The sequence below is a fragment of the Chaetodon auriga genome, chromosome 16 (genome assembly GCF_051107435.1).
Source record: "Chaetodon auriga isolate fChaAug3 chromosome 16, fChaAug3.hap1, whole genome shotgun sequence".
Taxonomy (NCBI): domain Eukaryota; kingdom Metazoa; phylum Chordata; class Actinopteri; order Chaetodontiformes; family Chaetodontidae; genus Chaetodon; species Chaetodon auriga.
The window spans coordinates 17,009,578-17,127,308 of NC_135089.1; the positions used below are offsets into that span (position 1 = coordinate 17,009,578).

The following is a 117,731-nucleotide window of genomic DNA, read 5'->3' on the forward strand; positions in this document are numbered from 1 at the left end:
GTGCTCAATTCATCATAAAGTCATGAAAGTTCCCTCAAAAAAAAACTTCATGTTTGTGCCCCTGTATAAATTCAGGTGTGAGGACAGTCACAATTCACCGGCTTAATGTGTTTCCACATGGTGAGATTGTCAAAAGCGTGGGTAGCGTAGACCTCTTCTTCAGCCTCTAAATCATTATCTGATCGGCTATTGGGATTTAGGTGTAATGTTTTAATAGCCACCTCATCAAAACCTTAATTTTAGAAAACAAGCTCTACAACAACGTGACAGACTGAAAGATGGACGAAAGATGGACAGAGTATTCAAAGTTCCTCCCAGAGTGATTCAAAATGCTTAGTTTGTGTAGAAAGCTGATAATGAGCTTTGAAACCATTAGTTCTGAAATGCATTTCCCCTTATTGTGAGTTTTTCATCAAAATTATTTGATGCACCTGGAAAGTTCGTAGAAATACTGCTGTCAATCTAAAGGCCAGGATCAGTGAAACTCACAAAAAGATCCAATTTGCCTGTGTGCTCCTTTAACGACTTGTTTAGTATAAAGAGCAGCACTTCCATGACCGCAGTGTCAGCAGTATGCAGTATTTGCTGATTTTTCATGAGTGCTTCAGGACTTTGAAGTGGCATGTGATGATGTCTTGAGCTCTCAGGCATCAATATGTTCTCTTGTGAGCTGTCACACACACACTGCAATAAGTCAGCCCTTCCTCCCCACACTACCAACCTTTCCAGAAAATTCCCAGTGTTTTTAGCTGCCCTACTGACACACACAACTAGTGGAGGTAAAAAAAAAAAACCCAAACAAAACCAATTTGACTTGTATTCAATGGGATATTGTCTTTGTATCTCCTGAAAACATTCTTGAATTTAGACTTTATGATCCAGGTTTGAACTTTTCTGCTGCTTCCACAGTGCACCACTAGAGGGAACACATGGTTAAATGTTTTCTGCAGAAAGACTCTGTGATAGAAATGGCTGCAGAGGCATCTAGTGGCTCTGGAACTTCAACACATATTTGTATAAGAAAAGATGCAGTTTGGCTCAAAGATTCAGACTGTGGACGGGCATTTTGTACATATTTTACCAAGATTAAGTTTCGAGAAGGAGGAATGATTTTAATTATATTTATTTGCAACATCAAATTGTATACAAGGATGAATAAAGTGCTTTGTACTTAAGATATTCTCTCTTCAGCTCATATTAATTACTTCAGTATTTTGCTTAGTGTGTGTATACCTCCAATCACGGGCTGGAAAACCATTAGATCTATACAAAGCAGGAAAAAAGGGAAACAAAATAGTTTGTTACTCAAAATGTCATTTACAGTGGACAGTTTTCCTGTACTCATGTTGAACTCTGAACGATTTATACAATTCAAAAGCAGCGTGACAGAAAGACTCTTACACACAGCCAGTCGAAACCTTTTAAACATTGTATTTTTTCACATTTATGGGTTGATCTTCTGCAATTTCAAAGTGATTTGATGTTGAATAACCTTCAGGGCATATAGACACTTCAGAAAGTATGTAAAATTTAGAAATAAACATTAAAGTGTTTGGAGCACTCAAGACTCTCAAAGCAGAGGGACCTTTGAACATCTGGAAACATAACTCTGATTGAAAATGTTCTGGCAGTCCTGCTATACTGTTAAAAAGATCAAATGTAAAACATTAAAATAAGATTACAGTACACCTTCATACAGTACAGTACAGCTGCTGTTACAATGGTCTAATTAGAGTCATCTAGGTTACTTACAAGTTACATCAGCACATCGTTATTTACAGCCCATTAAACACTAAATGTAGTTTTTCTTTGGCTGGCAGTGTATGTTTGTCAATAAAATGGTTACATATGCTTAATAAGTTCCTGAATATTTAGCAGGTTTGCAATGAAACTTCAGTCGGTCAGTCTCCGTCTTTCTGCCTGACAAAGTCGGACTAGTCAAAAACGCCTGCTTAAGCAATATGACCAGTATAAACAAAGTCACCATTGAAACAAACAAACAATAGAAGTCTTTCAAAGATGAGAGTTGCAGTATCATGAGGTGCAGAAGGTATAATGTTCTGACTGAAAGGACAAACTTTGCAATATAATTTCACATCCTAATTTTTGCGGTCATGGATAAATGGTATTTAAACATTTTTTGTATCAGTTCCCCAAATGGGAAAAAAATGCCACATTTGATAGTACAATCATTTCAAAAATACTCTCTCTATGATACTTCTCTAACTTGTATTTAACACCACCTGCTTTTTAGAAAATGTCATGTATTTTGCCTGACATACAGTTAAACTTGACTTTATCCTCACTGTCCCAATCCAGTGATTTATTGCACATTTGCAGACACTCCTCAGCCTCCATCCCTTTGTTTCCCGCTGTGTTTTATAATGGCTTCACACCTTTCTACCTCTCAAAGACAATGAGTACACTTACGCTGCATGCACCCCAGTTCCTAAATCTTAAGTCAGAGGTGCTCTCTGCCGTTTACCTCCAGACCTTTGGCGAACAGCAACAGCACAAACATGAATTAAAGCCACTTCTCAGTATTGTTTCTGTTTTCACGGGCTGCAGCCTCCACAAGAAACAAAAAGTTCTGAAGTGATCCATAAAGTGAACCAAGAGTCTACTTTGCTTTATATTGATAACATAAATAGATTAATAATAGTTAGAAACTTTTTAGCTTCTATAATCTAATGAAAATATTCGTTACTGCTAAATTAAATATTCTGTTTTTGATATATTCCCTTCAAACTCAACTTTGTTGTCAGGAGGAAAAATAGGTTTTTAAAATAAGATTTCACATGCAGTGACATTTTCCTAAATTGCAATAAATCAAAATATTTGCCAAAAGTTGTTGTCTTAAGAAATCTTTATCAAATCCAGAAAAAAAAAAACAAAACACTCCTGCTGCTGCTCTTAGTGATTGCACTTGGAATGGTCTTGTCGGTATACTGCACAGCAAAAACAGTAGATTCTCACTAACGTTCCCTAAGATGCCAAAATAAAGGGGAGTTTTTATGTTTTAAAGGAAAACGTTTAAGAAATAGGCAGCCTCACATGTGCAAATAGCAGACTTTGTAGGGAACAGTTGCAGGCATGATGACCACTGAAGCCTATGAACAACATGAGATTATCAAGCAGAGTCCACCATATATAAACAACACATCTTAAAAACTGACCATGGAAGTCTTGACCTCAGTCCTCTTCGAAAAGGAAGAGAGTCACATCAAAACTGATATTGCTTTCATAAAATCTCTTGTTCATTTAATTTAATTTTTAAATAAATTTTAACTATGCAAAATGTACATACAGTCTAACACGTGACTCAAGTTTCTGGATATTTTTCTTCTATTGTGCTTTCCTTTGGTTATGAATTGTAAATAATAAAAGGGAGCCAGAAGTCAGCGCTTTGTCAGAGATTCTTTGTCCTCCTGCAGAATCAGTCTGGTTGATTGTTATGGCTCTTCAAGGAATGCAGTTGTATGTGCCAAGAGTTATTGTGGGAAACTCTTTCCTCTGTTGTTCCATTTCTAATCTCAATGAGAAGAAAACAAACAAACGTATAGATGTAAAACAACACTGGCAAGGCAAAGGGGGTTTCTGTTTCTATACGTGCAATCCAAAGATGAACATGTGACAATCCGCTCTCCCTGCGCTCTTCAGATCTCTTGCTCGCTTTTGTAGGTCACTGGATCTAGAGGAATGGCAGTCTGTAGGATGTCAAACTCCATCTGGTTATTGTCCATGTCCAGAACACACATGACACTGTGACTGCCTGATGTTATGGTCGCAGTGTCCTGGAACATGTTTTGGAAGTCTACAGAAACTGAAGTCCTCCTCTCCTCTGCTCTCTCCTTCCCTACAGTCTGAGAAGAGTCAAAGATGTCATCCTCTTCCTCCCCGCAGCTCAATGCCACCTCGTTCTCGTAACAGAAGGCGCTCAGCGACCGGGGAATCAAGTCCTCTGTGGTTCTGCACGCAGAGACGGGAGAAGCAGTAGAAGAAGCTCGGCTTGCAGCCTCGTCAAGCTCTTTGGCGCTGAGGTGGGGCGTTGACGGCACCTCGTAGGTCTTGTGGAAGCGAGCGTAGTCTACTTTGTAGCGGTCCCGGTCCTCGTAGATCACCGGCTCAAACCTGTGACCCCAGAAGATCTCTCTGGCAAGGTAGGAGCTACGGAACTGGGTGGTCATGGCCGTGGCCTCCACCATCCCCTCCAAGATCACAACAATTTCAAAGTCATCTGTCTCCAGATCGGCTCGGCTTATAGTGTACAAGGGGCTGTCTTTATCTATCTCGTGGACTATAACAAGTGGGGATACTAGAAACAGCCTGTCTGTGCCCTCATCATAGCCCACATTGAGGTCCATCTGCTCCAAGGGGATAAACTCGCCCTCAGCTGTGACGTATGAACGTATGAGCTGGGCGCGGACATGAGCTTCCACGATGTGGCTCTTCCTCAGGTTGCCCACCCTCCACATGAGGCACAGCTTGCCATCGCGCAGGGCGATGACAGCATTTTTTGAGAATACAAGGGTCTGGTTCCTCTTCTTTGGACGTGCCATCTTAGCCATGATGGTGCCAATCATGAAAGAGTCAATGATGCAGCCCACGATGGACTGAATAACCACTGTTAACACAGCGACAGGGCATTCCTCTGTAACGCAACGCCAGCCGTAACCAATGGTGGTCTGGGTCTCCATAGAGAACAGGAGCGCGCCAACAAAGCCCTGGACATGAAGTATGCAGGGCATCCTTTGAGTCTGCCCTCCAGCTGCATGTCCAGAGGCAGGTCCGTGCAGCCCCCCCACCGCCAGCACATCGCCCTTCACCATAAGGTGCTCCTCAAAGTCCCCATGTGCCAGGGAGACACTGTAAAAGATAATGCCAAAGAAAAGCCACGACACCATGAAGCTGGTGCAGAATATAAGCAGCAGGTATCTCCAGCGGATGTCCACGCAGGTGGTGAAGATGTCAGCTAGGTAGCGCTGCCTCTTTTCCTCCATGTTGGTGAATAAAACATTACATTGTCCATTTTTCTTTACAAACCGGCTCCGCACTTGGTTGGAGCCCCTTGTCAGAATCTTCCCGTTGTAGTTGTTCATCCCTCCTTGTCCCCTTGTGCTGTGCCCAGCAGCAGAGGCTCCTGAACTCCTCCTTCTGTCTTCTGTCTCTGTGTCACAGGGCGAGTGCAGCTGGAAGGTGGGGGAACTGTGGCCGTTATGGAGTCTTAAGCTAGCGATCTTCTGGCCTTCCTCCTCTGGTAAAATATCTGACACAATACCGTACCTGTCAGGCCAACAGAGAGCAAAAGATTCAAAAATTTGGTAAAAGAATTTGGTGACATTTTAAGGAAGAACTAGGGCTTCCATCCTACCATTACTTAAAGTTTTAGGAAACCCTGAAATATTGATGAATAAACTAAGTGTGTAACAGACACACAATACGGGAAAGAGGAACAAAGAGCAGGAAGATATCTTATAGAGCCAGTAATCTTTTTGATCCTTGTGTACTTTCCAGTGTGCCATTTAAAGCACACCGTCTCATAGACAGAGAGATAGAAGATAATATCTGACTCATTAGGAACACAAGAGATGTGATAAGAAATAGTCAGTCAGACAGCTGAAGGGGAAGCTTGTTGGTGATCATAGTGATGAAAGATCTATTTTAGTCCCAAACACAAACAGTCTCTGAATCAAATCTAAATGTATCTACTGAAATTGACCGAACTCTTGGGTGTATCAACCAACTTAACCCTAATCTCTCCTTTACATGGAGGATTACCACCTGGGAAGGTGAGTTCAGTTTAGCTATGTGAGAAGGATCGCTGTCATCACAGATTATAGGATTATATCTGAGCCAGTGTCAGTCAGGCAACCCATTTTGAGATGGACTGACATATATGTTACTGATCATATGTAAATGAGTGTCAACACTCTGCTAATCATTCATTAGCCTACTGACAACACAGAGATCACATTTGAGGGTAGAAATGTGCTTGAAAACACAGTAAGAAAGAAAACAATAAGACCAAAGGCCATATCAGAAATGAGGTGGCATATAATTAAAATACTGTGTTAAGATGACAGGCTTTTAATAACATACTGGTGACCATTGGTATAATGAGACTGCTTGTTCTCACAGCAAGTGATGTGTTGCAGCTGCCTGAAGGGAAGAGCTCTTTGTGCTCGTTAGGACAGTGTAGGACGGCCTTGGCCTTTTTAAGGATCTGCTTGCTGTAAATATCTCTGAGCTGTGTCTGACTCACCCCAACTAGTACACCAAATGAACAAGCCCATTCCTACAGCCAGTAAGCCCGTGGTAAGACTTCCGGACAAGACGTTACTGAAGCAGATAAAACTGCATGTGTAAAGCAGAGTCATCACAAGGCTGCTGTGATGCCACTCCTGTGCTCAATAACTGGCCTGACAGATTTAATAAAAATAGATGAAGACATTCCAAAGTCCATTCAGAACTAATGTTGAAAATGAAATGTGTCCAATAACATTCAACAACAGATAGTCAGGATGGCAGAATAGTGCTGTGTTTGGACACTTTTACACCCCTATTTCTAATTTCAATCAGATGTTACAGCAAGTACAGTGATACAAAAGGATCTAGGCAGCAAAGGAAATAACACAAGGATGCTGAAATTCAAGAGTAGATACTCAGGCATCACAAAACTCACCAGGACCACTTAAAAAAGTGCAGAATTAATTTCACTATTAAAAGTCCTTGATGGGCAGCTGCTACCAGATTGAACCTCTCACCTGTTGGACCTACTTGTTCCCATGGCACCAGTGATGACTGGTATGGGTCCTGGGCGGGAGGACAGACTCTGTCCTGCTCCCAAAGGTCAGGTCTCAACCATAAAGGTGGTTTGTGGACCACTGAGAGGACACCTGCAGGAGAGACAGAATCAGCCCGTGTCAGTTCATTTAAGATCAACTTGATCAAATTACAGCAAGTTTATGCACATAACTCAAATTTAACAGAGCACACTTCAGTAAATGCAAACACTGCCTTTTTTTAAAACCTTATCTAATATTGTTTCATCTCATTTCACCAGTTCATATATTTAAACAATATACTGTGGGCCCGCGCTTCTAGTCTGGCTTTTGTGTTGTTGATTCTGCAAATATCTTGAGTAACTGAGACCCTGTCTGACCCTGCTCTGCACAATAGAGTTGTAATGTTGGATGTGGGTGTAAAGTGGCGTAATTATAGGTCATGCATACTTTGCTTATACAGTTAAGCAACATGTTCTCTATCTCTATCTATCAGCCTGTCTGTTATGCTTCAGATTAAGCTTAATGGTGTGCATCCAACTCCCCAGCACTCTCTCTCACACACACACTGTAAACAATACACTCTGCTGTGCCTGGTTTAACTGAAATGCTATCGTTGACAGCTTTCTGTCTCTACTCCACACACAATGGAGTGAGGCGAAACTAAAGATTCAAACTCAGCATCGCATTCAGACTCGTTTAGTCCGTTCACTTCCAAACTTCCAGGAAACAAGGACCTCTTATTCTTTTACCTCCACTCTTGTTAGTTTTCTCTTGCTGGTGAAGGTGCTTGTAAGTCTACTTTATCTTGCTAATATTGAAAATAAGCTTCAACATGCTGTCAATTTATAGCTTGTTCGATAATTTCAGTGTGACAGCCACCAAGGCATTTATCTTACAAATGTATAATCTGTATTTCCTATTAATCTGGGATTCTAGCATTATACTGTTACTGTAGATTTAGCTATGTCTTTAAAATGATAGGTATATCTGTGCAGTCTGTAATCAATGTGACTTCATATTCAAGGGAATGGCACAGTATCATTGGTGTAACAGCAGGACAGCGCTGACGGGTGTTTGAGTACAGTTACATATCAATACACGTAATCAATTTTAATCATTTGAGTTTCTTTATGTAAATGCCTTTGCTTTACACCTGCTTTTATGAGCATTTATAGACTACATTACGTGTTGAGTTCATTTGCAATCCTCAGCTAATAGTGATGCAATTGTTGTAATGGCAAATCAGCCCCCAAAACCACATACAAAAATAAACTTTCCCAGATTTTAGCTCCATTGTTGGCTGTCAGAAAGGTTTGCTGGAGCTTCTAGTCGTAGATGGACTGATCTACCACATCGTCTTACTTTGATTTTATACGTTTAAACTGAGTCAACCTCAATAGACCTAAACACCTCAAAAAAAACACATGTTCAAGTATCATTAGATCTCTGTCTGACTACGACTTCCCTGCATAACAACACAGATCTGCTTTACAATGTAGAAACTCAACACCTTCTCTCCAGGACAGTCCTGAGTCTTAAATGACAGGAGCACAGCTTTTTTTCCTGATGACATAAAACTGTCTGTGCAGAAATACTGAGAAAATCCTGTCACATAATCTTTCCATCTTAATACCTATGACACAAAGCGGATAGTAAGTCCAAGCTGAAGTTTGGAGTTGTAGCTGTAGTTTTTTTTTTTTTTTTTTTTTAGACTTAAGCATCGGTCAGGAACAAACCAGGTCCAAGGAACAACCTTGGCATGGACATTAGGACATTACATTTAGGTGTACTTGTCCTGGTATTTAGAACATAAACTCACGTCTTTCGTCATGCAGACTGCCTTTAAACCACCAACAGAAAGTCTCAAGAATAAAATGTGACATCTGTTAGAAAGGTCACGGTGTCACTGACTACTTGGTGAAGTTTAGGAAAAGATTATGTTTTGGGTTAAAATAACTACTTTTTTAAAACTATCAACGACGACTGCTGGTTTCACACTGGAATCCAATGGGACTTTCTCGCTCTTTATATCACCTTCGTCCTGATTATTTTAAAAGTTGTGCTGAGTGTCATGAAAAAGCTGAGCATTTGTGTCCATGTGCACATTTGTGACTGATAGGTTTGTTATTGACCAAAAGAGTTACTGCTCTGTGATGGAAGGCCCAGTGTGGGTAAATTTGTTTCTGAATAATCTACGACTCTGCTCTTTGCATGTGCTATCAGGGGTAATCAGTCACTCTTTCACAACATCTGGGGTCCCTTTGTATATTCTCTAGAGAGAACAGACTTCAGCCCAAATCATGAAAGCACTTTGAGATACACTAACCACCTGCAATGTCACAATCCATCACAGGTTTTTATTTTCAACATCTGCACACAAAAAAGAAAAATTATAATTTCACATAAAGAGCAGATCATCTACACTGTATATAGTTACGTCTCTGCAGCGACATTTCTGCATCTGTATGTTTGTGCGCTGTGTGTGAGGGTTATATTTCTGTGTTTTTTGTTCCCTTCATACAGGTGTGCTTCCAAACAACAACACAGCTGTGACATAAGTTGCTCTGCCTCCGAGCCGTATCTATAAAAGGAAGGTGAAACCAGCCAGCCATCCATCCTCAGTGGCGTCTCCCTTTTGGTACAAAGATTTTATAACCTCTCATGAAGCAGGAGGCCGGGAGAAGTGCAGGTACCGATGTGTTACAGCAGAGATGAGACACACACAATACAAACCAGTTAGTGGTCAGCAGGTAAAACTGGGGACTTTCACTGAAGCCAGTTTCCATAGGAACACAAATCCTGTGGCATTTGGGGGACGGAGAGAAGTGGAGAGAGTCACCAGAGACACGGTGGTGTAGGGGGGTAGTATACAGTATTAAGTGCTCTCATAACATGAGTCAGAGGGGGAGGGAAGGATGGGATGAGAGAAAGGGGCGTAAGGGCAGCAATACAACATCTACATTTGATTTTAAGTAGTTTCTAAATAAGGTGTAAGAGGTGACGCTTAGCGGAGGCTTTTCTGATCCATATTACTGAGTGAGGGAGAGACACATGTGTAGACGTGGGTCAAAAAACGTTTTCACAAAGCTTTTATGTTTTATTTTATTCCACTTATTTTCCTAATGACTTGCCCTCAGGACACTGAGAGCAAGAGGATTTAGAATGATTAGAATATTATGTAATTACATAAAAATATAGAAGAATGACAGATTTTTACGTAGTTTTTGATTAAGTAGAAATAAAAAAATAGAGAATAATAGATGAAGAAAGTATGTTGAGACTTATATACGTGTGGTGCAAATAATGTTTCTATGTATTAGTACTGAAATGATTTGTCAATTAAATCTCAGATTTTAAATAAAACTAAAAAATCATTTACGTGTCTTATCAAAACCATTAAATGTTTAATGGATTCTGCTTTTTCTTGTGTTTTCTTTCTTTTCTTTTTTTAAATTGAGGTAAACTGAATCTATTTTAGATTGTTTGTTCAGTTATTTTTTTTATACAATATTTCAATTCAATGTTTTAAGTGAGTAATGGATATCCAAATAACTTTCTTTTGCAGACCTTTTTCTGTGCATGTATCATATTTGTGTCCAGTCTTTGCTATCATATTGTATGTACATTAATATGCACACTTGTGTAAGAGTTTTGAGTGTTGTGGAAGTCTTTTACTGTATCTCTGCATCAGTAACTCCTCCCTGATCTCGTAAATCACAGATTAATAGTCATAATCCGTGAAATAAGGAGCAGAGTCAGAAAGTCTTGAAACTAATGAACGATTTCCTGGAGATGTCCTGACTGTTAATCCCAGAAAGGAACAGAGAGAAAGACAATGATAAGCAGGTTGGTTTTGGGGGAGAAGGATTAAGATGCAGAAGTGTCTACTTCCCCCAAAGCCTTTGGTAATCGCCCCTGATGAGACTATTACATCTGCCACAAAAACATATTATACATCCAGCGTGAATACCACAGCTCTACGCCATCTGGAGGGGCAATTACACAAAGTGGTCTGAGTCATGTTTCATTATGTGCTGGTTAAAGCTGGTCATTGAAAAGAGGAAATTGGGCTTACTGTCTATGAAAGGTTTGTATGAAATCATCAGATGTATCCAAAGACCAATTATGTATCTTAAACATGTGTTTCTGCCAAAAATGATAATGACAGTAAGTCTGATTGGCACTGGCATGAAAAGCACAGAGTAATCTTGTTACATAAATCTAGTCTATTAAGCAGCACACGTATTTGCTAAACATTTGTGATGCAATTTAACCAAGTTAAGGACCCGCTGAGTCCGTCTCACTGATGTGATTCATGCTACAGGCATGAATGTGTTGGGATGCTGTGACTGTAGGTGACTGTTTTCAGTCAGTCGTTCCACCGAGTGGATTCACTTCACTTCCTTGTGTTTTTCCTTTGTGAAACTGTCTTGTACTATGTGAAAACTAATCAATATGTACTCTGGTTTCACCTCTGCTTGTCACGAGCCAACCCACAGAGAAGCCTCAGCCAGGGCAAAGATTCCCACGCTACCATCACATCCCAGACAACCTCCGTGTTGGCTTCAGTTCACAATTTATTTCCCCACACTGTCTTTTCTGTGTTTTAATCTTTGCAAAACATGTTCTATTTTCCAGTTCATGTGATAGATCAGTTGACACAATACAAATTGATCATTTTGTAACACGTCCAACTGTAAATCATCCACCAGCAGCTGTAGTGTAAGTATTTATTCACCTTAACAGTCCTGGTTGATGCTGTTTTACTGAGCGGCCCTGAAAGGACCATACAGGCTGTCTGATTAAAGGACAAGGGTAGGACAGAGTTATGTAATCAATCAAAGATAGAACAATAATGTTTCCCTCAACAGCAAAATAGTTTCTTATTCAAACTAAAAAGACGGCTTTATACCCAGGATCCCCGGGATAGGGTGGTGTTGTGAGGCCTTTCCTTTCCCTTCTGAAAGTTACAGAAACAGATTTCTATACACAAAAACAAAAACTAACCTACAAAGTGGTCTGAAAGTTAGAAATGATGGAGAAATAAAATTTGTCTGAAGCTGACGACATCACTGTCCTGAAGTACATGTCATACCTGCTGTACCTTGACATGTTTCCAGGTGATACCTTAGACACCTTGATACCTTGCCTTAGAGATTTACAGCATATGACGGAGAAGTGTGACTGTTCACCTGATCATACACGACACAGCAGTTTCCATGATGCCGAGCTTTAGTCTCTCTGACGCAGTGCTGATTTTCCTGTGATAAGTGTGAAAGAGCGTTCTGTCTGAAGGTTAATCTAGAACTGCTCTGAATGTCACCTGGAGGGCAAAGTTGTGAAAGTAATGTACTCAACAGAAACAAAAAAACTTGATCCATCAAGTTATTATTATACACGTCTCCTGATACTGAAATACTGATTGTAAATTGGACGTAAGTGATACTCACCCTGCAGTTGGTTGCTGTTTTCTGTCTTTTGGTTGCAGTTTAACTTCCTTCACTTCTCAAAATCCCACCGTCACAGTCCAGGGCAAAGGTCCCACATCCTTAGATTCATGTGATCTGTGATCCCTTCTTTTATTCGTCCTCTCTTTTGTTAGTTCCTTCTTTTAGTTTCTTCTTCATCTCTTCTTCATTCTTTCATCCCCGTTGTTTCTCCCTTTTAATCCGTTATTGTCCTCCGCTGCCTCCTTCACTGACTATAATCCTGGCTGTGTGCGCTCTCCTGTGCGTACTCATACACCCCGGGCTGAAAGTGCTGTGTCAATCTCCCCTCTGCAGAGCATGGCTTTTGAAGGGAGGGAGGGAGAGAGGGATGGATGGATGGATGGAGGAGGAGAGGAGAGAAATGGAGAAAAGAAAGGCAAAGAGACAAAAGGAGAGGAGATGAGACTACTGGGGGGCTGCCACTCTTTTCTGTGCACTCTAAGCATGTGTAGGTGTTGAATAATGCCTGACGTGCCCATGCGAGCGAGCGAGAACTCATTTGAGTCATGATTTCTCTGCTAACTCTTTCTGAGGAACAACAGAGATGATACCGTAACAGGTGGGAGACGTAGGAAACATGGCGGCTTGGAAGTAAAGTGTTCGAGTTGCCATCACAGTTCAAAACTGTGCCTCACCACGACGATTACAATAACACTGGCCTGTTACTGTAAATTGGCCTGTAAACATAATCCCATTGCATTCACTCCCTCACAGCTGTGCCATGGATGGTTTCCAGCCCCTTATCGCTGGTGGTGCAGTGAGCTGACTGTCAGTGCATGTTAGTGGTTCAACACAGTCAAAACTCCGCAAGCCTGCAGCTCTGTTAATACACACCACATCAGCACAGAGTTACACAAGGAAGAAAAATACTGGTTTGAATGTTTCAAGCAGCACAGCAGCAGTTTGCTTTGCCCTTCGTCATTCTGTGCTGAATTGCACTTTAACTTGAAGTGCTGTGACGCTGCAGTGGGCCACCTGTCACATACTGTGATCGTCCCATAATGGGTGTAAAGAGGGAAAGTTACACTTTAGTTACACTTTGACCGCTCTGAGCCAGCTGAAGTGACCTGGGACTGAGCAGAATGTCTGGACGGTGGTCAACGCTATCAATGCTTTTTTTTGTAAATCAAAAAATTGGACACTTAGCATGTGAGTGGATACAAGAGACTCAGATTACGTATTGCATTACTCATGTATTAGTATTGTATTTGGCTGGAGTATCTTTCAGCCAGTCTCTTGGTTTCAGTGGTTGTTGAACATTTTAGTGACAGTGGAGAGATGACAGAAAATGAGGGAGGGAGAGGGAGAGGGGAGGGACGTGCAACAAAGGTACCCGTTCGTACACAAGCTGGACCCTTAACAAACACAATGCATGTGCATGAGGGAGCTGTACAGTGGAGTTTTAAAAGATGGGGAGACCATACCTCAAGACTTTACTTAAGTTACAGCACTGGAATAAATGAACTTTCCACCTCTGTCTTTATCAGTGCAGCTGCACCAGCTTCACAATATCAGTGCTGGCTTTGAAACTAACAAGTATGAAGTCTTTTCTTTTGTACCATTGATGTAACAGTCAGAAGTTAGTTTATAGTGTCTACAAAACAGGACGAGCGCAGCAGCAGACCTCAAAACCTGCTCAACAATCTCAGCATCCCTTTGTGTGCCCTCACAGTCATTCTGCTGGCTAATGAAGATTGACACAGCCTCATTATGCTCAATAAAAGAAGAGCCCCAGAGACGTTTTCTAGTTTAATTTAGAATTCCCCCATCCACAATCCTCCTGACTATAGGAAATATGAAGTGAGCAAAACAGTTTCTATGGAAACCGCCCCTCTCCCCTCCTGCCCTCACCCACAGCTCCCCTTTAGCCCCCTCATCACTCCCTCCTTCGCTCTCCCTACCTCTTGCTCTCCATCCGTCCCTCTCCTTTCTAAATTATAGAGCAGGGGGGGTACCTCTTTTCAAAATCTCTTCCTCTGAATAGGGATGTGGGTGTGCATCTGCCCATATGACAAATCCACAGAGGAGGAACGAGGGGGCGGATGGAGACACAGCACTGTAAGTAGTGGCAACAGTGATGTAAACAGAAAACAGAAACTTGAAGGACGTGAGGGAGCTTCATAGGGTGACACGCACACTAAGGAAGAAATAACACTCCAGAAAGAAGTCTGTTTTAGTTGTGCAGTCAGGGATGACATAACAAGAACTGTTGTGCCAGTTAACCATGACAAGGACTGTGTGAGTAGGAATAGGAGAGACTGATGCCTAATTCAGCACGGTTTTAGCACTACACAAAGAGAGAGGGAATAAAGCAAGAGCACCATTCAAGGACTGTGACCACGTATCAGGTCAGACCACCAAACACTAAACATGCCTGATGAGGAGGTCAGAACGGGTCAGCCAATCTAAGCAGTGAACCTAGAACGGGAATGGAGTGATGTTATTGGCCATTTCTCTGAATGATTTCATGAATTGTTACTTGTGTAAAGTTGGAAATAAAGCAGAGATGAGATGTTAGGAGTGTTTCTCTACCTTGACCCTGAGCACTGGTTTGGAAAAGACACTTTCTGCTCACTTTTTTTTACTCCATGCCATATCGTGCACATCAGAACATGTTTCTTTGTAGCTGCAACAAACCCCAAATGGGCTCTGCTGGCCTTTGAATAAAAGTGATTTTATCATTGTTACGGTACATTAATGAATTAGTTTATGATATTAAGCAAAACTATTCATACAGAGATGTTTCAAAGCCTTAAATAGGACTTAGATTGTTATGAATATATGCCTACTGTGATAAAGCACAAGCTTTGAAAGGAAGGTCCAGCTGGTTAAATGAAACTCTGCGTGATTACCAAAATGATTACACCTATTAGTTATGTTAAGCCTCATTTTAAAGATAATCACAGCCTTTACCAGCTATAGTGTCAGCGCTCACAGCTGAGGGGAGCCTTTGCCATGGAGCGTTGGTGGTTTAGAACACAGTCAGACACTAAATGACGGGGCACCATTACAGTAAGAATGATGGGCGGCGTACGATGGGAGAAAAGGAGGAGATGGAGGGTCGCAGGCAGACGGATCAGACAGCCACTCAGTCCAGCATCTGAGGAGGAGGTGAGCAGGCAGACGGACGCCTCAGGGCAGACTGGACGGTGTGTATGTATAAATAGCTGCTAATCAGTCCTGGGTGTCAGATTAGTTCCCATAACCTTTTGCTCAGCACACGCTTATTATGGTAGCCTGTGTGGGTCAGCTCTGTCCAGAGGATGTCCTCTACAGTACATTCGTCTGGAATAAATCACCCATGAGAGACTAACATAGTTTTCCTGCGTATTTTGTGTGTAATTATGTGTATCAGATTTTAGATAATATGAACACATCTGTTTGAAAATAGTACCCATCTTGAAGAACCCAGTGACAGAAAAAGGGACAGGGCTGTGTTGTGGATGCTTCAGGGGTGTATAAGGAAGCGGTGTACTCTTCGTTGGTGTGCGGTGCCCCCTCACTTCTCTGCACCACCACCACGGATGCATTCCAAGTAGGCTGAAAGCATTTCCTCTGTAATCTCATGTGCCCTGTGCTGATATCACCGCATCAAGCACGAGATGCAGCGGGGAAGGACACAGCGGAGAAGGAAGCGTGTGATGCCCAGAATTGGGCTGCAATTTGTGGATTAAGAGGGAGGATGAATGAAGAGGTGGAGGAGGTGGGATCTGATAGGATGGGAGACACTGAGTGATGAGAAATGGAAGGCGAGTGGTTTTAGGGTTTGAAAATGATTCAGATAGCAGAATTAGGAGGAAAGGGAGGTAGGTGGAGCAGAAGTGTCAAAAGACGGCGGAGAGAGAGGGTGGAGAGTCCTTTAAAACCCTGGAAAGCATATGAACAATGCTACAAACCCTCACTGGATAAAAGGGTTTTGGGATAAGATTCTTCACCTACATTGGAGGAGACAGATCTGTGACACTGTATGCCTGTCTGACTGGCATTTACCTAAAGAGAAGAAAACCTGCTATGTTCATTCTAAAAACATCTTAATCTATTTTAATTACACAAAAACAGCTCATCACACAGCTTGAAAAGACTCGACTCGTCTGCGTACCTGTGTGGTAACGACCAAGGCCTCTGAAAGACGTTGGCCCTTGTCTGCTACCTGCCTTCCTGACTCTCATTTTTGTGTGTGTGCTCAGGTGCCAAACCCTCGCCTGTCCTCGTCCACGCCCTGCCAGTCTGCTCCAAGAAACTGCATCTGACACTTCCTGGACTCTACTCTGGATTCTGGTTTGCACATTCCCTGAATATTCATTAAAACTGTTAAGCTTTCATCTGCCTCCTGTCTTCTCTGTGTGACAGTGGCCTTTTGGGTTCTTTACCTCAGAACACTTAACAGCAGCGTCTGTAGTATGAATCTGGCTGCGGACCTTTGTTGCATCTCTCTCTCCCTTGTTGCCTTTCATCTTTCCACTATAGCAATCTGATATATGAATAATATAATATAATATATTATCTATGTACATATACACTTGTGTATATAGTTGATTTTTATTTTTTATTCTGTATCATTTTTTTATTGCCTTTTTGGTTTATGTTCTCTTTTATTGTTTGCTGTCTGTAACAATCTCTTGTGTGGGGTTAATAAAGTTTTATCATATCTCTTATCTTACAGAGTGCCCCATAAAATAATAATGGTAAATCTGACTACTTTTAGACCCACTAAATGAATGAATGAATGAATGAATGAATGAATGAATGAATGAAATAAAATGGTACAGCTTCAATTTACCAGTTTGGGATTTCCTTTCATTTTCCTAATAAATCTCGTGGAACAAACGAGAGTAATTTGATGCAGGAACAATAGGGTCAAAGTTCTGAGTTCACTTAAAAGAAAAATATTACATTTCTTTAATGATGTCCCACCTATTGAAAAGTATGGTGGGCTTGTTCCTTATTGCCTGCAGCGTGTCGCCATCTGCTGTTCAATCTTCTTCGCTTTTTCTCCATTTTTCCTTCCACATAAAACATGTTTCAAAACAACGAATCGGACGACAATATTCACCACTGTCAAATCCTTGAAGAACTTAATCATGAAACAGTTTATATATCATCACGGTTAATTCACGATAGAAGACCGCGTCTACTGGTGCGAGTTTTACTTTGAAAGTCACACCCGGAAGCGGATATCTTCGTTTGGTCCAGGGTAGCTTAGCGCTGGTTGCTGCTGTGGGAGCTGTCAGCCACGTCACCTCCCCTGAAACAAGTTTCCTCTCAGGCCACTGTAGACGCCGCAGAGTTTGAGAGTGGACTCAGTTGACATCTTGTGAATTTATCTCCATGCGAGTAGAAAACGAGCCAAGCAGCAGCCGGACAGACTCGGAGTTATCTGCCCAGCTGTGAGCTTCTTTTTCAGCTTCGTAACTCGTCTTTTCATGTTTTCTTGAACTCACGGAGCGCGTTCGCTTTTTGTGTCTGCGCAGCTCTGCCCTGTCTGCCGAGGACGCGTCAGGCCCGTCAGGAGTTTTTATCACGGTTTTGTTTTTTGGGGCGATAAACAAACAACATGAACATCTTCCGTCTGGCGGGTGACGTGTCACATCTGGTGGCTATCATCATTCTGCTGCTGAAGATATGGAGGTCCAAATCCTGTGCTGGTAGGCTGACTCTCACACTGGCATCGCTGCACTTTAATGCTCTGGAGCCTGGCACCGTCGCACAGCCTCACTGTGGCGGAATACATGCAGATTTACAGTGTAGATACAGCGATGAGTCAGTGATCACAAACACAGAGTGAAAGGGTTTTGTAGATAGCAGCCAGGTGCATTATTGGACGTCTCTGCATCAGGCTGAGGAGTTGTGCATGAGTGGAAGCGACGTGGCAATGTTACCAGAGCAGTTTACTGCCTGCTCCACCTATAATGCAGCAGCTTGCATCCATAAATCTTCAGCACAGTTGTCTTCTTTTGCTGTCAAATCCTAAAACTGTGGGACTCCTAACTTTTTCTGGTCTTATCTGTGCGCTGTTCCTGGATCAGAGAGTGGCCAGTAGACCGCTGGGGTCAGCTGCTTTTGACTGCACATGAGACAGTGATTGAAGTCTTTTTGTTTTTTCCTCTCTAGGTATCTCCGGGAAGTCCCAGGTGCTGTTTGCACTGGTCTTCACCACCAGGTACCTCGACCTGTTCACCATCTACATCTCTGCTTACAACACGGTCATGAAGGTAAGAATGTGTCTCTGCTCCAATGAAAACACAAACCCTGTTGCCTGTACCAGCTCCTACAGCTCAATCCAGGCTCATACACATATAATTACTATACAAAGCGTGCAGCAGCTGCAAAAAAGGTTGCATGTCTAACTACCAGCGTTTCACAGTGATCACATGGACTGCCATGGCCAATAATCATTGTTGAACTCTGCTCTCAGGTGGTGTTCCTGGCCTTGTCCTATGCTACCGTGTACCTGATCTACATGCGCTTCAGGAACACGTACGACTCGGAGAACGACACGTTCCGCGTGGAGTTCCTGTTGGTGCCGGTCATCGGGCTGTCCTTCCTGGAAAACTATGCTTTTACCCCAATGGAGGTAAATAAACACTCAGATGGTACCTTCGATGAAATTTGCATCCAGGTGTAGAAATGTTTAAAATCACTCAGGGTGTGTAAACATGCCGCTGTGTCTCCGTCCTGCTGACTCCATCCAGGTGCTGTGGACCTTCTCCATCTTCCTGGAGGCGGTGGCCATAATGCCGCAGCTCTTCATGATCACCAAGACCGGTGAGGCGGAGTCCATCACCACCCACTACCTGTTCTTCCTCGGCCTCTACCGAGCCCTCTACATAGCCAACTGGGTGTGGCGCTACCACACAGAGGGCTTCTTCGACCAGATCGCCGTGGTGTCCGGCGTCGTGCAGACCATTTTCTACTGCGATTTCTTCTACCTTTACGTCACAAGGGGTGAGTAGAGACTGTTACGAGGAGAGTGACAGTATTAAAACTATTGACTGTGGAGACTTGAGGCTGGTTTAAACTGTGATCTCTTTAAATCAACAGGAGAACTGTTTGCATAGTCTATTAGTGTTATTATTATGATTATAGCCCTAATAGCTGATAGCATTTTCTTAAAATAGCTTAATTTAGGAAACATTAATGTGGAAATGTTTGTTATTTGTACATTTGTGTTAAGTTTTTAATCCTGCTGTTCCAGTTGAGGAGGATGTCCTTCTCGGCAGCAGTAAAAACAAAGTGTGGCTCTGGGCGGGATGCTGGGAAACAGTGGTGTTAGCTCACCTGGCAAACAGACGAGAGGGATAAGATGAGTTTTATGGCTTCAAAAACAAACTTGCTTATCACGCCTGCCTTGTTCTCCCTCTTCGTCCTGTTTGCAGTGCTTCAAGGAAGAGCAAAAATGAGCCTGCCGATGCCTGTTTAGAGCAGACGCCTGTGCCTTGCAGCCGCCCGTATGTGCCTGCTGCACTTCAGCATCTGGACACGGTCCTCGCCCTTCAACTGTATATGTATTTACAATGGGACTAATGGTCGGACATCATTCTGTAGACCAAAATGAGTGCACCTCTAGAAGATGATTTTCTGTCTGATTGGTACTTTGTGTGTGAGTCTGTAGGTGTGTGTGTGTGCGTGCATTCATATACTTTTTTTTTTCTTCATAAGATGCAAAATGTGACACTGGATGAGTGTCCCTGATGTGCAGGTGGAACTTAAATTCAGGCAAGTGAGTAACACTATGGAAACTGCCTATTTGTTTTTACTTTCACGCTTCAGTTCTGAGAGACTGTAAGTATGTCAAATCCACAGAAGTGTAAATGAGGTTGGCTGTAGCCTTTATGCACGGCGCAGACTGTATGTAGCTTCAGTTTCCACACCGATACAGACCCAGTGTGTCCTGTGTCTACACTCCATCCCATCACCACCACATGTTTGACAATCTGGGTCTTGCCTGATCTTTTACAGTCACGACAAAAACTGTTTGTAAATTTGTAATCTCCCACAAACGTTCTTCATCTTCTCTCTGTAACACTCCCTGAATAGTACTATGTGCCTTCAATATCTGTCCTTATTGCCATGTATTTTACTTTTTGTACTTCCTCTTAATCAAGGTCTTTTATGTTTTGATGTATTTCTTCATGGGAGAAAAAAGGGCTAAGCATTTTGTCATGTCTTAAATGAAGCCAAAGATGGAACAGATATCTGCTGCAGTGTTTTAGTTACACCATGTTTTTTGTCTTTTCGGAGTCGCTTCCTTGACCACAGTGTGTTGTTGCGTCTTGGATAAAAATAGGGAAATGACAAGTGTGTGTTGAATAAAAGGCTGACCAGGTTATGACGCTCACAGATGTTTTAGACGCAGGAAGTTGAACTGCACACCATTTTTCTCACATGACATTTATTATAACGTGAAATCTGTCAAAGCTGTGGCTGTGTTCTTTGTTACCGCTCCACGTGGACCACAACACACCATGCTCACCTTGCTGAAGGGACCACACACACACACACACACACACACACACACACACACACACACATGAATCCTGTAACAGTGTGGTCTAAGAGTGCTGGTGCATTGTGTTGACATTAAACAGACTGTTAGCATTAGATGTGAGCTGCACAGTGAAAAAACGTCGGCTGGCTGTGGGCTCCCTCAATGCAGAAAAGTTTTTCTGTGTTTGTATAACACCTTACTTCCTTCTCTCACCGCTCCCTCCACCACTCTCGCAGCTGATCGGATGCTGAGCGGCGAGGCTGCCAGAGCGGCTGCCTTCTCCACCACCTTCACCTTCTTCACAGCTTTCCCTTTCCCCTTGTCTTTCCCCACGATTCCTGCCCCCTCTGCTGCCCCTCTCCCCAGAGCAGTCACCAGTTCGGACCAGAAAAGCCTCTCCGCCCTTTTCCTGGCCTCCTCTTCCTCCTTCCTCCTCTCCTCCTCTTCCCCCTGCCCCCCCTCCTTGCCTTCAGCCTCCTTCTGGAGGGACTCCACCTTGTGCCGTCTTTCTCCTAGAATCCTCTCTTGTGCCTTTCTGATGGCGCTCTCAGCCTCCTTGAACATCTCGTTGCTGTAGCAGCTGCCTCCATTATCCGCCACAATCTTATCTATCTTCTTCAGCAGCTGGACGACCTGTTGTGGGCACTCCGCTGTCTTGTCCTGTTGACTGTTATCGATGACATGATACCCCCCCTGGCAGCTGCTGACAAATTCTGACAGCTCATCGCTCTCTTCCAGGAAGTCCTCGATGCCTTTTCTCTGCAGCTGGTCTCCCCAGGTGAACAGCACCATGGTAAACCTGGTGGCTCCGGGCCCAAACGTAGCCTTGATCCACTCTAAGGCATCCCTCTCCTCCTGGGTGAACCTGCCGGGCTGCAGGGTCACCAAGAAGGCGTGGGGTCCCGGAGAAGACATGACAACGCACCGTCCCACCTCTGCCATGACTTCCTCAGGGGACAGGCATGTGTGGAAAAAACCTGGAGTGTCAATCACAGAAATACTCCGCCCCTCGACTGTCAGCGTCTTTCTCTGGCACTGTGTGGTGACAGAGCAGGGGGACACGTCGACCCAGAAGGCGGACCTGCCCAGGATGGTGTTTCCTGAGGAGCTTCTGCCGGTTCCCGTCCTCCCGAGCAGAACAATCCTCAGGGGTTCATCCTCTGATGTGGGAGGTGATGCCTCACAGACTGTGGCAAAATTAATGAAAGTATATCATTCTCAGTTTAGAATTATTTGACAGCAGAAATGTAGCACGTTTAAAGCTGATTTCCCAAAAATATGACATAACTTTCAAGACAACATGTAAGATTTCAGATCATATGAGGGCTGGTTTATGTATTATGAACGAGCATGCATGATGTTTTTAATGAGTAGCGTTTTTTTATGTGGGCACATACTGGCCCGATCAGCCTACTGTCATACAGTCAGACTTACCTTCGCGTGACGCAGCATTTTCGGATGACGACATCCTGTCAGACAACAAAGCCGTCAGTTTTGGGTGACCGTGAGTAACAGGAGACGGATGTTTGCGTTGGACTGAGAAGCGCCCTTGCTCCTAATTGTCATTATAGTTCCACCAAACCGCAGAGAGCATCAGCGCTGGAGCAGCCGATTCCCAGGGAGGAGCAGAGAGGCGCTCCACGCTGCCGCTGCGACGCCGTGACACACTGACGTAAAGCGATCATGAGGTGAAGACCACCGACTGAAACGGAGCCATAATTACGCAGTAACCACCAATACTGATGGTAACTTATGCTAATCGCATGAAATGAGTTGTACATAGTTTTTAGTCATGATGTTGTAATGTCTCACTTTGACCCCTGGAGGGCAGTGAACACTGTCTCCACTACAGTTTATGGGCCAGGGTTGAATTTTATATAACTCACTTGTTGAATTATATTAAGTCTTAAATTTATGCATGTATGTAAGTATGGACATGGTGACAGGGGGCCACTAGGTTTTCAGCAGCCAAGCTTCATTCAGCCCACCTCTGTCTTTGGATCAGCCCAGAGTTTGGTGGAGTCAATTAAAATAGCAGAGTTACACAATAACACAAACATCATATATCTCAGCTTGAGTTTGAGGGCTTCGGTGAAGAAATGAATGAATAATAATCATGTCCAGTGGTGGACTGAGGCTGTCTGAGGGCCAGAGGCAACAAAAATCAAACAAACAAATCAAAAGGACAACAGCGTGCAGAAAGTTGTGAGGCATTTATGGTGAAACACTGAGATTAAATCTGTTGCTGCTGAGGGGCTAAAGGACTTAGAGTCATGATTATTGGTTAGTTAGTCATATACGCTGAGCTCAGTTCAGTTCAACTCAGTTTTATTTATAATAGCACCAAATCACAATCACATTCCACACAGAGTTTGTACAGGTAATCAGATTTTTCACATGAAGTTTTTATACAATATTTATAATTTATTAATTGATCTGAGTAGCTCCAGCAGGGAGGTCAGTTAGGTGGATGATGTTCTTGTTCTTCATCCAACCAGGTGTCAGGGCTGACCTCATGTGTATGGCAGCTGCACCTGGACCATCTGCAGGTGACGTGGCTCCATCACAGGTGTCCTGGGTGCCTTTCTCCTGTCTCTTTTTCTCTTTTTGCCCTGTAAACAAAAACAAACAGACCATCTGGTGTCAGCTGATGAAGACTCTTTGCAGTGACTGTGTTTCATTCGCTCTCGTGCAGTGACGTGTGAGCTCGGTGTACTTACATAGTTTTCCCCGCTGGTCCACTCCGGGTGTTGCTGGGCGTGGAGGAGTCGTTCTCTCTCGGCCTGCTCGTAGTATTTGGCCTGCTCCTTGTTTGACAGAGACTTCCACTGTGGACAGAGGACAGCACAGTGTCAACACACACGTAAACACCGACAGAAAAACATTCACACACACAGAATATGCACACAAACTATTTTTTTAACCAAACTTTGATGAAGTTTGTAACAGTGAGTGAGTCAAACACACAGAAGCAGCACACTTACTCTCTGACCCAGCACTGCATTCACAGCCGCGCTCCCTCTTCTGCTGACGTCGGCCTCGACGTTTGGCCTCTGCTCCTTCATGAAGAGCATGAAGGCGTTTGGTGGCTTTTTCACGTAGGGCCGATCGTCCTGCTGCCGGCTTTCACACTTTCTCCTTCTACAGGACAAAAACAGAGTGAGAGCTCATGTCACCACTGTGGAAATGTTCAGAGAAGCACAAGAATACAAGACGTGTGGAAATGTAACCTTGTCTGTGCTGTGCTGTGCATTAAAGCATTAACAGACACTGATTGTAATAATATTCATGCAGATATTCATTTGGTAAACAAAGAACAGACACCTGAAATCAAACAACAGCTGACGGAAATTAAATATAAGAAGACTGTGATTTGATGAAGACTCTGGCTTAGTGATGGTGACCACTGCCACAGATCAAGAGCCAGTCAGAAAAAAGAGAAACATCCATTTTGATCCAAACTGTCCAAAGCAAACTTACTTTGAGTTGGAGGTGATGGGTGGAGCAGCAGCAAAGGCAGGTGGAGGGGAAACCTGAGGGAGCTCATACAGCAGCTCTCCATTCCTACACAGAGACAGAGAGACAGACAGACGCATCAGACAGCTGAAAGAGTGTGTGTGACGATGCAAACTGAAGCTCAGTCTCTGTGTTCACTCGTGTGTGTCTTTGTGTTGATGTGTGTGTGTGTGTGTGTGTTACTTACAGTTGTCCAACACAGCGCAAGTTTTGGGTGAATCCGCCAGGGAGCCTCACCACTGGTACATCGTTACTCTGGAGACACAAACACACACAGAACAGGTGATTAGACGAGCTGCAATGGTGATTTTTGTCCACCAGGTGTCAGGATTTCCCCTCCCTATAAACTCTGAGAACTGTTTGAATGAGCTGCTGTGACATCTGTGGCATTAAGCATCCACCATCGATCAGTATCTGTATCAATACAGGTATTGATCTACTCTCAATGACCTCATCTATACTCGGTAGCTTACCTGTCCCTGCCCATAAGCCTGATGGCAGAACAGGTGACCTGGCTGCACGATGTTGTTAGGGAACAGTGGTGGCCCATAGTTCATGGTGGGAGCTTCCATGAATGGATTTTGGTGCTCAACCACCTGAGGGACTGCTCCCTGGGGCAAACACCCACCATATCCTCGACCCTGACCGTCTGCTGGTTCAGGGGAGATGTTGAGTTCCAGCCCAGCGGGATCAGGAGGAGGAGGTGTCCATGGAGCAGGTGGAGGGTCGGCCAACAGATCGTAGATGGCCGCCTCGAGAGTGGAAACCACCTCTCCCCACTCCATCTCCTCCACAGCACGGTCGACCTCTGCTCTGAAGTCCATTTCAGGAGCAGAGGCGATTGTCTGTTTGCTGTCTCTGATCTATTCCAGCAGAAACTGTCTGGTTGCTTACTGGACTCCTGTCACACACAGTGATAGAAAGCTGCTTTTTAGACACTTGACATTTTCATGAGGAGTAACATCATATATTATAGAGCATTTTATACTCATTTAGGGACACATGTTCTGCTTTACCTCAAAACATTTATGGAGCAGATGCAGTTACTTTACAGATATGGATTTTACATGAATTTAATGACTCCAACATTAAAATGCTGCTTCAATGCATCACAATGAATAATCTTATATAAACATATTTAGCTAATGTTAGCTGTGTGCATTCACTGAGAGTCAAGAGGATCTATCTAGCCTTAGCTTTGAGGGATGGATCTGTTCCTGCATGTCAAAGTATGACAGTTAGTTTGCTGTTGAAGTACTTACTGAAAAGTTTTGATGCTCAAGGATCGCTCAGTTTATTCTCTGAACTTGTCTTAATACAATGATAGCTGTGTTGTCAATGAGAACTCTGTGAAACACTCTGGTGAGATGAAGCGGCTCTCTCTATATATACACTTGGTTTAGAATGGACATATGTCATCATGTGTTCTGATTCCGATTCCGATTCCGATTCTCTGAGTCCATTCTGAAGCATCACCTGGCAACCAGAGTTCATCTGTAAATATGGTGACCGTTATCAGTGTCCCCATGTCCTTCTCTCCCCAATGGAAACCTCTTGATTTCAGTCAGTTGTCCACTCTGACCAGCAGGGGCACATGTTCACACTAAGTCTTCATTATATTCAACACTTCATATGTGAGCTGCAGCTCAATGTGCTGAACATCAAATTTCATTTAAAAAAAATAAAATGTTTGAAACACTGGAACAGATTAACAAACAATTTCAAACACAATAAAACAGAGCAGAAGATAAAACATTTCAGTGGGATTTAATGAGAAACTAAACACTTCATTTAATTATGAGCATCGAGCACGTTGAGATGTTCATTAACACCATTTTCAACAAGCTGCATTTATTTAATAATGAAACATTTGTTTTTTATAACACGTCTGTGGACACAAGCATGTGTAACACCTGATGAATCCAACATTTTACACATAACAGAGGCATTAAACACAGTTTAAAGGTGAACAAAAACGTTTCAAAAGTAAACTTGAGGTCATTTGAAAGTAACAGACAGTCATATAATATGCAGTGTGAAGAAGCAGCTCCTCTGTGTGGCGGCACAACACTTTTAAACTGTGAATCATGTGGTGTGCTGCAAAGCAGAGCTGGTTTGCTTTAAAACACAAGAAAACTGAACATTTTCTCAACACTTTCAGTCTAGAGACACCCTCTGGTCACAGGTTGCAGAGTCAAGGGGCCAATTTTACAAATTCTCATTATGAGGAGTAACAGTCGAGGGAATTTGCAATCTTTATTGAAACCTTGAAACACCTTCTGAGAAGACGTGTATTTGTGAGTTTGACAACAACAGGATGCATTAGATAGTGGCAGACATTTCAGGCACACTGTCAGACTCCTCTGACTGTCGAAAGATGAGATCTTGAGTGTAAAATCTACAGAAAACAGTAACAGTATCCTCACTGAAAGACTGTTTTCTTGGGTGAAACGGGAGAACTCTGCTCAAGTGAAGGGGTCTTCATCTTCATGAGAGAAACTTTCACACTGTCTGTGAAGTCTTTAGACAAGCACTGGGGTGTCAGCAGATGCTGTTGTTCATACTGTATAAACACAGAAGTGCCTCATTCATGTACATTGCTGCTGCATCACTGACAGTGCTCCAATTCTGCAAAGACACCAGAAAAGGTCAAACAACCCTGCAAAGAAACCAAATAATAAGCAAGCGAGTCGATTCTTCAGCTCCAGCTGGAGCGATTAATATTGTTCTAATGAACAGTCTGATTAATGCACTCTGTATTCAAAGCAGTCTGTTTTTTCTGCTGAAAAATAAGCCACATTTCCTTGTTCCGTGTAAGAGCAGACAAACAGGTTTGATGTTTGATGCTCCCCGCCGAGAAATGACTCACCCCTGTTTAGAGAGGATTTGGCTTCGTTAGTTTTTACCATTGGCCCACTGCCAACTGTTCTGAAAAAGTGACATTATAAAATGAAAAGTGACACAAAATACAGGTGACACTGCAATTATGATGATTTTTATTGATTTATTTTGATATGAAACAAAAGGAAGTCCTGAAAATAAGAAGAATGCAATAACATTTTAGAACATTGAGATGAGTTTTTCACACTTTATTTAATTGTGGTAATGTGGTTATTGATGGCGAGGTTAGTTATTTGGATAATAACACTCTGGACCTCCAGTATAATAATCCCAACAGCAGGTTTTTAAACTAAGGAGTTAAAATATTTTTATCTGAAATGTTGGCAGAAAAACTAAGATTGGTGCATCCAACGTGGCTCTGAATGCTCAAATCATCACACATGCATAGCTTCCTGTTTGATGAGTGCTTTATTGTTCAGGGATCATTTCAAAGCAAAATGTCAGAGCAGAAATGAAGTACAAATGCTTTTTCACATGCAAACAGTGAATGACGCGTACACATTTGATTAAAATCACGGTCCCCTCACATCAAATCATATTTAGACTCTGAGAAGATAAAGGTGCGTCGTGTCTTCTTCACAGCAAGTGCTTCCATGAACCAAGTACAGTGTAAAAAAGTGCAGTAATGACAGCAGTGAATAAATACATATTTTTATTATTATTTTTTTTTTTTTTAGGATTTTCTCTGTTGACCTCTAACATCCTTCTATTGCAACTGGATCAGTTTTGTGTCCTCAGAATCCAAAAGGCCAATACTCTTTGTTGGCCAACACGACTCATTGTTTAATATGAAGCTTAATAACGGCGAGCATTCTTGATGTGGTTTTGTGGTTTTACTGGGGCCGCAGATGCATTGGTTTTGGGTAAGCATAGGTGCCCGTCTGTCCCCAGATGCACATTTGGGAGTCCACCCAGCTGCTTTGTGCACAGCTCTGAATCATCCCATCTCCCTCCTCTTCATCACTGGATGCTGTCCCATCGTCCTCCTCTGAGCTGCACTTTCCTGTGCTGTCTCCCCTTTGGCGAGGCATCTCATCTTCCTCACTCCCACTGTGGCAAAGTGTGCAGATCCTCTGCTTCTTAGTGGGGTGAATGTGGTCTATCACAGCTCGCTGTTTGGAGCACGAATTGCAGACCAAAAAGCCACACTTTCGGCAGTGGTGTCGGCGTTTGGTCGGACTGAACTTGTTGAAGCAACGCATGCATCTGAAGGCGGCTCGATCTGGAATCCAGGTGACAGCAAAGGTGGAGCCAGGTTGGCGGCTGCCTCCCTGCAGCAGGCTTGAGCGGCAGTCTTCGATGTGCTCCATCCAGGCCCGCTTCTCCTCAACGGAAGGGGCGGACACAAAAAAGGACTTGCAAGGTGTACGGATCAGCCATTGGTTCCTCATTTCCACACCGTCCTCCATGTCCTCCTGCTGGATGTCCTCTGAAATGACAGTGAAGGACGGATTGTCAATTAGTTTGTCTACCAAGACAGTCAAATGTCTGTGTTTTTCTGTCTGTGATTCATATCATGATCAACTCTTCATGAATCAGTCAACAACACTGCAGGCAAAAATTACAGTTTAGAACGTTATATCCATATTTTCTGACACATCTGCCTTTGTAAGTGCTGCAGCTGCAATGGAGGTGAATGGAATTTTATTTTGGGATGTTAAAAGATACATTTTGCAAACTTAAATATAGCTGTTATATGGAACCCCTAAAGTGCCACGTAGAAAAAAAAAAACTATATCGCGCACGAGATAATAAAAGGTGCACACGAGATACTAAAACATGCGCACGTTTAAGCTAAATCGTGCGCACGAGATGCTACAATGTGCGCACAAGATACTAAAACATGTGCACCGATAAGCTACATCGTGCGCACGAGATACTAAAATGTGCGCACGAGATACTAAAACGTGCGCACCTTTAAGCTAAATCGTGCGCTCGATTTAATTAACTCGTTCATTTACACAGACAGGCGGCAACACAATAGACAGCCGGGCTCCGTTGAAGCGTCGAAGTACTACACCTACAAGTACACCTACTTCAAGTATTAGTAATTTAATTTGATTATATTGCGAGTGTAAATCATTCTGGAAAGGGACAACTAGGTATGCAAACAACCTATCTGCATGACGGTAGCTCAGTGCATATTGAGTGCGTTTGAGACTGTGAACACCTGAAGTGGTCACCACGGAGAGCCGTATGCACGGACAAGTCAAAGCGTGGGAAATAACTATCTCGAGCGCACGTTTTAGTATGTAGTGCGCACGCTTTAGTATCTCGTGCGCACGATGTAAGTTTTTTTTTTTTTTTTTTTTTTTTTTTTTTTCTTTTTCGTGGTACTTTTGGGGCTCCGTACTGTTAAGATAATCGATCGCAAAAGAAGTTTCAGTCCTCTGTCCAATTTTCTTATTTTTAATATTAGATTAGTAGCAACAAGCAACTAGAATTAAATCATCTAAACAGTGCAAAGTTGTGAAAGCAATGACAAATACATGCATTTGTCATATAGTCATAGAGTCTGAAAGGATAGATCATAATATTTCTCTACAATGGACATTTTCTGTCTGACTGCATCAAGTGAAAATGGGCAGCCCCGAGAGAAGCAGATGAGCTGCTCACCTAGAGGGATGATCTTCTGGTTTTTGTACCAGCGGCCGTTCAGAATGATGCTGCCGTACACCAGCACGTCGTTAAAGAGGAAGAACACCTTCGGCTGGGGCTTCCGCCGGCCCTGCTTCAGCAGACGTCCCTGTCCAATCAGGGTCCGACCTGGTTTGCATAGCGGCCTTCCTGCTGCACCGAACGAACTCTCCACTGCCTGAATACGCACAAGGTTCTGCTTCTCAAACGTCACCTTGTTCATCATGGTGAGCTGATGTCTGTCGTAGCGCTGTGATCACAGGTGAATAAAGGTGCCTGCTGCAGCTGAGGCTCAGCCTTTAAGAAGCCTCTTCTCCTGGTGACGCAGGGGACTTTCCAGAGTTTTAATGATGACAAACACGTTACACAAGGAATTCACAGGTGCTGAGAGGGAGTGGCAGCCTGTCAGAGCACTTACTGAATATGATTTATCTAAACATTTCAACAAGTTGAAATGTTGCTCTGCTAATTCTGAGCACTACTGAAGTACTGAAGTACTTTACTTTTATACCACTTTATGTTTCACCAACTACATTTCAGGGGAAATTATTGCATTTTTTTTTCCATCTGTACTTTTAGTTAGCAGATGCAGTTGCCAGTTTAATGATCAGAAAAGGAATTTACATACAATCAAACATCAAATAGAAAAATATACTGAGACTAGACTGTGAGTCTGCAGCCATACTCTCAGCTCTGAGAGACATTTACTCTAAAACCACAGCAGTGCATTGAGCTAGGCCACGCTAACATGCGCTCAATGACAATGCTAACATGCTCATATTAAACAGGTATAGTATTGACTGTCCTAGTTTAGCATAGATGCATGGCCACATTTGCTAATGAGCACACAACATAAAGTACAGCTGATGGGAATGTCATGCCATCAGGTATTTGGCCATAAACCAAAGAATAGGACAAATTTTAAATTTGATGATAGCACTGTATGAACAGTCAGAGGATTATCAAAGCCACCATAATTCATCCGGAGGGGAACGTGCATGTCTGTGCTGAAGTTCACGGCAATCCATGAAATAGCTGTTGAGGCTGAAAATGTCAGCCTAAGACTAATTTGTTTTCTTACATCGTTTTGTTGTCATAAATTAAATTTCAAAGCCAAAAGTTAAAAGTATCCATGAAGTATGATTATTCCTTTTAACTGAGTCTGAAAATCAAAGTAAACAGGGTTAACCTCTCAACAAATCCAGGCTGAAACATGGCAGTATCGTGACACTGGTTGAGCAGCTCAGCCTGCATAATAAGCTCCTTCAGTGAAAAGCCACTAACTATGTAAACCAGCCGGATACAACAACAGGCCTCCTGTCAGACTCGCTTCTCGTCAGCAGAGATGCTGTTGTGCATGGCACAATGTGAGGGAAACTCCAAGGGAAATCCAAGGAGGCCAGCAGTGCCAGTTCAGAGTATTTTGATTTGGTCTGAGTTATGACAAAGTATATTTTCTTTGGCTATAAAGAGTGGAAACACTGGTTCTGTTCAGGTAACAAAATTCACCTACCAGGCTCTTGAAAGCTCATTCATTTACATGTGGCAGCTGTGTGTGACAACCAGCTCCAGGATGTTACTGCTCCCGTCCAGGAATTCATCTGGCACAAACTACAGTTTGCTCTTTTTCCAGATTCTATGTGCAGACGAAACAAACGACATGAAACTTGTTAATTTATGAGATTTAGACTTTGTGACTTTATTACCTTTGGACAAAGCCATGCTCTGTGTTTCCCTCTGCGTGCAGTCTTTTCTTGTGTCCATAGAGTTTAGTCTTGTGCCTTAATTGCATGCAGATTAAGAGGAAAAGCATGAAAAGAGATGCTTACAATGTTAATTTAGCTAAATCTCATACAGCTGCCCCCACATCATCTTTTTCTTTTTTTATTCTGTCATAAATTCATGTATACGGACATACTACACACACACACACACACACACACACACACACACACTTAGTTTATGTTCTTTTGATATTTGTCTTGTCCTGTGAGTCTTATCTCTCTTTCTTCCTCTGTTATCTCCGTTAAATCACCATGTTACGTATTGTCCTTTTTGGCCAACTGCAGAGACATAAAGATAAGGAAACTTGAATATGGGACAGCAGAGGTGTTTCATCTGTGATAGAGTCCATGATAGACCTGTCTGACTAGATTTTCCAGCAGTGTAAACATCAAGGCCAAGACAGCGCAGAGCCTTGCTGTGCCAAAACAGACATGCTTTTCAAGAAGCATCAGCCGGCAGGAACAATCAACCCCAAGTTCTTCTGAAAATGTCGTGCAGAGGTTTGCTGTTGGGCTGCATGAAGTGTGAGACGAGACCCGTTTGTGTCAGCGGTATATTAAATAAACAAAGATTTGGCCGTAAATCATGTGTTGCATCTCTTTTATCTAGATATCTAAACGCCAAAGATCTTACCGTAAGTTGCACAAGTGAGAGCAGGTGTTCTTCCCTCTTCCTCAAGTCCGAGAGATTCAGGAAGATGCTGAGGGAGAAAACGGATTATGTGAGCTGTGTGATTTGGGTCAAGTGGAAAGTGGTCACTTTTTTTGTTGGACAAACTATGATGTTTTCAGTTACAGATGATTATTCAACACTCATGTGTTTAAGCTGTTAACTTTGTCTCCAAAGCCAAAAGAAGGGGAGATTGATGATTTCATTTGTGTTTATTGAACTTGATTTCCCCAATATTCATTTAGTTAACATTTTTGTCATATTTTGTCGTTTTATTTTGAAAGTTGGTCGAGTTGGTGTTCTCTGTTTTTGGACTTTTATGTCATTGTATTGAAGCACCTCCACTCCTCTCGATCCAATGTGTGCTGGTAGCCTTGAACAGCTTGAAGGAGGAGGACGCTCGCAGTCTCTGTCTTTTAATAGACATCTTCGTTATTCAACAGCAATGTGCTGAATTAAAGCCCAACATGTCAGCTTCCACCTGCTTAAGCATGAACAATGGGCTGAAAAGCACTTTATATACGTACATTTTCAAGCATCATACAAAACACCCTGTATTTTAATCATATCACTAGTAATCAAGTCACCATCCTTGTCACCTGTACTCTGAGTTGAGGGTCTAAATACAGATTGTGTGGCAGGCTGCACACGTTGGAAAGCCCCTTGAAGCAAATCCTGGACCGACTTGATTTGTTAGCGGTCTTTCCTGTAACACTGTGCCGCCATCTTGTGGTTGAATGAAAACATGTCAAGCAGGCTAAAAGAACTGGAATAAAAAGAAAATCCAGGATAATTTGCAACATAAAAATCAAACTGACCAAAGTTAAGCTTAGTGTAGCTCTTCGTTCACGTGATCATAGTATGTTTGATTTCTGCGTTTAAAATGATGCGTCTCTTTACAGCAAAGGTCTGCGCTGAAAGGAAATGTCTGAAGTCTTTAGTGCAGGTTGTGTTATTGCACTGAGAACGTGAATAACAAGAAGACCTCAGGCTTCATTCTCACATCTAACGAGACTAAGATGTCTTTTGTTTGAGTCTTTATTAAAGGTTTTCTGTGCTTGCCATAAGCACAATCCATCCTTTGAGAAGTAAACTTACCCTTATAATCCTCTGATTTTATCCCGAAACACCCATCAGAGGAGCAAAATTTATAGTTTTATATGTATATGAAGCACCGTGGATTGGATCTGCATTCAAGGAAATGTTGTGTCTGATAAGCTCATCGTCGTATTCATGACACTGATAAAAACTCATTCTCTGAAACTCCTCACATCACTACATATCACAACAGGGACATCTAGTGGCCGCAGTTTGTCAAAGCAGAGTGAATATTAGTTTACCGGAAACCCAGATGAGGCTTTAAAGGAGCGCCAACACACAGAAGAGTTTTATTTATTTTTATTTAATTTCATCACACTACTCTACAGGCTAAGAGAAATGATAGAGTTCATTACAGACACACATCTGCTTCCAATTTTATCCCGACGTCTCTCACTTTTTAATTTGTGTAACACCTGTTACATGCTGGCACACATTTAGAAATGTGTTCTCATGCTTTTTGGCTTAAATGCAAAGAAAATAGTAGAGCTCAAAGGTGCTAATTATCATAGTAAAAAAAAAAAAAAAAGACAGCTGTGATGAACGATCAGTTGGAGTGATTTGGCTTCTAGTAGGGGATCGGTCCGTAGTAGGCGGTGTAGGCGGCGATGATTCCCTGTGTGTCCATCATGTCCTCACAACCCAGGTTGGCCTCACACACCTCTCTCAGGCTGAGTGGAGAGAGAGATGATCACAGAGAGGCAGCACACACAGTAGATGTTATTGATCATACATTATTTCACTACTAGGACATCAGGGGACTATTTTAGACATGAAACACACACTGTATGTTTTATTACATTTGATATGTGAGTGCGTTCGCCATCATAGGTGATGTGAAAGCAAAGGAGGTGTGAAGTACCTCTCCAGCTGTGTCAGGGATAACTCTCCAGCAGCTCTCTTCTGTCTGACCACTGTGGAGGCCTGATCCCTCTCCACAAACAAACCTGCAAACCGTTAACACAAGTTTGTCTTATTGTACAAACACATAAGGTGTTGATCAGTCCACCGCAATCAATCGCATGTGGCAGACTGAACTCTCTGAGTCCAGATGTTGGAAGTAAAATATGGATCAATACAGAAAGTATGCAGTATGCAGATGAGTCTTTATGATCTTTATTATTAATCTATTGTTTTTCTAAATTTACTTAACAGACTAGTATTAAACCAGATTAGCAGCACCTGAGAACTCTGAGAAGTTTTCTATCCAAACTGTTGGAATCATCATCTTGAGTCAAACTGACTCAAATCTGTTACATATTAATATAACCTTGGTGATACAGTCAAAAAACATGAAATTACCCTCCTGAGCAGGGTTGTCACTGGCAGGCTGGGAGCCAGCAGAGGCATCTGTCAAACAAGAGGGAAAAATATGGATAATAATCTGTGTTTATTTTTAAATTTAAATCCAGGAAGTGTCAAGATACGATAAAATAATCCTTAATTAATCCCACAGAGGGCGAACTTGCCGTGTAAAACCCCCAAGGGGATAACGCAAGAAGCATCAGCAAAAATAACAAGCAAGACATAATGAATAAGAAACAGAATATGATAATACATAAACAGACACAACAACAGTTGAATTCACATCATTTCACAGAGGAGATGTTGATGTGACAGTTTAGCATCTGTTGATAGAGCACATGAATTTGTCAGTTTCAGTGTGTGTGCTCTACCTGCAGCGTCCAGTGAATGTCCTGCAAGTGATTCCTTTTAATGTAACCTTCTGGATTTTATAGAAATCAGTGGAAAATAAATCCATTCGCAGATCTACTAGTAGCAGCTTTTCAACTGTGTTTGCAAAGCAACATGCTGGTCGTTTTAATTAAGAGCTCTTCTAACATATCGTATACTGTTGTGTGGCTTCTACCTGAAGTCAGACAGATGGCTGCCAGAGAGCAGAGAACCAGGATGGCCAAAGTCTTCATCTTTCAGCTTCCTTCCTCACCGACGGCAGTATCAGGCAACAAATGGGACCGGAGACTTCAACTGCTCTGTCTGTCCTCGCCTTCTCTTACACATATATACATAAATACACTCTGGCTTTAGCTGCGGCCCTCACTATGACATGGGTATTTGATTGGTTCAGGAATCATGTATCACACACCCACACAGATGCAGAGATACACACCTCCACAAAACATCCCATACACACAAGCTGATTTTATACGTATGTTTGCATCAATGGACACATAGTCACAAAAGTGACTGTGGAGTCTGCTTCCAAAAGATGAGTATTTGTTTAACAACAGAGATGATGAGAAGGCAAATGTGGGCGACTCACAGCCACAAATATGAACCACTGGAAGTGTGTTTCAATGAAAATGATTTAACACCTTGTTTAGATCATTTTAGCTGCTACTGAGGAATCAGATTGTCCGTGTGGGTCATTGTTTGCATGGGCTTCTCAGTTTCTTCCTCTATATCTTGAGTTTTTTTTATGTAATGATGAAAGGAAAGTGGTAAGAAATGCAATGTGCATGTTTGAACACTTAAAAAATAAAAGGAAGTAGACTAGAATAGAATAATTGGATGTGGCTGTAGATCTGTTAGTCAGATTTTGTGATAATAATAATAAACTGTTTAATGAAATCTTAGCAGCACAATGAGCTGGACAGGTCGGAGTTTTACAGCAGCTCCACACTAATACATGTAGGTCATGAAGTGCGTGCCTCAGAGACAACTGTGTAAAGCAAACTGAAACAGAGAAACCACCGTCCCACATTATTTGACATGATTTTAATCCGAGGGCTCTCTCTTTTATTGCAAACCGCAGTGATTTCCTACATAAAGAAAGCAACATTTAGAAATAGACCATGTGTCTGAGGATTTTGTAGAGGGGTAATTTGAAATGTGGGAAGATATTTTTACCAAAACAAGTGGGTGGTTTGCCAGTAAAGTGGTGAAGCACTACATATGGTTCATTTTAATTAAAACACAAGTCGCCATTAGACGGGTGTTTTTGTAATCTTTGAAAACATCTAATTCTTTTGCACTTCATTGGTTTATTATTAAGGCTCCAGTGCTGGTAATGTTGATACCTAATTACATTACCTGATGCACTGTAGCTGCTATATACAGCGGATTATTACATTTCCAAAACCCGTCCTTTGACCGTCTTTACGATATGAAAATGTCTCCTGCTCTCCTTGCTGCTTTTTCTTGTTTTGTTTTGTTTCTTTGACTGGATATTTAGACTCTGGACTGGTCCTGACAGTACTATATGGGGTGTAATTTCACTGTCTGGGTCAAATCTGGTTACTCGTCCCATTTCAGGGTCAGACTTCAAGGATTCAACCTCAGCACAACTTTAATTGTGTACATTTGCGGCCTTGTGGCTGCATAGAAAAACAACCATCCAACATGTCTTTTTAGGACTGCGTCATGTTGACATCCGCTGTGTGCTGACCTGTCTTTGTTTGTATGAGTGTCGACAGCAGTGAGGACACTGATGCACAGATATGTGGTGCATCGCTCAGATTCCTCCTGAGATTACAAGGAAACCAGATCTTGACCACATATTGAAATCAGCAGTGCACGAGTGCTTCCAGTAATATGAGTCTGTGTTTAACCCTCAGCAGGCCAATGGTGGATAATAACTAAATACACTTAGTGCAGAGTTGAGGTATTTTCATGCTTTAAGAGGTAAATATTGTAGTTTTTACTCTGCTGCATTTATTTGACAAATATGGTTATTACAACCTAGATTCCAAAAGAGATGGGATGCAGTCATCTGCAAACAAACTGTGTTTACTGACAAAGTCTTCCTGAGTGTGGTCCCAGAATGAACCTGTTTACCTGTGGAATGTTCCCAACAGGTGTTTTTTTTTTAGCATCCCACAACATCCCAGTCTTTTGTTGCCCCTGTCCCGACTTCTTTGACGCTCCTCGCATCAAATTCAGAATAAGCAATTAATTCCAAAATGTATGACAAGACATAGGTCCAACATGCAGATGTTAGAGGTAGAGCAGAAGCAGTTCAATGGCTTTATTCAAATAAAAATTCAAAAGTACAAAAGGTTTACAGGATTATGAAACAAGCGAAGGTCAAATACAGAGAAGGAAGAGCAGAACAGGCAAGCAAATCCAACCAGGGAGCAGGGGAAAATAAAATAAACAAAAATAAACAAAAAAAAAAAACAAGCAAAAGAGTCAGAGATCTCAGTGGAGGCCTGGAGGCTGGAGAGCAGGGGAAGCAGAGACCTCAGGGGCTGGAGATCTGCTGAACTTTGGGCCCTTCATCGTGTTTCAGATGTATCACTATACCTCTCAGATGCTTTCAAATAACTGAGACTCAGAAAAGATCACTTATTAATTTTGTTAGACTTTGGTGAGGCCCGTACTGCCACAATCTACTCGGTTCCCCTCGGCCCCCTGCCTCCAGCCCCTGCTCACTTCTCCCAGGCCATGTGCTGCCCTTTGACTCCAAAGACCTGCTCTCCTGTAGCTGTCCACTAGATGTCCTCGGGCTTTCTCCCCTCACCTCATAACCTGCCTGCCCCACCCATCCACACACCTATTCCCACTTCTCCTCTGCCCGCAGTCACCTGAACTTCTCCACCTGTATCTCCTTCTCTACTCACCCTTCATTAAATATATATTCATTCCTTTGCTCGTTGCCAGATCGTCATGCTATGCTGCCGTATGCTTCATGCTCCCTGTTTCTGCCTGCCTCACCTGCATGTTGGACTTTTTTCCCGTTCACTGAACCTTGGACTCCCGCCTACTCCTTACTGGATTTGTTTGCTTGTGTTGGACTGCTCTCTCAGTTTGACCCTGCCTCACCTTCCCATCGGGCTTTGAAACTTGGTGTAAATAAATCACTGAGCTGCATCCAGCTCTGCCTCAGTTATCTGCATGTAGGTCCTTCCCTTGTATTCTTGTTAACCTGCTTGCACCAGCCATGACACGTCTTCTAGATTAGGAAGCACTGGACTAAAGAAGTAGTATTCAGATCCTTTTCCTGAATAAAAGCAATAACTGTAACTCTGAAAACACTCCACTGCAAGCCCTGCATTCAAAACCATATTAAGTAAAAGTATGTAATGATTATCAGCAGAATGCACTGTCAGTGTTTTACTCTTATATCTGATGTTGTTGGATTCATATCAATGCTGCATTTATGTCTATGTTGCATTTTATGGCTTTAAATATTTCAGGTTGAGATAATTTTTAGTCATTTATACTCAGAAAATATAATCTACAGAGACGCTTCGTATTCTATAAGATCATCATATGTTCGTAGTGTTGCTGTCCTGTGAGAACCACGTATCTCCAAAACATCAGAAAAACAGCCTGTTTTCAGCTTTGTGGTGATGCATTTTCCAGCTAATCCAAGAGGGGTTTCCCTTAGACAATTTAGCTTAAGAAGTAGCAGAAATTCCTCAACCCATAAAGGAATTGAAAGAACATTTAATCCTTTAGTGGATCAGAATAAGTGGTGTAAAGTTTCATAAAATTTGCACAAAAGTACAGTACTTTTGTCATAATGCCATAACAAGATTACCACTGATTACTCTTCCTGAATATTTCCCCTGGCTGCTCTCACAAGCCTTTATGTAAATCTCCTTAAACAAATGAGGATGATACATTTGTTAACTTGCGTCCTCGACACTATTTCTGGTCTCCCCTTTAAAACACATGTAGCTGTGAAACCGGCACTGGGGCTGAATACCACATGTTCTCTCACACACCCATGTGGCAAACAAATGACATAAACAGGATTAAGATGAAACCCAGTAAAGGGAATTTTATTTTTCAAATCAAAGCAACGGAAATAATCACTGACAGCAGTGCTGGCCTGGATAAATAGATGGATAATACAAGAAATGCTTAGTGGAAAGGGAGCAAAACACTTCATTCAAGCACATCATAGAAAGCTCATAAATGCTGGGAAGGTACCATAATAGTGGATAAAATGTATCCTGAGATTATACAAGAGATGGGCCATGAGTTTCTACATGTGTATGATGATGGGATGCCATAACATGTGAGCCACACTGGATGGCTCAGAGTTTAGAAAACCAGTTTTCTTCAAGGATTTGTTTCACATCCAGAAGAGGCCACAAAAACAGTAACATAAATTACATAAAAGTCGCGATATGTGGAATGAAGGAACGAGCATTCATTTCCAGACGATAATGATAATTCTGCCTTTGACAGACAGACACTGTGAGTTTAGTATCGGCGAGTCCCAGCTGGTCTCTGAGGTTGATTTCGGGAGCCAAAGTATCTCTGGTAGGCCTGCTGAAAGCCGTGGCGGTAGGCGTAGAAACGGCAGGGAGAGTAGTCTTCACAGGTCTCTGCACGCCTCTCCGCTGGAGACTTCAACGTCCTGCACAAGAGGGGGGGGAGGAGGGTGGGTGGGCAGATATACAGAGGCAGACAGAGATAGTTAGAGGGGAGACTGGTGAAGACAAGCAGGAGATGTAATCAGAAACAGACAGACAGTGGCTTTTGTCTTTTGTTGCATTTCCTCTTAAATTATTGTATTTGAGCAGCTTCAGGCTCTGTGTGTTTGTGTCAGTGTATGTTTCACCATGTGTAGATAATTAATAGTCCAGTTTCTTAATTAGCCACTTTCATGTGCGTGCATTTTCTTGTGTGTGTCTGTGGATACGTGGTTTTACTCATGTAGAAGATAAAGGAATGTGCTCTGTATGCATGTCTGCGGCGTGTCTTTTACCTCATGAAGTTGTAATGGTTCAAGCCATTCCCTCTGGGTGGGCTGTGTACGTTGCCCCTATGCGGTGTGATGAATGAGTTGGCTTGGTTTGGAGGCACAAACAAATCTGCAACCACAAAACTTTACTAGACACAAATCCTTTTTCAGGCAAGTCCATCGTGCAACTGATCTGTGTCAGGTGGACTAAAGGGCGGGGGTACGTTAATGAGGATTAAATACATGATACTGTATGACCGAAGCTGTTTCATATTTGTTAGAACTGCATGCATGTTTTTCCATGAATGAGACAACATTTAATCACCTTCAATGGATTCTGTGCTTTCATGAGACTCTACGGGAAAAACATGGAATCGGGTTAATCATAAATGATGAATGAGTGTTTACATTGGATCTATTGCTTGTTATAAATCAGTAATAGCTGCCAGAAAAATGAAGCTGTCGGGGAGGATCTGTACCATAGCAGACACAGAGAGAAACCGCAGCACAGACTGCCAGAAACTGAAGAAGCCTCCTCATCTTAGGGCTGGCTTCTCCGCTCGTCTGCTGGAAAAGAGGAGAAAGGTGTTTCAGTGAGTCATGTCAGCATCCAAGTAGGAGTTAAGACAGGACAAGAAGGAGAAAAATGAGACTGGGAAAGTGGCTCAGATTTTGAAACTGTGGGTAAACAGGAAAGAACCACAAGCAGCCACACTCCCTGTGGATTCATGCATAGGCTGTCCTGCAGATATGCATCTGTACGTACTGGCAAACCGCTGCTGAATGTCTGCACGGGACAAACACAAACCAAAGTTTGTGTTTATTTTTACACACACTCACACACACACACACACACATCTGTGGGAACCAACCATAAAAGAATAGTTGTGCAACTGTCAACTAATAGAGTCCACACAGACTGAAGTTTAATGTAGGAGAACTGTGGAAATTATAAAGGCAGGTATTCTATGTGGCTCTGCAAACACACACATGTGCACATATGCACTCAATCACATGCATAAGTGACGCACAGTAAGATGTGTGACACCTGTACAAACAGTAATACCAGATGTCTGTAACACCCCGGCACACACACACACACACACACACACACACACACACACACACACACACACACACACACACACTGTATGCACATGCCTGCGCTGCAGAGAAGCTTTCATCCCCTTCATCTGTTTGTGGGATCTGGACGAGATTCTGTTTCAGCAGCCCTCCTTTTCACCGTCAATAGCAGCTTTCATTACACATAAACACACACACATACACACACCACTCACTGGAACATGCACACACACACACACACACACACACACACCCACAGAGCACTCGTAACATCAGCCCCTCAGGCGTATCTTGGCTTCAGTCGTACCCAGACTTGGGCAGACACACAGCGAGCCTCGGGCCCACAGTTCAAAAGCAACCTCCAAAGACTGGCAAGGACATCTAGACATGCGTGTGCGTGTGTGTGTGTGTGTGTGTGTGTGTGTGTGTGTGTGTCAGGTGCTGTCAACAGGGTTTGCAGAGTTTTATGCCTGTCTGAGTCTTAGTGGGGGTCCTGATGGATTCATATTCCCTGCAGGCAGAATGCACCCACCTCAGTGGAAAAAGCCACAGGAATGATGCTCGACACGCACGGAGCCAACTTGCGGTTACATATTAAGTACTCTTCACACAAACAGACTGTAGGCGTACTGTTACTGCATTATACTAAAAAAAAATGACAAAAATGCATCTCTAGGACATCAGCTTATACATGAAATTAGCAGTTTTTTCCTTGTTTAATACTTATGAACTACTTCTACTTTTCACCTGTCATTACTGCTAAGAGATTATTTGCTTTCATGTACTCACCGTGAAAGATAATTATGGAGTGAGAAGTCTTGAGAGTATCTTTCTGTGTGTATTTTCTCCTGAGGAACATTTCCTAATTCCTCACAGCGATGCTTTTATACTCACCTCTCTTCCCCCCACCCCTTGATTTCTACCCACCGACTCCCTCCCCTCAGCCCTCGCCCCCTCTCCTCCTCCCTTCTCATACTATCAGCCCTCTTTTCCACCATTTAATCAGACCGGGGTATTAGCTCACTCTCTCCCCAACTCCCCCGCCTTCACTGAGAAATACAGTAGGTGACAGAAAAGGCGAAGAGGAGGAACAGAGAAAAACAAGCGGGGGGGGGATGAAGGAGGCAGAGAGGGGGGTGAGGGAAGGCTGGCACGGGGACGTCGGACCTGCTTTATAGCAGGTACATGATAATATTCGCTGTTGTTTGCCAGCATGGTAGCTTGACATGAAAAGACCATCCTCCACACAGACACAACATGGACTGACAGCACTTTCTGATCCTCTTATGTCTCAGAAAAACATACACAGGAATACTTGGGTTAGTATTTTAATGTTTCAGAGAGCAGACTACACTCTGTTCAAGGGAGATTTGGGGGGAATTATCCCTTCAACATTCATGGGTGGAAGCTGTGATCTCATATAGGCCCTGAACTCTGTGTTTCTGAGTATAGAACAGTATGTCAGTCCACTGTGTGACGTCTGGTATTCTAGCAACAGAACACAGACATTTATTTTTTGGCACTTATTAAGAGCACACGTATTTGGGAACATGCCTGAGGTGCAACTTTTTCTGTTTCAATAGAAAGTACAGGGCTTATGCACTTGGCACGTCTGGCACACTTGCGTTACAGTTAAAGCAGTCGTCGCACAGAACAACGTCCCCATGGTGTGTATCTGAGAGTTATGTAACACCACATCACGCTTGGCTCAGCCAGAACACTCTGTGAATAGCTGTGTGAAAGCAGACCCTCACCAACAGTAAACAAACGGGAATAGGAGGAGAGGCTATGTCAGGAATCAGCAGGGCTCAGACAGACAGATAAACACTGAGTCATACATAAAGATGGAGATAAACCCCGCTAACAGATAACAGAGGAGAGGAATTCAGGATTCAGGGAGACGGAGTCAGATGGAGTCAGAGAGTGAGAGAGAGAAAGCACATGTTGCTGCGGTCTTGGATGTTTTCGGTGCTGGAGCCGCAGACGTATTCAGTGATGTGGTCATATTAGGCTGTTAACTGTGGAACCACTAAGCAGCGGCTTGGTTCTCTAACGCAGATATTAGACGTCCAGTGCCCACAGGCAGATACCAACACAAAGGAAGGGAAGAAAGATGAATGAGTGGGACTGTTTCCCTCTCTGTTTTACTGATGTTTACACTGGTTGCGGGGATTTGTGACTTCAGTCAAGAAGTTTGAATCTAAACTTAGAGGCTGACAGGAGGAGAGGCAACGAGAGGGTGAATGAGAAAAGATGGAGAGGGTGATTGCATGGAAAGAAATTGTCAAAGGCTTGATTTTTTTTTTTAACCTTCTCCTCCCTCTGTTCTCTCTGTTCATGCTCTCTCTCTGCCCATCTTTCAAATCATATTTCTTCTGTCCTCCTCGTGTGCTTCCCCATCTCTTTACATCCATGCTACTTCAGTACTTTTCCCTTTTCTAACTCCCTCTTTTGCACGTGATGTGCTGTTCTGACCAGCCACCACATAGACGCCTTTCCACGTCTATGTGGTGTAACGAAATATCCAGCTTCAGAAATGTTATGAATGCACATAGAGGGCCAGAACCATGTTTTTGTAAGCAGAGTGTGCCAGAGGCCCAGATAAATGATAAATGAGAAGCAGAGGGAAGTGGAAAACAGGATGTGATACACCCGGCGGAGCTGAGCGTGATTATTGTGACTAACAGAGCACACCTGCATAGTACATCTGGGCTTGAGCTGCTGAGAGATGCTGATAGCAGATAGGATGATAACGAGTCCTGTCTGTGGAAGAAGCTCAGGATGTGGATGGAGGACGGAGGGCTGGAAGGAAAGAATGAAACAGAGAATTAACACAGCAGCGAAGGAAATTGCATGGATTTCATAATGAGGGCATGGCCGCAAATGTGTAAACTATCCAAATAATGTCTGCAAAAACACATGTTCTAACCTGTCTGGGCAGGCTTGTATTTCCCTCAGCGGTTGAGCAGGTGTACCTCAGGCTGCTCTGTGGCTCCGTCGGTCAGAGTGGACAGAAAACAGATGATTACTAATCCAACACCAACTCCCAAAACAAGCTGAGCCCTTGACTGGCAAGTGCAGACATTTTCTGCTATTTTTGTGTCTTATTTTCTCAGTGGTCACTGCTCTGATTCACTTTTATAAAATTCTATTTGAAAACAGCAGACACATTAAGCAGCGAGTGACTCAGATAGAAAACATCACGTGATGGAAGCCGAGTCCCTGCTGTTCCGTCTGTGGGACGGAGGGAGATCCGGCCGGGCCTGGATGGAGGACAGACATTACTCAGGACCGTCCTGCTTTTCTCAGCCTCTGATGGTCCTGTTGACCTGCGGCTGTGAATTCTGCCATAGGAATGCCAACCAAAACGCTATGTAGACTTATGGCTGTTACATAACACTGGCAACCTGCAGGACATGTGCATCTCCAGCCCTGTTATTTTGTTATTGATTGGTTTCAGAATCTGAATTTGTGTGATTTCACATGAACAGAAACATTTCAGTTCCGCTGAGACGACAGGCAGCCGAGGGTTTTGGCTTCTCTCCCTGGCCTCATCCGGGGCACACAGACAGTGTAGGTGTGTGGTGAACAAGAGTCATGTACCACTTCTGGCCCAGCCTCACCTCTCATCACCTCTCCACCAACCCTCAGCCTCCATGCCGACATGAGAAATATGGAGGACAAAAACACTATTAATAAAAGATCTTCATTTGGCATTCACTTGAACTTTGTTTTGGGCAGTTGGCATAGAAGGGAAGAAACCCAAAGCGCTGTTTCTGTGAGAGACACAAGGCATCTGGGGGAAAAATAAATGCATAAAAACATACTCAGCCAACAAAAGTGACCTCTTAAACTCAGAGCGAGTGTATAGGATCTCAAAGTGTTGCAAAATTCAAGCAAAGCTTCAGAGATTTCAGGGAGTAGTTATAGTTCTTCTGCTTGTGGTTCTAGTTATTTTGGGAAATGTGTTTTTGTGCTTTCTTTCCTGGAGTTAGATGAAAGGATCAATATCCCTCTCTTGTCTGTAGGTAAATATGAAGCTGGAGGCAGCAGCTGTTAAGGAATGTACAAAAATTGCTGAAGACGGGAGGAAAACTGAACCTTATGTTTCACTTAAAAAAAAAGATTTTCCCTTCTGTTGGGTGGGTTCTTGTTATCCTTGAACAGAGTCGGGCTGGCTATTTCCCCCTCTTTATGTTAAGCTAAGCTAAGCGGCGAGTGTAACTTGATATTTACTGTACTGTTACTCTCAGCAAGAAAACTAATAGGTGCTATGTCTTTAAATTCCTTTCTCTATGTGCAACTCTGCAAATTGTCCAGCAGGCCAAAAGTGAGCTATATTTTAGTAATGTAATTCCTGATGTTACATGAAATATATTTGGATTGCAAATTCCTCTGGCTGAGTCGAGTGGATTGAACCACAAGTCACTCACAGTGTTTATACTCTCCCCATCCACAGCAGCTTATCCGTCTCTCCGAGCTGTGCAAAGATCGTGTTCCACTCGTTGTTCCAAACGTAATCATGTTTAAATAACTCCTCACATTCAGAACAGCCAGTCTTCAGACTGTCAAACTGATTGGTGTCGGGGATAAGGGAGACAGCCGACTGAATGTTATTGAGGACAAACACTGCGTTGTGTCTCACCTCCTTCCCTCCATCTCCTGTAAACTCTCACTCCTGCAGCCAACCTGTCATTACAGAGAGATCACATAAACAGGACTACATGTAATTCCAATTAGGAAATAGTTTGCCTCAGTACGAGAGAATGGCATCAGGTTGAGTCCTGTATAATTTGGGATTTAATCTTCAGTGATAGGTTTCACAAAATTGTTGTATATTCATCTGTAGCACACGCAAACAAACACACAACACACAAATAAACTTTCCTGCGGAGCCGACCGTGTTTTCTGTCTTGATATAATCCTGCAACGACCAGGATTTGCTCTGTGTGTGAGGACGGATGTGATTAGCTTTGGCATTTGAGCTGTTAAATTTTAAACACATATGCATTCTTAAATAGGTCTTCAGTGCGACGATAATTGGGGTTAATTCAGGAGAAGCTGCACATTTTGTGTGTGTGTGAGAGTGATTGCGTGGGTGTGTGCATGCGAGTGTGTAGGCTGTGTGTTTCTCCTGCTGCACCGCTCAGTAGAATCTGCTTCTATTTCTCATAAGAGCTCCATCCAACTCTCTCGTTTTATGTGTGATTTACTTTGGTGCCCCACTGCTCTTCTGTGGTGCCAACTACAACAAACTGACCTGCAGGGCATGCGACCAGCACCCACCTACCCCGGTCAGGAATCTCACACACACACACACACACATAAATGCACAGCATCAGACAGCATTCACAGACAGCACAAACAAGCGAATACAGGCAGCCGCTCCGTTTATGAAAGGCAGACGATACACAGCAGATTGCTCTGCTCTGCACAATCTGCTGCAGAGGAATTTCCTCAACCAAGATCCCCACAATGATTGTTATGCAGGACCACAAACACAGTAACTGCAACAATCTGCTCATCTATAAATAAGAGCCAGCTATGCACCTTCTCTCTTGTCTTCTCCTTCTACTTGCATTTTTATCAGAATCTCTTGTTCCTTTTCTCTTTCTTTCTCATCACGCCCCTCCATTCCTCCATTTATTTAAGCTAATCTATACCATTCTCCACTGTTGGTCTGCATCCTTTCCTCTTGGACATGTATTCCTGTTAATTACACAAAGCCCAAGGTCTTGGACTCAATATCGGTTCTTTTTGGGATTCTAAACTTAAACTTGACAGCTGGATTTCAAACTGAATATGTACACCCAGACAAAGTATGTAAATTGGTATATATGGCTGGAAGCTGCATGGATATGTATAGGCTGTGTTATGTATGGCTATTCTGGAGCTGCAGTTTGAAGGTCAGGTCACATCAGCACTTCAAATTGTGAATTGTTGTGGCACATTCACTTCATTCCAATCGCCTTGATTAGTGGATTTGCTGACAGTTTTTACTGTCAAGTTCAACTTGGGTGAAGTTGGTCCTGCAAATCAGCGCCTTTGACCAATAGCAAGTTTTATGTTCTTATTTTCCTCTACAATTACTTTTTATTGAATGAAATTATGTACATTGGTGCACAAATGCCAGAGAGCTGTTTTAACTGACTAGAAGAAGAAGAAGAAGAAGAAGAAGAAGAAGAAGAAGAAGAAGAAGAAGAAGAAGTAGAAGTTTATTAATCCCTCTTGTGGAGATGCATTTTTTTTTTATTCAGTTGTTAGTTTTACTGGGGCAGCCAAACAGTTGAAGCTCTTGGCGGTCAGGGATTTGGTGCCTCGGCGGTGCCAGGAGGTGAACTGGCGCTTCTCCAGTTACCAGTCCACACTCCAAACCGCAATCCATGCTGGACTTGAAGTAGCCACACAGTTCCCAAGTCCCTCCAGACTGAGCCACCAGTGCTGTTAAATCACCCGCAGTTCACCATTGCCCAGCGGGGAGTCACAGAGACTCTTAAACCAAATATTTCATAAAAATGTGCAGATAAATTTTGTGGTGTCACTTTCTGGTGTGACCAGTGTTAAAGGCTGCTGTAGTATCTGTCCTAAACCATTTGTGATGTTGCTCTTTTCCCTCATATTGTCAGCCTACTTGGTGCTTTTCCACATTTGATGGCCTGTTTCATTTCTCCCTTTTCCTTCAGTTCTTTGTTCTCCCTCCGTCTTTCTCAATATTGATGTGACAGTAAAACATCTGATCTGTGTGCTGCCCTCTTTGTGGTCCTTCTTCCATCTTTCTCTTACCCCAGCTCTATATCTTTTCTCTCTTTTAGTGGTTGTCAAAAGCGGTCAGTATAATCACATGTATGCAGCCACTAACACAACTGGCCAAGCGGTGAACCTACACATCGTCTACGACCGAGCAGTGACACGCAGGCAGCCAGTGGCACAGAGTGACAGGGAGCCACGGGGCCCAGCCGGCTGCACCCAACAACCCCTTCAGCTTCTTTCAGCCTCACGTTCTCTCAGCTGTCGTTTTGTTTTAGGGTAGGACACTCCCCGAGAAAAAGGGTGCATCCTCGTTGGAGGAGCTGCATCCTTGAATGATCTTTGCAGGACGTGCAAAGTTGTTTTGCTCAGATAAGAATGAACACTGTGCTAACCAGAAAGACGGTGCGCCCACAGTCACAGACCATGAACATGATACCTGTATTATAGTCGACCAAAATGAACATCAACATGTTAGCATTGCCATTGTGAGCATGTTAGCATGCTAATGTAAGTATTATACATTATAAGTCCACATGGCTGTAGACTGTTTTGTTTTGTGAAGTTAAACCTGTATGCAAGCTTTTATAGTGTACAGTGTGGAGCTTCAGCAGGCAGAGAAATAGAGATTTTAGTCACGAGCTGATGAACCAGACCAGAGTTGAAACACAAGTGAATATTAGAGTTACGTTATTCAGGTACATAACACAGCACATAAGATGTTGCTGAGTTTGTTTTAACGTTTGTCTGCCTCCTTGTGGTCAAAATTGGCTTACTGGAGCTAAAACATAGAAAACAGATATTCTGAGGACCAGATGTGGCAACACCAGTCACAGACTGTATACAGTGTGAGTAATAAACCAAATCAGAGGTTTGCACCTTGGAATATAACATGTCATGAGGTGAACCTATTACTATATTATAACTAAAGCAATTATGCAAAGCTCAGGCCTTCACCGAACAGCCTCTCCACTGCTGCTCTACAGCCCAGATCATATTTTGCAGTTTGAATTCCACACACTGAGAACCCACAAAACCATGCACTTTATTCATAGCTGACTCTGGTATGCAAGAAGTGTGTGTGATGCAGAGCCGTGGTCACACATACAGCCGAGTGAAACCTCAGAAATCTGTCCTCTTTCACCTTTTCTGCCACAGTGACTGAGTAAGAGCTCCAGCACAGGTTTTCACCAGGGGCTGGCTGCCACCCTGAATGGCCCAGCTCTGCTGAGTGATCCTCAGCTGCCCCCTGCAGGTGTACACCAGGTATTACCAGGGGTGATGGCCCTCTTTATGGAAGACATCTGCATCTACAAAGACAAAGAACACAGAAATATGTAGAAAATGTACACAAGAAATAAATAGTTTAGAAGATATCCAAATCAGCGAGTTCATACTTCACGAGGTCCACTCGTTTTCATTTTTTTGGCTTGCTTGTGGTCCAGCGTCTGTTGCCAGTACTCTAATTCTCCACTTAAAGCTTTATTTCCTGCACCTCATCCTATCTCCAAAATACCAAGCATTCCTCTTAAATTTAGATAAACAGCACTTGAACATTAGAAGCCTCAAATTTTGGTTTCTCACCTCCTTAAAATACCGTATGATTGGGTATAGTCATGCAAGTGTTACGTGTACCTTAGTTCCCACAATTAGCTGTATGAAAGCATCTCTTCATGGATTCTCTTTAGAGACCATCCCTCAGAGTCTTGCATGTCTCTGGACTTTTACGCTATTAAGCTCAATGAGAGCATCACTGTTAGTGTGTCTCTCTGGAGCTTTCCTGACCTCCCCCTGACTGCCTGAGAGCTGCCAGCTAAGACTAGTAATGAGATATTAGCCCTGACAGTGGTAACTGGGGAGGGTTGCAACGTGCTATTCCCTAATCTCTTCTCCTCTTTTCTCTCTTCTCTCCGCGCACTGACTTAAGGTTTACTGTAGCATCTCTTCTTTACTCCTTTTCCTCTTTCCTCCTCCTTCATGTCGTTCTGCTGTTTTTCTCTCTTTCCCTCCGAGCTTGCCTCGTCTCTCTTCTTGGTTTCCTCTCACACCATCTTTCTCTGCTGTTGTGTGTCTGCACGTTGCAACAGTGTGAGTGGGTGAGGGACTAAAGTGAAGCTTCCACCTTGGCTCCACATGCCTACAGCTGGGATTTGGGTGCAGAGGAGGATGTCTAAGTTCACTGTGGTGTATAGGAAACTGAATATACCGTGGCAGAGCTGCTTCGGAGCCATTTGACAAACTGTACAAACATACAGCTATATGTCCCCATGGAGGCATCGATCTTGAATTCTTGCTGCTGTTTAAATAAAAAAGACTTAGCGCAGGATGGATGGCCTGATGTTAAAGGTTTTGGCATTTTAAGCATTTTTTAATATCAGGTTTTTGGAGCTATATTTTTCAGTTTGATAAGCCAAGAGGACTCTGTTGCGAATTAGATGGCGCAGATTTGATAAAACCTGTATTGTAACCATGGACAGATTATGAGACAAAGGGCCCCTGGGCACAGATGTGTCAAAGGCCACCACGTTAAAAAGGGTCAAGACTGAAATAAACACAAAAACTAACAAATTTTGTCGTCGGTTTGTAGTGTAGCTGTATTGCATCTCTTTGTGGATGAATGTGTCTGTGGCCATTGTGAATTTCTTCAAGGTCATTTTGCATCTCTATGCAATTGTTTTGTGCATCTTTGTGGTCATTTTGTGTCTCTTTTTAGTTGTTTTGTGTCTCTTTGTGTTCATTTTACATCTCTGTGATTGTTCAGCATGATTTTGGGTTTCTTACAGTGACATTTTGCCGGTGAAGCAGCTGTTGGTTGGAAAAAAAAAAAAAAAAAAAAAAAAGGCAGCATGTTCAGAATCACACGCTGTCTGTCTGACCCTTGTCCAAAACGTCCTGCTGCAAACGATCCACAGTGACACTCCTCTGCAGATATGATAGTAACTACTACAGCACACTACACAGAACATTCTAAGAAACCATTAAAGGAAGATCTGAGATTTTTGACTTTCCAACAATAAAACGTTAACAATAACTCCAAACAGACGCTCTGGTTGAGGGCCCTCTGACCCCCTGACCCCCTGGTCCTGTGTCCATGTACTTCTGTTCAGTAACTCACCTGTGAGTGTAACATTTCAGAGATAAACTCATGGACCAGATCCAAGTGTTCTGTCTGAGGTCACAGGATTTGTTTTCTAATTTAAAATGCTCGGCATGGTGTTTATTATTGCACAGCTCTCAACACATAGGATCTATAAGGTATATTACACTGCTTCCTGGGGTTTAATCACTGCCTGGAAGCGGCAATCACTGCATCACACTGTTGGAGACTTTGTGAAGTATTAATGAGTACATTACTACACTGCGTGCTGAAGATGGGATGCTTAGCTAGCCAAGGGCATATCCTGCCTCGTACGCATGGTACTGAATAATGATGCTGAACAGATTGTGAATTTATGGGCTACAACCAAAGACAAACACATAAATAAGCATTAATCTTGTTCATTAGCGGTATATCAAGTTACGCAGCAACAACAGGCACGAAAAGTGATCCAAACATGTGTGTGTGTGAGAGAGAAAAAGAGGGTGGAGAGAACTATGTGTGTTTTTTAAGAAATATGTTGAAGACATAAACAGATATTCTCATTAAAAGCTCTCAGGGTGTGTGCAGCAGACAAATAAGTCATCCATTTATTGTTAATGTTAAACATTTATGGCATTGAGCATCAGCTTACTCCTTCATGTTTTCTTAGGTTGGCTTTTTCATACAGTAAATATGTGGCTGTTGAAAATGTAAAAAAAAAAAAAAATAGTAATAAATAAGCTTTTCCCTTTTCATGTATCATTCCCTTTCATTCCAGTCCAGAAATGAATGCAGCATTTATCAGGTCTGCAGGCAGAGAGAAAGCACAGGAAACGTGCACAATGTCAAATTAAAGGGACCGGAGATGCAGGGAGCTGCAGGAGCGCTCGAGTCACACACTGTGGGTGATGGAAGACTGACACTGCAGAACATAAAATCACATCACATTGACTCAAAGGACTAATTTCCCCTCAGTGAGACTGTGTTTTATCGTTCCAGTGCTCAAAATCTCTAAGGGATGCCTCGGAGCACTTGCCACACTGAATAACCTTTTACTTCCTTACTTCTCCTCTATTCAACCCTCTTCCTTTAATCTTTTATTGCTCTTTTTCTGCATTATCCATCCTCTGTTGTGCTCCCACCTTTGGTTGCCTCGCAGGTTTTTGTAGCAGTGCAATGGACTGACTTTCAGGCAGCGCTGCTCTCCTGCCTGAGATGTGTGTGATATACAGGCAATGAGAAATCTAATTACAGCGAGAGCATTCATTCTTCTGACGTGTTACGCATGCCAACACAAAGGGACACACATTAATCCCTGACACGCTCCTCCTGTGTCCTCCTCTGTACACTGTGTGTACGCTCACATGAAAGCGTGTGTCTGACTTTGCTTGTGTGTATGCTTGAGCCTGATAAAATCATGCACTTGCGCCACAGTAGCCTGCATATGAGTGTGTGTTTTGTGCGCTTGCGTGTGTGTATTTCTGTCCCTGGGTTGCCTCAGCATCACCGGCCTCTATTAATTGCTATTAATGCCGTTTCCACTGCTTTCCAGCTCGTGTGAGCATCATCCACCTCCGCTATCCTGTCCTGTGTCATGACAACGTCAGGCTCTCTGATTTGGTGATATCCAATTAGTCTGTCCCTCAGAGGAGAAAAGGCTCACCGCTCCAATCTAATAAGTGTCCTCCCTTAATACCAGTGGAAGCCTTAAAGCCTAGATTACAGCTCCAGCTCCCTCTCTCAGCCTCACTCGATCCACTCGTCCCTCTCTTTTCAAATCCACTGTACCTCACTTTCACTGTTTCCGTCTCCTGTGCTCTCTGTCTTTCCAAGCCTTTCTCTCTTGCTCTACGCCCACTCTGAGCAGTTGGCTCGACTACTATCACTACGTGGGCATCCCAAAGTGTGGAGGGAGAGTTTTAGCTTTTCAGGAGGATGAAAAACCAAATGCTTCCCTCGTCAGGTCAATTTTATTCTGAGTCCACGTGATTATCTCTCTTATTTCTGAACAAATCTCGGCCCTTTTTGATTCCCACACCTCATGGATGATGTAGATGTTCCTAGGATTATGTATAAATGAGTTTTCACTGCAGCGAAGATACTGTCCGCTGTGCCCTTGGGAATTAAAATGTAAGCAAGTAGGGAAAACATATTATATGTCATTCATTTGTTATGCGCTTGAAGTCATGTAAAAATGCAGATGATGGATGCATAACAAATCTGTCCGTGCCTTCAACTACCTCCCTCTCTGCTCTGTGTATTATTTCATCTTCAAATAACGAGGAAGGCTGTGGAGGAAGCCTCTTTCTGTCCTCTCTGCTGGTCCATCTTTCTGGCACTTTCTAAGATTTTCTGTGCTCATCCCCTCAGCCGGTGTGATTGTCTCCTCAGTAAGACTCTTCAGTCATGTCGAGCCCCCCTCAATCTCATGTTTTCGCTGTTGCACTTCGTATGTATGAAATTTGATGTGGCCAAAAGATCTGCAGGGAGGTCTATTTCTCTGCCTGTTGTTCTGCAGCAGCTTTGAATTAGATCTGAATTGGATGGGCTGAATTTGCTCTCTGGCAAAGACTTAGATGACGAGATTGATAGCACTCTTATATGTGAGTAACCCTAAATCCTAAAAAAGCTGAACTACTCCTTTGGGATCAGGTGCTAATTAGTAAATGTCTGCATTCTGACATGTTAGACTAAGATGATGAATATCGTCAACATCATTATATTTTGATGCAACGTTGCACAACCAGTGAGGTAAAAGTTTTCCAATTCAGAAAATATCAGTAAAATCAATTTCTCATTTTGTCCTTGCTTTCAGTTCTGATTCATAACATACAGGTCAGGTTTCAACAAATGGCAATGCTGTGCAACATGAATCTCAATGTGTATTCTCCTGTTTTATATTCTGACTTTGCTATGGCTGCAGGATAGCTAAGTTGTCCACTGCCTCCTTCCTTTCCTTTTGCACAGTGTTTTCATTCCTGCCTCCAATGAAATATGGCACATTAATAATTGCACACCCACATACTTGCTGCTGCACATGTAGCTCGCAGCTCACCTCAGTGTGTGAGGCAAAAAATAACAGGATTTTATGGCTATGACTCCTCTGTGAAAAGTTCTGCATTTGTGCACCGTAATCGCAATTTTTTGAGGCTTGCCGAGAACTTTCAGAGGAAATCGGGGATAGTTTGGCGAAGTGCCAGCCAGATAATGACACTTTCACTGTAGCTACAAGGCATGGGCACACATGAGAATCAAAAGGGAAGACTGATTTTCTTCCCCCCAAAGTGGAAAGGAGTGCAAAAAATTCTAAATGACGAGCTTCAGTATGATGATATAGGAGCCATTTGTGTCTTGATACGACACCTCAGAACAGAAATCCTTCGCTGGGGAGAAGGCTCTGACTTTTTTGGAGCTATTTCTTTCCTACATGGACATACTGTATCTCTCTATGTGTATTTACAGATGATGGATTTTACAACCCAGATTCCAAAAAAGTTGGGATGCTGTGTAAAATATAAATGAAACATAAATGCATTTTGTTTAATTGGTGAGTGCTAGTTTAGATTGGAAGTAAAATGACTTTATTAATGCATTTTATATGATTTCAATTGACAGATATTCTATGGAAAAACAAGATGTGAAGGAAGGAGTGAAAACACAGTTCTGCAGAAGCACCCGTGCTCTGTGACGGAGGAAAAGAAGAATTAAACAGTTCCAGAAAATGTCTTGAGAAACGCCTCATGACGACAAACGACGTAAGCCTATGAAATGAGATTCAGGTCAATCTGCCCTTCAGAGAATTCTTCCCAGTGTCCAATTAGTTCAGCACACTGGCTTCTCAAAGTCTTACATAACATTGACACACAAAAGAGAATTCCCAGTGTCCCTGGAAAGATACCAAAAACAGAAATAGATTTTTTGCTGCAGCAATGAAAAGGACAAATTGACCATTTATTATTACAGTAAAAAGGCGCCAATGTTTGCTTGAAAAAAAGAAAGAAAAATATTAAAATAGGTTAACTCTCGCCCCTGAAAATTGTGATCAGTTTAAGCCTTTTGCAAGGCAAGTCGGTCAAATAAAGTTACGCATTACTGAAAATAGATGACCTTCGCCAGTATGCTGTCAACAGAATATGATGATTTATAAGAACAGAAATAACATATTCTTTAAATGCTTATTCAACAGCCGGGCGATACTAAGAAACTGAAATTTTGCTCTTAAACGGAAATATATCATTCATGGAAAAATCCTGTTAATCAAATCGAATGAAAATGAATATATTTACTACAGGCAAATCCACATATGCAAGAAATTTGCCAGTTGCCATGAAAGTAAAAGATTTAGGCTAAAACTGAAGGGATTTTGCACTTCAAAGCTTAAGGAAGCGCAGCTGATAGGAAATGGAAATGTATAATGTCCATGCATGAATGAGAAAAATCATTAGTCGGATTTGAAGTGAATTTCTGCAAGCCCTTTCATGGAATTTCAATCATGAGAGAGGGAGGGAGGGAGAGAGGGAGGGAGGCCTGTGGATACTGACTGAACTGGAATAAAGATGACTAATGCAAAAAAAAAAAAGAAAAAGAAAAAAGAAAAAAGGAAAAGAAAAGAAAAAAAAGCAGGTGTTAAGATTTTAATCTCATTTTAATGCAACAACAAGATCTCAGATTGAATGTTTACACAAATAATCAGAAGCAGCCAGATGTCGACTCCCATCTTGTAAGTCTTATTTTGAACTGGCTGCAGTCACAGTGTCTCATGTAAAACAGGAGCTCCTTGGGAGGAATCAGCTGCAACTGAATCATACACAGACCTACATGATCTGCATGTGATTGTTCATGAATTTTGATGTGACCACGAGTAATGCATCTTCGCTGGTTCAACTCAGCTCAATCAAACACATTCGGGACATGACTGTTGGTGCTAATGAAGGGCTATTGTAGTTTATTTGACGGGCCTGCAGGGGTATATCTGGAATTAAAAAAAAGGGTTGGGAACCACTGACTCAGTATATGAGTGTGCAGTGCTCAAGTCAAAGGTCAGTGTCTAGCAAGTGTTCAAATGGGATTAGGAAGCGTCTCGTGTTTAAAGTAGGCTGTATGTGATCTGCTGTACATTGCTGTCTGAACTGTCAACGTTAATAACGGTCCACCGCCACCACCTGACCTCATATTCACCAGCAAACCAGACAGTGTGAGCTCTATGACCCTATTCATATGGGGCAGACAGGTTATGACTGACATGTTAGGACACGTTCGGTTCATGACTATTATTAGTCAGTGTGCTACATTATGCACAGATAATGTAAACTGATCTTTTAACACTCACCCCTTGAAGGCTTGAAAGGTGGCTTTGCAGTTTGTCTTGAAAAGTGGTTCCGACGGTGATAAAACAGAACATCCATTAATACCTCTTGATTCCCTCCTCCAGCATAATCCACTTCTCTGCTGCTCCATATTCATACGCTGTGACAGTGTTGTTCTATGGCTGCATGCACTTCTTCTGTGTCACGCTCCTTCTCAAAGCTCTGATGGAAGCTGTGTGTTTAGCTGTACTTTTGCGTTTCTGCTGTGAAATATGAGGGTTTGGAGCGTACAGTCTCTCTCCACCCATAATTTAGCAGAGTTATCTTTATTAAGATCATTTCCTGTATCCTACAGTAACCACAAGCGCAGGCCACACCAAAGATGGGTCATTATTTAGCCATACAAAGCTGCTGGGAAAGCAGCTTATATTTCACCATTAGTGGATTCAGTGAGGAGATGACTGGACACTTAGTGGATGTTGATGTGTTTGGTGCCTAATACCCTAATTCTAGCTTTAAAAAAAAAATAAAAAAAATCTTCAAGCTGTTTGTCCTAATGGTCACGTTTTCCTATTTTTGGGGAGATGGCTTGGGATTCAAACATATAAATTTGTCTTGGACATAAAGCATGGGTTCAGCATCTGAGTTCAAAGAGGCACAGAGGTTCAGTCCTGTCTAGACCCTTTCTGATTTAAGAGAAAATTAAATGTGTTCACATGCCGAGAATAGTCACCTGTGGTCTCTCGAGTGAGACGCAAACCCCAAACTCCATACATCCCATAGCTCATATGAACTGTGTGCCTCCTCTGTTTATGGCGGCCCTTGAGCCAAAGAGCTTGGACGTAAAAAGAATATGATTTCCTTTGAAAACACACACACACACACACGCACGCACGCACACACACACACACACACACACACACACACACACACACACACACACACACACACACACTTCATGAGCTTCATGAAAGAACACATTTGTCACTTGAAGTCATTCTAACCTGATGTTTACATACTCTAAAATTCTGCCTGTGAAGCTGAACACATAACACACACACACACACACACACACACACACACACACACACACACACACACACACACACACACACACACACACACGCACACACGCAGCACTTCATATTGCTGCCCCTGTGTTATTTTTCAGTCCTGAGTCCCTTCGTTAATCTAATTAGCAGCCTAAGTATTAGCGTGCTGTACGCAGACGGAGGAAGGGTCGGCTCAAAGATTGACATATTGACCTACAATCCAGAGACGTCAACACTGCACAGACGTGCTGTACAGTTCAGTTCAGTTCATTGTTATTACCTTTAACTGTCGAAGAGTTTCTTAAGTCTGCACTGAAATGAGATGTCAACATTTTCAGCACACGGCCCAGAGTCAGTAGATCTGTGATGTGATGATCCTGATGGCACAGACCTGCTGCTCACTGTGGTTCTCCCTACTTACAGACTATTACAGCCTATATCTATGGTCTACTTTGTTTTGAGGCCAGCTCCTTCCTATATCCAACCTACATACTGTCAAAGAGGCTTTAGCCATTGTCCTGTCCTCTTTTTCGGCCGGGTGCCCATTTTACCCGAACAGACTGCCCTCAAAAACCCTGATGCTGATCAATGTGCAGCATGAGATCGACCCGAATCCCAAACCAGTGTATGAAATAGAAAATAATGAAGTCGCTTTGCAAAATAAATGAAGGTTTTCATTGCGAAGGGATGCTACATTCATCTTTGAAAAGTACCTTACCTTTCATCATCATGCTGAAAACCCAGATAACCCTAATCTCCACTTAATGAGCCTTGCTTCCATTTTCACTTGAATTAATGAGCTGGAGAGAATATATGACTGTAAAAGCTACAAACTGGGTAGATATTTAATAACTGTGATTAATAATTACAGCCATTAAGGATGTGGTTGTACTTAGGAGGGTTTTGCCTTCACCCCGTGGGGGCGTTTCAGGGAGGTGATTGCTCAACAAGTTGCTCATATTGTTACAAATTTTTATCTTTGGGTCATTCAATTCGATGCTAATTAGCTTTTAGCTCGAGTGTCATGTACAGTGTGTCGGTAGCTTGATGTGATGCTGCCATCTTGGCTTTGATTCCCATGACAATGTATTGAATATATCTAAGAAGTCAAGATAGACTGCAAGGTAAGAAATAAATGCATGAATGGAGGAAATGTAAAAAAGAATGAAAAAAGGAAGCAGCACCATCAATCGAACGATATAAATCAGATGACTGATCTGAAGAAAGGCGACCGGGGCCTTCTGTGTGGAGTTTGCATGTTTCACTGTGTCTGTGTGAGCCGGTATTAAAGCCTGTAAATGTTTCTCGAATTTCAAAAGATGGAATTTAGACAAGAATGTCTGCTTACGCAACTTCCCTTCAGCGCTCTGTGGTTGTGTCATGGCTTTTTCTCAGTATTTGTCCCGCTTCCAAACCAGCTAATCCAGGATCCTCCCTTTAGTTCAACATTTTCCACACACGCAGGCCAAATCGATTTCACTCAAGCGTAGATGTCGAATTCTGATCTTTTCCTCACGCAGGAGATGATGATGATGAATGATGATGATGTTACAGATCAGGCCAGGCACGTATACACCCTAAACTCTTGTCAGTTAACCTCGTTTGTTCATTAAATACAGGCAATAAAATGAAAAAACTATCACTATAAGAAGAACTATGTGAGGCATATTCGTTCAGTGTGAAGGCGTTTCCTCCCACAACCAAATGCAAAACACTGTCAGAACCAAAGCAGTTGTTTGAATTTGGTCTTCTAGATCTATGACTGGTGTTTATCAGTTTAATTACTGTAGCACAGGCCCTCGCAAAGCGGCCGCAGTGCTCTCTCGCAGTGAAGGTGCCAAACCCATGCTGTGAAGCTTAGACACAAATAGACATGTAATTAACTCTCATTTGGAAGGAATACTTGGGAACTGAGGTGTGCTTAAAGCTGAAAGTGAAAAAAATGACAAACCTTTTGACTTGTCATGTGTAGTCGATGGTAGAACAAGTTCATCTGTATTTTTTGGTAGAACAATGAGAACATTTGTACATCTGGAAATATCCAGCAGCTTGGCCCTTCAGCTCAGAGCAGAAACCTGATTAAAGCAGCAGTTAATCAAAAACATTTAAGAATTAAGAACTCAAAATATCCTCTAACTCACAATCCAAACGCGCAACTGCTATTATAGGAGGAGGACGCGACTTGTTTTCATCACAGTCACAAGTTACGAATGTAATGTTGTTCCTCGAAGGATACTTGAAATGTTGAAATATTAAAAATTCAAGTAAGAGTTTACTTATTGTTTAACTGGTGGCTACACAGGACCAACAGTGAACAACATCCCACATGTGAAACCAGCATCTCACATGGACCTGAAACGGGACCAGCAGGTCGTCTCCTCTAAAGCTAAATGCAGGCGTGCTGAGGTTTAGAGGGATAAGCCCGATCAAATCCTTCCAGATTGATCTTTGACACTGTCTACCCAGTAGGCTGCACCGCCTCCCCAGCCACAGCAGGTGCGGGAGGGCAGCGGTGGGTGGGGTGATGGCAACAAGGACACTTGGGATTCAGGGAGGGGAGGAGGGGGACAAGGTGCTGGCTTGGTGGAGAAGTTTGGCTGACCTTTTCCGGTGACCATGTGACTGGAAAGAGGAGGATGTGGGGATTAGAGATGATATAAAAGCACAACACAGGCGACGCACTATACAAACTCAAGAAGAAGAAAGAAGCAGCTCTGAGCGGAGATTGGCGGTGGCCTTTAGGATATCCATAACAACAGGTGAGAACAAACTCTGGCTTTCTAATGGATTCATTCAAATTTACAGTCGACCTTCATTTAACAGCTGCTGATTCTACAACTTGATGATGTTTCCATGGTGCCAAATTGGCAATAGTAACTACTTGTGGACTGGTTAATGCTAAAAATGAGTCATGTCTGCACTGAGCTAATAGACAGAGGAGAATGCAAGAATTCAGATGAGGATGAGTTAGACTTGGATGATGACGATGGCTTTAATGCAGGTATGCGTTTGTGCATTGTTAGCTAAAACTGACACAAGGAACATCTAGAATGACAGTCACAAGGGATTTGAACATGAGTGAAGACTATAACATTTTCTATCCTGTGCTAGCAAGGTGCTTTGATGTTGCAGTTTCAATGGCTAGAAGTGGATAGCAAACTATCAAATTGTAGGTTTAAGTGTTGATGCAGCCAAGACCAGAAATGCAATAGTTAAAAAACAACAGTCTTAAAAGGCGTGAATAGCAACTTAGAGGAGGGAACAGGTGTGTGTAAAGAGGATTGACTTTAAGGGCAACCATCACAGCGACAGATGGCTAACAACACGTTGGGCAGCGTCTCCACAGCTCAGCTTCACAGATCTCTACACATGAGAGCAGAAAGGTGGAGCCTCTGTGACCCTGTCCGGTCTACATCTGCTGCGGCTGATGCAGACGGCGCACACGTTTGAGTTATATAACGTGCCAAACAAGGGTGTTTTCCCACCTTTGTCAAATTGCCTTAACGGGATTACCAGTGTCAGCAGTCAGAGGAAGAGGGGTGAGAACTAGATCTGAGGAAGGATACTGCTTAAGATCGGGTTTGAGATGAGGACAGGCAGCAGAAAAGTTCATGTTTTGATACTTGCAGGTTGATGCAGCAGCGCTAGGTGAACAACAGACCTGGGTAATAGAAGTTTACTGATGATGTGACTGTGATAGATAATTTATTATTTCAATGTTTGATATCTAAACTACCAAACACCAACATCATGTAAAAGTTCAAGGTTGGCATCCCTGTTCAAGAAGGGCAATTAGTCCACTGCAGATCAGAGTGGGATTACAGCTAATCTGTCTATTTAAACTAATCTGCATAATCTCCACTGGCTGGCTTTGGGAGGTGGAAGGAAACAGGATTAACAGAGGGCAGCAGAGAGAGAGAGAGAGAGAGAGCGAGAGAGAGAGAGAGAGGGCGGGGGGCTGAGGACTGAAGAGAAGAAGGCAGAGGAAGCTGCAAGAGAAAACCATGATCTCTCAGGAAATGCATGTGCAATGACACTTTTCCAAAAATGTCTTCTGTCTTCCAGTCGTCCTCATCTGAAATGAACGCCAGCCCCCCCGCAGGAAGCGCCCTGGCCCCTGGTGGAGCCACTGGCCCCACCACACCCAAGAAGGGACCACCCAAGTTCAAGCAGAGGCAGACTCGCACATTCAAGAGCAAGGCCCCCAAACCAGGCCAGAAGGGGTAAAAAACATTTGCATTACATTTATATACATATGCATTAAATGCAAACAGTCAAATCAGATCATGTTCAGTAACCACAGTCACTCACCTGCCTGTTTCTCTTCTCCAGCTTTGGTGACGATATCCCCGGCATGGAGGGTCTTGGCACAGACATCACGGTGGTGTGCCCATGGGAAGCCTTTGGTGACATGGAGCTCAGCGACTTGGCCAAATACGGCATCATTTAAACCTGCTGCCTCCTGCCTTCCTTGCCTGCCTGTACCTCTCCTAAGTCTAATCCTCTCCACCCTGCCTTCTCTCCACCTCAGCTTGGCACGCCATGATAAGGCTGCCGGCAAACCCCCTAATGCCCTCTCGTCTATCTACCTCATGCTTCACTCCACTCAGCGGATGGAAAGCATAAGAATGTTCTTATTTTTATATTATTATCACATGATACTGTGTATATTCTATATATATTTAAAATGAGAAGACGAGAAAAAGAACTCCACCTACCTTACTCCCTTTCCCTTCATCCATCTACCGTAGTCTTCTCCTGACTTCTCCTCCCTCCTCATCTGGACTCCCCTCTCTCCCTCTGCCACTCCTAACCCACGGCAATGGACGCAAGCAAAACACTAGTTAATACTAGCCTGTATTTGCTTCTAGCTGTCTGTTAAAATGTAAATATTTTATTCTCAGAGTTCAACCTTTTTACCTTGTCTTCCATCCTACCTTTTGTACTTCCTCCCTCTTTTATTTTGCATTGTATTTTCTATTCCTTGTGCGCAAGGTTACTGTAAACACCAAGGGATGCGAGGAGAGCGTGTAATATGCTGTAATGGTGACAACGACAATGCACTTTCACACGATCGTGGAGGATGAAATCCCTTTTGTCCCAACTCTCTCTCTCCTTGCTGCTATCTGAACCCACGCCCCTCCTTAGAGAAACCAATGACATAAATGGTTTGCGTTGCAAGCACTGTGAACTGGTATGTCCTGATAGACGCAGTAAAATGTGTTTATTTTGAGTACTCGTGTTGTCCGTCTCTTTCTTTTCTGGAACACTTAATAAAAGTTAAAAAGAGAAGTGAAAGCATGTCAAACAAAGGGAAACAATCATGATTTGAAATCACTGATAAAGACCTTGGATGAGGAACGACATGACATCATTTTCCAGCAGTCATCTAACTCAAATTGATGACATTCCTCCTTCTGTGTCTTAACCACAATGCTGTCTGAGTACATCTAATAGCAATTAAAGCTCATTTTAAGGCTTCCTGAAATCAACACACTCCCACGAGGCTTTTAGTTGGAAATGGAAAACAAATTATGGTGTTCGCCTTTGCAAATGTCACATAACAAGTCATTCCTCTCATCTCACAATGAAAATAAATCCAGATCTGCTGGTCGGTCTACTAAGTATGAGATCGAGCTCCAACTGTGCACTAAAGTCAGTCTCTTACTATATTCAGACAGTTAGGAGTTGTGATGAAAAGGATATTCTAGACATTATATAGAACAATGTAAAACTTTTCTACTGATGAACACCCCCGTATAACAAGTCTTAAGCCATTCTAGCAGCATGTTAGCATGCTGTGTTAAGCTGTATTTAGAAACAATGTTGCTTTGAGCTAATCATCAGCATGCAAAGACTATGCTAACATGTTGATGTTCAGCAGGTGTTACACATACTAAACCTCAGCATGTTACCATTGTCATTTCCAGGGGTCACTATCTTTGTTACGCATGTTAGCATGCTAACATTCGGTAATTAACATCAAACACGATGTACAGTTGGTGCTGATGGGAACGTCATCGGTTTTGTAGGCATTTGGTCATAAAGTAATGGGTAAACTGAAATTTTGACTTGACGGTGGTGCTGCATGAAAGATATGAATGTCTGTACCGTACCGTGTATCGTTAGAGCACATCCTGTAGAGGCAATGAACGTATTAACGAACCCTCCTCTAGTTGTTGAGATGCTTCAGTCTGGACCAAAGTGGTGGGCCGACAGACTGACAGACTACAGACCTTCCACACTCCTGCCGCTGGCGCGGCTGAGAAGACCAGGAATAGAAAGAACAGAAATGGTTTGGAAAAACAAGACTTAAAATTCACCACAGAAACACGACGTCCTTCAGCACAGTCCATCAACAACTTTTCCCAGAGACCTTGGGTTGCTATGGTTTCTCTTTCCAAATAATGATCTGGTATCAATGCGTGACTGATTGTCTTTACGCAAATGTTTCCTTTCTTTCATATTCAGCCCAACCTAATGACAGCGACAGAGAGCGGAGACGCCGTGATTGTTTTGGGATACTAAAAATAAATGATGTCATGCTTGAATTCCTCCGGCATTAACCGACACATCTGGGAGACTTTAGTTTCAGTGCCTCATATTTTCGGCGGACGGACATTAATGTGGTTGCACACCACACACTCATACATGTGCACAGTATTTGCTCCTGTGACAAACAACTTGACGAGTCGAAAGATAAATCTCTGTCCTTCTGGGTTTTACACCAGAGTGAATTTAGAGTTAAAGAGTGACTTAAGATTCACCTGAACACACCCTTTAAGCTCCGTACTTGTACAGACATGAGCTGCGGTGTTACGTATGGGCTTGTAAAAGACAACAGTCGAAAGCACTCAGTATTCTTGACGCAACACCCCTGCAGCCAACTCAACGATTCCAAATGTTGTTGCTGTGATTTACCAGTAACTAAGGTGATGGCTGCTCCTGTCCTGTATCCCGGTGAGACTGGGATGAGTCAGCTGTGCTCTTACCATAACTCCCCTGCAACAGTGTGCTTCTCACCCCTTCTGAGTATGTCTTTCACATGACAGGATGTCTCACATTTGATCCAGATTCTCCCAATAAAGCACATGATAAGTAGCAACTGGATGCAAATACTTATGGGAAATGGAAATTCATGAAGAGGGAGGGGTGAACGCTCTGTCCCTGTGTGTGTGTGTGTGTGTGTGTGTGTGTGTGTGTGTGGATCGTCACCTCCAGGTGTGTGAACCCCACCTATTATCTGAGGGAGGGTCAGAGAGAAAGGGATCTGAAAGGAAGGTATGAGTAGGGATGCAACTTTCTTTGCTCTCCCCAGACGTCTTGATACGAGGTGAAAACCATCCTCTTTCCAAGGGACTTCAGACCTCGACGACTTCATCGCTCCCCACTCTTGCTCACCTTGTGCTCCTCGTGTTACCTCGGGCCGATAAAGACATGGACACGTCCTCAGGATAGGAGGTGCGTGGACTTCAAACTAAGCGGCTGCTGAAGCTCCAAATATCCAAGTCTTTATTGCAACGCTTCCAGGCGAGCTTCAGATCCAGACTTTTTGGAGCGGGACTGAGAGGTGGAATCTGGGAAGTGTTTAGACTCACATCCCAAAGGATAAGCGGTAAGTTCCTCTGTTTCTAGAAAGGTCTGGTCCAGCTGGAGTTGACCTCTTATTGTGAGATGTAGCTTTAACTTTTCAAGTCAAGGTCACCAAACGTTCTTTAGAATAACAACATTTCTGGAATTTATGTACACTCTTTGCTATGAGTTTGTCGGCCATGCCCTTACGTTAAAGTAGAAATAATGTCTAAAAATAAATCTGTTCCCCTCCTGTATGATTTCCTCCACAAATATAGGCCAGTGTGGGGGCAAAGTTGAGAGCCTGGGTCATATTTATCAGGTGATAAGCCTCCAAAAGGTCATATTTGAATCTGTGACGCCGAAACAAAGGCTCTGCTATGGGGCTGGAGGAAGTGAAAATCAGCTATCAAGACTGAATATCTCGGACTGTCTGTCCCTCACAGCCGGTCTGTGCTGCAAATAAACCCCAAATCCATGTCTGTGTCGGTGGTAACAGAGAAGTTACATTTCATGTCCATTGCTCTGTCCCAACCTCACCTTCAGGTTGCAGTTGTTTTTTACTCCATTCTCGGCTCAGGCTAACACACTCCCCAGCCTTGTTCTGGCATGTTTATGCACTGCCTCCTCCTGCTCTCTTCACTCTAACTGTCAAACCGCTCTCCCCTCTTTCTTTTCGACGCTGCGACCTCTTGTCTTATCCTGCCTTTTGTTTCTGCACTGCCAGTCAATACGCTGTTAAAGTATTTAGGGAAACTCGTACAACTCTTTGGTGGTGTTGCCGTCAAGTATTTTGTGATTTTTGTTTCAGGAGAAAAGAGCTTCCATATCAAAGGACGTTTAAAAGGAAGGACTGAATCCCCGCGTGGATCCCAAAAATGAAAATGGCCTTTTTATCTGGCAAATCCCTTTTTCCGCTCCTCCTCCTCTTCTTCTATGGCCCTCTCAGCAGTCTATGCCAGTCAGCCAACAGCAGCTCAATCAATCCCACAACCAACACCCCAACCACCACCTCCTCTCCTTCCTCAAATGACACCTCCCTGTCACGCGTGCCGGGCTGTGGCAAAGGACTGCACCCCATCTATAGGTACCTGTGTGACCGGAGGGCAGCTTGGGGTATTGTACTGGAGACCCTGGCCTCTTCAGGCTTCCTGCTCAGCATGGGTCTCCTCTTAGGCCTGCTGCTCTGGTCCCTGTGGATCTGTATTTCCTCAAAGCAACAACGCAGCGGCATCGGAGGCACGGTGGCCTGTATGTCCATGTTCTTGTTGGCCACAGCTGGGATCTTCGCCACCACCTTCTCCTTCATCATCCGTCTCACCCCTCAGACCTGCCCCACCAGGCTCTTCCTCTTCAGCGTGCTCTTCTCCCTGGCTTTCTCCTGCCTGCTGGCCCGCTGCCTCGCTCTGCTGGGCTTCGCGGCTGCCCGGGGCTGGGGGGAACCCGCCCTGGCCCTGGGGCTCTTCACCGTGCAGGTCATCATCTCAACCCAGTGGCTGATCCTCGTGCTGGTCCGTGACAAGAACCCTTGCGAGTACAGCCAGGAGGAATTTGTCATGCTGCAGATCTACGTGCTGTGCCTCCTGGCGTTCAGCTTGATCCTCTCCTTGCACTTCCTGTGCCGCTCCTGCTTCACATACAGCTACAGCTACACAGGGGCCGGCTACCTGCAGGGGAGGGCACAGGCCACACTGCTCTTCCTCACACTGTTGGTCTCCGCCTGCATCTGGGTGGTGTGGATCACTATGCTCGTCAGGGGAAACCCCGAGCTGGGCCGTCGACCGCGATGGGATGACCCGGTGCTCAGCATCGCCTTGGTGGCAAATGGTTGGGTGTTACTGATGGGGCACGGGTTGTCCCAGGTCGCCTTCCTTTGCAGGGGGGAGGCCAGGTCCAAGGATATCCCTCTGAGCTTTGCAGGCTGGACCAGCCCCAGTGCTGATATCCCAGGACTGAACAGCCCGAAGGAAGGGAAAGAAAACGGGAGCTTTGAGACGGATGGCGACAACAAGAGAGGTGAGAAGCTGTCCTCATTAGCCAAACTGAGTGCTAATTGAAAGGCTGTTAATTATGCTTAGGGGCAGAGACAGACAAGGACAAGAGCAGTGCAGCTAACAATTATTTTCAATATTCTTTCATGTGCTGATTATTTCCTCGATTAATCTACTATTTTGGTCTATAAAATAGATGAGAAAAAGGGGAAATTTCTCAGCCAAAGGGGACGTTTTCACATTGTTTGTTTAGTCCAATTTACTGTCACACAGGACTAAGTGATCCATTATCTAAATAGTTGCCAATTAATTTTCTGTTGGTTGTGTAATTGATTCATCAAACAGTTTATTCAGCTGTAAAAAAACAACAGTAACATCTATAATGTTTATCTATAGGTTGCTAACATTAGCCACCATAAGCTAGTGGTCATACCAGACCAAAACAGCCTGTAGCAGCAAAACCTTTGAGTGTATTAAACTGAGCTCTGGTTTGTTTTCCTTGCTTCAAAGGAGTTTTTGTCCTCCTGTACAAATAACAGATCAGCTAAAATGTATAAATCCCATCTGACTAATCAAAGTCTGGCCAGTAATTACAGAATCACTGGACGACATTCTCTGTGATGAAACTTAACTCCAAGCCAAAACGAATATGAAGCTGGTGTCTAACATCACAGAACAGACTCCGTCATCAGTCAGCTCAGCTCTGTGTGGGCCTACATGATGAACGGTATATGATAATTAACAATAATTAGCTAACTGTATCGTGTGACTCCCTGCAGGCAGGAGAGCTGAGCCATCGCTGCGATCACCCTACGAGTCTGGATTCTCCATGACAGTGAGTAATAAACTATTAGGATTAACAATCTGATTCCACATGCTGCAATTAAGCGGCGTGACCATTCACTATTGGACACAATTATGGCTAAGTCACACTGTAAGGTTAATGACAGCACAGTGATGAATGTGTGATCATATGTTTCTGTGTGTTTCAGGAAATCGATCCTGACAAAGATTTCTCCATCCCTCGTCCTCAGGCGACCAACTACAGAGAACCTTATGATGAATATTACGGACACAATTAAAATCACGCTCATAATGGTTCTTCCACGCTCACGCACACTGCACATAAACTGATATATACCAAAACCAAAGCTGAGGGTGAACTCATGCACTAATCTGTACTTAAAGCATTTGGCACAAAAATATGTTTTTCTGTTTTACGCTTTACTGTTGAAAGAAATGTTATTTCAAATCTGCCATGGGGATGTAAAATCCTCCAAAAGAAGAAAGAAGGCTCAGCAGTGACTCATCTGCTTGAGTTTCATCATCGAGGCTGGATGGGTTCAAACAGTCCAGCTTTCTTCTGGCGGGAAATCCACATCACAAATGCTGAGTGCAAGTGAGTCTGGTGTGTGTGTGTGTGTGTGCATGCACATTGTGTGCTAGTCTAAGATGGTATATAATAGCCCTGAGGTGATAGAAGAGGCGTGAAACTGTCACTCTGAAGGTGCCAAACTGCTGAGCAGAGGCATCTGTGAATGGTAGAGAGGAGGGATGTTAGGAGGGGGAGAGAAGAGGAGATCCGATGAGACAAGACAGGAGACCTGTCAGCACTGTGGAGGCTTGTGCCATCGCTGATTAACATCTTCATATTCAAAGTTACATTACAGTTTCTGGGTCCCGTCAGTGCTGCTGCCCCAAAAACAGAGATGTGCTCTGTGTGCGTAGAAAGATACGAGGTCAACAAGCTACGCGTCTTTCAGCGACACATGTTCTGATGATTTCCTGCACATATTTGTGACGTGTTATCAATAAAATCTATAACAGCCCAGATTTGTTTGTCATATTCTCAAAGCCCAACCTTTGCATCTCCCACTCACAATCTGTACAGATGGCACACCAAAGGCCAATTACTCTCTCAACCAGATTCAGAGCCATGCCTCCAGGCACCTGCTGCAAACTAGCAGCCCAACCACACAGAGCAGGGGTGCATTGCCACCATATAACCACCAGGGGGCAATGTCTAGGCATAGCCGTTGATCCTAGATTGCTCAGGGAGGATGAGGCGAAACCAGAAGTCTGAAGCGACTACGACACTCAAGAGGAGTGTTTTAGCAATAGCAGCAGGATAATACCATGTAATGTATGATATAACAGTTGAAATTATGTAATCTTGGCATAGACAAGATTTAAACATTGTTTAAATCCAACAACAGTGATCTGTAGTTTCTGATAGATTCACTTTGCGGTGGCCTGCAGTGACTCTGCCATCCACAAAGGTCAATTCCTCACTTCAATAGATGCAATCTTCACACATCCCCCTCTTATCAGACGGCCTTCAATCTATTCTTCCAATTAGCTCGACTTCAATTACTCACAGAGAGCATGCCATCAAATTGGCAATTGGCCTCTTGTGCATTAGAGCAATTATCAGGGATATGAGGTTTCCCGCCACATCCAACCCATTTACGGCCATTAACTCCAGATGCAATTAAAGATTGTTCCAGATTGTTCCCCCTTGGCAGCGATGAGAAAGTTGGAGGTGGCAGAAGAGCTTATCGCACAGTGGATTCGGTCAATGCAACCCAGCCGAGCGGCATTAATCGTGTGCAATTGTTGCCTCCATCATTCATCACGCTGGTTTATTGAGGAGGGAAAGTTTCTGCACAGTCTGAGAAGTGATTCTTGGTTAGCCTGCAGTGCAAAGGTTGCGACTGTTAGTTATTTCATCAAAAAGTTTGGCTTTATCTCCTTTTGGTGCAGGGTTTCGTGCGGTGTAAGGCAGTCTCTCTGCTGACTGGATAACCTCATTCCAGCCAATCACTGGAAAGAAAACGATAAGCTTTTGACAATCAGGGGAAGGAAATATTAGAATGGAGAGCAGCTCCAAAATCAAGAAGCATATCTGGGAGTGTGCTCTATCACCTGCTGATAATCTCCACATATGAGGGCTTTGGTGCACAATGTTAACCTGAGGAATGAGCCCCGGGCACAGGTAAGAAGTATCCAAAGACCAGTTTAAAAACCAAACAGTTTATTTATTATATACATTCAATAATAATGAAGAGAATAAACAGAAGGCAGACACAAAGATGGCAAAATAAAACATTGTGAGAAAATACATGTCAATTATTGAAAAAAAAAAAAAAAATCACTTGGATAAATGAGCTTTTAAGAGCATGTGACATAAAAAAAAATCTACATGCAATTTAAACTCATTTATTAAATCCCTGTACAAAAAAAAAACAACAAACGAAAAACCTCCCACTGGGTTGACTTGAGCACAGTGCAGGGAGTCGGGGGTCAGCGGCTGAGGCTGACTTTTGCTTCTGTGTCATTCCAGCACACCTCTGCAGTGACTCTGCCGCCTTCAGAATAAGATTCACTCGGATCACAAGAGACGGGGAGGAGCAAAAGCCGACGCGCAGGAGTCACCGCAGCCGCACCACAGTCGAGAATGATAACAGCACCTAAACGCCAGCTTTCTGCCAAGTGGATGCGTGAGGTGGACATGTTGCTGAGCGAGCATCTCACGTGGGCAGGTTCATGATAACACTCAGCCTCGAAGCAGGCGACCGCTGCCAGACCACCAGCCTCGCCTCTTGCTTCACAGAACTTAAGGCCGAATTATCTTTTTTTTTTTTTTTATTAAGTTTTATTTTCATTATAAAAGCAAACCACAGGGGTCCAGGCATACCAAATTAAACTTTACGCATCTGATATGACTGGTGATTACCATGAGGACCACAGAGGCACAGAGCACAGATAACCCAGATTACTGAAGCGGACCCGACTCGGCCTCCATAAAGCGACCGTGGGCCGCGTTCCTCTCCCCTCCCCAGCCCCACATTCTCTACTGGACCTCTACCGAGACTCCTCGTCTCTCCTGCCACCTCGCATCACATAACGTCTCTCTCCTCCTGCCATGTAAACACCCCCTCCTCCCCCTCCTCCCTACTCTTCCTCCTCCAGCACTATGATTTGAAATCATGCACAAATGAAAAGATTCTGACCGACACCCTTCCTCTCGCACAAAAGCATGCATAGCAACACTTCTGATAATACTTGCAAGGAATAATAAGACCAAAAAAAAAAAAAAAAAAGAGGTAATGCGCGTCAAAAATACTCATTGGACCTACTGCACACATTTTCACAATCATACAAAACATTATCCCTCCTTGCTCTGTCCGCTCCACCCTGAGCGAGCTGTAGCCCCTGAAAAACCTGTTTAAAAAAAAAGAAAAAGAAAGACAGCAGGGGACGTTGTTATCCTGTCAGCTAATGATGAATGGCTCAGCTTCTCACCTTCACCGCCACACTTCCCTGCACTAACCACCCACGCTTTGTTTCATTGTTCAAAAAGGTGGCCGCTGCTGGGACACAGGGCCCTTTCGACATTGTGTGGACGTTTCCCTCCTTTTTTTTTTTTTTTTTTTTACTCTGCCTGTGATTTGGCTCCACCGGCAAATGCGATTCAAAATATCCTCTCTGTCTTTCTGCATGTCCCTCATGACTCCATCTGTTCTGATTTCCTGTGTCTGCAGCAAACACCTCTGCTTCTACAGCGTGTTTGTTCACTGGAAAAAAAAAAAAAAAAGCCAACAAATTAGCACGTGTGGACTGGATTTGATTGAACAGGGTTGTTTTTGTTTGGTGCAACCTTTTAAATGCGCGTTCTCTTCTTGCAGACGCTGCTTATATGACATTTCCCAGGGTGCTGTTTCGACACTGCACTGAAAAATACAGCTTCAACCCACAAGATTGAAAAAAAAAAGAAAAACATAAAGGCAAAAAAAAACAAAAAACACAAAAATAAGAAATACATCAGGACCAAAAATGTGCTTTCTTCAGAAAATCTTTGGAACAAAAAAGGCAAATAATAGCAATAACAACATAGTGAGAGTATATGGAGAAGTGATACATACAGGACAGAGACTTGGTCTATAAACGGTCTGTCTTCTTATGATGCCTTCAGACAGACCGGTGAGGAGAACTTTAAAACGATTCCGTCTGAACGATCCCAGAGAACATGATGGAGGATTTAAAATGACAAAATGAAGCCTACGGACAGCGGATGTGGTGTCCCGTCACATTAAAAACCATGAATATAAATAGAAAACGCATCAATTCTCATTACTTCAAGACTCCGTTACACGACTGCAATCTCTTTGTTTCACTGTGTTCTAATCTGGGCTGTTCTGTTGGGATCTACTGTTCTGCTGAGCTGAGATCAGACACCGTTTCCACGGCCAGAGCTCGAGCGCAGAGCGGCCCTGCCTGAAGCCTGCAGGCATTAATATCTCAATTGGCCAGGAGGGATTCCCGTTTGGCAGACTGGCAGATGATTAGCTTCCCGTGTGGGCGTTCCCGCTTCAAATCTGCTGTTGTGTTACGTCTAGTTCGTGAGTGTTGGATGGGTGCTTTGTCCATCTGACCCCTTCCTTCACTGCATCGCCGCTACAGCTGGAATGTCTGACGGTTCAGGAGACAGAAAGAAACGAAGCGAGTCCTTTTTTGGAAGAAGCGCTATGAGCGGGTCGAAGGTGAGCCGTGGAGGGGAGGTGCGCTGGATTCTCAAAGTGGACATGCGTAGGGGGTCAGTTTGCAGCTGAGGATCCCATCTTAGTGTTGCAGTTACAGTAATAAAAGGAATATGTGCAGGCCAGCAGTAAGGACAAGTGAATGGTTCTGTCCCTGAAAATACTGGACAGTTTCAATGCGTCCGCATTACATGTCATGACATTTCTATGCAGCGTCTCACCGACGGCAGCGGACAAAAAAAAAGAGGAAAAACTGAGGTAATGCAGAAGAAAACAAAGTCACTTGTTTTTTTTATTCCTTGTCGTTTTCACACTTTGTTTTACTCTTTTTTTTTAAACATTAGTTTTGATTTCTTGTGTTTCCTTTTACACTTAAGGGAAGCTGTAAAATGTAGGAAAATGACAAAAAAAAAAGGAGGGAGAGAGACTTTTCCCATGCTGTGTTGTTTATAGTTTGTAGTTACTGGGACAACAGTGGTTTCTGTCAGTCAGACGCTCCCAAGTTCCCTCCGGCTGAATGCTCAGCGACCCGGCTTCACAAAATAACAACCATTCCTATATCTTCTGTGTTGAGCAGCCCGAGTTTGATTCATGCTTTCGTTATTATACCATGACGCTAAACCAAAGGGACGACTCTGCTGTAATGTAGTGTTGAAAACATTAGTACCGTTCTTTCGTTTATTAACGCTGTGCTGCAGCATCGTTCTGTGCAGGCCAACACTAAAGGAAAACGCAGAGGACACGTGTACTCGGTGCGTGTCTACAGGTCTGATTGGGTCTTACAGGGCAGTGGATATACTTTAAGTTCAGAGGCTTTTAGGAAAAAAAAGGGTTTGTAGTGTGCGGGGTCACACAGGAACAGCTGTCTCTCTCCTTCAGGTCCCGTAGTGTTTCTAAAAAACGTCTGAAACTGTGCCCCCGTAGTTCAAAGCAGCACGCTCCAGCTTTTTATGTGGGAGACACTGGTGGCAGTTTGTCATTGTTTCCATGTCAGCGTCAGACAGGAGAGAACAGAAACAGAGTTTGAGTTGATGATGTGGCAAAAAGACCTCTCTCGCCACAAAAAAAAAAAAAGAAGGAAAGAAAGAAAAACACATGAGTTGTCACTATAGTCCGTCTGCAGGAGAATGGAGGGGAGCTGCTGCCAAACAAAGAGCTTGAAAAAGGGTTTTTGGAGCGATGTGAAATTCCTTGTGGTGTGATTTGTGGTTTTAGTAAGGAGCAAACCTACTGTATCCCGCCCGGTATAAACTGGCCTGAAAGAGACAGAGAGGACAACACGGTCACAGTGGAAGATAGTGTGAGTTCACCTATAAAGAGCAGTCTACACATCGTCACACTACAGGGTCACATGACAATAGCATTCTTGACCCCGGAGTGCACATGTATTTATTCATGAAACCATTTTTCTGCATCTACTTTGTATTCCATTTTCCTCTCGTTAAAAACACTTCTGCACGTCTTCACACGTCCCCCTTTTCAAAACACAACTAATTGATGTTCCACAACGGTTGTTTTGTGGCGTTTGTGTCAGTTTTCTCACCATGGCTCCCACTCCGTAAGCAGCAGCAGCTGGAGCTAAAGCGTGGTAGGGGTCTGTAGTGTACACCCGGCCATAACTAGCAATGGAAACACAACATAGACAAGAAATGAGGATAAAATCATCAAAGGTATCCACAGCTGCTTCAGTATGTGAACTCTTCTTTTTCTCTCCTTTCAGCCCTCTGTCCACACTGGAACAGCCTTTTCTCACCCAAAAACAGGAAATCTTAACATACTGGCTTGGTGTTTCGGTGTGTATGAGAATGCTGAGCACTTGCGGAAGGTTGATGTAAGCTGCCGACAGTGAGGGTCAGAGGCCGTGTGGCAGAAACGTTGAGGAGGACTTTCTGTCTCCTCAAACACTGTCTGTAATTAATCATTTTAAATGGCGACATAGTCAATCGCACACAGCTACGCTCATTAACCTGAAATGATGTCACTTTGTCATTGTGACCATAAAATAATGATTTGGTCAGCTGAGCTGTCAGCCCTTCCTTGACGGTCTTACTGTAGGAAGAGGCCTCACAAACATTACAAAGAACTCCTGTGTTGTTGTACTCAGCGCGCCTTTAACGCAAACACGAACTTTGTGTATTGACCTAACTCCACATTGCACCTTTAAGACGGGTTTGCTCTTTGTTGTCGTCACAATGGTTTTGTGCGTTCTTGCATACAACTGGCACAAAAAGCTGCTCCATTTACAGAAGACGCTGCTTTCAGCGAATGGTCAGATTTCATATGGTTTCATATATCCCATTCATTCAGAATGTGTAATCATTGTGTCACATTGATTAGGCTCCCTGACCAGGCTGTCTGTACACTCCAGCTGATCCTCTAAGACACAAGATTACATAATCATGGTCAAAGACTTGCTGCTTTCACTATGAGCTGATCCATCCATTAGTGCTGTGTTACTGAGCATAAATGTCCCATATGAATTCATCCTGTGGCCTTGGACTCCTCCATAGATTCTCCTCAGCCAGCTGCCTCCACTCCGTGCTGAAGCTGACTTCATACACCACAGTCCATCTTTCCAGTCTGCTTCTCAGCACCTCTGTTGTACACTGAGGCGTGTGTGTGTGTGTGTGTGTGTCTGTTCGTTAATGTGTGCCCTGGGTTGATCTCACCTGTCGCTGTAGGCGGCAGCTGCGGCGGTTGCTCCGGTTACAGCCGCAGGCTGAGCGTAGCGATAGGCAGCGGCAGCGGCAGCAGCAGGGTAGCCTCCCTAAAGACACACACACACACACACACACGTACACACACACAACAGGACTAAGTTGCATGTCTCTGAGGAAGGAGACACCTGGGCTAAGGTGTGTAAATGACTGGGTGGGGGGAGGGGGCATATAGAGATGGAATATACTGGCATTTCATTCTAAAAAATATATACACAAATATTCACGACCGCCTTACAAAATCTACCTTTTTTGAATAAATTCTGTCGATACTGCAACAAGAGTACTGTATATTTTTACTGTATGTGATATTTGATACACACTTCAGGGTCAAACTAGAAAATATAAAATCTATTTATTTTGGGAATTCTTTTGATTCCCTCATATTCAGTAAAAAAAGAACCTTTTCCTAATATTTAAACTAACATTTCCCTACATAGACCATATGTACGTAAGCCAAAACCTGATTATCACACATATATACATTGAGCAGTGAAATCCAGTCTGTCAGTATATTGCATTTCTGTATGGGGACAGGAGGAGGTGGTGTGGTGTTGGATGTGGGACAAGAGTGCTTTATCAGTGAGACAGAGAGAGGAAATTGGACTGTCGAGGTTGAGTTAGATTGTATTATTACCACTACAGGAGAGGGGGAGGTAACAAACAATGGGAGACAAAATGTTCGCACAGTTGAGGCCATATAGAGACCTCACTGTCTCCTCGGGACAGAAGACTCAAGTAATGAACGGATACGACAAGAGAACGCCAACAGCTTGAGGACACTGAAGGTTACTACAGTCAGAAGTTCAAGTGGAGACACACTTATGAAAAACCTGCATTGGTTTATTATTATTATTTGTGTTCTTTCGCATGGATTCAGGAGACAGAAAAAAAAAGGGAGGAAGACGGGGGGGAAAGTCGCACACACAGACACACCCACGCAAGCCTACACTGACTAAACATCATCTCCTCGCACTGAGACTGCATGCACCACCCAAATTAAAAGTTCAACACAACACCACTGCACTTGGACCTGATCAGAGCAGAGCACAGCAAAGCACGACAGAAACACCCGCCGGCATTCTCCGAGACGCCTGCAGGACACGGAGCAGAGGCGGAAGGGGTTGAAAAACGGGGGGGGGGGGGGGGGGTTGTTAGGGCGGAGAGAGCAAGGCCTTCTGGGTGAGTGGAGGGAAAAGGAGCAGTAATACAGAACGTCCGCATGCAGCAGCTGATCAGCACATGCTTCGATAATCATCCTGGGAGGGGTCGGGGTGGTTAATTCAGGAAGAGACCATGTTCTCAACTTGAAGGAGTATCTCACATCCCAGGCTAACACTGACTGGCAGCCTCCAATGGTGCAAGAAATCAAGAGTTTAGCATAAACCGACATGGTTGCATCCAAATTGAAAATATATTTCACAAATATGTTTGTGAGATGTTGGCGTTTTGTCTTTTTTGTTGCCAAGAGTACAAACTAAGGATGGGAGCTAGCCGAGCGGACAAAAGAGACCAGGTTCTCTTTTGAACAAACTGGTAGGAAAAAAAATATACATTCAGTACAATTTAGTAGTTTAGTAAACAAACAAACAAACAAAGCCCTTCCCCACAATCGGAAAAAGTGCACATTTCAGTGAGTTAGTAGAAAAATAACGAAAAAATTCAAAGCAGTGGTGATTTTTGGTTTTAAACAACTAAAAGAAAACATGTTCCAGATCAGATCGGAAGATGGTTCATAAGATCAGAGGAGGTAGTACAGTAAAACAATGCACACTGTGGGTTTGGTGTTGAGTTGACCCTACCTGAGGCAATCTGGGACTAAGGACTGAGTCCTGAAACACTAGTCTATAGAGAGAACAGAAACAACCGTTGTCAACCTGGATACACACACACACACGCGCACACACTCTTGTTCATACGCGCAAACACTCGTACACTGACGCACGCTCCCACACACGCCCACAGAGCGGCCCTTATAGCGGTGTCATTTAGATTTTTATTTGATTTTTAAATCAATGTGACCAATTTTGACCCAAGCTGTGTTCAACCTGTATACTGAGGGATACAAACACTAATCCTGAGGCAAAAAAACAGCGTTTATCATGGACACTGTGTACACTTGTCACAAGCGCTGCATTGTGTTCCTAATCGGTTCTTCATTCTGGACTCATTCACCTTTATGCAGGCAGCTCTGTGCAGCGCATGACTGGACGCAACATGCAGAATCACCCCCAGAGGAAAAAGAGCAGGAGAAAGCCGTGAGGGGAGAGGGAGAGAGGGTGTGTTGGGTGGGAGGTGAATTTACTTACATATAAGTCTGCAGCTCCGTAAAACCCATCCTGATACACCACACTGAGAGAAGAAGAAGAAGAAGAAGAGGAAGAAGGAGGGAGCGAGACGAGAGAGAGAGAGAGAGGGGGAGAAGAGCAGTGGGGTGTAGTGGAGGGGGGTGCAGACGGAGTGGTGCACAGTCCCAAAACCAGAGTGGATGAACGTCACAACACAGCAAAATATCAAAGAGGGAGGAGGAGGAGAGAGAGAGAGAGAGAGAGAGAGAGAGAGAGAGAGAAAGTAGTTATTTCACACCCATGCAGCATGCAGAGAAAATACAACTTCCATTTAAGCTCCACAACTGAAACAAAAAACATTAAACAATAGACTCTCGGGGCTAATAGATAAAGGTAATTGAACTGAAATGAGACCATAAACTGCTATTGTTCCCCAGCTACAAGAACAGCAGGGCAGTAAAGGTTTCTTTGAATTGAGAGGTGTAGCTTTTTCGGTGGAGCAGATATGGAGAGGGTATTTCCTGCAGCCCCCAATTTCATCTTGTTTAGCTTCATTTGAGCGTCATCGCAGTAAGCAGCCGCGGGGCCATTAACCAATCAATTCTGCTTTGATCTCAATATCCTAGCAGTCACAACCCCATTAGCCAATCATCACAGCACAGCAACGACATGCACAGTAACACATACTGAGGAGACATAAAACACATCACAGTAAACGTGAATAATTTGGAGCAAATCTGTGTGCAGGCTGACTGCGTCTGCATAATGACTGCGTGTGTGTGTGCGTGTGTTTATTCAAATCTGCTGATGGCGGTAGCTGTGTGTTTATTCAAATGAACCTTCAGTGGTGCAATCCCATCAGTGCGTCATACTCGGCTGAATGGCTTGTGAACTAACTGACAATGTGCCAGTTGGACTGCTGAAGAGAGTGAAGTGTGAATAATGTTTGGGCATGGGGACTGTATGAGCACAGCTGTGTTAAACAGAGACCTGGTCAAACAGAATTTGGAAAATGATTTGGAAAACGGCATGTGTGAGGTGTTCCTCAATAGATTTACTCGGCACTGAACAAAACGATTGATCTTGATCTTTTTGTATTTCTGAAATGTGTTATATAAAAGGCATACAGCAGATCTGGGACAGCTACAAAGCATGTGACGTCAACAGCTCCCCTTTATAAGCGACACGTCTTTCTCACCCAGGGTAGGCAGGGATGGCAGGCTGAGGCACGGCAGCCCGCACTGCGCTGTAGACGGGCCGGCCTCGGCCCCTGAGGTGGGCGCCGCGAAACGCCGCTGCTGCTGTAGTGGCTGCTGCTGCTGCAGAAGGGTAGGGAAACCCTGGGACTGGAGGAGGAGGAAGAGGGTAAAGGAGAGAAAGACAGAGAGACAGCAGAGGATTTAGGGAGGAAAGATAACGACGTAGGCAGGAAAAGGACAAGGTGGAAAAAGGGGGGGGGGGGGGGGGGACAGGCAGGCCAGGATGAATTAAGGAGGAAGCAAAGAGCAAAGAGAGAATAATCTAACTGTAGCCTTGAGGGCTTGATATTAATAAAAGTGTCAGTGAGGAGAAATGCTAGGCAAGCAGTGCATTAATATAAATTTAAGATTGGAATATGAGTAAAATTTAAAGTAAGCTGCAGAGACAGATATTAGTGTGGGTAAGGGGGACAGAGAGTGGCCTTACCTGCGTAGAGCTCAGGTCCGTACACGGCCCCCACCATGGGACTCAATTTCCACCCCGCTGATAGTCACACACAGAGGAAGGGGCAAGTCATTAATATGGGCAGTTCACATATGATCCTATACTGTAAGCACCGCAGAGGAGGATTCTTTAAAAAGTGAGTGCGATGGCCGCTCGTGTTGAGGCTGTCCGACAGAACGCTATCTTGTTTTCATAAGACAGATTCCTTCTGCAAGACTAACTCCAAACTACATTAAGAGCTACGATAACAGAAGAACAAACAGCTGTGCTGCTGAGTTCTTACCACATTAATCAACAGGATTACCAAGTTATCACATCGTGTTTTATTCATATTTTACACACAGTTGTATTTTAAGCCTCCATTTTTAGCATTTATTAGCAGTATAGAAACATTGAATAGACGTTTCTAACACACCATAAAGTAGTTCTAAGCAATAGAGTCAAACACAGCTGTCGAGCTGAACGTGAGCTCAATTCTAAAGACGACTGACATCATGGCTGGTGGGTGGGAGCAAAAATAAAATAAACTGCATGGAATTAGTTTGCCGCTGGCTTTACATAATGTGGTCTGCAGCGAGGGAACACGGTGGCCTTACTGTGTGTCTCACCCTGCCCACGTCTGTGTCTCCCATGTACATGTACCTACGCTGTTTGGCTTATTAGGTGGGCCACGGTTTGCTGTTAGTGTGTGTCACTGTGGTTGTTACCATAAGGCAGTGTGCTGAGAGCCTCTCCGTTAGGGTAGGGGCTGACCATTTTCTTGTTAGTCATCACCCTGGCGGTGGCGTTATTCACCTGAGGACGGAGGAGCAGATGGTCAAAGGCGCAGACACAACAACTCAATACAGGAAACTAAAGTACAACAACAGACTCAAACACAAGGCCAAGGCTGATACACTGGATGTGGTTTGTTTTAGTGTTTTTTAACGGTAAACTACATTTGACATGTTTGCTGTTACGTGCTGGTATTATGCTTGCCTCCATTTTTAGGAATACTGGTGCATCTGGGCTGTTGCATAACCTTGTCTTTATCGTGAAAATGCACAACTTGACGCGCAAAAGCCAGCTTAAAGATAGCTGCCGGATGCCATAACATCCTGTCAGGGGATTATTTTCTGGTAAAGAATTTGGTTTCTTTCCGTTGGTGTCATGTGTAAAATACTGTACACGCTTTTCTAAACTCTGCAGAATGAGAAAAAAGATAAATGGAACCAAATCAGCTGGTGAATTTTACTCCTGCCGTGGCCGCTAACTGCTGGTGTACATGCTTGTATGGAGAAGCAGGTGAGGACTGTTAGGGGGGATTTTTAGTCGTCATGCATTTAAAGAGAGTGGCCCAGTCGAGATTTTGGTGATTCAGAGAGGGGAGATATAAGGGCTGCTATAGGTGACACTGGTTATGCTGTCGCTGTGACTACACATGAAGGAGAGGGCAGCAGCACGGCGCAAGACACTGAGCTCTACTTTTTGGCATGTGCAGGTGAAAGTATTGTGGATCTGTCTCTTTTTTTTAGGCGCGTGTGCATGTTCTGAGCATGCAGGCTGACATTTCAGACTAATGCTTAGGCTTTCAATCCAAGATGGCTCATAATCTCCTCTCTCAGCTTCAAAGGCTCACACTCCGGTCCCTTGATCTATCCTCATCTGCCTTTGATGGGCTTTAAGAGAGGGAGACTGTGGCTCTCTGTAATAACCCACACTGTCCGAGTGCGCTGCCGAAGCTCTGCAACTGACTGGTGTGGTGAGCTAAAGATTAATGACCTTTTGGCTCGATGAGGGAAGAGTGTGTGTGTGCGTGTGAGACAAAGACGGAGAGAGACCGAGAGACTGGGGAATGAGAGTGCTTGTGTGCACATACACGTTTGCAGTCCCATTTAGAAGACCATTAAGGCCGAGACTGCCGCTCGCACTGCCTCTCTCAGTGAGTCATGTTCTTTATCTGCCGAGCTTCATTCAAATGGAAATGAGGTTTACCTCATTTTTCCCTCATTGTAAATGACAAGGTCAGTGGCAAATGATTCAATTAGCCTAGCCTGGCTAGCTAGGTGACGCAACAGTCCGTGGGTGTCTGAGCAGGCACATTTTGTATGTAAATCGGCTTAATGAATCAAATTAACGTCAACATATTTTTGTATCACTTGTAAGAAGTTTGTCTCGACGTGTGTGAAGTTTTATGTTGAGGATAATGAGGTTTGTCTAAAGGTGTGTGTGTGTGTGTGTGTGTGTGTGTGTGTGGAGAATATACACCTGTGATTGCGTCATGTGCAATTAATGAACTTGGGCTGACAGGAAAACATGCAAATCAACAGAATATGGAAAGCAGATCTCAAAGTGTTAACGATTAATAAAACATTCAGCCTGTCTCATCCCACTTTTGCCCTCCCTGAACAATAAACCCGGACAAAATGAAGTCACATTTCCATATGAAACCAAACTTGTGGGGTTTACATACCTAAAAAGAAATACGTAAAAAAAAAAAAAAAGTAATACAAGGGAGAGAAAGAGGGGGTGCAAAAACATTTGTTTGACAAAATTAATAATCATATAACACAGAAATTACACGCAGCCAAATATGGGCGCATCACATGACCAAGAGTGAGTAACAAACCGAAAAAAGTAAAAAATTCAGCCAATCAGCAAGCGTCGGATGCAGCATAGAGACCAATCAAAACAATCGCAGCACTCCCACATCGAACACATACGAGACAAAGATGGGACAGATACGTTAAGAGGAAGGGATGCAGGTGAGAAGTGAAGAGACAGAGCCAGTCCATATACAAACACAGGGGAACGTAAAGATGGAGTGAAGAGAAAGAGAAAAAAAAAAAGGAAGAAAGTTTCCATGAGCAACACACGCACACAAAAAAAGAAACCAATAACAATTACTGTTGAAAACAAAACATATATCCCAAGGTGCATCATTCAAATAAAGCAATTAGATTTGGTGACCATTCTCCTGAAAATCTCATTATATGTGGTGGGTTGAGAAACAGAGCACCAAAAGGATGGAGGAAAGAGAGAGAGAGAGAGAGAGAGAGAGAGAGAGAGAGAAAGAGAGAGAGAGAGAGAGAGAGAGAGAGAGAGAGCAATCCTCATTCCCAAAAAAGGAGAGAAATAAAATAAACATGAGACACTATGCCAGGCATTAGAACTGTGTGTCACAAACTAAGACCAGTACACTACGACTACTACTACAACTACAACTACTGGTACACAGTCAGTACACAGACAATCCACTACAAGAAAACCAAACCAAAAGAGAAAAACAAAATGGCAGCATAAGAGAGACCCAAAAAAAGTAAGGTAAACCCCATATCTGTTCAGAAATGCATATGGTTACACAACACCGGCTGATTTGATAAGTGACCACATCCGCAGCAATGTGGCTTCTAAACATTTTTTTTTTTTTCATTTTTACATAAATTAGCAAGTGATCTCAAATGAAACGGATCCAGTTTAATCTTAAGTGGTGCAGCAGGAGAAGACAATGCCAGGCTGTCTGCAACAAGGCGAGTCAGGCTGCCGGCTCGCCACATGTTGGACATTTCTATGTAAGTTCAAAGCCTGGACAAACTCCTCGCCTCAACCTGTGACGTCTTAACACTACGGTACAACCCCGATGACAAAACAGTTTGGACGCTGTGTAAAACATAATAACACAGAATGGCATCATTTGCTAATCCCTTTGGAAATGTACTCAAGAGTACAAAAACGATGTCCTTCCTGTTTGACATTCGTTGATTTTGTAAATATCTAATTATTCTGAATTGGATGCAGCAACTGAAGACTGGGAAAGATGTGGAACGCTCCAAAAACACCTGTTTGGAACATTCCACAGGTAAACAGGTTGATTGGTAACAGGTGATAGTATCATGATTGGGTTTGAAAGGGGCATCCTGGAAAGACTCAGTCGATCACAAGCGAGGATGGAGAGAGGTTCACCACTTTGAGAACACATGATTGGGTAAAGGATGTTACTCCGTGGACTCAGGAACACTTTGGAAATCTGTTGTTGTTGGTAAACACAGTTCGTCTATAAATGACTGTATTCTGTTTTTATTTACATTTTAAACAGCGTCCCAACTTTTTTGGAATCAGGGTTCTAAAAGCAGGCTAGTCAATAATAAAACAAAGAAATTCAAGACCAGAGCAGCGTTATTTGCTCTGCAGACTGGGGTGGGGGTGGGGGTGGGGGTGGGGTGGTCTGCATTCACTCAAAGCAATCATAGGCAGCAACAGGGAGCAAAGCTTCATATCATTTCTGTTCATTTTTTGTTTTATTAATCAAGAAAATGAATACTATACACATTGAGTCCAATGGAGAATTAATCAGATGGGTTGTGGACAGCCGTGTCATTGCATAGAGAAGGTGATCACATTCGGTCATTCCCAGTGAGGTGTTAATGATGGTGGGGGGACGGGCATGTGGGGAAAGATATTACTGTTAAAAGATCCAATCTGTTGAAAGAGACTGTGTCTGTGTGTGTGTGTGTGTGTGTGTGTGTGTGTGTGTGTGTGCCTGTGATACTGTGTTGTGCACTGTAACATTACATAACAGCAACAGCTTTCTAGGGCATTACACTGCATGGCTCTGTCACATTAAACTCACTGTGATAAGCACCAATGCAAAGACTAATATCTACACACTACTGCATCAAATGCCCATTTCAGGGGTGGGGTGGGAGGGGGATCAGTTCAGTGATAGATGTTTGTACACAACTTACCGTTGCCGTAGAAACAGCGAGTGGTTACCGTGGAGACTGACAACAACACACAGAAGTCGTCAGGGAAACAGAAAAAATATAATAAATGAAGGAACAAATAATCCTCGCAACAAAAAAACCTAAATGCTCCCCCCTTGCTTTCCCCATGTGAAGTAAAAACCTGACAGCATCAGTGTTACAGCTCAGAGGAGAAGAGAAAGAGGAAGGAGAGGGAAAGAGGATGCGAGCTCTCGATGCTTAACAGAGCTCTGAGCATCGCTACAACAATCAGAAGGTATTCGGTGCTCGAGAGGACAAAAGAGATGGCAAAGGAGAATGGAGACATGGGACAACCTAGTCTTTACCCCCAAAAACTGAATGCACAGCACAGGACTGAAATGCAGCGAATGGGAACACTTCCAAGGGAAAGTCAGAAGCGCAGATACAAATGCAAACCACCCTCCTTCTTAAGAGCAGGACAGTAAAGGTTGGTTAAATGCTGTCTGGGTCTATTACAGTCAAAAGGACGAGTGGAGGTATTTTGGTTAGATTTTGCAAGAAATGACTCATTCCTGTGTGCTAAAGTTAGGCCACAAGAGAAGAGTGTGTGTTTGGAAACTGGTCTTGGGCACAGTGGCTAAAATTTCCTGTTTCACCAGTCACCACAAAAAAATAAACCTACTGAAGGCTGTATGATGGCAAAACAATACAAACAAGATGACGATGGATGGAAACAAAAGAAGGCAGACAGAGACAATGTCGGAAAGGAAAATCAACGTTAGACAAACAGCTATAGGTTATTTTCAAATGAAACACAAACTGAGAGAAAGACAAACTCGACTGGCAGCGAGAGAGTGAAGAGACAAGAAAGAGAGAGGATGGAGCCGACACACACAGAGAGAGCGAGGGTTGGAAAGAGGAAAGTGCAAACTCTCTTTCCCCTTTTCTTTCAACCTTTTCTCCATTTTCACTCACGTACGAACCAAACACACACGGATACTCGCACAGTTCATTCGTTAATCTCCTCTGAGGCAAGTCATGCAGTAACAGAAAGTTCAGATAACAAAACAGGATTGGTCAAATCCAAAGCTGGGGGAGGGGGGGAGGGGGGGAGGGGGGGTGGGGTGTGGGGTGTGTTCCATCTATGAAACTGGGACACAAGGAGCTGGCAAGCCTTCACCTCAGGCCATCACCCGTCCAACAACTCACAATCAAGTTCTTCCCAATTTGACCTCGTGCAGTAGAAATAATGCTCCCGGGTAGAATCATGCAAAAAGGTTCGTAATGTTTATGGAAATGACTGATTTAAGGTCCAGGCCAAAGTGAGCTGGAGGCCATCTGTGTCCCATTGAGGAGTGTGTATGGTGGCAGCGCTGGCTGGTGAGAGAGTGCATGGTCAGGCATGCAGAACCACGGGCACAACTTCTTCTCATCCTCTCCACACATCCATGCAGTGATGATGACACTTTTTACTCCACAGCTTCCCCCTCCCTCCTCTGCATGCAGAGCTGCACCCTTTGTGACACACACACACCTTGGTTTTCTGCGCCGCCGCATTCAAATGTCTGACTAAAACTCTGCGCCGCGGAGGAGCCGTCACTTCCCCGAACACTCCAGCCACACAGATCAAGCACACCACCTCGGAGCGGGAGTTAGTAAATGGGAGTCTGCAGGGTTCGGCGTGGTCTCTGTGGCCGACCGCGTGGTCGCGTGCGCGCTGTCTGCAGCCGCTGACGTGTACAAATCGCCGCACTTTTGTCCTTGCTATATATCCCTCCAACAGTGTAGTTCACACTGTGGATACATCTGCAGCAGGCAGAGCAGACAGCTGCACAGTGGGGTGACATATGTATAACAAGGGAAACCTGCAGACTCTTTTGTACAATACTGATTGGTGCTGATTCCATAAAAAAACCTGAATTTCTGCAGTCTCTTCATTTTGTCTTGCATTCCCAGAGACGGAATAATGTTTTTATATAATAGCCAGCATACATCTTGACCTTCAAACTGTCTCCTATTGAGAAATGGAATTATTGAAAGGGTGTTTCCTAGACATAACAGTATTGTTCTGTGTGACTACCAGCTGGTCAGAGCTATTGGTCACACACAGCTGGACGTGATCATCACTGACACACCTAGCTGGCACAACCGTGTACGCGATCATTTCCTGGATTAAGGTTTGCGGCTGCACAAATGAGACCATGCGAGGACCCTAATGCACTTGCCGCACTGCCTGTAATTGCAGAATAAGAATGAAATATGTGACTGCACACATGTGACTAAATGGTCAGGGGAGATTTTCTATCATTAGAAAGATGCCATGAGTGAGTAAGGACTGATTAACCCTTCATGTTGGAGCATACGCACAGAGACAGCCATGAGGGGGTGGAGATGCACTGAGGTGTGTATGCTTTTGAGTGCATACAGTAATAAGATACACACTGTCACACCTATATATAGGCCTGTAGGACTCTATATATAGAATGAATGGTGATGAGATGGGATCACAGTGAAGCAGGGAGAGACAAAGTGAATTGTAGTTGGGCCACTTACATGGATACATTGGAAGCGCACAGGAAATTGACTTCTTCAAAGCGCAGAGTTTTATTCCAGACAAAGACAAGTACAGTTTAACTTTTAGCACAACAATTCTCTTTCTGTTTCATATGGACTACATACATGCACACTATGGACAGCTAAGCTATGAGAAGAACTACTAACCAACTCCCATTGGCATGCACCAAGAATAAGAAATGTCAGCACTCCACGTAAGTACAGCACATCTTCTTAAATCATTCAATCAAAACTTACTCTGGAAACTAAGCTATTTCAGCCTTTTTTTTGGAGCAGGACTATGAAGCACCCAGGTGCAAGTGAACAAGTAAGTCAACAGTCCCATCACCAAAACTAATTCAACAAAGAGCCATACAGAAAAAACATGCAAGAAAAAACATCAAGCTGTCTGCAGCACTGCCTCAGTTAGGCTACATTACTTCCATAGTAAAATACCAACCATGCACACGTAGGCTACATCGAGCTAACTCATGCCAGTGGATAGCAGTGAACTGCAGAGTCAGACACAATAATAGTTAAAGATTGATGTATAACCATGGTATAAGGCCTATATTTCAGAGTTTCTGAATTATTATTCAAATCTAGGATTACGAAAGTTATCTGTCTGCCACCTTCATCTCTGGAAACATAGTTCAACAAACTCTGAAATGATATGACCAATTAAAGCAAGAGTAACACAGCAACGTCTGCGAGAAAGGAGAGCTGCCAGAGAGCATTGCCTCAAATAGAAATGTCCGGCCCTTTCTCCTCAGTTGAAAGAATGTATAAACATAAATCCACGGTTTGTCCTGCACCAGCCTTTTGTCTCTTCAAGCCCATGCACCATAAACAGGCAGAAAGAGACACACTCCACGCACTTCCCGTTGCTGGCCCACCATGCAGCTGATACATGATTCGCTTCAGCCCAACACCACTACAAGTACAACAGAATACATGCAAAGTGACGACTGAAAACGAAGACAAACCGCTCGCTGATTAATACTGATAACATGCAAAACTTGGGAAGAAAAACAGATAATCAGGTTAAGGCAATGCCAGGGACAACACAGTTTGCTGACTGAACACAAGGGGTAAGACTGATGCAGGTAAATTGACTCCATCAGTATCCGTTCAGCTTGCTGATTGACTGAAGGTGGAGGTGTGCGGAGGGAGTATGTTGTACCAGTGGATGCAGGTGGCTCTCTTTCATTCTCCACCACACTGCAGCAGAACTGAGAGTATAGAACTGAAAAAGGGTCCGGCCAGCCTCATCCATCATGCAGGAGCTGACTCGCACGCACCCGCACCCACACCCACACCCACACCCACACACACACACACACACACATCAAAAGTAAATCACCACAGTAAGCCCATGCAGAAATCCTGGCTTACAATGGAGCGGGTCACGAGATCCAATATGGACAACTGGTTGATTGAAACCCCCAATGACATAAAGAAGAAAAAACAGCTTTCAAAAAATCAGCACATGCTTCAGCTGAAAAAAAAAAAAGAATTAAATCAAAGTAAACAACCTGAACGCACACAGACTTCACATACATAAAAACTCAAGAGCACAGATCTTTGGGAAGAACCCAGACGTCCATAAAGTGAACATGCGTCAGTGCTGCTATGATTCCCAGCATGCTGCTGTTGCACCAGGAGCCATAAGCTTGTCACAACCACTTAGCCGCAGCACCGGGAGAGGGGAACACAGAAGGATTTCTAACTCTAGGGAGGAAAATAAGAGCATCTGACAGCAATCTGCCATGCATCATCCGTTCACTGCGTTCCTCTCGTGCCCTCCGGTGCCGACTACACAAACATCATTCCAATTGTTGCAGGAAAAGTTGTAACATCAGTGTGGCTACAAGTTGCGCGTCAGTGAGGGAGGGAAAAAAAATAGGTGAAGAGGCAACAGCTTAATGTGAAAAAAAAAAGAAGAAAAAAAAATTGCTGCAGAGAAGTACCCAGCATGCCTTATGTAGTGTTCTTGCACCCCCAATCATTCCCACCACAAAAACAGAAAAACAACAAAAGAAAGGAGGAAAGAAGTCTTTTCAAATTCCAAAATGAAAAACACGTTGCAGAAGACCAGGGAGTGGGATACCAGTGGGCTGCATCAGAGCATAACACTAAAGGGAGGATGGGAGCTAGCTAGCAGTCAGTGATCAAGCAGAATTACGATGGGAGTACAGAGAGAATACAGAAGAGGAGAAGGGGAAGGGGGGGTGAGGGGAATTACCTCAATCTTACGACCTTCCACCAATGTGCCGTGGAGCTTTTCTCTGGCTTTCTCTGCGTCTGCGCTGGTCTCAAATGTCACAAAGCCAAAGCCCTGTGGTACACGGCAGAGGTTAAAGAGGTTGGCGGCAAGTGAGGGACACGTCGCAAGGGATTGAGCAGAGGGAGAGAGAAGCCTTAGACCTCTGCGTGCACTCTGACATTGTTTAATAGATAATTGGAGTTTTATAATAATGTCTCCCCACGTGGCGTGCTGATACGTCACAAAGTGTCACATTTACAGAGAAATGTCTTATAAAGTGTGAATTGCTGTCGACAGTGGGGGGGAACTGCAGTGTGCTCTGACAGAATCAAATGTCTGCTGTGTACTCACCTTTGAGCCTCTCTCATTGAAAATAATCTCTACATCCAGAATCTTTCCAAATTGCTGCAAATAAATTTGAGGGAAGAAATTAGCAAACACATATAAGCAAAGAAAGCAGTAAATGACATCTTTGAGTTGCCTCAGGATCCTTGGCTTGGTCTTTCAGGACAGCATGGCTGCAGAGTCAGTGAGTCAGACACTAGGTGTCACTATTGTACAAAAGACCTCATCCTACATTCAGCGTTCTTCTTTCCGTCCCATCGCCTTGAACTCTGCTCTGTCCCCTTTTTTCCCTCTCACTTCGTCACTCATGCTAACACACTGACACACATAGCAGACAAATGCCCCCTCAAGCACCAACAGAACACTCTTGAGTGTCTTTCTTTTGTGTTGGTGTGACTCTTTTGTCGGTCTCTAAATCCCACCCCTGGTGAACTGGCCCCACCGCGGAGGACCCCGGGTGTCTAGGCTGATTTATTGATCCCGTTAAAAATGAGGCCCACAGCATTCCCAGCTTCTTACCCCGAACATCTGTCTGAGGTCAGGGTCCCGGAAGCGGAAGGGGATGTTTGAGACGTGGAGGCGTTTGGGGGTCCCTTTGGCCTCTGAGGGGTCTCCCACAGAGCCTCCTGCTCCTGAGCCTCCTGTGCCACACTGCACACCCACCTCCCCCGGGGATGTCTCCTCCACCTTTCCCTGTGGAGGGAGAGAAAAGAAGAACAGGTGAGGACTGTGAGAGAGGGGGATGTCAAGCTAATGAAGTGGCTTATGATAATTATTTTAGCAAATTAAAGCTCTGCTGCCTCTCTTCTTTTAAATTTTGGGAACAACACACACACCCGAGGAAAGCTATTTATGTACAAGTCTTGATATTATCATGAAATTATAATTACAGTCTCAGCAGTATCTCACAAGAAATATAATTCTTGTATGTCTGTTTAAAAACAAGCCTACAACCATCAGCGATGCTTTGAGCTAAATGCTAACAACAGATCGCTAGCATGTAGATGTTTGGTAGGTATAGTGTTTACCTTTATCTCCATCTTAGTTTCGCTTGTTACCATGCCAACATTTACTCATTAGCAGTTAACATGAAGTCCAAATGAGGCTATGGGACTGTCGTTACTTCTCTAGTTATTTACAAAAACCAGTACTAGACAAAATTGTGGCCTGATGATGGCGCTGTTTGGAAAGTGAAGGGATCGCCTAAGTTGTTGCAATTCATCACCAAACTACATGGCAATACATTGAAAGTATATATATAAACGCAAAAAAAAATCCATCTGATTCTGACACCAGAGGAAAATCAGAGAATAGCCAGGTCCATTTAGGTTCATCCTCTGGGAAACATGAATGTCTGTGCAAGATTTAAAGGTAATGCATCAGACAGCTATTCAGAAATGTCACCATAAAACAAAAAAAAAAGGTCCTGATGGTGGAAGCTGATGTAAAGCCAACGTGACCACCAAAGTCATGAGGATTCATCGTCTGGGGACCATGAATGTTTGTACAACAGCTCATGTCAATCCATCCAGCAGTCTGTGAGATATTTCCATCTGGACCAACGTGGTGGACGACCTAAGACTTAAGACTGTTTTCAGTAGCGTAGCACTGCAACTTCAATATTCTTTAATAAAAATAATATATCAAATATGACAAAAACAGAAGGGGGAAGATGTTTTTACCTCTCCAACACCACTGAATACCTCTACGACAAACTACAATAACTAAATATCCCAAACCTAGACGACTAACCCATTACGGCAGGCTTTATAAACACAGGGTGCTTACGCTGTTGTTGGTGGTGGTGGTAGCGGTGGTGGCTCCGTTAGCACCAACCCCTACCTCTGCTGTGCCTTGGCCCCCAGCGCCAAACATGGCCCCAGGGCCGAACTCCGTCCCTGGTAGCCCGTTTTGAGGAGGGGGTGGAGGGGGGAACGCTGAAAAGGGTGGGGCCACCAATCCCTCCTGTCCTCCTGTCGAATCCTGAGAGCCCTGCAGCGGCGGGGAAGGAAGGAAGGGAGAGGAAAGAACAGAATACGTAGTCAGTAAGCCTGTAAGCAAAGGCTGCAGCGTCCTGATGGAGGTAGAATGAAGGGGTTAAAATCCTGCCTATTAAATTTCACTCTCCCTCTCTCCTTCTCCACTCCCCCGATCCCTCCCTGCTATCCTCTCCCCCCTCCCCTCTACCTCCATATCTCTGACAGGCATGTGTTTTCAGTCAGCCGACCATGAAATATTTACTGCAAACACATCTATTATTAAGAGTCAGAAAATTCGATACACGGTTTGAGATACACGCATGCTTATGGGATGGATGGACACGTGGAGAGATAAGCACCAACTCTGATAACCGTGACATGTTTGCGCTCTACGTTGTGCTGCATTGTGTGAATACTTGTTCCTGTAGTGTTGGATTTGTTTTGCAGCCATCTATAATTCAGAGTAACTGTGCATCAGCTGTTGCCTCAGCTTCTTTTTTATTCTGCCCTGTTACAACTGTATCAGCAGGAGGATCATCTCCAGATGCTTTATGGCTGTGCTGCTGCTGCTCCAACACACACACCTTATCTTGTGTGTGTGTGCGTGTGTGTGTGTGTGTGTGAGTGTGTGTGTGTGTGATGACTCTGCATTATTGCTTGCTTCAATCATCTCTCACACTCAAGGACATCTTGGACTGAGTTTCATAAAGTCCTTTTAGAGTAAAGACGGAGAGTTAAAAAAAAAAAAAGGGAGACGCTGTGGACGGACAGGGAGATACAGGACGAGCTGGAAAAGAAACAGAACTTTGGGGGTCAGGGTTGCTCCCTCCACACCAGGCCAGGCAGCATGGCACACAGCATCCAACACCATTAACCACTGGTCTGGTCTCTGCCGTGGGCTGGGTGACGTCAAGAGACACTCAGTCTCCAGACAGCCTTTTTAATTAGTCAGAGTAACTAAGATGCCGCAAAGCAAACAAGCTCTCTCCCTCGCTCTTCCTCTAATCCTATAGCCTGACTGCTCACTGTTCTTCTGCAGTGTCGACCGCATTGGCTGTAAAAAAGCCAGCTGAGGCTAACAGGCCCATCTGCAAGACAGACAGCTTCTGGGGTCTGGGCCCAACAGATACAGAAGGCATCAGAGGAGGCGGCGGCATGATCCAAAAACAGGATGGAAAAATCTGGGAAACTCATCCGCTGCCACTCTCACTGTGGTAAGGCTGAATGTATGTTCGGAAAGAATGTGTGAAAGCTGATTGTGTTTTGAATCGGCTACGGGTTTCTGTCACCTAGTGATAAAAAGGCACCGTCAAATCTGCTCAAAAGGAGACGATGAGCCATTTAAATTCATCGGTTAGGCCTTAGCCTGCCTGGGCTAGGACATTTCAGTGTGCTTGTTAGGGCATGCGAGCTCATAAGCGTGCAGTAGCCTGTATTTAGCCACTAAAGGGTGTGTCCTATTGGAATATCCCTGCCCAGGGCTGACTCACATACATGCTGGGCAGAAGGAAGGAAGAAAGAGTACGAGGTAAAGAATGACAACAGAACACGAAGGCTAAAGCTCCTGATTGGACAGAGAGGAAAACCTAATCACGCTTTAACAGCAGGGCTCATCTACATTTGAAGCCTCACCGAACAAGACTCCAGGAGAGCTGCTCAGTAAGTGGGCCTCCCAGAACTGACATATTTCATTAAGAGGGATGCCATATCACACACACTGATCACCGTGTGTTTCTGAGAAGACCGCTGCAGGGCATAAGAAGAGCAGCTCGCGGTTTCTAAAAGCCTCTGTCTATTCTACGCATGCGCTCCTCGCTGGATAAAGCGCTGCGGAGCCTGAACCTACTGGACTAGATGTCATTACACAATGCTCCCACATGATTAGTCATGTGAAAAAAATATAACATTTTGAGGTGTTAGAATATTTAGTTTCCTACAGCAGAGCTTTAAAGATGTCAGGATTTAGCTCACCAAGCATACACGATAATGACTCCAAGAACTAATAAACAGAGAGACGAATGAAAGCGGTCAGTGGAGCCTTAAGACTACGAAGGCATTCCTGACCAGCTGACTAAGAAGCAGCACTGCCCTACATGGCAGCAGCATCATATAGTCAAGAGGAAAAGGGGGGGAGAGAGGAAAAAAGAAATAATGGAAAAAGAAAAAGGGGAGGGGGGGGGGTTAAAGGAGGGGGAGTGGGATTATGGGAAATAATGACAGGCTCTATTAGAGTGATGTCTGGTCTTAACTCAAACTGAATTTTCACATTGCGAGATAAGATACAGAACCGGCTGAACCTGTGATTCGTTCAAACAAGCCAGGCTTCAAAAGAGCGGAGAGGTGAAATGAAGAGGATCAAGTGTCACCTGAAGGTTTTTTAATCAACAAACTGCTATTACAAAAAAAAAAAGGACCATCCAGAGTAGGACCTATTCATCCATGCTGTTTTCACTCTCATTCCATGCACACACGCGCACACACACACAGACACACAGCAGTTGTGTTACCTGAGACACCATATGTTTTTCCCTACACGGGGAGGATGAGGGGGAGGAGAGGCCTTTTCACAGCAAACCTTTCAAGCGTGCATCTGTGTCTGTCTGCTGACTTCAGCCTCTAACCACAGACACAGTGGTGATGCCACCGAAACTCATCAATCATGCAAATTCATAACACTTTGTCTGTTGCAAGTATCTAATGTCTGTAAAGCTTCCTGACTGAAAATGCTCCTCACAGCTTCTTCTCCCTCTGCAGTCCGTCTCTTTTCCTCTGCTGTGGTTAGAGGAGCAAGTATGCCGGCGTTCACGCCCCCCTACGCCTTCCTTCTTCGTCCTTGCCTGCCACGCTTGATGGAAGCCAGAGGGAGATTCACCACCCCCGCCTCAACCCCCACCCCCCCCCCAAAAAAAACCACAGGCACCCGCCCCTCAAGTCAAAGCTTCTACTGCACTGTGATGTCCATCAAAGCGTAGGCTACACCCCATCTCCTTATACGGTCGCCTCTGCGGAGAAACTCCTGTCTCTCCTTCCTGACTGTGGGCCAATTAGATTACACAAAGGTTGTCCCTTCAGAATACATTAGTACTGGCTCTGACCCAAAAGGCCCATAGATTAAAAATTAAAATGAAAAAAAAAAAAAAAAACCCACAAGCATCATTGAAATGCTGTCACCATCTTTCTGGCTTTGCTAGACAGCTGCCAATAAAAGAGCCACAGGGCAGGCAGAGGGGGAGGACACTCAACTGTCCCGCGGCAGGTTCTTTGGGGACTCTGTGTCCCAAGACTGTCATAAGGGTATTATTAGAACTGCATTGATTAGTGGATTAACTGATTGACAGAAATATAATATCCAATTGTTTTGATAATCAATCATTTTTTAAGCAAAAATGCCAAATGTTGATTCCTGCTTTTCAGGCGATTTGATGCTTTTCTTTGTCACGAATGATGAAACAGACAGGAAGAGACATTTGAAGTCTGAAATTATGACTGCCATTTTTCACTAATTCCTGAGATTTTGACATTATTTGAGAAAATAAACAGCATATTGATCAATTATTAGTTAAAGTCCAAGATGTAACAGATGAAGACAACTTAAGGAGGCTTAAAATGATTACAATGTTAATCTAAATAATCCTAAAACAAATTTACAATAGTACATCTAAATCCAAAATAAAACAGATAACAGAAACTAGGGCTGCAACCAACAATTATTTTCATTATCGATTCATCTCCCGCCCATCTAATGCCCGTCACAGTTTCCCAGAGCCCAAAGCGACATCTTCAAATTGCTTCTTTTGTCCAGCCAACAGTCCAAAATCCAAAGACTCTTCATTGCCAATCATAAATGACAAAGAAAGGCAGCAAATCTTTACATCTAAGAAGCTGGAACCAGTAAATATGTGACATTTTTGCTTGAAAATGGCTGAAACTATTAATCAGTTATCATTCGGCTTAATTCGGTAGGTTACTGATACAGTATGTGTTGTAGCACCGGGACAGAGGAACAGCTCTCAGTGCAGGTAAATACTCCTGACTAGGTGCAGACAACTCTCGGCTGTAACATGATTAAGTGTCGACAATGTTTCTACTGAATGATGAAAAGGCAAACTCAGTCCAAACACACTTAACCTCCCCCCAGCTCTCAGCCTGACTTCGTCCAGAGGCACGATGCCTCCTGTGTCAGGTGTACAAGTGTCTCTGCAGCAGCAGTGTGCTCGCCATCTTCCAAATCCCTACAAGTACAAAAAACTCTGACTTGATTTTCGTGTCCCTATCGCTCATATCCAATCACTGCTTGACATTTACACTTAACATTTCCCTGACCTTTAATCCAGACTGATTTAGAGAGGACGCAATGGCAGAATGAGCTGTTCACCCCATACCACCAAGAATCCATAAAACCAACACTGGAGTCAACAACGACCAATGGAAATATTCAAATAAAGCCAGAGCAGAATTTGAATGTTTTAACATGCTCGCTGCACTGCCAGTTCCAAATGTTTTATTCCATCCACAGGAAGAGTTGTTTAGCACGGTCTTGCATTCTGAGCAGATGCAGCGCGATGGGTACACTGTCGTCACGACTTCAGCAGAAGTTGTTTAAATTTAAAAACCCAGCGGCACCAACTTACTGCTGCAGTGTGTGCAGAGGTACAACGTTCCAGTGCTGTTTGTCATGCAGGAGTAGGTAGCCTCAGAGATACTGCATACATTTAGCGCTCTACTGCACCACATCTGTGCATTGCATCGCTTGCAATGGGCCTGCATGTGTGCAAGTACATGTGCTTCGGTGCGAGGTAACATGCGGAGTGTTTTCACACCTCAGCCGACTGCGTACAGCCTCCGGCGGCGGCAGTTAGTGCAGCATTAGTGTTGGACGATATCCTCACGGTTGTATGGGCAGAGGGAGAACCCTGGGGTGGAGTAATGTCACACAGTGCATCAGGCCACCAATACTGAGGGCTCTGCACTGTGCTTTACTGCTTAATCTGTGTCAACAGGCGACAATGCATTACTGTTTGTGTTTTTATCAGATGGGAAGTCTATTATTTGCCGCTTTCTAATGTGAGAGTTGCTGCACACAAAATACCCATAATCCCACAGGATAACTATCAGGAACGAAGTTAAATATGCCGCTGGTTGTTTCACCGTGCCATGACACTTGCAGTACCTGTCAATTTGTTATGAGAGTGCAGCAACGCAATGCTGTCCGTGTCTCATACACGTGCAGCTACACTCCCACTTCCAGCCGTACACACAGAGCTGTGAGGGGAGCAGGCCTGGGTGTGTGGATTCCTTAAAGGCCTGTTGTCGTACGCTGGCTAGCCAAGCAGTCTTGTGGAGATAATATGGCAAGTGGAACGGTTAGGCGGCCTAAATACTCAGATGTCACTCGCTGCCTTGCAAGCCGCTCAGTGTAACAGCGGCTTGGCTTAACACTCTTCCTCATGGGCTCAGCACCGAGCAGGGGGGTTAGAGGGCTGATGCAAGACCTCTGGACATCTACAAATACACACAGACGTGGGCACAAAGCGCAGTGAATGCGCACACATATTTTCAGACCAGTTATGCTGACATAATTTTTGATGAACTGTGGAAAAAGAGAAATGAAAACAGGCAGTCTCAATGCTCGAATGCCATCCTGCTGCAATGACGACGCCCCCCCCGACAATCGAACAGACGACTTTTCAGAGTCGGCTCATCAGCAAAATCGTTATGGAGCCGTTTTGATTTGTCAATACGAACACGTCAAGGTGGAAATTCAAGTAGATGTGGACGACACGGGCAAAAATAAACACTTGATCTCGAAGCTTATGGACAATTCACAATTGTAAGCAATGTTTTATCCTGCATCACACATGATCGAAACATTCAGTATGTTTTAGACCAACACCTGCAAGACAGGAACAACAGAAAACCTCCACCACTCAAAAGGCTGTCATCATTATGCATATTCAAAAATACTGACTATGCCACACAGCTATGGATAGTCACATGCTTCAACTAAGTAGCACACAGACATCCACTTTAATAATCAGTCTCAGCACAGACAGAGCAGAAAAGTCTGCTCGCTCATTCACCTACTCCTGCTCTTCCTATTTAATGACGTCAGCCTGACATCTGCAGACAGCTGGTTGCGAGCATTAGTATTCTGGCATGTAGGGCCAGAGTGAAAAGCGTGGAGTCCGCAGACTGATCAGTCAAGTCTCATGGCTTCACCTTGGGTTACCAGAGATGATGCCTCACGAGCAAGAGGAGGTGGCGAGCGGATCAGTGCGAAGAGTGTTTTTTCAGTCTAGCCCTCATGTAGATGCAACCACCAGACACACTACGAGCTAGCCACCTGGAATCAGGAGACACCTGAGAATTAGGTTTAACTGTGCACATCTGCTGCAGTTTACGGGACTGTCGTGACTCTGGACAGCTAATGTAGCTAGCTGTCAACTATTTCTGGTCGAGCATTGTAAACAAAGAAGAGCGTTGCCCAGGTGGGAGAGCAGCCTCCGTCAGACTCACTAACCCCATGTGTTCCAGCTGCATATGGATGCGGTCCTGCAGATGATCCGTTTGATAAAAAATAGTGCGATGTTGGTGTGTTACATCAAATTGATGTGTGAAGTGTTGAAATTTTATTCATCCACCACATGATCAGACACTCTTTCTGATGACGGAAATGTGCTTAAATATAGAACTCATATATCAATCAGGCCTAAATCCAAGGTAGGTTTAGGCGAGCTGTCCTGGACAAGACATTGTCCAGCATGCACTTCACTTTAGTAAATATGACATAACCATCCGTGTGCACAGCAGACAGCAGCAGCTTTAATGGTGCCATCTAGCAAATTACACTTCGGATTTAACAGCAGCTCTTATCCACAGTGTACACTGCAGTATAGAGATGTGTCACCCAAAATAGAGAGAAGTTCTATAAATTTTACAGAGGATGGTGTGACTGGTGGTGTGTCACCTTTAAAGTGCATTCCCACATGGAACTAACCACCCCCACCTCCCCCTCTTCCTCCCCACCCTGCTCTCACACCCCTCTGGTTACTACCACCATCCTCCATTTGGCGTCATTCTCTTTGAAGAAGAATAATGTGTTTAGCTTACAGCTGCTGTAGCCTGGGGAGGGGGGAGGAAAACAGAGGAGGGGGAGCGAGGGAGAGGAAAAAGAGAAGAAACACATCCACAGTAACATACACCTCGTCTTCACCGTGTAGAAGTCGAGGCTGTCGTAGCTTCTAGCTACAAAGTCTACTGTCTACTCTTTGAGTCTTGCGCCGCAGTCATTTCTATTACTCCACGTGTCCACATCTCTTTAAGAAAAATACAGATTAGGCTTTGTTGCACTTCTGGGATTTAGCTGTGATGTGGTTGGAATTGCTGGTCACGAGTTAATGCTGATGACCAGGGAACAACCAGCGAGAGCGAATCCTCCGAATAGGTGAAATGCAGGTAGTGGGTCCATATGTCTGTGTGGTTATGTTTCCAAAAGACAGGATTGTTGCTATCTATTCAGTGATAGTAATGTGTGTCTGTGTGCCATGAGCGAGCGGGGGTTGTACGGAACTCTAGCAACAACTGGGTATGTGTGTGTGTGTGTGTGTGTGTGTGTGGGTGTGTGTGTGTGTGTGTGTGTGTGTGCAGAAACAACTGTGCCTTGGCACCTGTCTCCCTCAATCCAGGGACAGATGAAGTCTAAACTGCATGGACAGCTTGGATGACAATGTTGAATCGCTTGACAGAATCGCAGCCTCCACCCGCTGTGCACACATGACGTGACATGACACACGCACGTACATATGAAATATAACATGACACTGTGTGCAGTCAGCGTGGCGAGAGCATGCAACACCCGGCGTACATGCATGTCGACACAGGCGGCCGAGCAGCGGTTGCTACCTCATGTTTGCACGTACTTCCCTGCCACCTCCCCCAATCCCTTCACCCCCCTTAAGGCCAAATGGAACCCAAGACCAGATAGCGGGACATGCTAGAACAGAGCGAGAAAACGGCTCCCATCCTCAGGCTGTCTCTCAGCTAAAGTAGCACAGACACGCCCACCATATGCTAAGAGGAGCCTAGCACACGTCAACTGTATAAACAGTATATGAAAAAAAGTGATGCCATTCAGCCATGCTTGTGCGAGCCTACAATTCCAATGCCTCGCTGTTTACTGTCTCCACTCGAGCAACATGAGGACAAAATGTTGCATAATCATGGTGGGAATAAGCCACCAGCTTGATATCTTCCGAAACAATTAAAGATCCTTGAGTGCAAAGAGTTAAAAAAGTGAAAGGAGCAGAGCTGCAGGGACGAGCCCTGCTGTTAGTTTGATGCCCTGCCAACTATCTGACAAAGGCCTCACCTGAGCCAAGACAAAGCAAAACAAAACAGGCCATGCCATGAACAGAACACCAATTACTGATTCAACAAGCCAAAGTAATGAAAATAAATCATTAACAATCGCTCTCGTTTTTCTAGTTCTGATCATGCCGTTCTCAATAGGTGCACTGAGTTGTTTACACAAAGAAGCTCTGCTGAAGCGGTGAACTTACCGGTAGCATTGCAGGGTAGTATAGCCCCATCATGGTCTGATCTAGAGGAACAACTGCTGCTGACCAGCCCTCCACTTTCCCGTTCCTTCTCCTCTCCCCTTCCCTCTGTGTCTCTATTTCTCCTCCTGTTCCTCCTCTCCTCTGCCTGTGCTCTAAGACCATGAGCCGACGATGGCTTCAGTCCACGTCTGTCTCACACATTCAAATTCTCCCTCGTTCACTCCCCTCTTCCTCCTCCTTCCCTTCGCCGGTGTCCCTTCTTCCACTTCTCCGGCACGCAAGCCTCGTCTGCCTGTCACTCTCTTCCTCTCTTTTCCTCGTTTCTGCGGCCCCGCTGCTCTGATCCCCCTCGGGCCTTTCTGTCTCTCTCCTCCTGACAGCCTGAGTCTCTTCTCGCCTCCTTTCTCTCTCTTCTCTTTGCTCTGCGTCTGTCATTCACACACTCGCGTTACACGTCCTGCTGTTCCCCCTGCTTCCTCTTGTTCCCGCCCCTCTTTTAAAACTTTCCCTCCCTCTCAGCCTCAGTCCCTCCTATCCATCAAAACATCCATCCTTCCATGTAGCCATCTAACCCTGTGTCTAGATGGGAGTCAGAAAGCTGTTGGTGCTGTCTCCTCGAACCCCCAGGAGAGAGAAAAGGAACAGGAAGGAAGAAGATGCTGTCTTCTATCCACGCACTGGCTGCCTGAGAGTACAGAACACGAATGCGACCCCCACTGCATTGCAGCTTTTTTTTGATGATTTATTTATTGCGTGGCAGCCTGTCAGCTCCAAAAAGCAGCGGTAGGTAGGCCAGTCGTTAGACAGCTAGGTAGCTAGCTGCGTGGGTAGGCTCCTAGATCACCATCTCTCTGCTGCAGCTCCCTTCATCACACAGATGGAAGTCTCACAAAACTGAGGGAGCGCCAGCCCCGATTCCAGTATCTAAACCTCAACCTGAACATGAATCTGTATTACGCTGCATTGCGCCTTTTTCTTCTGGCTCAGGCTCAGTTCCCTCACCACTGTATTGTTAGGAGGCGCTTAATTTGCAGAGATGAGAGTGCAGTTCCTTGCACCGCATTTTCATATGGGAGGGACTGAACTCTGCGGAAAAAAAGCCCTGATGCCAAGCTTTCAGACATCTGCTGAGTCTGGCTAGAACTGGGTCCGGAGGGATGGAGGGATGGAGGGAGGGCAAGATAAGTGACTGGAGGTAGCGGGGGAAAAAGGGGCAAAAGAAGGGAGCTCGGCTGGAATGGGTGGCAGAGACAGAGGAGCAGTGGGTGCGAGCGAGAGATAAAGGGATAGAGAGATAAATGGATAAAGGGCCGGGCGAAAAAAAAGCGAGGGATGACAGGATTAGGGCTGTAAGTGAGGAGGATGAGAGGATGAATAGGGGATGATCTGAGGATTAAGCACACAGACTGAACACAGTGATAAACACACACACGGTCTCACACAAACACATGCACATAATGTACACAAAGATGTGCTGTGATCATCATCATGCGGCTGCACCTTCGCTGGCAGACACGCACACGGACTCAAACAAAAAGGCTATATCCATCCCACGCTCATCAGGCAATTCAAACAAAGGCCGCCTCCTTCAAACAACGGCATCTACCGATAATCAATAGCTCAGGCTTAACTTTTCCATAGGAATAATCCTGAACATTTTCAAGAGGATTGAAATTACACATGGGACGGTTACGACCTGAAATTAGACTTTAAAAACAGAACTGCTTGGGCTAAATCAGAGAAAAATGCTTAGGTGTGGAGCCTCTATGCCTTGTTTGTATGCATGTTTGTGTGCATGTTGTTAACCCTGATCATTTCTGTGACCTAAACAGCAGGAGACTGACAGGCCCCACGGGTCAGAATGGCCATGCACGCACGCACGCACGCACACACACACACACACACACACACACACACACACACACACACACACACACACACGCACACATTTACCCCTCACAGTGTGCAGCAGCAGGGACCCACAGGAACCCGTCACCGTTTAACACACTCATATTGACACAAGCAGGCCTACAGGCAGTTCACACACGCATACATAACATCAGATGAGCATTACCAAGACAAATGTACTGTAGCGATGAAGAAGCCAATCTGGCTAAGCTAGGCTTGGCTAGCTCCATTTGCATGATAACCAGAAGCTAGTGTGCTGGAGACTCCTAATATGTGTGCTCAAGGGCAGAATACATTAGCAGGGACGAGTTTTAAATCATTTATAAAACAAATGCAGCAGTGTGCGTTGGCTCTCAATTTAACAGATGACAAGACGAGTTCAGACGTACCGCAGATCACAAGTGGTCTCTACACAGGTGTTTGTCTTACAAGCACATGAACCCAGGCAGGCCAGGGCCGAGACTGGAATATAAGTCTGCTCTGACTGTGCAGCTGACTATTGGATGAATTTGCGCCCTGCAGGCTAGCTATCTTAAATAACTTGCTTCCATTTCTGTTTCACCTCTGCTCCACTTTTTCTGTCTCATTCTCTCATTCCTTTTTTGTCTGCCAGTCTCTTATTTTTTGTTGTCAGGCAGAAACAGAAATAGCTGAATGCTGGACACGAGGGATGAGAAATCTGCATAAAATTTATTTAAAAACAGAAAGCTCTTCAAGAGTCTCTCACACACTATCAGAGAGCTGTCTGCCCAAGAACGGCGATAGCAAGGGTAAAGCAGGAATTGGAGACTCAAATGGTGTAGAGGAGGGGAAAAAAAAGAATACACAAGAGGGGGATGAGGCCTCGGAGAATCTCCCATGTTGTGATGCGGGCAGGGATGGAGGCTGGGGTCGAACAGGCTCACAGACCAACACTCCCCTCCTGTGGCACTGCCAGAGAGCTGCACATCCCGAACACGAGCGAGAGACGCACGTATGCACGCAAACACAGGCAAAGGTGCACACAGGCTTCTCAGATGCACAGGCCTTTCTCTCAAATAGGGATAGCGCACGCATACACACACGCATACACACGCACACGCACGAATACTGAGCTGGTTTGAGCTGCTCATTGTGCTCTGCTGCTTGGAGGTAGATAAGGAAATAGTCAGCTACCCTGCCGCTACGCTGCACACATAAGGCACTCATTACTGAGAGAAATATGCATGGAGAGACACTTAGAATGAGAAAGAGATGGAGAGACCGAGAGAGGCATAAAAAGAGAGAGAGAGAGAGTGTGAGAGGATAGGACCGGTTTTGTGAAACAGCGTTGCACGTCGAGCGTGCAGAGCTTAGTTTAAAGAAGGTGATGGCACAGTTTCTCTCTACGTTCTGAGGGTCAAGCTTTTGAAAGAGAAGCTCAATCAGCAGCAGTTCCCCTTTCATCAATTCTTCTAACAGCCATCATTTATATACCACCACAGGCTGGAGCCGAAGAAAAATGAAAGACTTCGTAATTGTCTCGATAATGATGCCGTAGTGCCACAGACCCTATCCTGCTATAGGACCGGTCGGACGACAGCACTACGCTGCCCGTGGCCAAAAACAATAAAGAGCTGGTTTCTGAAATGATGTAGATTATACTGTATGCAAAAAAAGTCACACTTTTGCTCCTAATTTCACTATCAAGAGTGCAACTATCCTATAAGAAGTGCCACACTGTTTCATTTTTGTCTCAATGTTCTCCTTTTTTTTTTTTTTTTACATCCCACGACAGAGAAACTGCACGAGAACCAAAACTCAATATCTCAAGTGAGTCAAGGATTCTGTTTTACATTATTTTTAAATTTATTGTGCCAGAGGTTTGCAAGCAGTAACTAATCTCTTACCTGACTGTGAGTTGGGTATCCATGGAAACCGGGGTTTAAAGGCTCATTGTTCTGCAAGAGACAACAGGAAAGAGGGGAGAGAGCGGTGTAAGTGGTTGGGCTTTTGAAAAATTGAGTGGATGCAGCATGACAGTCCGAAACTTTTGCATTGCGGGTGAAATGCACTCACAGACACAAATCTCCACGAACCGGAGACAAAATGAGATAAATGAGAGGTTGGTAACACTGGAATTTTTTCAATATCTTGTATTATTGTCACAACAAGCCATACAACTCACTACTTTAATAGGGATTTCTAAAACCTTAAAACTATATCCAAATATCTGCAGGGTGCTTTTGTTTCTCAATATCCACAGTTATAAAAAACAAAGGTGATGCTCAGGAAGAGAACAAAGTTCAAACAGCGACAGAAGACATTTCCCTGAAGGGAAAACACTGATGACTGAATTAAGTGAACAGCTAGTACTCTGTGTGGCTGCCATGACTGGTGAACCATCACTGCCAAGCTTTCATATCCAGCCGTACTAACCAATCAAAATCCACTAGCAGAGACTGAGCCCCCCATCCCTCATTGACCCTGCCCCAGAAACCAGTGTTGTGGTTAATTGCTCAGTAATTACTTTTAATTAGATTATTTCTGTCTCTTCCTCTCTTTTCTCTGTGACTATTATTTTCTCCTCCAGTGTCATTTTGTCCCACCAAGAGCAGCCATTGTTTGCTGCAGAGCTAGGTGAGGAGGAGGGGGAGGAGGGGGCAAAAGAAAAGAGAGAAAGGCAAAGAGGGAGAGGCAGGAGGACTGCAACAATGGGGAAAGTTAACCAAATGATGATATTTTGACAGCAGTGAGAGAGATGACACCGGCACAGTCTAGCCTGCTGGCATGCCTCGCAGAGAAAACATGACTGCCTGGTGAGACTCATGCCGAGGCATGAGTCTCACCAGGCGAGAGGGGGAGGGGGCAGGAGGAGAGGGGGAGAGGACGGGAGAAGGTCTGAGGGGGTAAAGGAAAGAAAGAAACATGTGAGTGTGCGTATATGTATGCATTGGGGGATGGGGTGGTAGTCTTTTGAACTGCTGATGTTTTCATGATATTTAATCCGCAGGACCAAGGAGCAGACAAAATGTTGCAAATCCATGCGCTGCCCCTTGGCCTGAATGCACCCGTCCATTCAGCAAACAGCTTGAGTGTGGGCCGTGCAATGCCACAGCGATGAGAAGGGCAGATCTGGCTTCTGAACAGTGTCAACAGAGAGTTAACCTCCTGGCCCCGACCTCGAGCTGCCTCCTGTGGGAATCACTTCCTGGTGACGTTCATCCAGCCAATCAAGGGCAAGTGTCTGAGACAGAGGGCCGTGGTGACGGCAGATTGATACACCGTCTGAACACACAGACAGACAAAGCTATCAAAGCTGAAGAGCTGTGGCTCAGGAGGAGCAGCAGATCAGAAGGTCAGCGGTTCGATCCCCGGCTCCTCCAGTATGCACGTCGTGTGTCCCGATGGCTGTGCCGCAGGGGCGTGCGTGACAGTGGCATGTGCCGTAAAGTGATTTAAGTGGTCAGTAGGCTAGAAAAGTGCCACATAAATGCAGTCTATTTACTATTTTTATCATTATGCAGTAGATCTCTTTGCAATGCAAGGACTTAAGAGCAAAAACAGATGTGGTGATGAGTGAATGAAGAAGGGAAGAAGCGTCTAGACGGAGAGGGATAGAGGGAAACCAAGGAGGAGTCAAGAAAATGGCCCATATGTAAAGAATAGGTAAGAATGAGAAGGAAGCATTTTTCTTTTGATGCTGCGGGCAGTAAACTCTGACTCTGTGCGTGTGTGTTTGTATCCAGACTCGGGGCCCGTCCTCCCTTTCCCCTGTCTGAAACAGCCCTTTCTTTGTCTCCACTCTCCACTTCCTGTTTCATCTGGAACCAATTTCCCCCTCGTGCCTCGTCCCCAGGGGGAACACTCTCCTTGGTGCGCCGCGTTTCCAGCGGAATGGACAGGCCTATATTCAGCCAAATACTGACTGTGTAAAAGGCTGCTGGTGCTCACCACAGCACGTATAGAAACGCAGTAATAAGGGGGCTGTTCAGAGCAGAATCTCAAGTCGACAAAGCCTCGGGCAATGTCAACGAGAAAGAGAAAACTCTTTCTATTTTAAATAAAAAGAGATGCATGTTGGGAGTTACCAACACTGCTCTGCATTTCAAATAGGGCTGAGCTGACGTTCTGGATTCAGTGTGCCAAACACTGGAGCTAACATTGTATTTGATGACTGTTTGCACTGTATTCATTCAGTAGTGGTGGGCCACCAAAGCAGCTGAGGTAATGTGATAATTTAGCAGTGTTACTACAAAACACATACAATTACAGGTGATTGAATGTTGAGAATTAGTGTCTTTAATCGCATTTGCAGTCAAGTCAGAGTGAAGGTGCTGCACTGAGTTACAAAAACTGGGAGAAAAACTGGAACGCCAGTGAAATCTAAACCAAAATTATACCCAACCACCATATTATAGACTCACTGTTGGTTGGACAGTGGACAGAGTGGAAAGAGAAGGCGGAGGAGGAGGAGTTTACAGAGAAGAACAGGAGGAGGGAGACAGGGTAGAGTTTAGCAACATCTGGAATCAATCTGTCTGCAAGAGAAGAGGGAGGGAGCGTGGTGGATGGAGGGGGGGAGGAGAAAGAAAGAAAGAAAAGAAAAAACAGAGCAAGATGAAAATAAGGGCAGGGACAGACACACACAGGAGGAGGAGGAATGTGGGGAATAAGACGGCCAGAGCCAAGAAAGGGGAGAGAAATATAAAGCAATGAGAGTTGCGTGAAATGGAGACAATGAGTCATAAGTGAAGAATGCCATGTGATTTATATTTTCTTAAGGGGTGGGGGAAGGGATCGGGGGTCTGAATTTGATACCTAGTTTTCAGAGACTCTTGTTTACCCACACTCACGCTAAGGCACACGCGTTCACACACACACACACACACACACACACACACACACTTCTATGGCATATGGCATTGCTTTTAAGTATATTACATGCCTGCGTGTCTTAAAAAGTAAGCATAAGGCACCCACATTTATGCCCCCCCCCCCAAACTAAGTGAAAAAAGGAACACGGCATGCTGCACTGAGCCTGTCCAGGTTGAAAGCTCGGCTTTTGCGCTGCACTTTTGCAAGTTTCCATTAAGTTAATTCCATATAGTTTGTGAGCGAGGAGGAGCCTTTGAAGGCGCCGGCTGGCTGACTGTGAGGGTTTCAGACGGCACTGGCAGGGATCAGCAAAAGCACAGAAAAGCAGTCACACACATTAACACTCTCTCTCTCTCTCTCTCTCTCTCTCTCTCTCTCTCTCTCTCTCTCTCTCTGTGTCCCCCTCTCCAACTCCACGGAGGGCAAAACTAAAGGGCGTCTCTCTTGTTTATTTTCTCTCTCTCCGACTTGCTATTTTAGGAGAAGGAAAGAAGTTGGGGAGTTGCTGGAGCAAACGGGTAGGAGCAGGGGAAGAAAAAGGAGCAGCAGTGGTGAAGGAAGGCAAAATGACATGAGGTCAACAGATGGTGAGAGGGGAGGGAGACGGGGGGGAGGAGGGGAGCGGGGTAATTAAGGGGGCTGCTGCAGGCATCCAGTGAGCCCTAACAGAACAGCCTGAGGAGGTGGACCGCTCCGGTGTTTGGCTTTATTATGGTTTCAATCATATCACCAAACGTAAGAGCAACCCCACCTGCTACCACCGACACGGCCAAAAGCCCCCAAACCCTGAAACTTTTTGACAAAATACAACACAATTTACTGGAGAGACTACGTCCTTCAGAGGGTCCTGCTTTTCACCTCAACAGAAGCCGTGATCTACGAGCCGGATCAACAACAGTCGTTTAACAGCCCCCCAAATATGACGGGATCTGAGAAGTGGAAAACCAATCATTCATCAAGCGTTGTCTGCAAGAGGTTCTTGGCTATCTTTGGCCCAGTATAATCAACAACCTCAAAACTCACTCAAGTCAACAAATCACGACCGAGTGGGAAAGATTGGAGATGAACAAGGCGCACCATGAGCGGATCAAACGACGACACCATCAAACACAGAAAGAAGTCAGCGAACAGGCCGAAGGGCACAGGACAGAGCGTGGTGGATGTGATCTGTCAATGTGAGGTGATCCAGAAGACATATCAAAGCCAAATGACGAGCTTGGAAATGACAACGGAGACAGTCGATATGCGGGGACACGAAGACAAAGACAACCACGAGGAAGGGTAGAAAGAGAAGAACTGCAGCGTTTCCCCAAAGACTGAGGGCTTATTGTAAAGGACAGCACCTTCTGCACACCAAAATGTGCCCACAGCATGGGACAGCAACAGCCAGCCATTTCTGTTTCCCTTTTTACTTATGGTTTATGTGATTTGACACCTCTGATATGAACTGGACACAAGTCATTTTTTCCAATCCGACAGTAACAAAACATGTGACTCCAGGGCATTTGCCGGGTGGATATATTTATGACTGTTTCCTCTCCTTCGACTGTGTGGCAGAAATACGCAGGTGTTGCATGCAGGACAGTTTCTTGGGTTAATGAATGGAACACATACACAACGTTGCCATGACACATTGACCATGTTGTGGCAGAATTACAGCCGTCAAAGGGCCAAATCCTCCGCTGACTCAACCCGTACGCATTTACACCGTAACCACCGCACATCATGATGAAGTACGATCCAGCTTCCAAAAAACGTTTCTGGAATCGGGGTTGTAAAACTCTATCGTACGATGCCTTCAGTTCATTTATGAATCACGTCTATAAAGAATTTCTTTTTAACTTCTGTATTTATTCTTCTGCTGTTGTTACTCCAATCCTGGCCAGCCGAAAACAGTTTTAGAAATTCAAGGTGGATGGGTGCATTTAAAGGTCGGATAAAGGAAAATCGTAATATTGAAATAAAAAACGAAAACATTATAACTGCAGAGTTCACTGCAACATGCTCCTTCCTGCTTGTACTCAGCACCTGCTAATTCATTTGCCCGTTTCAGATACCGCAGCAGATTCCCTTAATCACATGCCCTTTGTGAAGCAAGCATCTTTTATCTGTGGTATTCGACTTCAATGCCAGTAACTAATCATTAAGTAAAATGTTTAATTCATTTCATTTCATTATTTCATTGTACTTTGGATTTTATTTCATTTAGAAAGTGAGAAGCTGTCTGTCCTTTTATGCCCTGTAACGTACCCAAGTATGGGTGCCTTAACACAGTGTCTGTCAGATCTAATTATTTCAGCTTGTTTCAGCAAAGCTTGTAGTGCACCATGCGCATGAATTATTTTACAAAGCATTACACACAACTTAACGGATCCAGGTATGTATCACAACAATTCTCAGCATTCCTGACACTGTGGCAGCTGTGACAATGCTGCGACAGTGCATCATAGCTGACCCCATGTAAGGCAAACACTGAATTGACATTTCACTCTGTGTGTGGCTGGAGACGGGAGCACATATGACAGTTTGGGGGCAGCCTGGGGGAGGAGGAGGCGTATCGGGTGGGGGAGTGCTTACATGATGGCCATAAAGGGAGAGTTAACATGCAAGTGTCATGTTAAGGAGATGACACTGGTGTTCCTTCCACGAGTAAAAAGAGAGAAAGAACGAGAGAGGGGTCTCTTGTGTTTCTGTCTTTTTATGAATGGTGCGTTTCCTCTTCTTTCTTCAATCTGATTATTCCTTTGTGCTTTGGCAATATGGCTTCTGCGCTCGTGCCAATAAAGCATGGTGAATTGGACACACCCTCAGAGAGTGAGCGAGAGTGAGAGTGAGAGAGAGAGACGGAAAATATGAGTTGAGTAACTTTGTCTGGGGAAGTCTTGGCTTATCGCTGCCGGTTCAAAAGTCAAGGGTGACTCCACCGCTGTGCTGCCGCTCAAAGTTTAACAGCAATCATTAAACAGCAGTAGAGAGTATAGCGTGAGACTAGCCAGGTTTGTACACGACCCTCTGTAACAAATATTAACACATATCAGTCCAGGCTGAACACACTACCTGAACAACACCCTCTGCCTCGCTGTGAACTGCTCCCTTTCTGGGGACATTTCTTCTTTTCTGTGAATAATTCAGGCTGCTGACTTCTAAAGGACACTTAGTCTTTTAATCTACAGTTACACACAGGCTCTCTGGGCATGCAGGTTACTACTGTGGCTATGCAACAGCTACAAAAACAACTGCCATAACGAGCAAAGGCAGCAAGAGCATTTTATCTTGCTATCTCACAGTTAATCATTAGGGACAGCAGGCAATGGTTACTTGAAATTGTAAATAAATTAATTCTTTTGTCTTTCTGCAGTGTCCTGCTCTACAAAATGTCAAAAATAATGTTAAATGTCCATCAAAGAGACCAAACTGATGTCTTACATTGAGGTTTGATAAAAGCACATTTTCACATTTCTAAAGCTCTATCCAGCCAACGTTTGATACGTTTGCTTACGTCCCTGGTTTATCCCAGATTAGAAGATTTTGTACAACTAACAGCAAAAATGTTTCAAATTTTGAGTGAAATTTACTTTCGGGAGTTCAGAAAAATCCAATCAGATCTCCAAAGAATCGGCTATTTTTAAGGCAAGTGGTTGGGAGCTGACTATTCGCACCAATATATTCTCATCAGTAACCGATACGACAGACTCAATATCTCATTGGGCTCCTGGGCAGACAGAAAAGTTGACATAAGTGCACTTATTCTACAGAAACAAGCAACACTCCACGTAATGAGTACTGCTTGTGGTGAACATGGTAATGACCTATCTCAGTGATCTGTCCATTCATATCAACCTGACCCCCTCCCTTCGCTCTGGCCCGTTAAAGCGATCAGTCTGGTTAATGCCCTCTCCTAAATGAGCTTTGATCTCGTTAGCGCGACACAAAGCCTCTTTACTGCCAACGATAGGACAAATCGGCTCTCCGAAACAGAGAGAGAGAGAGAGAGAGAGAGAGAGAGAGAGAGAGAGAGAGAGAGAGTTAGAAACTGTACTCCCACTGCATCTGAGTGGACCACAGCACTGCCTCGAGGGGACGCATCAATACTACCAACAGAGAGAGTGGTAGACAAATAAAAAAGAGGCGAAGCGGGACGATGCATGATGAAGATGAGGACAAAAACAAATATGGGAGGAAAATAAAAGACGAGACAGATGTGGAGCTGGGAGCAATAAAAAGTGATGAATGTTGCATAGATTTGAGTGATGGGAGATGGGTAGAGAGATGGGGGAGGGGCAGCAGGGGGGGGGGGGGTTCACCTCGCTGGCACACTGAAAGCCTGTGAACCAAGAGTCAATTAGCAATCTGGAAATATGCTTGGGGGAGACAGGAGGGGGAGAAATCAGAGGACAGCTAGAGGGGAGCAGGGGAAAAAAAGGGGGGGGGTATTGGAAGGGGTCTGCAGCGTGTATGAGGCAGAGCGGGGGAGGAGAGCAAGAGCAACAAAAGGGAGAGGAGGCTGCACTCTCATTTATTATTACAGTCCTGATTTACAGTCAGCCTGGAAGGTCAGCAAACCACTGCCTGGAGCTCTCAGTGGGAATGCTATAATAATTGTTAGGTGCATTTAGTTAATAGGAGCATCCACTGAACTCATCCTCCCCATCCTGAGCACGCACTCTCCTACAGTGAGCCACTGCCATTTATGACTGACTCTGCCCTGGGTGTGATGCTCTTTTTTTTCACCCTTTGCATAAAGTGCTATTCAACTATTCATCTTCACTCAGAGCCAATCCTCCTGCTTATCTCCCCCCAACTGATCATGTCACTCCTGCCATCCATCACTTTCTTCTCATCCATTATCACGACCCCAGATGGATGCAAACTAATGGCTCTGATTTCCTGTCTGTCCGCTCCATCCTTTTCTCTCCCTACATATATCCATCCAAGCCACAGTGTCCTTTCTCTCCTCTAATATACACAAATACCATGTCCATTCAAACCAGGCTATTTATTATTCTGTCCTCCACCTCCTTCAAGGCACTCCTCTCTCTCTCTCTCTCTCTCTCTCCCTCTCTCTCTTCTTATGTGCATCTACCAGCTCCCTTTCTACCTCACCTTCCATCCATCCACCCATCAACTCATCCTCCCAGCCTGTTTCTGCTCTACTGCCTACTATTTCCAGCCTGACCCCCCCACTCGTACCCAGCGATCAATACAACCGATGGGCAGCGAGAATCCTCCCCATGCCACGCTGCTCATTGTCACATCATCTTTGCCGGCAGGCTATAACCTTTCCCCATCATCGGTATCCATCCTCTGTGAGGCTCGCAGAGCATTACATGGGACCCATTTGTCATTGCAGTAGGTCAGATGCACAGCCAATTAAAGTATTTTACCAGTTCCCCAGGATTCAATTACCTGCAGATGACCTCAAACTATGTCTGCCTGCCCTTCGACTGCTGTTAGTGCTGTTTCCCTGGACTAAAGCACCAGACGTCAGCTAAAATCCTCCCTTGTTCGGTTGGATTATGGGCACTTCAAAGCATATGTGTGTAGGTGTAAGAATGAGTGCATGTGTTCATGAGAGAGCAAGAGAGAGAGAAATAAATAGTAATAGATCCAGGGAGAGCAAGCGAGAGGGAGCGAGAGAGTTGCCTCCGTGGTCCCCCGGTTTACTGTAATATACAAAGATTAGTCCTTCAGAGGCAGGAATGGTTGCTGATGCTTTGCTGTCTCAGCAGTCGAGTCATGAAAGCGGGGAAGACCGGTGTTAAGGAGGGCCCCCTTGAGTTCCCTTGCTCCTTCAGCCGACACCAAAAGGCTCTGTTCTTTGTCTTTGGCTGTGGTGACCCCTCCCCCAATGCCTGTCTGCCTCTCTTTTAACACCTAGCGACAGTCATGGGGGGCACCGAGCGAGTTGTGGCACATGCAGAGTGTATCAAGATTTGCCGTGATGCCTCACTGCAAATTATCATCGCAGGTGATCGATTTCATCCAGGTGCAGAAAAATAATGTATATATGTGCAGTGAGACGTGCAGCGAGTGAGAGAGCACTGCTTTACTTTCCATGAGACGGGCATGATGAATGGGTCTGATCTTTGCTGTGCTGCTGTCTGTCATGGCAATGGAGCCTGTATCATATTACCTTTGTCTGGCTTGGTCATGGTGCCTCACTGAGCAGCCCCGGGAGCACAGCTACAGTATTTCAGCAAGCCACATTTTGTGTACTTCATAAACCTCTCATTTCTTTTTAATTAAAGGATTCTCCCCATGCTGCAATGATGCATGATTATGTTGTTGATGAGAGAAAGGGGCCTATCAAAACATTACCATCATTCCCTGCTGATTCCTAGGGAACAAAAGCTTTTACTGAGGGAGGGGAGGGCAGATGATACTTTATTGCAATGCTGTACACATGGAGCCGAGGTGGAGACCAAACGAAACAGATGTGAGGAATTGACAGTATATGTGTTAACATTGCATTCCTACCTGTCCGATGTCACCAACAACACTCCCGGTGCCGTCTATCCTTGGTCTTTTGCACTCCGCTCCGGCTAAGTCAGTCAGGGCAGCGGCTGCCTGCGCGTCGGGCTCCGGGTCTCCTCGCTTCATCCCCCGGACAGCTGCTGGACCCCCGGCCGCGTTTGCAAGTGGTCCGGCGGCTGTATCAATGTCTCTTTCCCGGTCCATTATTCCCCGACTAACGGGTAGCATTATAGATGCAACGTCGGTCGACATTAACATTGGACGGCAGACAGTCACCAGTCAAAAGTCTGCTTTTTACCTTTGTCTTCTCCTTCTGGTTTGTCCACAGCTCGATATTCACAACAGATTTGGCTTCTCCCAAAAAGCGTAGACGGATAATTTTGAACCGATTTTCATCAATATAGGCAGCTTACGACACTGTTTATTGTCTAACTTGGCGTTAGCTATCGTTATTCGAGGCTGAACATTATGACCATGCCACAATTATGGACTAATCACATTAAGAGTAGTTTTTTTTCTCCCAAAAAGTAAAACGACGCCAAACCGTGACCTATTTTAAAAACGATCACACGTCCGACCCTTGAATGCCTTACAAGCTAATTAGCTAGCTAACATTAGCTAGCTTACTAGCATTACATTCCGCTAGCTCTCTTTATAAATGTGGCTCGGAGAGCACACTCTCGCTGCCAAGAATAGAAAATGTTGGAAATTAGCTACGCGTGAAGGCTAATTCTCCTTGTGTGGGTCCAGCCAGTCCTCTCTCCTCTTGCCGCTAAATGTGTTTTTGCCTTAAACCTCTCTGTTGTTCCTACCAGCCTTCCCTTGATATCGGTCCCTTCTTGTCACTCCGTCCCTTCCCTCGCCGTGGTCTGCTATGGATGTGTCTTGGCGTGCGGACTTGGCTGCCGACGAACACGATTTCCTCTGGTCTGAGTCCCAGTTGGTGTAACTCGTAGTGAGGAGGGAGCCCGAGTGCGCTGATCCGCGGTCAGATTTGTCTGCGGGCACCGGAATACGACAGAGAGGACAGTGAGGTGAGGTGGGCTGGTCTGAGGTCTGCCTTTCCTCTGTCTCCTTCTCCTTCTTTTTCCCAAATCCCCACTACCACCACAGAGCTCCCCCTCCTCCTCTGTACCCACTATTCCGGTGTTTAACAGAAATAAAAATGAAAATGCTGCTATTTTGATGCTCGTAACACCGCCAACAGACTTCTGAATCATCGGAGACTAAACATCTCAGAATAATGAAGCACAGTGGAAGTATAATGACATAGATAAGGAAACGTTCACAAGCAAGACAGACAAAAGGCAAATTTAAGTATATGCAATGAAAAGATAAAGACTACATTTTACAAGATGATTTTTATTTCCGTGCGGGTGTAAATGACGTTTGTTACAAACACAAGCAGAAGAGTTATAAATGTATTTTTTTTACGTCCAAGGTCTGCAACCCAGTATCATAACACAGCATGCCTCTGGTTTGTCTTTACATTCACAGGACAGTGGATGGCCACATTTGGAAACTGCATGATGCATTTGCATGAGAGTCTAAATTCTTCAATTGCGCAACACATCTCTAAACATATGCCGCTCATAGATTAAATTAAATTTAGAGTTTGTATAGGGTGTTTTTGGAGCATGGCTCAAACTAAGGCTTAAACTAAAATAAAAGCCCCCCAGCAAGTAAAAGTTCCAAGGAAACAGTACACCAAATAAATTCAAAAAGCAGCAAGATGGCACTTACAGTCTCTGAGAGGGATTATTTTAAAGGTATGATATACGACAGTCATGTTTTTTAATGCTTTTGCGCCCCCTAGTGGGTCTTAAGTGACAGAGCGCCTGAAGGGGAGTGCAATTCCATTTTGTAAGGAGAAACAAATCACTACTCTCTTGAGAAATTGTTGTCATATAATTCACACAAAAGCGACACTAATCAAATACGGCTGCTGTTGTGTAGAAAGGTTTATAGTAGCAAAGCTGCCATAACTGGGGGGGCAAAGGGAAAAATACTGTGTCTACTGTCTCTCTCTCTCTCTCTCTCTCTCTCTCTCTCTCTCTCACACACACACACACACACACACACACACACACACACACACTTCAGTGATAAAAAGTGATAAAATCTGCACTGATTCCTTACTTCACCTGCCTGCCTCAAAACAGATGACTGCTGTCACTTTAGGCTGACTGCCAATGTGTAAATGTGTGCGACTGTGTGTGTGCGTTTGTGTGCGCATATGAGCAGCTAAGAGTGCAGTGTACTCTCTGTGTGTGTGTGTGTGTGTGTGTGTGTGTGCGTGTGTGTGTGTGTGTGTGTGTGCTTATTTCTCTCCCTCTGAGTCACTCAGCCTCCGTCTCTCTCCTGCTACCTGTCCCTTTGCCACCCACTGAACCTGCAATGATGGACAGCAGTGAGGTCACATCACTCCACACAGCCGCCTGTTTCACTGACAGAGGCTATGAGAGCCCGCAGAAGCCATTACTCTCTTAATACAGCCACAGACCTCACGGGTCATGAAAAGATATTGGCTGTGAAAAATACACCACCGTATCTTGAAGAACATCTGTATTTTCGCTGCACACCGTTCCTGAAGTCTTCACATTGCACACTTTCATTTTCGTTTACTTTCGACTTTGAGCACTTGTGCGGTTGAGATGTTTTTCACCATCAGACGGTGTGTATTTGCTTGCACCACTTCTCTGTGCAGTAGGACAGAAGCACAGGTTCATTTGTCACACAGGGCGCTTTAACGCCTCCACATTCAGCTGAAGCAATTGCTCAACAGATCAAGTCAAAGATTATCTGATTTCTGCTTTTCTTAATCATATATGGGCGTAAACTTATTATTTCCGGGTTCTGGCCAGATAATACAAGGAATTTAAAGATGCAACCTTAGACTATGGGAAATTGTGTTTTCCACTTAAACAATTAATCAAAATCAGTTGCAAGCTTCTTGAGGTATAATTTCACTTCCCAAATATCTTGGTTATATGGATTTAAACAGATTTTTGTTTGACAAAATAACTGACTTAGCTTGTGTCACAGCTGGCACGTGGTTTTTTTCTCATGGCTGACACTGTCAATGTGGGTTCAACAAGCCCTTTATGTGTGAACCACCGACACATTAACACCATGTTAATAAACTTGTGAGCATGACCCTGTGTTATGTTCACTGGACAAAAACACCACTCAGAGAAACAACAACATGGACTTCACCTTACACATTTTAACTACGTCTACTGGAGATATGGATACCTGAAGTGTTTTCTGCGAGTCTATATATTCTATTTATTCAGTCTTATCTATCTACATTGCAGAAATATATCTGTATACTGTCCATGCATGGTAGAAAAGATGGTGTAGGGACATTTCATTATTAAACCTTTGGGTTTAATGTTTGCACTCGTTAATATAGAAAGGGGCACCAACCTTCATCAGAGCAGAAGGATTTTTTTCTCCTTTTTCTTTTAATAAAGAATGAATTAATGGATCAGTCTCATCATCTGAAGCGTAAGGTCTCGATACAGTGATCATCTATTTCCAGCTCAAAAGGATACTGTTTGACAACGACTTAAGTGAAAAGTATTATTTATTTGGCACAATAAATGAGAATGGAAATGAATAATGAATGATATGATGAATAATATGGATTATATGATGTGATATAAATGACTGAATGAAGAAGCTATAGCAGCATAATAAAAGGAATGAGTTTGGCAATAATGAGAAGTAGTTTTGAAGAAATTGAAGACGTGAATGTAGTGTTAATTTCCTGAATTAATGACTAAGTGAGTCTAATGAGAATTGAGACTGTTATTGCCTACGACACCAGCTCTTATCCAATGCAGCATGGAGGATGCCTCCGTCTGTGCCAGCAGCACTCCGATGACGGACTGTCCGAAACTGACCAAAAGGGACCCCGGCTGTCGCTCCAATCTGCACTGCAGTCTTAATGGGAAGAACCAGTCAAGCCACGGTGTTGAGAGCCAATGATGGACAGAGATGTTTAATGGGTTGGTCCTTTGGTGTCGGTAACAGGAGAGGAGCAGCTCTTTCTGTTTCTGTTCTGTTCTCTTTCTAAATGGCAGTATGGTTCCATAATAGAAACCCAGACAAAAACGCTTATGACAAATAAGATCATAGTTTTTTTATAGTCAATTTACAAGCTAGAAACATGGGAAAAACATTGATACCATACAAATTATGAGTTTAGTGCTGTGGGAACATCCAGCGTTGAATCAAACATATCGTTTGCATCCTGATGTGGTTGAAAGGAAAGCACACAGACACACAAAACAGTTTGCTCCACGAATGTCTGATTGACAACTTGTCGGTGTTGTCCGGTTCTTGAGACCTGTTAATCGTCAATTCTGACGGTTTTAACGCCTTCATCTGGTGTGGAGCTGGAAGAAAGGATTAGCATCTCCATGAGAACAGTTTAACAGATAGGTAACCCTTTGTAGTTGGAATGCCCCAGCTCTCCTGAAGGAATGGGGGGGTTAGATGCAGGTCTCTTGTTCACCTACAATGGTAATCTTAATTACCACGGACCCAATAACATTATTGGGTCCATGTTTTTATACTTCATTCGCTAAATTATAGCCAATTCAAAGTAGCAATTTAATGAATTGGCAATCTCTTTTGACTTAGTTGATTAGTTTTAATAAAGTCATTTGAATAATCTGATTTTCCTGAACCCTTTCTAATTATGCTAATATGCACTTTCCATGTACCTTGTGTGTCAGTTCTCTGCTGTTCCAATAGTTTGTTGCAGTTGTCATAAAAGGAGACAGAAATCCATCATAAGCTTTGTTTGGATTATTACCTAAATAAACCTCATTCCAGCTTTACTTCCTTAAGCCCCTGAGAGCCCCCATGGTTTCTGCTGTTCTGTGTCGAATCAGTCAGAATCAGAATTAGCACCTTGGCTCACACTGCCACACACACTGATGACAGTGGGCCATCAAGTGTGTGTGTGATAGGGGACCCTCATGAAGGTGA

General features: G+C 44.0%; 9 protein-coding genes across 12 annotated transcripts; 3 read left to right on the plus strand and 6 right to left on the minus strand.

The window, feature by feature from the left end:
* Positions 1-1,107: 1,107 nt before the first annotated feature.
* Positions 1,108-12,365, minus strand: kcnj4 (potassium inwardly rectifying channel subfamily J member 4). Its single transcript, XM_076752370.1, has 3 exons — positions 12,236-12,365; positions 6,765-6,896; positions 1,108-5,283 (listed from the first exon to the last, which is right to left on the minus strand). The coding sequence occupies exons 2-3, from the start codon at positions 6,785-6,787 to the stop codon at positions 3,657-3,659; spliced, it is 1,650 nt and encodes a 549-aa protein (XP_076608485.1). The 5' UTR covers positions 6,788-6,896; positions 12,236-12,365; the 3' UTR covers positions 1,108-3,656.
* A 5,091-nt stretch (positions 12,366-17,456) lies between these two features.
* kdelr3 (KDEL endoplasmic reticulum protein retention receptor 3) lies at positions 17,457-20,467 on the plus strand. The gene is made up of 5 exons (XM_076751755.1): positions 17,457-17,919; positions 18,386-18,486; positions 18,690-18,848; positions 18,967-19,219; positions 19,651-20,467. The coding sequence occupies exons 1-5, from the start codon at positions 17,829-17,831 to the stop codon at positions 19,692-19,694; spliced, it is 648 nt and encodes a 215-aa protein (XP_076607870.1). The 5' UTR covers positions 17,457-17,828; the 3' UTR covers positions 19,695-20,467.
* Positions 20,468-20,588: 121 nt separating this feature from the next.
* Positions 20,589-22,567, minus strand: LOC143333618 (GTPase IMAP family member 7). Its single transcript, XM_076751747.1, has 2 exons — positions 22,197-22,567; positions 20,589-21,949 (listed from the first exon to the last, which is right to left on the minus strand). Exons 1-2 carry the CDS (start codon positions 22,228-22,230, stop codon positions 20,922-20,924), a joined length of 1,062 nt encoding a protein of 353 aa, XP_076607862.1. The 5' UTR covers positions 22,231-22,567; the 3' UTR covers positions 20,589-20,921.
* Positions 22,568-27,568: 5,001 nt separating this feature from the next.
* Positions 27,569-31,452, minus strand: plekhf1 (pleckstrin homology domain containing, family F (with FYVE domain) member 1). The gene is made up of 3 exons (XM_076751750.1): positions 31,330-31,452; positions 29,796-30,148; positions 27,569-28,608 (listed from the first exon to the last, which is right to left on the minus strand). The coding sequence occupies exons 2-3, from the start codon at positions 30,040-30,042 to the stop codon at positions 28,013-28,015; spliced, it is 843 nt and encodes a 280-aa protein (XP_076607865.1). The 5' UTR covers positions 30,043-30,148; positions 31,330-31,452; the 3' UTR covers positions 27,569-28,012.
* A 2,453-nt stretch (positions 31,453-33,905) lies between these two features.
* bglap (bone gamma-carboxyglutamate (gla) protein) lies at positions 33,906-35,296 on the minus strand. Its single transcript, XM_076751765.1, has 4 exons — positions 35,239-35,296; positions 34,671-34,718; positions 34,231-34,315; positions 33,906-34,039 (listed from the first exon to the last, which is right to left on the minus strand). Exons 1-4 carry the CDS (start codon positions 35,294-35,296, stop codon positions 33,937-33,939), a joined length of 294 nt encoding a protein of 97 aa, XP_076607880.1. The 3' UTR covers positions 33,906-33,936.
* A 3,797-nt stretch (positions 35,297-39,093) lies between these two features.
* mgp (matrix Gla protein) lies at positions 39,094-41,977 on the minus strand. 2 transcript variants are annotated; one of them, XM_076751761.1, is made up of 5 exons: positions 41,902-41,977; positions 40,509-40,596; positions 40,355-40,384; positions 40,054-40,159; positions 39,094-39,702 (listed from the first exon to the last, which is right to left on the minus strand). In XM_076751761.1, exons 2-5 carry the CDS (start codon positions 40,567-40,569, stop codon positions 39,546-39,548), a joined length of 354 nt encoding a protein of 117 aa, XP_076607876.1. In that variant the 5' UTR covers positions 40,570-40,596; positions 41,902-41,977; the 3' UTR covers positions 39,094-39,545. The 2 variants fall into 2 exon arrangements, with proteins under 2 accessions (XP_076607876.1, XP_076607877.1); XM_076751762.1 differs by having other exon boundaries at positions 39,119-39,702; positions 40,509-40,593.
* Positions 41,978-59,955: 17,978 nt separating this feature from the next.
* Positions 59,956-62,532, plus strand: pde6hb (phosphodiesterase 6H, cGMP-specific, cone, gamma, paralog b). Its single transcript, XM_076751766.1, has 3 exons — positions 59,956-60,055; positions 61,362-61,519; positions 61,629-62,532. Exons 2-3 carry the CDS (start codon positions 61,377-61,379, stop codon positions 61,744-61,746), a joined length of 261 nt encoding a protein of 86 aa, XP_076607881.1. The 5' UTR covers positions 59,956-60,055; positions 61,362-61,376; the 3' UTR covers positions 61,747-62,532.
* Positions 62,533-64,587: 2,055 nt separating this feature from the next.
* Positions 64,588-68,682, plus strand: LOC143333616 (retinoic acid-induced protein 3). The gene is made up of 4 exons (XM_076751744.1): positions 64,588-64,911; positions 65,680-66,884; positions 67,639-67,694; positions 67,852-68,682. Exons 2-4 carry the CDS (start codon positions 65,747-65,749, stop codon positions 67,939-67,941), a joined length of 1,284 nt encoding a protein of 427 aa, XP_076607859.1. The 5' UTR covers positions 64,588-64,911; positions 65,680-65,746; the 3' UTR covers positions 67,942-68,682.
* Positions 68,683-69,541: 859 nt separating this feature from the next.
* Positions 69,542-113,819, minus strand: LOC143333615 (RNA binding protein fox-1 homolog 2-like). Of its 3 annotated transcripts, none has more exons than XM_076751742.1 (13): positions 112,734-113,819; positions 103,289-103,339; positions 90,818-90,967; positions 89,495-89,668; positions 88,982-89,035; positions 88,610-88,702; positions 79,816-79,903; positions 79,091-79,147; positions 78,603-78,750; positions 77,426-77,468; positions 75,069-75,166; positions 73,943-74,018; positions 69,542-73,655 (listed from the first exon to the last, which is right to left on the minus strand). In XM_076751742.1, exons 1-13 carry the CDS (start codon positions 112,986-112,988, stop codon positions 73,611-73,613), a joined length of 1,332 nt encoding a protein of 443 aa, XP_076607857.1. In that variant the 5' UTR covers positions 112,989-113,819; the 3' UTR covers positions 69,542-73,610. The 3 variants fall into 3 exon arrangements, with proteins under 3 accessions (XP_076607857.1, XP_076607856.1, XP_076607858.1); XM_076751741.1 differs by having other exon boundaries at positions 69,543-73,655; positions 90,764-90,967; XM_076751743.1 differs by lacking the exons at positions 103,289-103,339; positions 112,734-113,819 and adding an exon at positions 99,513-100,272 and having other exon boundaries at positions 69,543-73,655; positions 90,764-90,967.
* Between the last annotated feature and the right edge of the window lie 3,912 nt (positions 113,820-117,731).

Bases quoted from the DNA above. Each gene is read 5' to 3' on its own strand.
- kcnj4 (XM_076752370.1), bottom strand. From the start codon at position 6,787: ATGGGAACAAGTAGGTCCAACAG. The intron at 5,284-6,764 runs GTGAGAGGTTCA...TTGGCCTGACAG, and splicing joins GGAACAAGTAGGTCCAACAG to GTACGGTATTGTGTCAGATA.
- kdelr3 (XM_076751755.1), top strand. From the start codon at position 17,829: ATGAACATCTTCCGTCTGGCGGGTGACGTGTCACATCTGGTGGCTATC. The intron at 18,487-18,689 runs GTAAGAATGTGT...CTCTGCTCTCAG, and splicing joins CTTACAACACGGTCATGAAG to GTGGTGTTCCTGGCCTTGTC. The intron at 19,220-19,650 runs GTGAGTAGAGAC...TCCTGTTTGCAG, and splicing joins CTACCTTTACGTCACAAGGG to TGCTTCAAGGAAGAGCAAAA.
- LOC143333618 (XM_076751747.1), bottom strand. From the start codon at position 22,230: ATGTCGTCATCCGAAAATGCTGCGTCACGCGAAG. The intron at 21,950-22,196 runs GTAAGTCTGACT...ATTTTGCCACAG, and splicing joins AAATGCTGCGTCACGCGAAG to TCTGTGAGGCATCACCTCCC.
- plekhf1 (XM_076751750.1), bottom strand. From the start codon at position 30,042: ATGATGAACAAGGTGACGTTTGAGAAGCAGAACCTTGTGCGTATTCAG. The intron at 28,609-29,795 runs GTGAGCAGCTCA...CTGTCATTTCAG, and splicing joins CCAGAAGATCATCCCTCTAG to AGGACATCCAGCAGGAGGAC.
- bglap (XM_076751765.1), bottom strand. From the start codon at position 35,296: ATGAAGACTTTGGCCATCCTGGTTCTCTGCTCTCTGGCAGCCATCTGT. The intron at 34,316-34,670 runs GTAATTTCATGT...AACGGTTTGCAG, and splicing joins TGACAACCCTGCTCAGGAGG to GTTTGTTTGTGGAGAGGGAT. The intron at 34,040-34,230 runs GTACTTCACACC...CTCTCCACTCAG, and splicing joins TCCCTGACACAGCTGGAGAG to CCTGAGAGAGGTGTGTGAGG.
- mgp (XM_076751761.1), bottom strand. From the start codon at position 40,569: ATGAGGAGGCTTCTTCAGTTTCTGGCAGTCTGTGCTGCGGTTTCTCTC. The intron at 40,385-40,508 runs GTACAGATCCTC...TTTTTCCCGTAG, and splicing joins TTCTCTCTGTGTCTGCTATG to AGTCTCATGAAAGCACAGAA. The intron at 40,160-40,354 runs GTGATTAAATGT...TTGTGGTTGCAG, and splicing joins AAGCACAGAATCCATTGAAG to ATTTGTTTGTGCCTCCAAAC.
- pde6hb (XM_076751766.1), top strand. From the start codon at position 61,377: ATGAACGCCAGCCCCCCCGCAGGAAGCGCCCTGGCCCCTGGTGGAGCC. The intron at 61,520-61,628 runs GTAAAAAACATT...TCTCTTCTCCAG, and splicing joins CCCAAACCAGGCCAGAAGGG to CTTTGGTGACGATATCCCCG.
- LOC143333616 (XM_076751744.1), top strand. From the start codon at position 65,747: ATGAAAATGGCCTTTTTATCTGGCAAATCCCTTTTTCCGCTCCTCCTC. The intron at 66,885-67,638 runs GTGAGAAGCTGT...GACTCCCTGCAG, and splicing joins GGATGGCGACAACAAGAGAG to GCAGGAGAGCTGAGCCATCG. The intron at 67,695-67,851 runs GTGAGTAATAAA...TGTGTGTTTCAG, and splicing joins AGTCTGGATTCTCCATGACA to GAAATCGATCCTGACAAAGA.
- LOC143333615 (XM_076751741.1), bottom strand. From the start codon at position 112,988: ATGTTAATGTCGACCGACGTTGCATCTATAATGCTACCCGTTAGTCGG. The intron at 89,036-89,494 runs GTAAGAAGCTGG...ATTTATTTGCAG, and splicing joins ACCTCAGACAGATGTTCGGG to CAATTTGGAAAGATTCTGGA. The intron at 77,469-78,602 runs GTGAGAAAGACG...TTCTTCTCTCAG, and splicing joins GCCATCCCTGCCTACCCTGG to TGTGGTGTATCAGGATGGGT.